At 47.1% G+C, this 139460-nt stretch overlaps 34 non-coding genes across 34 annotated transcripts; all 34 read left to right on the top strand.

Annotated features, from left to right (window-relative positions):
• Positions 1 to 2849: 2849 nt before the first annotated feature.
• On the top strand, positions 2850 to 2922 carry trnav-uac (transfer RNA valine (anticodon UAC)). Its single transcript has one exon. It is a non-coding gene; the product is annotated as a tRNA-Val (tRNA).
• A 2858-nt stretch (positions 2923 to 5780) lies between these two features.
• On the top strand, positions 5781 to 5853 carry trnav-uac (transfer RNA valine (anticodon UAC)). Its single transcript has one exon. It is a non-coding gene; the product is annotated as a tRNA-Val (tRNA).
• Positions 5854 to 20435: 14582 nt separating this feature from the next.
• On the top strand, positions 20436 to 20508 carry trnal-uag (transfer RNA leucine (anticodon UAG)). The gene has a single exon. It is a non-coding gene; the product is annotated as a tRNA-Leu (tRNA).
• An 8720-nt stretch (positions 20509 to 29228) lies between these two features.
• On the top strand, positions 29229 to 29301 carry trnav-uac (transfer RNA valine (anticodon UAC)). Its single transcript has one exon. It is a non-coding gene; the product is annotated as a tRNA-Val (tRNA).
• Positions 29302 to 32159: 2858 nt separating this feature from the next.
• Positions 32160 to 32232, top strand: trnav-uac (transfer RNA valine (anticodon UAC)). The gene has a single exon. It is a non-coding gene; the product is annotated as a tRNA-Val (tRNA).
• A 2858-nt stretch (positions 32233 to 35090) lies between these two features.
• On the top strand, positions 35091 to 35163 carry trnav-uac (transfer RNA valine (anticodon UAC)). The gene has a single exon. It is a non-coding gene; the product is annotated as a tRNA-Val (tRNA).
• Positions 35164 to 38021: 2858 nt separating this feature from the next.
• On the top strand, positions 38022 to 38094 carry trnav-uac (transfer RNA valine (anticodon UAC)). The gene has a single exon. It is a non-coding gene; the product is annotated as a tRNA-Val (tRNA).
• A 2858-nt stretch (positions 38095 to 40952) lies between these two features.
• Positions 40953 to 41025, top strand: trnav-uac (transfer RNA valine (anticodon UAC)). Its single transcript has one exon. It is a non-coding gene; the product is annotated as a tRNA-Val (tRNA).
• Positions 41026 to 43883: 2858 nt separating this feature from the next.
• trnav-uac (transfer RNA valine (anticodon UAC)) lies at positions 43884 to 43956 on the top strand. Its single transcript has one exon. It is a non-coding gene; the product is annotated as a tRNA-Val (tRNA).
• Positions 43957 to 46814: 2858 nt separating this feature from the next.
• trnav-uac (transfer RNA valine (anticodon UAC)) lies at positions 46815 to 46887 on the top strand. Its single transcript has one exon. It is a non-coding gene; the product is annotated as a tRNA-Val (tRNA).
• A 2858-nt stretch (positions 46888 to 49745) lies between these two features.
• On the top strand, positions 49746 to 49818 carry trnav-uac (transfer RNA valine (anticodon UAC)). The gene has a single exon. It is a non-coding gene; the product is annotated as a tRNA-Val (tRNA).
• Positions 49819 to 52676: 2858 nt separating this feature from the next.
• On the top strand, positions 52677 to 52749 carry trnav-uac (transfer RNA valine (anticodon UAC)). The gene has a single exon. It is a non-coding gene; the product is annotated as a tRNA-Val (tRNA).
• Positions 52750 to 55607: 2858 nt separating this feature from the next.
• trnav-uac (transfer RNA valine (anticodon UAC)) lies at positions 55608 to 55680 on the top strand. The gene has a single exon. It is a non-coding gene; the product is annotated as a tRNA-Val (tRNA).
• A 2858-nt stretch (positions 55681 to 58538) lies between these two features.
• On the top strand, positions 58539 to 58611 carry trnav-uac (transfer RNA valine (anticodon UAC)). The gene has a single exon. It is a non-coding gene; the product is annotated as a tRNA-Val (tRNA).
• Positions 58612 to 61469: 2858 nt separating this feature from the next.
• Positions 61470 to 61542, top strand: trnav-uac (transfer RNA valine (anticodon UAC)). The gene has a single exon. It is a non-coding gene; the product is annotated as a tRNA-Val (tRNA).
• Positions 61543 to 64400: 2858 nt separating this feature from the next.
• On the top strand, positions 64401 to 64473 carry trnav-uac (transfer RNA valine (anticodon UAC)). Its single transcript has one exon. It is a non-coding gene; the product is annotated as a tRNA-Val (tRNA).
• Positions 64474 to 67331: 2858 nt separating this feature from the next.
• trnav-uac (transfer RNA valine (anticodon UAC)) lies at positions 67332 to 67404 on the top strand. The gene has a single exon. It is a non-coding gene; the product is annotated as a tRNA-Val (tRNA).
• Positions 67405 to 70262: 2858 nt separating this feature from the next.
• Positions 70263 to 70335, top strand: trnav-uac (transfer RNA valine (anticodon UAC)). Its single transcript has one exon. It is a non-coding gene; the product is annotated as a tRNA-Val (tRNA).
• A 2858-nt stretch (positions 70336 to 73193) lies between these two features.
• trnav-uac (transfer RNA valine (anticodon UAC)) lies at positions 73194 to 73266 on the top strand. The gene has a single exon. It is a non-coding gene; the product is annotated as a tRNA-Val (tRNA).
• A 2858-nt stretch (positions 73267 to 76124) lies between these two features.
• trnav-uac (transfer RNA valine (anticodon UAC)) lies at positions 76125 to 76197 on the top strand. Its single transcript has one exon. It is a non-coding gene; the product is annotated as a tRNA-Val (tRNA).
• A 2858-nt stretch (positions 76198 to 79055) lies between these two features.
• On the top strand, positions 79056 to 79128 carry trnav-uac (transfer RNA valine (anticodon UAC)). Its single transcript has one exon. It is a non-coding gene; the product is annotated as a tRNA-Val (tRNA).
• Positions 79129 to 84917: 5789 nt separating this feature from the next.
• On the top strand, positions 84918 to 84990 carry trnav-uac (transfer RNA valine (anticodon UAC)). The gene has a single exon. It is a non-coding gene; the product is annotated as a tRNA-Val (tRNA).
• Positions 84991 to 87848: 2858 nt separating this feature from the next.
• Positions 87849 to 87921, top strand: trnav-uac (transfer RNA valine (anticodon UAC)). Its single transcript has one exon. It is a non-coding gene; the product is annotated as a tRNA-Val (tRNA).
• A 2858-nt stretch (positions 87922 to 90779) lies between these two features.
• Positions 90780 to 90852, top strand: trnav-uac (transfer RNA valine (anticodon UAC)). The gene has a single exon. It is a non-coding gene; the product is annotated as a tRNA-Val (tRNA).
• A 2858-nt stretch (positions 90853 to 93710) lies between these two features.
• On the top strand, positions 93711 to 93783 carry trnav-uac (transfer RNA valine (anticodon UAC)). The gene has a single exon. It is a non-coding gene; the product is annotated as a tRNA-Val (tRNA).
• Positions 93784 to 99572: 5789 nt separating this feature from the next.
• trnav-uac (transfer RNA valine (anticodon UAC)) lies at positions 99573 to 99645 on the top strand. Its single transcript has one exon. It is a non-coding gene; the product is annotated as a tRNA-Val (tRNA).
• Positions 99646 to 102503: 2858 nt separating this feature from the next.
• Positions 102504 to 102576, top strand: trnav-uac (transfer RNA valine (anticodon UAC)). Its single transcript has one exon. It is a non-coding gene; the product is annotated as a tRNA-Val (tRNA).
• Positions 102577 to 105434: 2858 nt separating this feature from the next.
• On the top strand, positions 105435 to 105507 carry trnav-uac (transfer RNA valine (anticodon UAC)). Its single transcript has one exon. It is a non-coding gene; the product is annotated as a tRNA-Val (tRNA).
• A 2858-nt stretch (positions 105508 to 108365) lies between these two features.
• Positions 108366 to 108438, top strand: trnav-uac (transfer RNA valine (anticodon UAC)). The gene has a single exon. It is a non-coding gene; the product is annotated as a tRNA-Val (tRNA).
• Positions 108439 to 111296: 2858 nt separating this feature from the next.
• Positions 111297 to 111369, top strand: trnav-uac (transfer RNA valine (anticodon UAC)). Its single transcript has one exon. It is a non-coding gene; the product is annotated as a tRNA-Val (tRNA).
• Positions 111370 to 114227: 2858 nt separating this feature from the next.
• On the top strand, positions 114228 to 114300 carry trnav-uac (transfer RNA valine (anticodon UAC)). The gene has a single exon. It is a non-coding gene; the product is annotated as a tRNA-Val (tRNA).
• A 2858-nt stretch (positions 114301 to 117158) lies between these two features.
• Positions 117159 to 117231, top strand: trnav-uac (transfer RNA valine (anticodon UAC)). Its single transcript has one exon. It is a non-coding gene; the product is annotated as a tRNA-Val (tRNA).
• Positions 117232 to 120089: 2858 nt separating this feature from the next.
• On the top strand, positions 120090 to 120162 carry trnav-uac (transfer RNA valine (anticodon UAC)). The gene has a single exon. It is a non-coding gene; the product is annotated as a tRNA-Val (tRNA).
• A 2858-nt stretch (positions 120163 to 123020) lies between these two features.
• On the top strand, positions 123021 to 123093 carry trnav-uac (transfer RNA valine (anticodon UAC)). Its single transcript has one exon. It is a non-coding gene; the product is annotated as a tRNA-Val (tRNA).
• Positions 123094 to 139460: the final 16367 nt, after the last annotated feature.

Here is a 139460-nt window from a genome sequence, read left to right as displayed (position 1 = left end):
TTCAACTGCAGCATTTTACATGGACAGGAGCGGAGTTTTCTTGCTTGCTTTCCCATCTGCAAACCTGCCTTCGAATTTACTTGAACAAATCTGCTCTCGTAGTGAAATGTAATGCAACTCCATTTAATTACTGTGCAAAGCATTGTAAAGTTTTTCTCCAACCTGATTGTGATCATATGCCATTCTGTTTGAGAGTGTAGTTACCGCCTTCTGATCCTTCCACGAAAAGCAGTACCGCACTTGCATTCCTTGCGCAGGCGGCCCGTTTCCAAGACAGGGAAGAAGCTGATGCGCTGGTGTCACAGCGCACCGCGGATTCCTGAACAAGTCTGTCTGTCAAATGTACCCCCAAAGTCGTCTATGAAGGACATCATTTGGAAGCTGTCTGTCGTTATTTAACGTGCGAGAGTTGTTACCAGAGGTCCTGAATCATGTTTTGGAGCAGTTCGCACGTTAGTGGCTCATTCAACCAGCAACAGCAATGAAAGAAATTACACTCTCAGAGGAACCTCTGGACCTGTGCTTTGATAGCGTCGCTAGTATTAAGGTGCGCCCCGAGATCTAACCACATTGGAACTGAAACGGAGGAATCGACAGAGAGGCTACAGAATGACATCGCATCCATTTGGTTTTCTTTAAATCACTGACGAGCAGGAAAATGTAAACTGGGAGGGCGAGTGGAGAAGTGAGGCAGTTGTAGCTCTGGTGAAATTCCTTCTTTGTGATTCACTCAGCAACCAGAGACGTGTGAAGGTGACTCAGGCGTGAGAGCTCTTCACATCGAGAACAAAAAAGCACTCAAGGGCACTTAGCACCTCTTCCGGAGTGGGGGTGTGGTGAGCTAATTACCTTTTGACTTCTGTTACTATGTTCAGAAACTGCCTTTTAGATTGATGTGAACAGAAACTGCATTTCTAATAAGCACCGTGGAGTTTAGCAAAATTTATTGAGTCGCTTCTCGTCGACTCAGTTGGTATCCCTGTGGCTCATATCCAGGTGTGAACATCTCTGCAGCGAATTGCACGGGTAAGGCAAAAAGGCAAGGAAAGTGGCATCTCGAACCGGCTCCGAGGTCAGAGCATCCTCACAATGTGATCTGTCGTTCTCGGATTGTAATGCTACCTCCGGTTTTAGGGTGGAGAACATTCTTTTGGACTCTTATTCTGCAAAACAGACACAGTGACTGTAACTCTGCTGTGCTGTATGATGTGGAACACGGCCTGCTCAGCTTTGTGCATTTTCCCTGTAGTCCGGTGTGTTTCATGTTCCGTGTAAACGTGAAAGTTGTCCTGTTTCGATCAAAGGGTGAAATCATTTAGCAAAGCAAGAATCGAAATTGCAGTAATGTCAAGCAGCTCATGGTAATTTGACCAAATCATAACCGATCGCATGTTCTCACGCACTCACAGATACATTTGTAGTTGAAAAGATTCTGAGAAGATAGACTCAGCTTACCATTGATAGTTGTCTGGATTGATGGGCTATCATTATCTGCTGCGAAATTGATATTGTAGACGGGCACATCCCAGCAGTTGGGCGAGTCGGAGAGGGATCATGGAACCCTTTTCACGTGGCTTTGCATCGGTTGTTATGCAGGAGCACAATTGGAAGTGCAAGAAAATGGGGCAGCGCGGCTGGCTGGTAGTGTGGCCGAGCGGTCTAAGCCGCTGGATTAAGGCTCCCGTCTCGACAGAGGCGTGGGTTCGAATCCCACCGCTGCCCTTTCTGCTGATCGCTTCCAACGACGCAGTTTGTTAAAATGCTGTTTCGACTCCTGCTGCATTTCTGTTGAAAACCGATGAAAATTGGGTTTGCTTCCTGGGCAATTAACTGTGGTGTGGGAAAGTGCCGACTTTTCCGATGTCTGTGCTGTCATGATCGTGTTCGCCTCCCGCGTGGAAAATCGCAAACAGCTCTGCTGTCCCAGGCAAGTTGAGCGTTTACTGGAACCGAATGGCGACTGTGATTTCATTGCTGTTGTGAAACAAAGTCCTGCGGTGGCACGACTCGTCGTTATTTTGTTTTATGGCCAATGGGAAAATCGTTCCAATGAATTGCGATGTCACATGTTATTGAATTTCTCCCATTTCCTTCATTTCCGTCCTGCGGACATCGGAAGGGAAAGGTAATCTAATCGAGTCTGTGATTGGTGAAATTCACTTTTTCATGGCCCATTCTTATTGTGTTCTTTCTTTCTCTCTTTTCAGCATTTTCTGGGAAGTGGTGGTGCACTCAGGCTCCAGTATGTTTGAAAGAGCAGTTTGGAATTGCCCTGTTGTTAGTTGTGAGATTACTTTATGACTCATGCCCCCGGCCTGTCTCACATTTTGCATTCATGCTCGCTGTGTCTGAAAATGCATTTGGTTTGCCAGTTTTGTTTGTGTTCCGTGTTAAATGCTTTCTGTTTTGCGATTCGCTCAATACCTTACGAATTAACAGGGTTTCTGAGGTAACTTGCAGCTGCAAAAATCCTCAACTGAGAATCTGGGAAAATTTCCCGGAGTATGGTCAGTCGGAGCAAAAGTAAGGAAGTCGTTCGTTTCTGCAGTGTCTTACAACGCTACCTTTCCCGTGAGCAGTCGAACAGACGAAATGATTGTGCCACAGACTGCGACGGCAAGCTCCGCTAAAAAGTAATCCTTTACAGCCGGTGTAAGCAACACAATGTTATTGGCGCACACCGCGTGGAAACAGATACTTCGGTGTATCTCGTCCATGCTCACCACATAGCCAAAATTAAAGAAGTCCCATTAAACAACGAGCGATTGGAAACAGAAAGGTGAAAGGTAAAATGGCTTCAACTTTCAGTGCTGGGTGCCACTGAGCCTTAGCAGTAGCGACTGCGCCTTGTTTCTGTAGTGTAGTGGTCATCACGTTCGCCTTACGCGCGAAAGGTCCCCAGTTCGAAACTGGGCAGAAACTGCTTTGTTCTTCAACTGCAGCATTTTACATGGACAGGAGCGGAGTTTTCTTGCTTGCTTTCCCATCTGCAAACCTGCCTTCGAATTTACTTGAACAAATCTGCTCTCGTAGTGAAATGTAATGCAACTCCATTTAATGACTGTGCAAAGCATTGTAAAGTTTTTCTCCAACCTGATTGTGATCATATGCCATTCTGTTTGAGAGTGTAGTTACTGCCTTCTGATCCTTCCACGAAAAGCAGTACCGCAATTGCATTCCTTGCGCAGGCGGCCCGTTTCCAAGACAGGGAAGAAGCTGATGCGCTGGTGTCACAGCGCACCGCGGATTCCTGAACAAGTCTGTCTGTCAAATGTACCCCCAAAGTCGTCTATGAAGGACATCATTTGGAAGCTGTCTGTCGTTATTTAACGTGCGAGAGTTGTTACCAGAGGTCCTGAATCATGTTTTGGAGCAGTTCGCACGTTAGTGGCTCATTCAACCAGCAACAGCAATGAAAGAAATTACACTCTCAGAGGAACCTCTGGACCTGTGCTTTGATAGCGTCGCTAGTATTAAGGTGCGCCCCGAGATCTAACCACATTGGAACTGAAACGGAGGAATCGACAGAGAGGCTACAGAATGACATCGCATCCATTTGGTTTTCTTTAAATCACTGACGAGCAGGAAAATGTAAACTGGGAGGGCGAGTGGAGAAGTGAGGCAGTTGTAGCTCTGGTGAAATTCCTTCTTTGTGATTCACTCAGCAACCAGAGACGTGTGAAGGTGACTCAGGCGTGAGAGCTCTTCACATCGAGAACAAAAAAGCACTCAAGGGCACTTAGCACCTCTTCCGGAGTGGGGGTGGGGTGAGCTAATTACCTTTTGACTTCTGTTACTATGTTCAGAAACTGCCTTTTAGATTGATGTGAACAGAAACTGCATTTCTAATAAGCACCGTGGAGTTTAGCAAAATTTATTGAGTCGCTTCTCGTCGACTCAGTTGGTATCCCTGTGGCTCATATCCAGGTGTGAACATCTCTGCAGCGAATTGCACGGGTAAGGCAAAAAGGCAAGGAAAGTGGCATCTCGAACCGGCTCCGAGGTCAGAGCATCCTCACAATGTGATCTGTCGTTCTCGGATTGTAATGCTACCTCCGGTTTTAGGGTGGAGAACATTCTTTGGGACTCTTATTCTGCAAAACAGACACAGTGACTGTAACTCTGCTGTGCGGTATGATGTGGAACACGGCCTGCTCAGCTTTGTGCATTTTCCCTGTAGTCCGGTGTGTTTCATGTTCCGTGTAAACGTGAAAGTTGTCCTGTTTCGATCAAAGGGTGAAATCATTTAGCAAAGCAAGAATCGAAATTGCAGTAATGTCAAGCAGCTCATGGTAATTTGACCAAATCATAACCGATCGCATGTTCTCACGCACTCACAGATACATTTGTAGTTGAAAAGATTCTGAGAAGATAGACTCAGCTTACCATTGATAGTTGTCTGGATTGATGGGCTATCATTATCTGCTGCGAAATTGATATTGTAGACGGGCACATCCCAGCAGTTGTGCGAGTCGGAGAGGGATCATGGAACCCTTTTCACGTGGATTTGCATCGGTTGTTATGCAGGAGCACAATTGGAAGTGCAAGAAAATGGGGCAGCCCGGCTGGCTGGTAGTGTGGCCGAGCGGTCTAAGCCGCTGGATTAAGGCTCCAGTCTCGACAGAGGCGTGGGTTCGAATCCCACCGCTGCCATTTCTGCTGATCGTTTCCAACGACGCAGTTTGTTAAAATGCTGTTTCGACTCCTGCTGCATTTCTGTTGAAAACCGAAGAAAATTGGGTTTGCTTCCTGGACAATTAACTGTGGTGTGGGAAAGTGCCGACTTTTCCGATGTCTGTGCTGTCATGATCGTGTTCGCCTCCCGCGTGGAAAATCGCAAACAGCTCTGCTGTCCCAGGCAAGTTGAGCGTTTACTGGAACCGAATGGCGACTGTTATTTCATTGCTGTTGTGAAACAAAGTCCTGCGGTGGCACGACTCGTCGTTATTTTGTTTTATGGCCAATGGGAAAATCGTTCCAATGAATTGCGATGTCACATGTTATTGAATTTCTCCCATTTCCTTCATTTCCGTCCTGCGGACATCGGAAGGGAAAGGTAATCTAATCGAGTCTGTGATTGGTGAAATTCACTTTTTCATGGCCCATTCTTATTGTGTTCTTTCTTTCTCTCTTTTCAGCATTGTCTGGGAAGTGGTGGTGCACTCAGGCTCCAGTATGTTTGAAAGAGCAGTTTGGAATTGCCCTGTTGTTAGTTGTGAGATTACTTTATGACTCATGCCCCCGGCCTGTCTCACATTTTGCATTCATGCTCGCTGTGTCTGAAAATGCATTTGGTTTGCCAGTTTTGTTTGTGTTCCGTGTTAAATGCTTTCTGTTTTGCGATTCGCTCAATACCTTACGAATTAACAGGGTTTCTGAGGTAACTTGCAGCTGCAAAAATCCTCAACTGAGAATCTGGGAAAATTTCCCGGAGTATGGTCAGTCGGAGCAAAAGTAAGGAAGTCGTTCGTTTCTGCAGTGTCTTACAACGCTACCTTTCCCGTGAGCAGTCGAACAGACGAAATGATTGTGCCACAGACTGCGACGGCAAGCTCCGCTAAAAAGTAATCCTTTACAGCCGGTGTAAGCAACACAATGTTATTGGCGCACACCGCGTGGAAACAGATACTTCGGTGTATCTCGTCCATGCTCACCACATAGCCAAAATTAAAGAAGTCCCATTAAACAACGAGCGATTGGAAACAGAAAGGTGAAAGGTAAAATGGCTTCAACTTTCAGTGCTGGGTGCCACTGAGCCTTAGCAGTAGCGACTGCGCCTTGTTTCTGTAGTGTAGTGGTCATCACGTTCGCCTTACGCGCGAAAGGTCCCCAGTTCGAAACTGGGCAGAAACTGGTTTGTTCTTCAACTGCAGCATTTTACATGGACAGGAGCGGAGTTTTCTTGCTTGCTTTCCCATCTGCAAACCTGCCTTCGAATTTACTTGAACAAATCTGCTCTCGTAGTGAAATGTAATGCAACTCCATTTAATTACTGTGCAAAGCATTGTAAAGTTTTTCTCCAACCTGATTGTGATCATATGCCATTCTGTTTGAGAGTGTAGTTACCGCCTTCTGATCCTTCCACGAAAAGCAGTACCGCACTTGCATTCCTTGCGCAGGCGGCCCGTTTCCAAGACAGGGAAGAAGCTGATGCGCTGGTGTCACAGCGCACCGCGGATTCCTGAACAAGTCTGTCTGTCAAATGTACCCCCAAAGTCGTCTATGAAGGACATCATTTGGAAGCTGTCTGTCGTTATTTAACGTGCGAGAGTTGTTACCAGAGGTCCTGAATCATGTTTTGGAGCAGTTCGCACGTCAGTGGCTCATTCAACCAGCAACAGCAATGAAAGAAATTACACTCTCAGAGGAACCTCTGGACCTGTGCTTTGATAGCGTCGCTAGTATTAAGGTGCGCCCCGAGATCTAACCACATTGGAACTGAAGCGGAGGAATCGACAGAGAGGCTACAGAATGACATCGCATCCATTTGGTTTTCTTTAAATCACTGACGAGCAGGAAAATGTAAACTGGGAGGGCGAGTGGAGAAGTGAGGCAGTTGTAGCTCTGGTGAAATTCCTTCTTTGTGATTCACTCAGCAACCAGAGACGTGTGAAGGTGACTCAGGCGTGAGAGCTCTTCACATCGAGAACAAAAAAGCACTCAAGGGCACTTAGCACCTCTTCCGGAGTGGGGGTGGGGTGAGCTAATTACCTTTTGACTTCTGTTACTATGTTCAGAAACTGCCTTTTAGATTGATGTGAACAGAAACTGCATTTCTAATAAGCACCGTGGAGTTTAGCAAAATTTATTGAGTCGCTTCTCGTCGACTCAGTTGGTATCCCTGTGGCTCATATCCAGGTGTGAACATCTCTGCAGCGAATTGCACGGGTAAGGCAAAAAGGCAAGGAAAGTGGCATCTCGAACCGGCTCCGAGGTCAGAGCATCCTCACAATGTGATCTGTCGTTCTCGGATTGTAATGCTACCTCCGGTTTTAGGGTGGAGAACATTCTTTGGGACTCTTATTCTGCAAAACAGACACAGTGACTGTAACTCTGCTGTGCGGTATGATGTGGAACACGGCCTGCTCAGCTTTGTGCATTTTCCCTGTAGTCCGGTGTGTTTCATGTTCCGTGTAAACGTGAAAGTTGTCCTGTTTCGATCAAAGGGTGAAATCATTTAGCAAAGCAAGAATCGAAATTGCAGTAATGTCAAGCAGCTCATGGTAATTTGACCAAATCATAACCGATCGCATGTTCTCACGCACTCACAGATACATTTGTAGTTGAAAAGATTCTGAGAAGATAGACTCAGCTTACCATTGATAGTTGTCTGGATTGATGGGCTATCATTATCTGCTGCGAAATTGATATTGTAGACGGGCACATCCCAGCAGTTGTGCGAGTCGGAGAGGGATCATGGAACCCTTTTCACGTGGCTTTGCATCGGTTGTTATGCAGGAGCACAATTGGAAGTGCAAGAAAATGGGGCAGCGCGGCTGGCTGGTAGTGTGGCCGAGCGGTCTAAGCCGCTGGATTAAGGCTCCAGTCTCGACAGAGGCGTGGGTTCGAATCCCACCGCTGCCATTTCTGCTGATCGTTTCCAACGACGCAGTTTGTTAAAATGCTGTTTCGACTCCTGCTGCATTTCTGTTGAAAACCGAAGAAAATTGGGTTTGCTTCCTGGGCAATTAACTGTGGTGTGGGAAAGTGCCGACTTTTCCGATGTCTGTGCTGTCATGATCGTGTTCGCCTCCCGCGTGGAAAATCGCAAACAGCTCTGCTGTCCCAGGCAAGTTGAGCGTTTACTGGAACCGAATGGCGACTGTGATTTCATTGCTGTTGTGAAACAAAGTCCTGCGGTGGCACGACTCGTCGTTATTTTGTTTTATGGCCAATGGGAAAATCGTTCCAATGAATTGCGATGTCACATGTTATTGAATTTCTCCCATTTCCTTCATTTCCGTCCTGCGGACATCGGAAGGGAAAGGTAATCTAATCGAGTCTGTGATTGGTGAAATTCACTTTTTCATGGCCCATTCTTATTGTGTTCTTTCTTTCTCTCTTTTCAGCATTGTCTGGGAAGTGGTGGTGCACTCAGGCTCCAGTATGTTTGAAAGAGCAGTTTGGAATTGCCCTGTTGTTAGTTGTGAGATTACTTTATGACTCATGCCCCCGGCCTGTCTCACATTTTGCATTCATGCTCGCTGTGTCTGAAAATGCATTTGGTTTGCCAGTTTTGTTTGTGTTCCGTGTTAAATGCTTTCTGTTTTGCGATTCGCTCAATACCTTACGAATTAACAGGGTTTCTGAGGTAACTTGCAGCTGCAAAAATCCTCAACTGAGAATCTGGGAAAATTTCCCGGAGTATGGTCAGTCGGAGCAAAAGTAAGGAAGTCGTTCGTTTCTGCAGTGTCTTACAACGCTACCTTTCCCGTGAGCAGTCGAACAGACGAAATGATTGTGCCACAGACTGCGACGGCAAGCTCCGCTAAAAAGTAATCCTTTACAGCCGGTGTAAGCAACACAATGTTATTGGCGCACACCGCGTGGAAACAGATACTTCGGTGTATCTCGTCCATGCTCACCACATAGCCAAAATTAAAGAAGTCCCATTAAACAACGAGCGATTGGAAACAGAAAGGTGAAAGGTAAAATGGCTTCAACTTTCAGTGCTGGGTGCCACTGAGCCTTAGCAGTAGCGACTGCGCCTTGTTTCTGTAGTGTAGTGGTCATCACGTTCGCCTTACGCGCGAAAAGTCCCCAGTTCGAAACTAGGCAGAAACTGCTTTGTTCTTCAACTGCAGCATTTTACATGGACAGGAGCGGAGTTTTCTTGCTTGCTTTCCCATCTGCAAACCTGCCTTCGAATTTACTTGAACAAATCTGCTCTCGTAGTGAAATGTAATGCAACTCCATTTAATTACTGTGCAAACCATTGTAAAGTTTTTCTCCAACCTGATTGTGATCATATGCCATTCTGTTTGAGAGTGTAGTTACCGCCTTCTGATCCTTCCACGAAAAGCAGTACCGCACTTGCATTCCTTGCGCAGGCGGCCCGTTTCCAAGACAGGGAAGAAGCTGATGCGCTGGTGTCACAGCGCACCGCGGATTCCTGAACAAGTCTGTCTGTCAAATGTACCCCCAAAGTCGTCTATGAAGGACATCATTTGGAAGCTGTCTGTCGTTATTTAACGTGCGAGAGTTGTTACCAGAGGTCCTGAATCATGTTTTGGAGCAGTTCGCACGTTAGTGGCTCATTCAACCAGCAACAGCAATGAAAGAAATTACACTCTCAGAGGAACCTCTGGACCTGTGCTTTGATAGCGTCGCTAGTATTAAGGTGCGCCCCGAGATCTAACCACATTGGAACTGAAACGGAGGAATCGACAGAGAGGCTACAGAATGACATCGCATCCATTTGGTTTTCTTAAAATCACTGACGAGCAGGAAAATGTAAACTGGGAGGGCGAGTGGAGAAGTGAGGCAGTTGTAGCTCTGGTGAAATTCCTTCTTTGTGATTCACTCAGCAACCAGAGACGTGTGAAGGTGACTCAGGCGTGAGAGCTCTTCACATCGAGAACAAAAAAGCACTCAAGGGCACTTAGCACCTCTTCCGGAGTGGGGGTGTGGTGAGCTAATTACCTTTTGACTTCTGTTACTATGTTCAGAAACTGCCTTTTAGATTGATGTGAACAGAAACTGCATTTCTAATAAGCACCGTGGAGTTTAGCAAAATTTATTGAGTCGCTTCTCGTCGACTCAGTTGGTATCCCTGTGGCTCATATCCAGGTGTGAACATCTCTGCAGCGAATTGCACGGGTAAGGCAAAAAGGCAAGGAAAGTGGCATCTCGAACCGGCTCCGAGGTCAGAGCATCCTCACAATGTGATCTGTCGTTCTCGGATTGTAATGCTACCTCCGGTTTTAGGGTGGAGAACATTCTTTGGGACTCTTATTCTGCAAAACAGACACAGTGACTGTAACTCTGCTGTGCGGTATGATGTGGAACACGGCCTGCTCAGCTTTGTGCATTTTCCCTGTAGTCCGGTGTGTTTCATGTTCCGTGTAAACGTGAAAGTTGTCCTGTTTCGATCAAAGGGTGAAATCATTTAGCAAAGCAAGAATCGAAATTGCAGTAATGTCAAGCAGCTCATGGTAATTTGACCAAATCATAACCGATCGCATGTTCTCACGCACTCACAGATACATTTGTAGTTGAAAAGATTCTGAGAAGATAGACTCAGCTTACCATTGATAGTTGTCTGGATTGATGGGCTATCATTATCTGCTGCGAAATTGATATTGTAGACGGGCACATCCCAGCAGTTGGGCGAGTCGGAGAGGGATCATGGAACCCTTTTCACGTGGCTTTGCATCGGTTGTTATGCAGGAGCACAATTGGAAGTGCAAGAAAATGGGCCGTCGCGGCTGGCTGGTAGTGTGGCCGAGCGGTCTAAGCCGCTGGATTAAGGCTCCAGTCTCGACAGAGGCGTGGGTTCGAATCCCACCGCTGCCATTTCTGCTGATCGCTTCCAACGACGCAGTTTGTTAAAATGCTGTTTCGACTCCTGCTGCATTTCTGTTGAAAACCGAAGAAAATTGGGTTTGCTTCCTGGGCAATTAACTGTGGTGTGGGAAAGTGCCGACTTTTCCGATGTCTGTGCTGTCATGATCGTGTTCGCCTCCCGCGTGGAAAATCGCAAACAGCTCTGCTGTCCCAGGCAAGTTGAGCGTTTACTGGAACCGAATGGCGACTGTGATTTCATTGCTGTTGTGAAACAAAGTCCTGCGGTGGCACGACTCGTCGTTATTTTGTTTTATGGCCAATGGGAAAATCGTTCCAATGAATTGCGATGTCACATGTTATTGAATTTCTCCCATTTCCTTCATTTCCGTCCTGCGGACATCGGAAGGGAAAGGTAATCTAATCGAGTCTGTGATTGGTGAAATTCACTTTTTCATGGCCCATTCTTATTGTGTTCTTTCTTTCTCTCTTTTCAGCATTTTCTGGGAAGTGGTGGTGCACTCAGGCTCCAGTATGTTTGAAAGAGCAGTTTGGAATTGCCCTGTTGTTAGTTGTGAGATTACTTTATGACTCATGCCCCCGGCCTGTCTCACATTTTGCATTCATGCTCGCTGTGTCTGAAAATGCATTTGGTTTGCCAGTTTTGTTTGTGTTCCGTGTTAAATGCTTTCTGTTTTGCGATTCGCTCAATACATTACGAATTAACAGGGTTTCTGAGGTAACTTCCAGCTGCAAAAATCCTCAACTGAGAATCTGGGAAAATTTCCCGGAGTATGGTCAGTCGGAGCAAAAGTAAGGAAGTCGTTCGTTTCTGCAGTGTCTTACAACGCTACCTTTCCCGTGAGCAGTCGAACAGACGAAATGATTGTGCCACAGACTGCGACGGCAAGCTCCGCTAAAAAGTAATCCTTTACAGCCGGTGTAAGCAACACAATGTTATTGGCGCACACCGCGTGGAAACAGATACTTCGGTGTATCTCGTCCATGCTCACCACATAGCCAAAATTAAAGAAGTCCCATTAAACAACGAGCGATTGGAAACAGAAAGGTGAAAGGTAAAATGGCTTCAACTTTCAGTGCTGGGTGCCACTGAGCCTTAGCAGTAGCGACTGCGCCTTGTTTCTGTAGTGTAGTGGTCATCACGTTCGCCTTACGCGCGAAAGGTCCCCTGTTCGAAACTGGGCAGAAACTGCTTTGTTCTTCAACTGCAGCATTTTACATGGACAGGAGCGGAGTTTTCTTGCTTGCTTTCCCATCTGCAAACCTGCCTTCGAATTTACTTGAACAAATCTGCTCTCGTAGTGAAATGTAATGCAACTCCATTTAATTACTGTGCAAAGCATTGTAAAGTTTTTCTCCAACCTGATTGTGATCATATGCCATTCTGTTTGAGAGTGTAGTTACCGCCTTCTGATCCTTCCACGAAAAGCAGTACCGCACTTGCATTCCTTGCGCAGGCGGCCCGTTTCCAAGACAGGGAAGAAGCTGATGCGCTGGTGTCACAGCGCACCGCGGATTCCTGAACAAGTCTGTCTGTCAAATGTACCCCCAAAGTCGTCTATGAAGGACATCATTTGGAAGCTGTCTGTCGTTATTTAACGTGCGAGAGTTGTTACCAGAGGTCCTGAATCATGTTTTGGAGCAGTTCGCACGTTAGTGGCTCATTCAACCAGCAACAGCAATGAAAGAAATTACACTCTCAGAGGAACCTCTGGACCTGTGCTTTGATAGCGTCGCTAGTATTAAGGTGCGCCCCGAGATCTAACCACATTGGAACTGAAACGGAGGAATCGACAGAGAGGCTACAGAATGACATCGCATCCATTTGGTTTTCTTTAAATCACTGACGAGCAGGAAAATGTAAACTGGGAGGGCGAGTGGAGAAGTGAGGCAGTTGTAGCTCTGGTGAAATTCCTTCTTTGTGATTCACTCAGCAACCAGAGACGTGTGAAGGTGACTCAGGCGTGAGAGCTCTTCACATCGAGAACAAAAAAGCACTCAAGGGCACTTAGCACCTCTTCCGGAGTGGGGGTGTGGTGAGCTAATTACCTTTTGACTTCTGTTACTATGTTCAGAAACTGCCTTTTAGATTGATGTGAACAGAAACTGCATTTCTAATAAGCACCGTGGAGTTTAGCAAAATTTATTGAGTCGCTTCTCGTCGACTCAGTTGGTATCCCTGTGGCTCATATCCAGGTGTGAACATCTCTGCAGCGAATTGCACGGGTAAGGCAAAAAGGCAAGGAAAGTGGCATCTCGAACCGGCTCCGAGGTCAGAGCATCCTCACAATGTGATCTGTCGTTCTCGGATTGTAATGCTACCTCCGGTTTTAGGGTGGAGAACATTCTTTGGGACTCTTATTCTGCAAAACAGACACAGTGACTGTAACTCTGCTGTGCGGTATGATGTGGAACACGGCCTGCTCAGCTTTGTGCATTTTCCCTGTAGTCCGGTGTGTTTCATGTTCCGTGTAAACGTGAAAGTTGTCCTGTTTCGATCAAAGGGTGAAATCATTTAGCAAAGCAAGAATCGAAATTGCAGTAATGTCAAGCAGCTCATGGTAATTTGACCAAATCATAACCGATCGCATGTTCTCACGCACTCACAGATACATTTGTAGTTGAAAAGATTCTGAGAAGATAGACTCAGCTTACCATTGATAGTTGTCTGGATTGATGGGCTATCATTATCTGCTGCGAAATTGATATTGTAGACGGGCACATCCCAGCAGTTGTGCGAGTCGGAGAGGGATCATGGAACCCTTTTCACGTGGCTTTGCATCGGTTGTTATGCAGGAGCACAATTGGAAGTGCAAGAAAATGGGCCGTCGCGGCTGGCTGGTAGTGTGGCCGAGCGGTCTAAGCCGCTGGATTAAGGCTCCAGTCTCGACAGAGGCGTGGGTTCGAATCCCACCGCTGCCATTTCTGCTGATCGCTTCCAACGACGCAGTTTGTTAAAATGCTGTTTCGACTCCTGCTGCATTTCTGTTGAAAACCGAAGAAAATTGGGTTTGCTTCCTGGGCAATTAACTGTGGTGTGGGAAAGTGCCGACTTTTCCGATGTCTGTGCTGTCATGATCGTGTTCGCCTCCCGCGTGGAAAATCGCAAACAGCTCTGCTGTCCCAGGCAAGTTGAGCGTTTACTGGAACCGAATGGCGACTGTGATTTCATTGCTGTTGTGAAACAAAGTCCTGCGGTGGCACGACTCGTCGTTATTTTGTTTTATGGCCAATGGGAAAATCGTTCCAATGAATTGCGATGTCACATGTTATTGAATTTCTCCCATTTCCTTCATTTCCGTCCTGCGGACATCGGAAGGGAAAGGTAATCTAATCGAGTCTGTGATTGGTGAAATTCACTTTTTCATGGCCCATTCTTATTGTGTTCTTTCTTTCTCTCTTTTCAGCATTTTCTGGGAAGTGGTGGTGCACTCAGGCTCCAGTATGTTTGAAAGAGCAGTTTGGAATTGCCCTGTTGTTAGTTGTGAGATTACTTTATGACTCATGCCCCCGGCCTGTCTCACATTTTGCATTCATGCTCGCTGTGTCTGAAAATGCATTTGGTTTGCCAGTTTTGTTTGTGTTCCGTGTTAAATGCTTTCTGTTTTGCGATTCGCTCAATACATTACGAATTAACAGGGTTTCTGAGGTAACTTCCAGCTGCAAAAATCCTCAACTGAGAATCTGGGAAAATTTCCCGGAGTATGGTCAGTCGGAGCAAAAGTAAGGAAGTCGTTCGTTTCTGCAGTGTCTTACAACGCTACCTTTCCCGTGAGCAGTCGAACAGACGAAATGATTGTGCCACAGACTGCGACGGCAAGCTCCGCTAAAAAGTAATCCTTTACAGCCGGTGTAAGCAACACAATGTTATTGGCGCACACCGCGTGGAAACAGATACTTCGGTGTATCTCGTCCATGCTCACCACATAGCCAAAATTAAAGAAGTCCCATTAAACAACGAGCGATTGGAAACAGAAAGGTGAAAGGTAAAATGGCTTCAACTTTCAGTGCTGGGTGCCACTGAGCCTTAGCAGTAGCGACTGCGCCTTGTTTCTGTAGTGTAGTGGTCATCACGTTCGCCTTACGCGCGAAAGGTCCCCTGTTCGAAACTGGGCAGAAACTGCTTTGTTCTTCAACTGCAGCATTTTACATGGACAGGAGCGGAGTTTTCTTGCTTGCTTTCCCATCTGCAAACCTGCCTTCGAATTTACTTGAACAAATCTGCTCTCGTAGTGAAATGTAATGCAACTCCATTTAATTACTGTGCAAAGCATTGTAAAGTTTTTCTCCAACCTGATTGTGATCATATGCCATTCTGTTTGAGAGTGTAGTTACCGCCTTCTGATCCTTCCACGAAAAGCAGTACCGCACTTGCATTCCTTGCGCAGGCGACCCGTTTCCAAGACAGGGAAGAAGCTGATGCGCTGGTGTCACAGCGCACCGCGGATTCCTGAACAAGTCTGTCTGTCAAATGTACCCCCAAAGTCGTCTATGAAGGACATCATTTGGAAGCTGTCTGTCGTTATTTAACGTGCGAGAGTTGTTACCAGAGGTCCTGAATCATGTTTTGGAGCAGTTCGCACGTTAGTGGCTCATTCAACCAGCAACAGCAATGAAAGAAATTACACTCTCAGAGGAACCTCTGGACCTGTGCTTTGATAGCGTCGCTAGTATTAAGGTGCGCCCCGAGATCTAACCACATTGGAACTGAAACGGAGGAATCGACAGAGAGGCTACAGAATGACATCGCATCCATTTGGTTTTCTTAAAATCACTGACGAGCAGGAAAATGTAAACTGGGAGGGCGAGTGGAGAAGTGAGGCAGTTGTAGCTCTGGTGAAATTCCTTCTTTGTGATTCACTCAGCAACCAGAGACGTGTGAAGGTGACTCAGGCGTGAGAGCTCTTCACATCGAGAACAAAAAAGCACTCAAGGGCACTTAGCACCTCTTCCGGAGTGGGGGTGGGGTGAGCTAATTACCTTTTGACTTCTGTTACTATGTTCAGAAACTGCCTTTTAGATTGATGTGAACAGAAACTGCATTTCTAATAAGCACCGTGGAGTTTAGCAAAATTTATTGAGTCGCTTCTCGTCGACTCAGTTGGTATCCCTGTGGCTCATATCCAGGTGTGAACATCTCTGCAGCGAATTGCACGGGTAAGGCAAAAAGGCAAGGAAAGTGGCATCTCGAACCGGCTCCGAGGTCAGAGCATCCTCACAATGTGATCTGTCGTTCTCGGATTGTAATGCTACCTCCGGTTTTAGGGTGGAGAACATTCTTTGGGACTCTTATTCTGCAAAACAGACACAGTGACTGTAACTCTGCTGTGCGGTATGATGTGGAACACGGCCTGCTCAGCTTTGTGCATTTTCCCTGTAGTCCGGTGTGTTTCATGTTCCGTGTAAACGTGAAAGTTGTCCTGTTTCGATCAAAGGGTGAAATCATTTAGCAAAGCAAGAATCGAAATTGCAGTAATGTCAAGCAGCTCATGGTAATTTGACCAAATCATAACCGATCGCATGTTCTCACGCACTCACAGATACATTTGTAGTTGAAAAGATTCTGAGAAGATAGACTCAGCTTACCATTGATAGTTGTCTGGATTGATGGGCTATCATTATCTGCTGCGAAATTGATATTGTAGACGGGCACATCCCAGCAGTTGTGCGAGTCGGAGAGGGATCATGGAACCCTTTTCACGTGGCTTTGCATCGGTTGTTATGCAGGAGCACAATTGGAAGTGCAAGAAAATGGGGCAGCGCGGCTGGCTGGTAGTGTGGCCGAGCGGTCTAAGCCGCTGGATTAAGGCTCCAGTCTCGACAGAGGCGTGGGTTCGAATCCCACCGCTGCCATTTCTGCTGATCGTTTCCAACGACGCAGTTTGTTAAAATGCTGTTTCGACTCCTGCTGCATTTCTGTTGAAAACCGAAGAAAATTGGGTTTGCTTCCTGGGCAATTAACTGTGGTGTGGGAAAGTGCCGACTTTTCCGATGTCTGTGCTGTCATGATCGTGTTCGCCTCCCGCGTGGAAAATCGCAAACAGCTCTGCTGTCCCAGGCAAGTTGAGCGTTTACTGGAACCGAATGGCGACTGTGATTTCATTGCTGTTGTGAAACAAAGTCCTGCGGTGGCACGACTCGTCGTTATTTTGTTTTATGGCCAATGGGAAAATCGTTCCAATGAATTGCGATGTCACATGTTATTGAATTTCTCCCATTTCCTTCATTTCCGTCCTGCGGACATCGGAAGGGAAAGGTAATCTAATCGAGTCTGTGATTGGTGAAATTCACTTTTTCATGGCCCATTCTTATTGTGTTCTTTCTTTCTCTCTTTTCAGCATTGTCTGGGAAGTGGTGGTGCACTCAGGCTCCAGTATGTTTGAAAGAGCAGTTTGGAATTGCCCTGTTGTTAGTTGTGAGATTACTTTATGACTCATGCCCCCGGCCTGTCTCACATTTTGCATTCATGCTCGCTGTGTCTGAAAATGCATTTGGTTTGCCAGTTTTGTTTGTGTTCCGTGTTAAATGCTTTCTGTTTTGCGATTCGCTCAATACCTTACGAATTAACAGGGTTTCTGAGGTAACTTGCAGCTGCAAAAATCCTCAACTGAGAATCTGGGAAAATTTCCCGGAGTATGGTCAGTCGGAGCAAAAGTAAGGAAGTCGTTCGTTTCTGCAGTGTCTTACAACGCTACCTTTCCCGTGAGCAGTCGAACAGACGAAATGATTGTGCCACAGACTGCGACGGCAAGCTCCGCTAAAAAGTAATCCTTTACAGCCGGTGTAAGCAACACAATGTTATTGGCGCACACCGCGTGGAAACAGATACTTCGGTGTATCTCGTCCATGCTCACCACATAGCCAAAATTAAAGAAGTCCCATTAAACAACGAGCGATTGGAAACAGAAAGGTGAAAGGTAAAATGGCTTCAACTTTCAGTGCTGGGTGCCACTGAGCCTTAGCAGTAGCGACTGCGCCTTGTTTCTGTAGTGTAGTGGTCATCACGTTCGCCTTACGCGCGAAAAGTCCCCAGTTCGAAACTGGGCAGAAACTGCTTTGTTCTTCAACTGCAGCATTTTACATGGACAGGAGCGGAGTTTTCTTGCTTGCTTTCCCATCTGCAAACCTGCCTTCGAATTTACTTGAACAAATCTGCTCTCGTAGTGAAATGTAATGCAACTCCATTTAATTACTGTGCAAAGCATTGTAAAGTTTTTCTCCAACCTGATTGTGATCATATGCCATTCTGTTTGAGAGTGTAGTTACCGCCTTCTGATCCTTCCACGAAAAGCAGTACCGCACTTGCATTCCTTGCGCAGGCGGCCCGTTTCCAAGACAGGGAAGAAGCTGATGCGCTGGTGTCACAGCGCACCGCGGATTCCTGAACAAGTCTGTCTGTCAAATGTACCCCCAAAGTCGTCTATGAAGGACATCATTTGGAAGCTGTCTGTCGTTATTTAACGTGCGAGAGTTGTTACCAGAGGTCCTGAATCATGTTTTGGAGCAGTTCGCACGTTAGTGGCTCATTCAACCAGCAACAGCAATGAAAGAAATTACACTCTCAGAGGAACCTCTGGACCTGTGCTTTGATAGCGTCGCTAGTATTAAGGTGCGCCCCGAGATCTAACCACATTGGAACTGAAACGGAGGAATCGACAGAGAGGCTACAGAATGACATCGCATCCATTTGGTTTTCTTTAAATCACTGACGAGCAGGAAAATGTAAACTGGGAGGGCGAGTGGAGAAGTGAGGCAGTTGTAGCTCTGGTGAAATTCCTTCTTTGTGATTCACTCAGCAACCAGAGACGTGTGAAGGTGACTCAGGCGTGAGAGCTCTTCACATCGAGAACAAAAAAGCACTCAAGGGCACTTAGCACCTCTTCCGGAGTGGGGGTGTGGTGAGCTAATTACCTTTTGACTTCTGTTACTATGTTCAGAAACTGCCTTTTAGATTGATGTGAACAGAAACTGCATTTCTAATAAGCACCGTGGAGTTTAGCAAAATTTATTGAGTCGCTTCTCGTCGACTCAGTTGGTATCCCTGTGGCTCATATCCAGGTGTGAACATCTCTGCAGCGAATTGCACGGGTAAGGCAAAAAGGCAAGGAAAGTGGCATCTCGAACCGGCTCCGAGGTCAGAGCATCCTCACAATGTGATCTGTCGTTCTCGGATTGTAATGCTACCTCCGGTTTTAGGGTGGAGAACATTCTTTGGGACTCTTATTCTGCAAAACAGACACAGTGACTGTAACTCTGCTGTGCGGTATGATGTGGAACACGGCCTGCTCAGCTTTGTGCATTTTCCCTGTAGTCCGGTGTGTTTCATGTTCCGTGTAAACGTGAAAGTTGTCCTGTTTCGATCAAAGGGTGAAATCATTTAGCAAAGCAAGAATCGAAATTGCAGTAATGTCAAGCAGCTCATGGTAATTTGACCAAATCATAACCGATCGCATGTTCTCACGCACTCACAGATACATTTGTAGTTGAAAAGATTCTGAGAAGATAGACTCAGCTTACCATTGATAGTTGTCTGGATTGATGGGCTATCATTATCTGCTGCGAAATTGATATTGTAGACGGGCACATCCCAGCAGTTGTGCGAGTCGGAGAGGGATCATGGAACCCTTTTCACGTGGCTTTGCATCGGTTGTTATGCAGGAGCACAATTGGAAGTGCAAGAAAATGGGCCGTCGCGGCTGGCTGGTAGTGTGGCCGAGCGGTCTAAGCCGCTGGATTAAGGCTCCAGTCTCGACAGAGGCGTGGGTTCGAATCCCACCGCTGCCATTTCTGCTGATCGCTTCCAACGACGCAGTTTGTTAAAATGCTGTTTCGACTCCTGCTGCATTTCTGTTGAAAACCGAAGAAAATTGGGTTTGCTTCCTGGGCAATTAACTGTGGTGTGGGAAAGTGCCGACTTTTCCGATGTCTGTGCTGTCATGATCGTGTTCGCCTCCCGCGTGGAAAATCGCAAACAGCTCTGCTGTCCCAGGCAAGTTGAGCGTTTACTGGAACCGAATGGCGACTGTGATTTCATTGCTGTTGTGAAACAAAGTCCTGCGGTGGCACGACTCGTCGTTATTTTGTTTTATGGCCAATGGGAAAATCGTTCCAATGAATTGCGATGTCACATGTTATTGAATTTCTCCCATTTCCTTCATTTCCGTCCTGCGGACATCGGAAGGGAAAGGTAATCTAATCGAGTCTGTGATTGGTGAAATTCACTTTTTCATGGCCCATTCTTATTGTGTTCTTTCTTTCTCTCTTTTCAGCATTTTCTGGGAAGTGGTGGTGCACTCAGGCTCCAGTATGTTTGAAAGAGCAGTTTGGAATTGCCCTGTTGTTAGTTGTGAGATTACTTTATGACTCATGCCCCCGGCCTGTCTCACATTTTGCATTCATGCTCGCTGTGTCTGAAAATGCATTTGGTTTGCCAGTTTTGTTTGTGTTCCGTGTTAAATGCTTTCTGTTTTGCGATTCGCTCAATACATTACGAATTAACAGGGTTTCTGAGGTAACTTCCAGCTGCAAAAATCCTCAACTGAGAATCTGGGAAAATTTCCCGGAGTATGGTCAGTCGGAGCAAAAGTAAGGAAGTCGTTCGTTTCTGCAGTGTCTTACAACGCTACCTTTCCCGTGAGCAGTCGAACAGACGAAATGATTGTGCCACAGACTGCGACGGCAAGCTCCGCTAAAAAGTAATCCTTTACAGCCGGTGTAAGCAACACAATGTTATTGGCGCACACCGCGTGGAAACAGATACTTCGGTGTATCTCGTCCATGCTCACCACATAGCCAAAATTAAAGAAGTCCCATTAAACAACGAGCGATTGGAAACAGAAAGGTGAAAGGTAAAATGGCTTCAACTTTCAGTGCTGGGTGCCACTGAGCCTTAGCAGTAGCGACTGCGCCTTGTTTCTGTAGTGTAGTGGTCATCACGTTCGCCTTAGGCGCGAAAGGTCCCCTGTTCGAAACTGGGCAGAAACTGCTTTGTTCTTCAACTGCAGCATTTTACATGGACAGGAGCGGAGTTTTCTTGCTTGCTTTCCCATCTGCAAACCTGCCTTCGAATTTACTTGAACAAATCTGCTCTCGTAGTGAAATGTAATGCAACTCCATTTAATTACTGTGCAAAGCATTGTAAAGTTTTTCTCCAACCTGATTGTGATCATATGCCATTCTGTTTGAGAGTGTAGTTACCGCCTTCTGATCCTTCCACGAAAAGCAGTACCGCACTTGCATTCCTTGCGCAGGCGACCCGTTTCCAAGACAGGGAAGAAGCTGATGCGCTGGTGTCACAGCGCACCGCGGATTCCTGAACAAGTCTGTCTGTCAAATGTACCCCCAAAGTCGTCTATGAAGGACATCATTTGGAAGCTGTCTGTCGTTATTTAACGTGCGAGAGTTGTTACCAGAGGTCCTGAATCATGTTTTGGAGCAGTTCGCACGTTAGTGGCTCATTCAACCAGCAACAGCAATGAAAGAAATTACACTCTCAGAGGAACCTCTGGACCTGTGCTTTGATAGCGTCGCTAGTATTAAGGTGCGCCCCGAGATCTAACCACATTGGAACTGAAACGGAGGAATCGACAGAGAGGCTACAGAATGACATCGCATCCATTTGGTTTTCTTAAAATCACTGACGAGCAGGAAAATGTAAACTGGGAGGGCGAGTGGAGAAGTGAGGCAGTTGTAGCTCTGGTGAAATTCCTTCTTTGTGATTCACTCAGCAACCAGAGACGTGTGAAGGTGACTCAGGCGTGAGAGCTCTTCACATCGAGAACAAAAAAGCACTCAAGGGCACTTAGCACCTCTTCCGGAGTGGGGGTGGGGTGAGCTAATTACCTTTTGACTTCTGTTACTATGTTCAGAAACTGCCTTTTAGATTGATGTGAACAGAAACTGCATTTCTAATAAGCACCGTGGAGTTTAGCAAAATTTATTGAGTCGCTTCTCGTCGACTCAGTTGGTATCCCTGTGGCTCATATCCAGGTGTGAACATCTCTGCAGCGAATTGCACGGGTAAGGCAAAAAGGCAAGGAAAGTGGCATCTCGAACCGGCTCCGAGGTCAGAGCATCCTCACAATGTGATCTGTCGTTCTCGGATTGTAATGCTACCTCCGGTTTTAGGGTGCAGAACATTCTTTGGGACTCTTATTCTGCAAAACAGACACAGTGACTGTAACTCTGCTGTGCGGTATGATGTGGAACACGGCCTGCTCAGCTTTGTGCATTTTCCCTGTAGTCCGGTGTGTTTCATGTTCCGTGTAAACGTGAAAGTTGTCCTGTTTCGATCAAAGGGTGAAATCATTTAGCAAAGCAAGAATCGAAATTGCAGTAATGTCAAGCAGCTCATGGTAATTTGACCAAATCATAACCGATCGCATGTTCTCACGCACTCACAGATACATTTGTAGTTGAAAAGATTCTGAGAAGATAGACTCAGCTTACCATTGATAGTTGTCTGGATTGATGGGCTATCATTATCTGCTGCGAAATTGATATTGTAGACGGGCACATCCCAGCAGTTGTGCGAGTCGGAGAGGGATCATGGAACCCTTTTCACGTGGCTTTGCATCGGTTGTTATGCAGGAGCACAATTGGAAGTGCAAGAAAATGGGGCAGCGCGGCTGGCTGGTAGTGTGGCCGAGCGGTCTAAGCCGCTGGATTAAGGCTCCAGTCTCGACAGAGGCGTGGGTTCGAATCCCACCGCTGCCATTTCTGCTGATCGCTTCCAACGACGCAGTTTGTTAAAATGCTGTTTCGACTCCTGCTGCATTTCTGTTGAAAACCGAAGAAAATTGGGTTTGCTTCCTGGGCAATTAACTGTGGTGTGGGAAAGTGCCGACTTTTCCGATGTCTGTGCTGTCATGATCGTGTTCGCCTCCCGCGTGGAAAATCGCAAACAGCTCTGCTGTCCCAGGCAAGTTGAGCGTTTACTGGAACCGAATGGCGACTGTGATTTCATTGCTGTTGTGAAACAAAGTCCTGCGGTGGCACGACTCGTCGTTATTTTGTTTTCTGGCCAATGGGAAAATCGTTCCAATGAATTGCGATGTCACATGTTATTGAATTTCTCCCATTTCCTTCATTTCCGTCCTGCGGACATCGGAAGGGAAAGGTAATCTAATCGAGTCTGTGATTGGTGAAATTCACTTTTTCATGGCCCATTCTTATTGTGTTCTTTCTTTCTCTCTTTTCAGCATTTTCTGGGAAGTGGTGGTGCACTCAGGCTCCAGTATGTTTGAAAGAGCAGTTTGGAATTGCCCTGTTGTTCGTTGTGAGATTACTTTATGACTCATGCCCCCGGCCTGTCTCACATTTTGCATTCATGCTCGCTGTGTCTGAAAATGCATTTGGTTTGCCAGTTTTGTTTGTGTTCCGTGTTAAATGCTTTCTGTTTTGCGATTCGCTCAATACCTTACGAATTAACAGGGTTTCTGAGGTAACTTGCAGCTGCAAAAATCCTCAACTGAGAATCTGGGAAAATTTCCCGGAGTATGGTCAGTCGGAGCAAAAGTAAGGAAGTCGTTCGTTTCTGCAGTGTCTTACAACGCTACCTTTCCCGTGAGCAGTCGAACAGACGAAATGATTGTGCCACAGACTGCGACGGCAAGCTCCGCTAAAAAGTAATCCTTTACAGCCGGTGTAAGCAACACAATGTTATTGGCGCACACCGCGTGGAAACAGATACTTCGGTGTATCTCGTCCATGCTCACCACATAGCCAAAATTAAAGAAGTCCCATTAAACAACGAGCGATTGGAAACAGAAAGGTGAAAGGTAAAATGGCTTCAACTTTCAGTGCTGGGTGCCACTGAGCCTTAGCAGTAGCGACTGCGCCTTGTTTCTGTAGTGTAGTGGTCATCACGTTCGCCTTACGCACGAAAGGTCCCCAGTTCGAAACTGGGCAGAAACTGCTTTGTTCTTCAACTGCAGCATTTTACATGGACAGGAGCGGAGTTTTCTTGCTTGCTTTCCCATCTGCAAACCTGCCTTCGAATTTACTTGAACAAATCTGCTCTCGTAGTGAAATGTAATGCAACTCCATTTAATTACTGTGCAAAGCATTGTAAAGTTTTTCTCCAACCTGATTGTGATCATATGCCATTCTGTTTGAGAGTGTAGTTACCGCCTTCTGATCCTTCCACGAAAAGCAGTACCGCACTTGCATTCCTTGCGCAGGCGGCCCGTTTCCAAGACAGGGAAGAAGCTGATGCGCTGGTGTCACAGCGCATCGCGGATTCCTGAACAAGTCTGTCTGTCAAATGTACCCCCAAAGTCGTCTATGAAGGACATCATTTGGAAGCTGTCTGTCGTTATTTAACGTGCGAGAGTTGTTACCAGAGGTCCTGAATCATGTTTTGGAGCAGTTCGCACGTTAGTGGCTCATTCAACCAGCAACAGCAATGAAAGAAATTACACTCTCAGAGGAACCTCTGGACCTGTGCTTTGATAGCTTCGCTAGTATTAAGGTGCGCCCCGAGATCTAACCACATTGGAACTGAAACGGAGGAATCGACAGAGAGGCTACAGAATGACATCGCATCCATTTGGTTTTCTTTAAATCACTGACGAGCAGGAAAATGTAAACTGGGAGGGCGAGTGGAGAAGTGAGGCAGTTGTAGCTCTGGTGAAATTCCTTCTTTGTGATTCACTCAGCAACCAGAGACGTGTGAAGGTGACTCAGGCGTGAGAGCTCTTCACATCGAGAACAAAAAAGCACTCAAGGGCACTTAGCACCTCTTCCGGAGTGGGGGTGGGGTGAGCTAATTACCTTTTGACTTCTGTTACTATGTTCAGAAACTGCCTTTTAGATTGATGTGAACAGAAACTGCATTTCTAATAAGCACCGTGGAGTTTAGCAAAATTTATTGAGTCGCTTCTCGTCGACTCAGTTGGTATCCCTGTGGCTCATATCCAGGTGTGAACATCTCTGCAGCGAATTGCACGGGTAAGGCAAAAAGGCAAGGAAAGTGGCATCTCGAACCGGCTCCGAGGTCAGAGCATCCTCACAATGTGATCTGTCGTTCTCGGATTGTAATGCTACCTCCGGTTTTAGGGTGGAGAACATTCTTTGGGACTCTTATTCTGCAAAACAGACACAGTGACTGTAACTCTGCTGTGCGGTATGATGTGGAACACGGCCTGCTCAGCTTTGTGCATTTTCCCTGTAGTCCGGTGTGTTTCATGTTCCGTGTAAACGTGAAAGTTGTCCTGTTTCGATCAAAGGGTGAAATCATTTAGCAAAGCAAGAATCGAAATTGCAGTAATGTCAAGCAGCTCATGGTAATTTGACCAAATCATAACCGATCGCATGTTCTCACGCACTCACAGATACATTTGTAGTTGAAAAGATTCTGAGAAGATAGACTCAGCTTACCATTGATAGTTGTCTGGATTGATGGGCTATCATTATCTGCTGCGAAATTGATATTGTAGACGGGCACATCCCAGCAGTTGTGCGAGTCGGAGAGGGATCATGGAACCCTTTTCACGTGGCTTTGCATCGGTTGTTATGCAGGAGCACAATTGGAAGTGCAAGAAAATGGGGCAGCGCGGCTGGCTGGTAGTGTGGCCGAGCGGTCTAAGCCGCTGGATTAAGGCTCCAGTCTCGACAGAGGCGTGGGTTCGAATCCCACCGCTGCCATTTCTGCTGATCGCTTCCAACGACGCAGTTTGTTAAAATGCTGTTTCGACTCCTGCTGCATTTCTGTTGAAAACCGAAGAAAATTGGGTTTGCTTCCTGGGCAATTAACTGTGGTGTGGGAAAGTGCCGACTTTTCCGATGTCTGTGCTGTCATGATCGTGTTCGCCTCCCGCGTGGAAAATCGCAAACAGCTCTGCTGTCCCAGGCAAGTTGAGCGTTTACTGGAACCGAATGGCGACTGTGATTTCATTGCTGTTGTGAAACAAAGTCCTGCGGTGGCACGACTCGTCGTTATTTTGTTTTATGGCCAATGGGAAAATCGTTCCAATGAATTGCGATGTCACATGTTATTGAATTTCTCCCATTTCCTTCATTTCCGTCCTGCGGACATCGGAAGGGAAAGGTAATCTAATCGAGTCTGTGATTGGTGAAATTCACTTTTTCATGGCCCATTCTTATTGTGTTCTTTCTTTCTCTCTTTTCAGCATTTTCTGGGAAGTGGTGGTGCACTCAGGCTCCAGTATGTTTGAAAGAGCAGTTTGGAATTGCCCTGTTGTTCGTTGTGAGATTACTTTATGACTCATGCCCCCGGCCTGTCTCACATTTTGCATTCATGCTCGCTGTGTCTGAAAATGCATTTGGTTTGCCAGTTTTGTTTGTGTTCCGTGTTAAATGCTTTCTGTTTTGCGATTCGCTCAATACCTTACGAATTAACAGGGTTTCTGAGGTAACTTGCAGCTGCAAAAATCCTCAACTGAGAATCTGGGAAAATTTCCCGGAGTATGGTCAGTCGGAGCAAAAGTAAGGAAGTCGTTCGTTTCTGCAGTGTCTTACAACGCTACCTTTCCCGTGAGCAGTCGAACAGACGAAATGATTGTGCCACAGACTGCGACGGCAAGCTCCGCTAAAAAGTAATCCTTTACAGCCGGTGTAAGCAACACAATGTTATTGGCGCACACCGCGTGGAAACAGATACTTCGGTGTATCTCGTCCATGCTCACCACATAGCCAAAATTAAAGAAGTCCCATTAAACAACGAGCGATTGGAAACAGAAAGGTGAAAGGTAAAATGGCTTCAACTTTCAGTGCTGGGTGCCACTGAGCCTTAGCAGTAGCGACTGCGCCTTGTTTCTGTAGTGTAGTGGTCATCACGTTCGCCTTACGCGCGAAAGGTCCCCTGTTCGAAACTGGGCAGAAACTGCTTTGTTCTTCAACTGCAGCATTTTACATGGACAGGAGCGGAGTTTTCTTGCTTGCTTTCCCATCTGCAAACCTGCCTTCGAATTTACTTGAACAAATCTGCTCTCGTAGTGAAATGTAATGCAACTCCATTTAATTACTGTGCAAAGCATTGTAAAGTTTTTCTCCAACCTGATTGTGATCATATGCCATTCTGTTTGAGAGTGTAGTTACCGCCTTCTGATCCTTCCACGAAAAGCAGTACCGCACTTGCATTCCTTGCGCAGGCGGCCCGTTTCCAAGACAGGGAAGAAGCTGATGCGCTGGTGTCACAGCGCATCGCGGATTCCTGAACAAGTCTGTCTGTCAAATGTACCCCCAAAGTCGTCTATGAAGGACATCATTTGGAAGCTGTCTGTCGTTATTTAACGTGCGAGAGTTGTTACCAGAGGTCCTGAATCATGTTTTGGAGCAGTTCGCACGTTAGTGGCTCATTCAACCAGCAACAGCAATGAAAGAAATTACACTCTCAGAGGAACCTCTGGACCTGTGCTTTGATAGCGTCGCTAGTATTAAGGTGCGCCCCGAGATCTAACCACATTGGAACTGAAACGGAGGAATCGACAGAGAGGCTACAGAATGACATCGCATCCATTTGGTTTTCTTAAAATCACTGACGAGCAGGAAAATGTAAACTGGGAGGGCGAGTGGAGAAGTGAGGCAGTTGTAGCTCTGGTGAAATTCCTTCTTTGTGATTCACTCAGCAACCAGAGACGTGTGAAGGTGACTCAGGCGTGAGAGCTCTTCACATCGAGAACAAAAAAGCACTCAAGGGCACTTAGCACCTCTTCCGGAGTGGGGGTGGGGTGAGCTAATTACCTTTTGACTTCTGTTACTATGTTCAGAAACTGCCTTTTAGATTGATGTGAACAGAAACTGCATTTCTAATAAGCACCGTGGAGTTTAGCAAAATTTATTGAGTCGCTTCTCGTCGACTCAGTTGGTATCCCTGTGGCTCATATCCAGGTGTGAACATCTCTGCAGCGAATTGCACGGGTAAGGCAAAAAGGCAAGGAAAGTGGCATCTCGAACCGGCTCCGAGGTCAGAGCATCCTCACAATGTGATCTGTCGTTCTCGGATTGTAATGCTACCTCCGGTTTTAGGGTGGAGAACATTCTTTGGGACTCTTATTCTGCAAAACAGACACAGTGACTGTAACTCTGCTGTGCGGTATGATGTGGAACACGGCCTGCTCAGCTTTGTGCATTTTCCCTGTAGTCCGGTGTGTTTCATGTTCCGTGTAAACGTGAAAGTTGTCCTGTTTCGATCAAAGGGTGAAATCATTTAGCAAAGCAAGAATCGAAATTGCAGTAATGTCAAGCAGCTCATGGTAATTTGACCAAATCATAACCGATCGCATGTTCTCACGCACTCACAGATACATTTGTAGTTGAAAAGATTCTGAGAAGATAGACTCAGCTTACCATTGATAGTTGTCTGGATTGATGGGCTATCATTATCTGCTGCGAAATTGATATTGTAGACGGGCACATCCCAGCAGTTGTGCGAGTCGGAGAGGGATCATGGAACCCTTTTCACGTGGCTTTGCATCGGTTGTTATGCAGGAGCACAATTGGAAGTGCAAGAAAATGGGGCAGCGCGGCTGGCTGGTAGTGTGGCCGAGCGGTCTAAGCCGCTGGATTAAGGCTCCAGTCTCGACAGAGGCGTGGGTTCGAATCCCACCGCTGCCATTTCTGCTGATCGCTTCCAACGACGCAGTTTGTTAAAATGCTGTTTCGACTCCTGCTGCATTTCTGTTGAAAACCGAAGAAAATTGGGTTTGCTTCCTGGGCAATTAACTGTGGTGTGGGAAAGTGCCGACTTTTCCGATGTCTGTGCTGTCATGATCGTGTTCGCCTCCCGCGTGGAAAATCGCAAACAGCTCTGCTGTCCCAGGCAAGTTGAGCGTTTACTGGAACCGAATGGCGACTGTGATTTCATTGCTGTTGTGAAACAAAGTCCTGCGGTGGCACGACTCGTCGTTATTTTGTTTTCTGGCCAATGGGAAAATCGTTCCAATGAATTGCGATGTCACATGTTATTGAATTTCTCCCATTTCCTTCATTTCCGTCCTGCGGACATCGGAAGGGAAAGGTAATCTAATCGAGTCTGTGATTGGTGAAATTCACTTTTTCATGGCCCATTCTTATTGTGTTCTTTCTTTCTCTCTTTTCAGCATTTTCTGGGAAGTGGTGGTGCACTCAGGCTCCAGTATGTTTGAAAGAGCAGTTTGGAATTGCCCTGTTGTTCGTTGTGAGATTACTTTATGACTCATGCCCCCGGCCTGTCTCACATTTTGCATTCATGCTCGCTGTGTCTGAAAATGCATTTGGTTTGCCAGTTTTGTTTGTGTTCCGTGTTAAATGCTTTCTGTTTTGCGATTCGCTCAATACCTTACGAATTAACAGGGTTTCTGAGGTAACTTGCAGCTGCAAAAATCCTCAACTGAGAATCTGGGAAAATTTCCCGGAGTATGGTCAGTCGGAGCAAAAGTAAGGAAGTCGTTCGTTTCTGCAGTGTCTTACAACGCTACCTTTCCCGTGAGCAGTCGAACAGACGAAATGATTGTGCCACAGACTGCGACGGCAAGCTCCGCTAAAAAGTAATCCTTTACAGCCGGTGTAAGCAACACAATGTTATTGGCGCACACCGCGTGGAAACAGATACTTCGGTGTATCTCGTCCATGCTCACCACATAGCCAAAATTAAAGAAGTCCCATTAAACAACGAGCGATTGGAAACAGAAAGGTGAAAGGTAAAATGGCTTCAACTTTCAGTGCTGGGTGCCACTGAGCCTTAGCAGTAGCGACTGCGCCTTGTTTCTGTAGTGTAGTGGTCATCACGTTCGCCTTACGCGCGAAAGGTCCCCAGTTCGAAACTGGGCAGAAACTGCTTTGTTCTTCAACTGCAGCATTTTACATGGACAGGAGCGGAGTTTTCTTGCTTGCTTTCCCATCTGCAAACCTGCCTTCGAATTTACTTGAACAAATCTGCTCTCGTAGTGAAATGTAATGCAACTCCATTTAATTACTGTGCAAAGCATTGTAAAGTTTTTCTCCAACCTGATTGTGATCATATGCCATTCTGTTTGAGAGTGTAGTTACCGCCTTCTGATCCTTCCACGAAAAGCAGTACCGCACTTGCATTCCTTGCGCAGGCGGCCCGTTTCCAAGACAGGGAAGAAGCTGATGCGCTGGTGTCACAGCGCATCGCGGATTCCTGAACAAGTCTGTCTGTCAAATGTACCCCCAAAGTCGTCTATGAAGGACATCATTTGGAAGCTGTCTGTCGTTATTTAACGTGCGAGAGTTGTTACCAGAGGTCCTGAATCATGTTTTGGAGCAGTTCGCACGTTAGTGGCTCATTCAACCAGCAACAGCAATGAAAGAAATTACACTCTCAGAGGAACCTCTGGACCTGTGCTTTGATAGCTTCGCTAGTATTAAGGTGCGCCCCGAGATCTAACCACATTGGAACTGAAACGGAGGAATCGACAGAGAGGCTACAGAATGACATCGCATCCATTTGGTTTTCTTTAAATCACTGACGAGCAGGAAAATGTAAACTGGGAGGGCGAGTGGAGAAGTGAGGCAGTTGTAGCTCTGGTGAAATTCCTTCTTTGTGATTCACTCAGCAACCAGAGACGTGTGAAGGTGACTCAGGCGTGAGAGCTCTTCACATCGAGAACAAAAAAGCACTCAAGGGCACTTAGCACCTCTTCCGGAGTGGGGGTGGGGTGAGCTAATTACCTTTTGACTTCTGTTACTATGTTCAGAAACTGCCTTTTAGATTGATGTGAACAGAAACTGCATTTCTAATAAGCACCGTGGAGTTTAGCAAAATTTATTGAGTCGCTTCTCGTCGACTCAGTTGGTATCCCTGTGGCTCATATCCAGGTGTGAACATCTCTGCAGCGAATTGCACGGGTAAGGCAAAAAGGCAAGGAAAGTGGCATCTCGAACCGGCTCCGAGGTCAGAGCATCCTCACAATGTGATCTGTCGTTCTCGGATTGTAATGCTACCTCCGGTTTTAGGGTGGAGAACATTCTTTGGGACTCTTATTCTGCAAAACAGACACAGTGACTGTAACTCTGCTGTGCGGTATGATGTGGAACACGGCCTGCTCAGCTTTGTGCATTTTCCCTGTAGTCCGGTGTGTTTCATGTTCCGTGTAAACGTGAAAGTTGTCCTGTTTCGATCAAAGGGTGAAATCATTTAGCAAAGCAAGAATCGAAATTGCAGTAATGTCAAGCAGCTCATGGTAATTTGACCAAATCATAACCGATCGCATGTTCTCACGCACTCACAGATACATTTGTAGTTGAAAAGATTCTGAGAAGATAGACTCAGCTTACCATTGATAGTTGTCTGGATTGATGGGCTATCATTATCTGCTGCGAAATTGATATTGTAGACGGGCACATCCCAGCAGTTGTGCGAGTCGGAGAGGGATCATGGAACCCTTTTCACGTGGCTTTGCATCGGTTGTTATGCAGGAGCACAATTGGAAGTGCAAGAAAATGGGGCAGCGCGGCTGGCTGGTAGTGTGGCCGAGCGGTCTAAGCCGCTGGATTAAGGCTCCAGTCTCGACAGAGGCGTGGGTTCGAATCCCACCGCTGCCATTTCTGCTGATCGCTTCCAACGACGCAGTTTGTTAAAATGCTGTTTCGACTCCTGCTGCATTTCTGTTGAAAACCGAAGAAAATTGGGTTTGCTTCCTGGGCAATTAACTGTGGTGTGGGAAAGTGCCGACTTTTCCGATGTCTGTGCTGTCATGATCGTGTTCGCCTCCCGCGTGGAAAATCGCAAACAGCTCTGCTGTCCCAGGCAAGTTGAGCGTTTACTGGAACCGAATGGCGACTGTGATTTCATTGCTGTTGTGAAACAAAGTCCTGCGGTGGCACGACTCGTCGTTATTTTGTTTTCTGGCCAATGGGAAAATCGTTCCAATGAATTGCGATGTCACATGTTATTGAATTTCTCCCATTTCCTTCATTTCCGTCCTGCGGACATCGGAAGGGAAAGGTAATCTAATCGAGTCTGTGATTGGTGAAATTCACTTTTTCATGGCCCATTCTTATTGTGTTCTTTCTTTCTCTCTTTTCAGCATTTTCTGGGAAGTGGTGGTGCACTCAGGCTCCAGTATGTTTGAAAGAGCAGTTTGGAATTGCCCTGTTGTTCGTTGTGAGATTACTTTATGACTCATGCCCCCGGCCTGTCTCACATTTTGCATTCATGCTCGCTGTGTCTGAAAATGCATTTGGTTTGCCAGTTTTGTTTGTGTTCCGTGTTAAATGCTTTCTGTTTTGCGATTCGCTCAATACCTTACGAATTAACAGGGTTTCTGAGGTAACTTGCAGCTGCAAAAATCCTCAACTGAGAATCTGGGAAAATTTCCCGGAGTATGGTCAGTCGGAGCAAAAGTAAGGAAGTCGTTCGTTTCTGCAGTGTCTTACAACGCTACCTTTCCCGTGAGCAGTCGAACAGACGAAATGATTGTGCCACAGACTGCGACGGCAAGCTCCGCTAAAAAGTAATCCTTTACAGCCGGTGTAAGCAACACAATGTTATTGGCGCACACCGCGTGGAAACAGATACTTCGGTGTATCTCGTCCATGCTCACCACATAGCCAAAATTAAAGAAGTCCCATTAAACAACGAGCGATTGGAAACAGAAAGGTGAAAGGTAAAATGGCTTCAACTTTCAGTGCTGGGTGCCACTGAGCCTTAGCAGTAGCGACTGCGCCTTGTTTCTGTAGTGTAGTGGTCATCACGTTCGCCTTACGCGCGAAAGGTCCCCAGTTCGAAACTGGGCAGAAACTGCTTTGTTCTTCAACTGCAGCATTTTACATGGACAGGAGCGGAGTTTTCTTGCTTGCTTTCCCATCTGCAAACCTGCCTTCGAATTTACTTGAACAAATCTGCTCTCGTAGTGAAATGTAATGCAACTCCATTTAATTACTGTGCAAAGCATTGTAAAGTTTTTCTCCAACCTGATTGTGATCATATGCCATTCTGTTTGAGAGTGTAGTTACCGCCTTCTGATCCTTCCACGAAAAGCAGTACCGCACTTGCATTCCTTGCGCAGGCGGCCCGTTTCCAAGACAGGGAAGAAGCTGATGCGCTGGTGTCACAGCGCATCGCGGATTCCTGAACAAGTCTGTCTGTCAAATGTACCCCCAAAGTCGTCTATGAAGGACATCATTTGGAAGCTGTCTGTCGTTATTTAACGTGCGAGAGTTGTTACCAGAGGTCCTGAATCATGTTTTGGAGCAGTTCGCACGTTAGTGGCTCATTCAACCAGCAACAGCAATGAAAGAAATTACACTCTCAGAGGAACCTCTGGACCTGTGCTTTGATAGCTTCGCTAGTATTAAGGTGCGCCCCGAGATCTAACCACATTGGAACTGAAACGGAGGAATCGACAGAGAGGCTACAGAATGACATCGCATCCATTTGGTTTTCTTTAAATCACTGACGAGCAGGAAAATGTAAACTGGGAGGGCGAGTGGAGAAGTGAGGCAGTTGTAGCTCTGGTGAAATTCCTTCTTTGTGATTCACTCAGCAACCAGAGACGTGTGAAGGTGACTCAGGCGTGAGAGCTCTTCACATCGAGAACAAAAAAGCACTCAAGGGCACTTAGCACCTCTTCCGGAGTGGGGGTGGGGTGAGCTAATTACCTTTTGACTTCTGTTACTATGTTCAGAAACTGCCTTTTAGATTGATGTGAACAGAAACTGCATTTCTAATAAGCACCGTGGAGTTTAGCAAAATTTATTGAGTCGCTTCTCGTCGACTCAGTTGGTATCCCTGTGGCTCATATCCAGGTGTGAACATCTCTGCAGCGAATTGCACGGGTAAGGCAAAAAGGCAAGGAAAGTGGCATCTCGAACCGGCTCCGAGGTCAGAGCATCCTCACAATGTGATCTGTCGTTCTCGGATTGTAATGCTACCTCCGGTTTTAGGGTGGAGAACATTCTTTGGGACTCTTATTCTGCAAAACAGACACAGTGACTGTAACTCTGCTGTGCGGTATGATGTGGAACACGGCCTGCTCAGCTTTGTGCATTTTCCCTGTAGTCCGGTGTGTTTCATGTTCCGTGTAAACGTGAAAGTTGTCCTGTTTCGATCAAAGGGTGAAATCATTTAGCAAAGCAAGAATCGAAATTGCAGTAATGTCAAGCAGCTCATGGTAATTTGACCAAATCATAACCGATCGCATGTTCTCACGCACTCACAGATACATTTGTAGTTGAAAAGATTCTGAGAAGATAGACTTAGCTTACCATTGATAGTTGTCTGGATTGATGGGCTATCATTATCTGCTGCGAAATTGATATTGTAGACGGGCACATCCCAGCAGTTGTGCGAGTCGGAGAGGGATCATGGAACCCTTTTCACGTGGCTTTGCATCGGTTGTTATGCAGGAGCACAATTGGAAGTGCAAGAAAATGGGGCAGCGCGGCTGGCTGGTAGTGTGGCCGAGCGGTCTAAGCCGCTGGATTAAGGCTCCAGTCTCGACAGAGGCGTGGGTTCGAATCCCACCGCTGCCATTTCTGCTGATCGCTTCCAACGACGCAGTTTGTTAAAATGCTGTTTCGACTCCTGCTGCATTTCTGTTGAAAACCGAAGAAAATTGGGTTTGCTTCCTGGGCAATTAACTGTGGTGTGGGAAAGTGCCGACTTTTCCGATGTCTGTGCTGTCATGATCGTGTTCGCCTCCCGCGTGGAAAATCGCAAACAGCTCTGCTGTCCCAGGCAAGTTGAGCGTTTACTGGAACCGAATGGCGACTGTGATTTCATTGCTGTTGTGAAACAAAGTCCTGCGGTGGCACGACTCGTCGTTATTTTGTTTTCTGGCCAATGGGAAAATCGTTCCAATGAATTGCGATGTCACATGTTATTGAATTTCTCCCATTTCCTTCATTTCCGTCCTGCGGACATCGGAAGGGAAAGGTAATCTAATCGAGTCTGTGATTGGTGAAATTCACTTTTTCATGGCCCATTCTTATTGTGTTCTTTCTTTCTCTCTTTTCAGCATTTTCTGGGAAGTGGTGGTGCACTCAGGCTCCAGTATGTTTGAAAGAGCAGTTTGGAATTGCCCTGTTGTTCGTTGTGAGATTACTTTATGACTCATGCCCCCGGCCTGTCTCACATTTTGCATTCATGCTCGCTGTGTCTGAAAATGCATTTGGTTTGCCAGTTTTGTTTGTGTTCCGTGTTAAATGCTTTCTGTTTTGCGATTCGCTCAATACCTTACGAATTAACAGGGTTTCTGAGGTAACTTGCAGCTGCAAAAATCCTCAACTGAGAATCTGGGAAAATTTCCCGGAGTATGGTCAGTCGGAGCAAAAGTAAGGAAGTCGTTCGTTTCTGCAGTGTCTTACAACGCTACCTTTCCCGTGAGCAGTCGAACAGACGAAATGATTGTGCCACAGACTGCGACGGCAAGCTCCGCTAAAAAGTAATCCTTTACAGCCGGTGTAAGCAACACAATGTTATTGGCGCACACCGCGTGGAAACAGATACTTCGGTGTATCTCGTCCATGCTCACCACATAGCCAAAATTAAAGAAGTCCCATTAAACAACGAGCGATTGGAAACAGAAAGGTGAAAGGTAAAATGGCTTCAACTTTCAGTGCTGGGTGCCACTGAGCCTTAGCAGTAGCGACTGCGCCTTGTTTCTGTAGTGTAGTGGTCATCACGTTCGCCTTACGCGCGAAAGGTCCCCAGTTCGAAACTGGGCAGAAACTGCTTTGTTCTTCAACTGCAGCATTTTACATGGACAGGAGCGGAGTTTTCTTGCTTGCTTTCCCATCTGCAAACCTGCCTTCGAATTTACTTGAACAAATCTGCTCTCGTAGTGAAATGTAATGCAACTCCATTTAATTACTGTGCAAAGCATTGTAAAGTTTTTCTCCAACCTGATTGTGATCATATGCCATTCTGTTTGAGAGTGTAGTTACCGCCTTCTGATCCTTCCACGAAAAGCAGTACCGCACTTGCATTCCTTGCGCAGGCGGCCCGTTTCCAAGACAGGGAAGAAGCTGATGCGCTGGTGTCACAGCGCATCGCGGATTCCTGAACAAGTCTGTCTGTCAAATGTACCCCCAAAGTCGTCTATGAAGGACATCATTTGGAAGCTGTCTGTCGTTATTTAACGTGCGAGAGTTGTTACCAGAGGTCCTGAATCATGTTTTGGAGCAGTTCGCACGTTAGTGGCTCATTCAACCAGCAACAGCAATGAAAGAAATTACACTCTCAGAGGAACCTCTGGACCTGTGCTTTGATAGCGTCGCTAGTATTAAGGTGCGCCCCGAGATCTAACCACATTGGAACTGAAACGGAGGAATCGACAGAGAGGCTACAGAATGACATCGCATCCATTTGGTTTTCTTTAAATCACTGACGAGCAGGAAAATGTAAACTGGGAGGGCGAGTGGAGAAGTGAGGCAGTTGTAGCTCTGGTGAAATTCCTTCTTTGTGATTCACTCAGCAACCAGAGACGTGTGAAGGTGACTCAGGCGTGAGAGCTCTTCACATCGAGAACAAAAAAGCACTCAAGGGCACTTAGCACCTCTTCCGGAGTGGGGGTGGGGTGAGCTAATTACCTTTTGACTTCTGTTACTATGTTCAGAAACTGCCTTTTAGATTGATGTGAACAGAAACTGCATTTCTAATAAGCACCGTGGAGTTTAGCAAAATTTATTGAGTCGCTTCTCGTCGACTCAGTTGGTATCCCTGTGGCTCATATCCAGGTGTGAACATCTCTGCAGCGAATTGCACGGGTAAGGCAAAAAGGCAAGGAAAGTGGCATCTCGAACCGGCTCCGAGGTCAGAGCATCCTCACAATGTGATCTGTCGTTCTCGGATTGTAATGCTACCTCCGGTTTTAGGGTGGAGAACATTCTTTGGGACTCTTATTCTGCAAAACAGACACAGTGACTGTAACTCTGCTGTGCGGTATGATGTGGAACACGGCCTGCTCAGCTTTGTGCATTTTCCCTGTAGTCCGGTGTGTTTCATGTTCCGTGTAAACGTGAAAGTTGTCCTGTTTCGATCAAAGGGTGAAATCATTTAGCAAAGCAAGAATCGAAATTGCAGTAATGTCAAGCAGCTCATGGTAATTTGACCAAATCATAACCGATCGCATGTTCTCACGCACTCACAGATACATTTGTAGTTGAAAAGATTCTGAGAAGATAGACTCAGCTTACCATTGATAGTTGTCTGGATTGATGGGCTATCATTATCTGCTGCGAAATTGATATTGTAGACGGGCACATCCCAGCAGTTGTGCGAGTCGGAGAGGGATCATGGAACCCTTTTCACGTGGCTTTGCATCGGTTGTTATGCAGGAGCACAATTGGAAGTGCAAGAAAATGGGGCAGCGCGGCTGGCTGGTAGTGTGGCCGAGCGGTCTAAGCCGCTGGATTAAGGCTCCAGTCTCGACAGAGGCGTGGGTTCGAATCCCACCGCTGCCATTTCTGCTGATCGCTTCCAACGACGCAGTTTGTTAAAATGCTGTTTCGACTCCTGCTGCATTTCTGTTGAAAACCGAAGAAAATTGGGTTTGCTTCCTGGGCAATTAACTGTGGTGTGGGAAAGTGCCGACTTTTCCGATGTCTGTGCTGTCATGATCGTGTTCGCCTCCCGCGTGGAAAATCGCAAACAGCTCTGCTGTCCCAGGCAAGTTGAGCGTTTACTGGAACCGAATGGCGACTGTGATTTCATTGCTGTTGTGAAACAAAGTCCTGCGGTGGCACGACTCGTCGTTATTTTGTTTTCTGGCCAATGGGAAAATCGTTCCAATGAATTGCGATGTCACATGTTATTGAATTTCTCCCATTTCCTTCATTTCCGTCCTGCGGACATCGGAAGGGAAAGGTAATCTAATCGAGTCTGTGATTGGTGAAATTCACTTTTTCATGGCCCATTCTTATTGTGTTCTTTCTTTCTCTCTTTTCAGCATTGTCTGGGAAGTGGTGGTGCACTCAGGCTCCAGTATGTTTGAAAGAGCAGTTTGGAATTGCCCTGTTGTTAGTTGTGAGATTACTTTATGACTCATGCCCCCGGCCTGTCTCACATTTTGCATTCATGCTCGCTGTGTCTGAAAATGCATTTGGTTTGCCAGTTTTGTTTGTGTTCCGTGTTAAATGCTTTCTGTTTTGCGATTCGCTCAATACCTTACGAATTAACAGGGTTTCTGAGGTAACTTGCAGCTGCAAAAATCCTCAACTGAGAATCTGGGAAAATTTCCCGGAGTATGGTCAGTCGGAGCAAAAGTAAGGAAGTCGTTCGTTTCTGCAGTGTCTTACAACGCTACCTTTCCCGTGAGCAGTCGAACAGACGAAATGATTGTGCCACAGACTGCGACGGCAAGCTCCGCTAAAAAGTAATCCTTTACAGCCGGTGTAAGCAACACAATGTTATTGGCGCACACCGCGTGGAAACAGATACTTCGGTGTATCTCGTCCATGCTCACCACATAGCCAAAATTAAAGAAGTCCCATTAAACAACGAGCGATTGGAAACAGAAAGGTGAAAGGTAAAATGGCTTCAACTTTCAGTGCTGGGTGCCACTGAGCCTTAGCAGTAGCGACTGCGCCTTGTTTCTGTAGTGTAGTGGTCATCACGTTCGCCTTACGCGCGAAAGGTCCCCAGTTCGAAACTGGGCAGAAACTGCTTTGTTCTTCAACTGCAGCATTTTACATGGACAGGAGCGGAGTTTTCTTGCTTGCTTTCCCATCTGCAAACCTGCCTTCGAATTTACTTGAACAAATCTGCTCTCGTAGTGAAATGTAATGCAACTCCATTTAATTACTGTGCAAAGCATTGTAAAGTTTTTCTCCAACCTGATTGTGATCATATGCCATTCTGTTTGAGAGTGTAGTTACCGCCTTCTGATCCTTCCACGAAAAGCAGTACCGCACTTGCATTCCTTGCGCAGGCGGCCCGTTTCCAAGACAGGGAAGAAGCTGATGCGCTGGTGTCACAGCGCATCGCGGATTCCTGAACAAGTCTGTCTGTCAAATGTACCCCCAAAGTCGTCTATGAAGGACATCATTTGGAAGCTGTCTGTCGTTATTTAACGTGCGAGAGTTGTTACCAGAGGTCCTGAATCATGTTTTGGAGCAGTTCGCACGTTAGTGGCTCATTCAACCAGCAACAGCAATGAAAGAAATTACACTCTCAGAGGAACCTCTGGACCTGTGCTTTGATAGCGTCGCTAGTATTAAGGTGCGCCCCGAGATCTAACCACATTGGAACTGAAACGGAGGAATCGACAGAGAGGCTACAGAATGACATCGCATCCATTTGGTTTTCTTTAAATCACTGACGAGCAGGAAAATGTAAACTGGGAGGGCGAGTGGAGAAGTGAGGCAGTTGTAGCTCTGGTGAAATTCCTTCTTTGTGATTCACTCAGCAACCAGAGACGTGTGAAGGTGACTCAGGCGTGAGAGCTCTTCACATCGAGAACAAAAAAGCACTCAAGGGCACTTAGCACCTCTTCCGGAGTGGGGGTGGGGTGAGCTAATTACCTTTTGACTTCTGTTACTATGTTCAGAAACTGCCTTTTAGATTGATGTGAACAGAAACTGCATTTCTAATAAGCACCGTGGAGTTTAGCAAAATTTATTGAGTCGCTTCTCGTCGACTCAGTTGGTATCCCTGTGGCTCATATCCAGGTGTGAACATCTCTGCAGCGAATTGCACGGGTAAGGCAAAAAGGCAAGGAAAGTGGCATCTCGAACCGGCTCCGAGGTCAGAGCATCCTCACAATGTGATCTGTCGTTCTCGGATTGTAATGCTACCTCCGGTTTTAGGGTGCAGAACATTCTTTGGGACTCTTATTCTGCAAAACAGACACAGTGACTGTAACTCTGCTGTGCGGTATGATGTGGAACACGGCCTGCTCAGCTTTGTGCATTTTCCCTGTAGTCCGGTGTGTTTCATGTTCCGTGTAAACGTGAAAGTTGTCCTGTTTCGATCAAAGGGTGAAATCATTTAGCAAAGCAAGAATCGAAATTGCAGTAATGTCAAGCAGCTCATGGTAATTTGACCAAATCATAACCGATCGCATGTTCTCACGCACTCACAGATACATTTGTAGTTGAAAAGATTCTGAGAAGATAGACTCAGCTTACCATTGATAGTTGTCTGGATTGATGGGCTATCATTATCTGCTGCGAAATTGATATTGTAGACGGGCACATCCCAGCAGTTGTGCGAGTCGGAGAGGGATCATGGAACCCTTTTCACGTGGCTTTGCATCGGTTGTTATGCAGGAGCACAATTGGAAGTGCAAGAAAATGGGGCAGCGCGGCTGGCTGGTAGTGTGGCCGAGCGGTCTAAGCCGCTGGATTAAGGCTCCAGTCTCGACAGAGGCGTGGGTTCGAATCCCACCGCTGCCATTTCTGCTGATCGCTTCCAACGACGCAGTTTGTTAAAATGCTGTTTCGACTCCTGCTGCATTTCTGTTGAAAACCGAAGAAAATTGGGTTTGCTTCCTGGGCAATTAACTGTGGTGTGGGAAAGTGCCGACTTTTCCGATGTCTGTGCTGTCATGATCGTGTTCGCCTCCCGCGTGGAAAATCGCAAACAGCTCTGCTGTCCCAGGCAAGTTGAGCGTTTACTGGAACCGAATGGCGACTGTGATTTCATTGCTGTTGTGAAACAAAGTCCTGCGGTGGCACGACTCGTCGTTATTTTGTTTTCTGGCCAATGGGAAAATCGTTCCAATGAATTGCGATGTCACATGTTATTGAATTTCTCCCATTTCCTTCATTTCCGTCCTGCGGACATCGGAAGGGAAAGGTAATCTAATCGAGTCTGTGATTGGTGAAATTCACTTTTTCATGGCCCATTCTTATTGTGTTCTTTCTTTCTCTCTTTTCAGCATTTTCTGGGAAGTGGTGGTGCACTCAGGCTCCAGTATGTTTGAAAGAGCAGTTTGGAATTGCCCTGTTGTTCGTTGTGAGATTACTTTATGACTCATGCCCCCGGCCTGTCTCACATTTTGCATTCATGCTCGCTGTGTCTGAAAATGCATTTGGTTTGCCAGTTTTGTTTGTGTTCCGTGTTAAATGCTTTCTGTTTTGCGATTCGCTCAATACCTTACGAATTAACAGGGTTTCTGAGGTAACTTGCAGCTGCAAAAATCCTCAACTGAGAATCTGGGAAAATTTCCCGGAGTATGGTCAGTCGGAGCAAAAGTAAGGAAGTCGTTCGTTTCTGCAGTGTCTTACAACGCTACCTTTCCCGTGAGCAGTCGAACAGACGAAATGATTGTGCCACAGACTGCGACGGCAAGCTCCGCTAAAAAGTAATCCTTTACAGCCGGTGTAAGCAACACAATGTTATTGGCGCACACCGCGTGGAAACAGATACTTCGGTGTATCTCGTCCATGCTCACCACATAGCCAAAATTAAAGAAGTCCCATTAAACAACGAGCGATTGGAAACAGAAAGGTGAAAGGTAAAATGGCTTCAACTTTCAGTGCTGGGTGCCACCGAGCCTTAGCAGTAGCGACTGCGCCTTGTTTCTGTAGTGTAGTGGTCATCACGTTCGCCTTACGCGCGAAAGGTCCCCAGTTCGAAACTGGGCAGAAACTGCTTTGTTCTTCAACTGCAGCATTTTACATGGACAGGAGCGGAGTTTTCTTGCTTGCTTTCCCATCTGCAAACCTGCCTTCGAATTTACTTGAACAAATCTGCTCTCGTAGTGAAATGTAATGCAACTCCATTTAATTACTGTGCAAAGCATTGTAAAGTTTTTCTCCAACCTGATTGTGATCATATGCCATTCTGTTTGAGAGTGTAGTTACCGCCTTCTGATCCTTCCACGAAAAGCAGTACCGCACTTGCATTCCTTGCGCAGGCGGCCCGTTTCCATGACAGGGAAGAAGCTGATGCGCTGGTGTCACAGCGCATCGCGGATTCCTGAACAAGTCTGTCTGTCAAATGTACCCCCAAAGTCGTCTATGAAGGACATCATTTGGAAGCTGTCTGTCGTTATTTAACGTGCGAGAGTTGTTACCAGAGGTCCTGAATCATGTTTTGGAGCAGTTCGCACGTTAGTGGCTCATTCAACCAGCAACAGCAATGAAAGAAATTACACTCTCAGAGGAACCTCTGGACCTGTGCTTTGATAGCGTCGCTAGTATTAAGGTGCGCCCCGAGATCTAACCACATTGGAACTGAAACGGAGGAATCGACAGAGAGGCTACAGAATGACATCGCATCCATTTGGTTTTCTTTAAATCACTGACGAGCAGGAAAATGTAAACTGGGAGGGCGAGTGGAGAAGTGAGGCAGTTGTAGCTCTGGTGAAATTCCTTCTTTGTGATTCACTCAGCAACCAGAGACGTGTGAAGGTGACTCAGGCGTGAGAGCTCTTCACATCGAGAACAAAAAAGCACTCAAGGGCACTTAGCACCTCTTCCGGAGTGGGGGTGGGGTGAGCTAATTACCTTTTGACTTCTGTTACTATGTTCAGAAACTGCCTTTTAGATTGATGTGAACAGAAACTGCATTTCTAATAAGCACCGTGGAGTTTAGCAAAATTTATTGAGTCGCTTCTCGTCGACTCAGTTGGTATCCCTGTGGCTCATATCCAGGTGTGAACATCTCTGCAGCGAATTGCACGGGTAAGGCAAAAAGGCAAGGAAAGTGGCATCTCGAACCGGCTCCGAGGTCAGAGCATCCTCACAATGTGATCTGTCGTTCTCGGATTGTAATGCTACCTCCGGTTTTAGGGTGGAGAACATTCTTTGGGACTCTTATTCTGCAAAACAGACACAGTGACTGTAACTCTGCTGTGCGGTATGATGTGGAACACGGCCTGCTCAGCTTTGTGCATTTTCCCTGTAGTCCGGTGTGTTTCATGTTCCGTGTAAACGTGAAAGTTGTCCTGTTTCGATCAAAGGGTGAAATCATTTAGCAAAGCAAGAATCGAAATTGCAGTAATGTCAAGCAGCTCATGGTAATTTGACCAAATCATAACCGATCGCATGTTCTCACGCACTCACAGATACATTTGTAGTTGAAAAGATTCTGAGAAGATAGACTCAGCTTACCATTGATAGTTGTCTGGATTGATGGGCTATCATTATCTGCTGCGAAATTGATATTGTAGACGGGCACATCCCAGCAGTTGTGCGAGTCGGAGAGGGATCATGGAACCCTTTTCACGTGGCTTTGCATCGGTTGTTATGCAGGAGCACAATTGGAAGTGCAAGAAAATGGGGCAGCGCGGCTGGCTGGTAGTGTGGCCGAGCGGTCTAAGCCGCTGGATTAAGGCTCCAGTCTCGACAGAGGCGTGGGTTCGAATCCCACCGCTGCCATTTCTGCTGATCGCTTCCAACGACGCAGTTTGTTAAAATGCTGTTTCGACTCCTGCTGCATTTCTGTTGAAAACCGAAGAAAATTGGGTTTGCTTCCTGGGCAATTAACTGTGGTGTGGGAAAGTGCCGACTTTTCCGATGTCTATGCTGTCATGATCGTGTTCGCCTCCCGCGTGGAAAATCGCAAACAGCTCTGCTGTCCCAGGCAAGTTGAGCGTTTACTGGAACCGAATGGCGACTGTGATTTCATTGCTGTTGTGAAACAAAGTCCTGCGGTGGCACGACTCGTCGTTATTTTGTTTTCTGGCCAATGGGAAAATCGTTCCAATGAATTGCGATGTCACATGTTATTGAATTTCTCCCATTTCCTTCATTTCCGTCCTGCGGACATCGGAAGGGAAAGGTAATCTAATCGAGTCTGTGATTGGTGAAATTCACTTTTTCATGGCCCATTCTTATTGTGTTCTTTCTTTCTCTCTTTTCAGCATTGTCTGGGAAGTGGTGGTGCACTCAGGCTCCAGTATGTTTGAAAGAGCAGTTTGGAATTGCCCTGTTGTTAGTTGTGAGATTACTTTATGACTCATGCCCCCGGCCTGTCTCACATTTTGCATTCATGCTCGCTGTGTCTGAAAATGCATTTGGTTTGCCAGTTTTGTTTGTGTTCCGTGTTAAATGCTTTCTGTTTTGCGATTCGCTCAATACCTTACGAATTAACAGGGTTTCTGAGGTAACTTGCAGCTGCAAAAATCCTCAACTGAGAATCTGGGAAAATTTCCCGGAGTATGGTCAGTCGGAGCAAAAGTAAGGAAGTCGTTCGTTTCTGCAGTGTCTTACAACGCTACCTTTCCCGTGAGCAGTCGAACAGACGAAATGATTGTGCCACAGACTGCGACGGCAAGCTCCGCTAAAAAGTAATCCTTTACAGCCGGTGTAAGCAACACAATGTTATTGGCGCACACCGCGTGGAAACAGATACTTCGGTGTATCTCGTCCATGCTCACCACATAGCCAAAATTAAAGAAGTCCCATTAAACAACGAGCGATTGGAAACAGAAAGGTGAAAGGTAAAATGGCTTCAACTTTCAGTGCTGGGTGCCACTGAGCCTTAGCAGTAGCGACTGCGCCTTGTTTCTGTAGTGTAGTGGTCATCACGTTCGCCTTACGCGCGAAAGGTCCCCAGTTCGAAACTGGGCAGAAACTGCTTTGTTCTTCAACTGCAGCATTTTACATGGACAGGAGCGGAGTTTTCTTGCTTGCTTTCCCATCTGCAAACCTGCCTTCGAATTTACTTGAACAAATCTGCTCTCGTAGTGAAATGTAATGCAACTCTATTTAATTACTGTGCAAAGCATTGTAAAGTTTTTCTCCAACCTGATTGTGATCATATGCCATTCTGTTTGAGAGTGTAGTTACCGCCTTCTGATCCTTCCACGAAAAGCAGTACCGCACTTGCATTCCTTGCGCAGGCGGCCCGTTTCCAAGACAGGGAAGAAGCTGATGCGCTGGTGTCACAGCGCACCGCGGATTCCTGAACAAGTCTGTCTGTCAAATGTACCCCCAAAGTCGTCTATGAAGGACATCATTTGGAAGCTGTCTGTCGTTATTTAACGTGCGAGAGTTGTTACCAGAGGTCCTGAATCATGTTTTGGAGCAGTTCGCACGTTAGTGGCTCATTCAACCAGCAACAGCAATGAAAGAAATTACACTCTCAGAGGAACCTCTGGACCTGTGCTTTGATAGCGTCGCTAGTATTAAGGTGCGCCCCGAGATCTAACCACATTGGAACTGAAACGGAGGAATCGACAGAGAGGCTACAGAATGACATCGCATCCATTTGGTTTTCTTTAAATCACTGACGAGCAGGAAAATGTAAACTGGGAGGGCGAGTGGAGAAGTGAGGCAGTTGTAGCTCTGGTGAAATTCCTTCTTTGTGATTCACTCAGCAACCAGAGACGTGTGAAGGTGACTCAGGCGTGAGAGCTCTTCACATCGAGAACAAAAAAGCACTCAAGGGCACTTAGCACCTCTTCCGGAGTGGGGGTGGGGTGAGCTAATTACCTTTTGACTTCTGTTACTATGTTCAGAAACTGCCTTTTAGATTGATGTGAACAGAAACTGCATTTCTAATAAGCACCGTGGAGTTTAGCAAAATTTATTGAGTCGCTTCTCGTCGACTCAGTTGGTATCCCTGTGGCTCATATCCAGGTGTGAACATCTCTGCAGCGAATTGCACGGGTAAGGCAAAAAGGCAAGGAAAGTGGCATCTCGAACCGGCTCCGAGGTCAGAGCATCCTCACAATGTGATCTGTCGTTCTCGGATTGTAATGCTACCTCCGGTTTTAGGGTGGAGAACATTCTTTGGGACTCTTATTCTGCAAAACAGACACAGTGACTGTAACTCTGCTGTGCGGTATGATGTGGAACACGGCCTGCTCAGCTTTGTGCATTTTCCCTGTAGTCCGGTGTGTTTCATGTTCCGTGTAAACGTGAAAGTTGTCCTGTTTCGATCAAAGGGTGAAATCATTTAGCAAAGCAAGAATCGAAATTGCAGTAATGTCAAGCAGCTCATGGTAATTTGACCAAATCATAACCGATCGCATGTTCTCACGCACTCACAGATACATTTGTAGTTGAAAAGATTCTGAGAAGATAGACTCAGCTTACCATTGATAGTTGTCTGGATTGATGGGCTATCATTATCTGCTGCGAAATTGATATTGTAGACGGGCACATCCCAGCAGTTGTGCGAGTCGGAGAGGGATCATGGAACCCTTTTCACGTGGCTTTGCATCGGTTGTTATGCGGGAGCACAATTGGAAGTGCAAGAAAATGGGGCAGCGCGGCTGGCTGGTAGTGTGGCCGAGCGGTCTAAGCCGCTGGATTAAGGCTCCAGTCTCGACAGAGGCGTGGGTTCGAATCCCACCGCTGCCATTTCTGCTGATCGCTTCCAACGACGCAGTTTGTTAAAATGCTGTTTCGACTCCTGCTGCATTTCTGTTGAAAACCGAAGAAAATTGGGTTTGCTTCCTGGGCAATTAACTGTGGTGTGGGAAAGTGCCGACTTTTCCGATGTCTGTGCTGTCATGATCGTGTTCGCCTCCCGCGTGGAAAATCGCAAACAGCTCTGCTGTCCCAGGCAAGTTGAGCGTTTACTGGAACCGAATGGCGACTGTGATTTCATTGCTGTTGTGAAACAAAGTCCTGCGGTGGCACGACTCGTCGTTATTTTGTTTTCTGGCCAATGGGAAAATCGTTCCAATGAATTGCGATGTCACATGTTATTGAATTTCTCCCATTTCCTTCATTTCCGTCCTGCGGACATCGGAAGGGAAAGGTAATCTAATCGAGTCTGTGATTGGTGAAATTCACTTTTTCATGGCCCATTCTTATTGTGTTCTTTCTTTCTCTCTTTTCAGCATTGTCTGGGAAGTGGTGGTGCACTCAGGCTCCAGTATGTTTGAAAGAGCAGTTTGGAATTGCCCTGTTGTTAGTTGTGAGATTACTTTATGACTCATGCCCCCGGCCTGTCTCACATTTTGCATTCATGCTCGCTGTGTCTGAAAATGCATTTGGTTTGCCAGTTTTGTTTGTGTTCCGTGTTAAATGCTTTCTGTTTTGCGATTCGCTCAATACCTTACGAATTAACAGGGTTTCTGAGGTAACTTGCAGCTGCAAAAATCCTCAACTGAGAATCTGGGAAAATTTCCCGGAGTATGGTCAGTCGGAGCAAAAGTAAGGAAGTCGTTCGTTTCTGCAGTGTCTTACAACGCTACCTTTCCCGTGAGCAGTCGAACAGACGAAATGATTGTGCCACAGACTGCGACGGCAAGCTCCGCTAAAAAGTAATCCTTTACAGCCGGTGTAAGCAACACAATGTTATTGGCGCACACCGCGTGGAAACAGATACTTCGGTGTATCTCGTCCATGCTCACCACATAGCCAAAATTAAAGAAGTCCCATTAAACAACGAGCGATTGGAAACAGAAAGGTGAAAGGTAAAATGGCTTCAACTTTCAGTGCTGGGTGCCACTGAGCCTTAGCAGTAGCGACTGCGCCTTGTTTCTGTAGTGTAGTGGTCATCACGTTCGCCTTACGCGCGAAAGGTCCCCAGTTCGAAACTGGGCAGAAACTGCTTTGTTCTTCAACTGCAGCATTTTACATGGACAGGAGCGGAGTTTTCTTGCTTGCTTTCCCATCTGCAAACCTGCCTTCGAATTTACTTGAACAAATCTGCTCTCGTAGTGAAATGTAATGCAACTCCATTTAATTACTGTGCAAAGCATTGTAAAGTTTTTCTCCAACCTGATTGTGATCATATGCCATTCTGTTTGAGAGTGTAGTTACCGCCTTCTGATCCTTCCACGAAAAGCAGTACCGCACTTGCATTCCTTGCGCAGGCGGCCCGTTTCCAAGACAGGGAAGAAGCTGATGCGCTGGTGTCACAGCGCACCGCGGATTCCTGAACAAGTCTGTCTGTCAAATGTACCTCCAAAGTCGTCTATGAAGGACATCATTTGGAAGCTGTCTGTCGTTATTTAACGTGCGAGAGTTGTTACCAGAGGTCCTGAATCATGTTTTGGAGCAGTTCGCACGTTAGTGGCTCATTCAACCAGCAACAGCAATGAAAGAAATTACACTCTCAGAGGAACCTCTGGACCTGTGCTTTGATAGCGTCGCTAGTATTAAGGTGCGCCCCGAGATCTAACCACATTGGAACTGAAACGGAGGAATCGACAGAGAGGCTACAGAATGACATCGCATCCATTTGGTTTTCTTAAAATCACTGACGAGCAGGAAAATGTAAACTGGGAGGGCGAGTGGAGAAGTGAGGCAGTTGTAGCTCTGGTGAAATTCCTTCTTTGTGATTCACTCAGCAACCAGAGACGTGTGAAGGTGACTCAGGCGTGAGAGCTCTTCACATCGAGAACAAAAAAGCACTCAAGGGCACTTAGCACCTCTTCCGGAGTGGGGGTGGGGTGAGCTAATTACCTTTTGACTTCTGTTACTATGTTCAGAAACTGCCTTTTAGATTGATGTGAACAGAAACTGCATTTCTAATAAGCACCGTGGAGTTTAGCAAAATTTATTGAGTCGCTTCTCGTCGACTCAGTTGGTATCCCTGTGGTTCATATCCAGGTGTGAACATCTCTGCAGCGAATTGCACGGGTAAGGCAAAAAGGCAAGGAAAGTGGCATCTCGAACCGGCTCCGAGGTCAGAGCATCCTCACAATGTGATCTGTCGTTCTCGGATTGTAATGCTACCTCCGGTTTTAGGGTGCAGAACATTCTTTGGGACTCTTATTCTGCAAAACAGACACAGTGACTGTAACTCTGCTGTGCGGTATGATGTGGAACACGGCCTGCTCAGCTTTGTGCATTTTCCCTGTAGTCCGGTGTGTTTCATGTTCCGTGTAAACGTGAAAGTTGTCCTGTTTCGATCAAAGGGTGAAATCATTTAGCAAAGCAAGAATCGAAATTGCAGTAATGTCAAGCAGCTCATGGTAATTTGACCAAATCATAACCGATCGCATGTTCTCACGCACTCACAGATACATTTGTAGTTGAAAAGATTCTGAGAAGATAGACTCAGCTTACCATTGATAGTTGTCTGGATTGATGGGCTATCATTATCTGCTGCGAAATTGATATTGTAGACGGGCACATCCCAGCAGTTGTGCGAGTCGGAGAGGGATCATGGAACCCTTTTCACGTGGCTTTGCATCGGTTGTTATGCAGGAGCACAATTGGAAGTGCAAGAAAATGGGGCAGCGCGGTTGGCTGGTAGTGTGGCCGAGCGGTCTAAGCCGCTGGATTAAGGCTCCAGTCTCGACAGAGGCGTGGGTTCGAATCCCACCGCTGCCATTTCTGCTGATCGCTTCCAACGACGCAGTTTGTTAAAATGCTGTTTCGACTCCTGCTGCATTTCTGTTGAAAACCGAAGAAAATTGGGTTCGCTTCCTGGGCAATTAACTGTGGTGTGGGAAAGTGCCGACTTTTCCGATGTCTGTGCTGTCATGATCGTGTTCGCCTCCCGCGTGGAAAATCGCAAACAGCTCTGCTGTCCCAGGCAAGTTGAGCGTTTACTGGAACCGAATGGCGACTGTGATTTCATTGCTGTTGTGAAACAAAGTCCTGCGGTGGCACGACTCGTCGTTATTTTGTTTTATGGCCAATGGGAAAATCGTTCCAATGAATTGCGATGTCACATGTTATTGAATTTCTCCCATTTCCTTCATTTCCGTCCTGCGGACATCGGAAGGGAAAGGTAATCTAATCGAGTCTGTGATTGGTGAAATTCACTTTTTCATGGCCCATTCTTATTGTGTTCTTTCTTTCTCTCTTTTCAGCATTGTCTGGGAAGTGGTGGTGCACTCAGGCTCCAGTATGTTTGAAAGAGCAGTTTGGAATTGCCCTGTTGTTAGTTGTGAGATTACTTTATGACTCATGCCCCCGGCCTGTCTCACATTTTGCATTCATGCTCGCTGTGTCTGAAAATGCATTTGGTTTGCCAGTTTTGTTTGTGTTCCGTGTTAAATGCTTTCTGTTTTGCGATTCGCTCAATACCTTACGAATTAACAGGGTTTCTGAGGTAACTTGCAGCTGCAAAAATCCTCAACTGAGAATCTGGGAAAATTTCCCGGAGTATGGTCAGTCGGAGCAAAAGTAAGGAAGTCGTTCGTTTCTGCAGTGTCTTACAACGCTACCTTTCCCGTGAGCAGTCGAACAGACGAAATGATTGTGCCACAGACTGCGACGGCAAGCTCCGCTAAAAAGTAATCCTTTACAGCCGGTGTAAGCAACACAATGTTATTGGCGCACACCGCGTGGAAACAGATACTTCGGTGTATCTCGTCCATGCTCACCACATAGCCAAAATTAAAGAAGTCCCATTAAACAACGAGCGATTGGAAACAGAAAGGTGAAAGGTAAAATGGCTTCAACTTTCAGTGCTGGGTGCCACTGAGCCTTAGCAGTAGCGACTGCGCCTTGTTTCTGTAGTGTAGTGGTCATCACGTTCGCCTTACGCGCGAAAGGTCCCCAGTTCGAAACTGGGCAGAAACTGCTTTGTTCTTCAACTGCAGCATTTTACATGGACAGGAGCGGAGTTTTCTTGCTTGCTTTCCCATCTGCAAACCTGCCTTCGAATTTACTTGAACAAATCTGCTCTCGTAGTGAAATGTAATGCAACTCTATTTAATTACTGTGCAAAGCATTGTAAAGTTTTTCTCCAACCTGATTGTGATCATATGCCATTCTGTTTGAGAGTGTAGTTACCGCCTTCTGATCCTTCCACGAAAAGCAGTACCGCACTTGCATTCCTTGCGCAGGCGGCCCGTTTCCAAGACAGGGAAGAAGCTGATGCGCTGGTGTCACAGCGCACCGCGGATTCCTGAACAAGTCTGTCTGTCAAATGTACCCCCAAAGTCGTCTATGAAGGACATCATTTGGAAGCTGTCTGTCGTTATTTAACGTGCGAGAGTTGTTACCAGAGGTCCTGAATCATGTTTTGGAGCAGTTCGCACGTTAGTGGCTCATTCAACCAGCAACAGCAATGAAAGAAATTACACTCTCAGAGGAACCTCTGGACCTGTGCTTTGATAGCGTCGCTAGTATTAAGGTGCGCCCCGAGATCTAACCACATTGGAACTGAAACGGAGGAATCGACAGAGAGGCTACAGAATGACATCGCATCCATTTGGTTTTCTTTAAATCACTGACGAGCAGGAAAATGTAAACTGGGAGGGCGAGTGGAGAAGTGAGGCAGTTGTAGCTCTGGTGAAATTCCTTCTTTGTGATTCACTCAGCAACCAGAGACGTGTGAAGGTGACTCAGGCGTGAGAGCTCTTCACATCGAGAACAAAAAAGCACTCAAGGGCACTTAGCACCTCTTCCGGAGTGGGGGTGGGGTGAGCTAATTACCTTTTGACTTCTGTTACTATGTTCAGAAACTGCCTTTTAGATTGATGTGAACAGAAACTGCATTTCTAATAAGCACCGTGGAGTTTAGCAAAATTTATTGAGTCGCTTCTCGTCGACTCAGTTGGTATCCCTGTGGCTCATATCCAGGTGTGAACATCTCTGCAGCGAATTGCACGGGTAAGGCAAAAAGGCAAGGAAAGTGGCATCTCGAACCGGCTCCGAGGTCAGAGCATCCTCACAATGTGATCTGTCGTTCTCGGATTGTAATGCTACCTCCGGTTTTAGGGTGGAGAACATTCTTTGGGACTCTTATTCTGCAAAACAGACACAGTGACTGTAACTCTGCTGTGCGGTATGATGTGGAACACGGCCTGCTCAGCTTTGTGCATTTTCCCTGTAGTCCGGTGTGTTTCATGTTCCGTGTAAACGTGAAAGTTGTCCTGTTTCGATCAAAGGGTGAAATCATTTAGCAAAGCAAGAATCGAAATTGCAGTAATGTCAAGCAGCTCATGGTAATTTGACCAAATCATAACCGATCGCATGTTCTCACGCACTCACAGATACATTTGTAGTTGAAAAGATTCTGAGAAGATAGACTCAGCTTACCATTGATAGTTGTCTGGATTGATGGGCTATCATTATCTGCTGCGAAATTGATATTGTAGACGGGCACATCCCAGCAGTTGTGCGAGTCGGAGAGGGATCATGGAACCCTTTTCACGTGGCTTTGCATCGGTTGTTATGCGGGAGCACAATTGGAAGTGCAAGAAAATGGGGCAGCGCGGCTGGCTGGTAGTGTGGCCGAGCGGTCTAAGCCGCTGGATTAAGGCTCCAGTCTCGACAGAGGCGTGGGTTCGAATCCCACCGCTGCCATTTCTGCTGATCGCTTCCAACGACGCAGTTTGTTAAAATGCTGTTTCGACTCCTGCTGCATTTCTGTTGAAAACCGAAGAAAATTGGGTTTGCTTCCTGGGCAATTAACTGTGGTGTGGGAAAGTGCCGACTTTTCCGATGTCTGTGCTGTCATGATCGTGTTCGCCTCCCGCGTGGAAAATCGCAAACAGCTCTGCTGTCCCAGGCAAGTTGAGCGTTTACTGGAACCGAATGGCGACTGTGATTTCATTGCTGTTGTGAAACAAAGTCCTGCGGTGGCACGACTCGTCGTTATTTTGTTTTCTGGCCAATGGGAAAATCGTTCCAATGAATTGCGATGTCACATGTTATTGAATTTCTCCCATTTCCTTCATTTCCGTCCTGCGGACATCGGAAGGGAAAGGTAATCTAATCGAGTCTGTGATTGGTGAAATTCACTTTTTCATGGCCCATTCTTATTGTGTTCTTTCTTTCTCTCTTTTCAGCATTGTCTGGGAAGTGGTGGTGCACTCAGGCTCCAGTATGTTTGAAAGAGCAGTTTGGAATTGCCCTGTTGTTAGTTGTGAGATTACTTTATGACTCATGCCCCCGGCCTGTCTCACATTTTGCATTCATGCTCGCTGTGTCTGAAAATGCATTTGGTTTGCCAGTTTTGTTTGTGTTCCGTGTTAAATGCTTTCTGTTTTGCGATTCGCTCAATACCTTACGAATTAACAGGGTTTCTGAGGTAACTTGCAGCTGCAAAAATCCTCAACTGAGAATCTGGGAAAATTTCCCGGAGTATGGTCAGTCGGAGCAAAAGTAAGGAAGTCGTTCGTTTCTGCAGTGTCTTACAACGCTACCTTTCCCGTGAGCAGTCGAACAGACGAAATGATTGTGCCACAGACTGCGACGGCAAGCTCCGCTAAAAAGTAATCCTTTACAGCCGGTGTAAGCAACACAATGTTATTGGCGCACACCGCGTGGAAACAGATACTTCGGTGTATCTCGTCCATGCTCACCACATAGCCAAAATTAAAGAAGTCCCATTAAACAACGAGCGATTGGAAACAGAAAGGTGAAAGGTAAAATGGCTTCAACTTTCAGTGCTGGGTGCCACTGAGCCTTAGCAGTAGCGACTGCGCCTTGTTTCTGTAGTGTAGTGGTCATCACGTTCGCCTTACGCGCGAAAGGTCCCCAGTTCGAAACTGGGCAGAAACTGCTTTGTTCTTCAACTGCAGCATTTTACATGGACAGGAGCGGAGTTTTCTTGCTTGCTTTCCCATCTGCAAACCTGCCTTCGAATTTACTTGAACAAATCTGCTCTCGTAGTGAAATGTAATGCAACTCCATTTAATTACTGTGCAAAGCATTGTAAAGTTTTTCTCCAACCTGATTGTGATCATATGCCATTCTGTTTGAGAGTGTAGTTACCGCCTTCTGATCCTTCCACGAAAAGCAGTACCGCACTTGCATTCCTTGCGCAGGCGGCCCGTTTCCAAGACAGGGAAGAAGCTGATGCGCTGGTGTCACAGCGCACCGCGGATTCCTGAACAAGTCTGTCTGTCAAATGTACCTCCAAAGTCGTCTATGAAGGACATCATTTGGAAGCTGTCTGTCGTTATTTAACGTGCGAGAGTTGTTACCAGAGGTCCTGAATCATGTTTTGGAGCAGTTCGCACGTTAGTGGCTCATTCAACCAGCAACAGCAATGAAAGAAATTACACTCTCAGAGGAACCTCTGGACCTGTGCTTTGATAGCGTCGCTAGTATTAAGGTGCGCCCCGAGATCTAACCACATTGGAACTGAAACGGAGGAATCGACAGAGAGGCTACAGAATGACATCGCATCCATTTGGTTTTCTTAAAATCACTGACGAGCAGGAAAATGTAAACTGGGAGGGCGAGTGGAGAAGTGAGGCAGTTGTAGCTCTGGTGAAATTCCTTCTTTGTGATTCACTCAGCAACCAGAGACGTGTGAAGGTGACTCAGGCGTGAGAGCTCTTCACATCGAGAACAAAAAAGCACTCAAGGGCACTTAGCACCTCTTCCGGAGTGGGGGTGGGGTGAGCTAATTACCTTTTGACTTCTGTTACTATGTTCAGAAACTGCCTTTTAGATTGATGTGAACAGAAACTGCATTTCTAATAAGCACCGTGGAGTTTAGCAAAATTTATTGAGTCGCTTCTCGTCGACTCAGTTGGTATCCCTGTGGTTCATATCCAGGTGTGAACATCTCTGCAGCGAATTGCACGGGTAAGGCAAAAAGGCAAGGAAAGTGGCATCTCGAACCGGCTCCGAGGTCAGAGCATCCTCACAATGTGATCTGTCGTTCTCGGATTGTAATGCTACCTCCGGTTTTAGGGTGCAGAACATTCTTTGGGACTCTTATTCTGCAAAACAGACACAGTGACTGTAACTCTGCTGTGCGGTATGATGTGGAACACGGCCTGCTCAGCTTTGTGCATTTTCCCTGTAGTCCGGTGTGTTTCATGTTCCGTGTAAACGTGAAAGTTGTCCTGTTTCGATCAAAGGGTGAAATCATTTAGCAAAGCAAGAATCGAAATTGCAGTAATGTCAAGCAGCTCATGGTAATTTGACCAAATCATAACCGATCGCATGTTCTCACGCACTCACAGATACATTTGTAGTTGAAAAGATTCTGAGAAGATAGACTCAGCTTACCATTGATAGTTGTCTGGATTGATGGGCTATCATTATCTGCTGCGAAATTGATATTGTAGACGGGCACATCCCAGCAGTTGTGCGAGTCGGAGAGGGATCATGGAACCCTTTTCACGTGGCTTTGCATCGGTTGTTATGCAGGAGCACAATTGGAAGTGCAAGAAAATGGGGCAGCGCGGTTGGCTGGTAGTGTGGCCGAGCGGTCTAAGCCGCTGGATTAAGGCTCCAGTCTCGACAGAGGCGTGGGTTCGAATCCCACCGCTGCCATTTCTGCTGATCGCTTCCAACGACGCAGTTTGTTAAAATGCTGTTTCGACTCCTGCTGCATTTCTGTTGAAAACCGAAGAAAATTGGGTTCGCTTCCTGGGCAATTAACTGTGGTGTGGGAAAGTGCCGACTTTTCCGATGTCTGTGCTGTCATGATCGTGTTCGCCTCCCGCGTGGAAAATCGCAAACAGCTCTGCTGTCCCAGGCAAGTTGAGCGTTTACTGGAACCGAATGGCGACTGTGATTTCATTGCTGTTGTGAAACAAAGTCCTGCGGTGGCACGACTCGTCGTTATTTTGTTTTATGGCCAATGGGAAAATCGTTCCAATGAATTGCGATGTCACATGTTATTGAATTTCTCCCATTTCCTTCATTTCCGTCCTGCGGACATCGGAAGGGAAAGGTAATCTAATCGAGTCTGTGATTGGTGAAATTCACTTTTTCATGGCCCATTCTTATTGTGTTCTTTCTTTCTCTCTTTTCAGCATTGTCTGGGAAGTGGTGGTGCACTCAGGCTCCAGTATGTTTGAAAGAGCAGTTTGGAATTGCCCTGTTGTTAGTTGTGAGATTACTTTATGACTCATGCCCCCGGCCTGTCTCACATTTTGCATTCATGCTCGCTGTGTCTGAAAATGCATTTGGTTTGCCAGTTTTGTTTGTGTTCCGTGTTAAATGCTTTCTGTTTTGCGATTCGCTCAATACCTTACGAATTAACAGGGTTTCTGAGGTAACTTGCAGCTGCAAAAATCCTCAACTGAGAATCTGGGAAAATTTCCCGGAGTATGGTCAGTCGGAGCAAAAGTAAGGAAGTCGTTCGTTTCTGCAGTGTCTTACAACGCTACCTTTCCCGTGAGCAGTCGAACAGACGAAATGATTGTGCCACAGACTGCGACGGCAAGCTCCGCTAAAAAGTAATCCTTTACAGCCGGTGTAAGCAACACAATGTTATTGGCGCACACCGCGTGGAAACAGATACTTCGGTGTATCTCGTCCATGCTCACCACATAGCCAAAATTAAAGAAGTCCCATTAAACAACGAGCGATTGGAAACAGAAAGGTGAAAGGTAAAATGGCTTCAACTTTCAGTGCTGGGTGCCACTGAGCCTTAGCAGTAGCGACTGCGCCTTGTTTCTGTAGTGTAGTGGTCATCACGTTCGCCTTACGCGCGAAAGGTCCCCAGTTCGAAACTGGGCAGAAACTGCTTTGTTCTTCAACTGCAGCATTTTACATGGACAGGAGCGGAGTTTTCTTGCTTGCTTTCCCATCTGCAAACCTGCCTTCGAATTTACTTGAACAAATCTGCTCTCGTAGTGAAATGTAATGCAACTCCATTTAATTACTGTGCAAAGCATTGTAAAGTTTTTCTCCAACCTGATTGTGATCATATGCCATTCTGTTTGAGAGTGTAGTTACCGCCTTCTGATCCTTCCACGAAAAGCAGTACCGCACTTGCATTCCTTGCGCAGGCGGCCCGTTTCCAAGACAGGGAAGAAGCTGATGCGCTGGTGTCACAGCGCACCGCGGATTCCTGAACAAGTCTGTCTGTCAAATGTACCCCCAAAGTCGTCTATGAAGGACATCATTTGGAAGCTGTCTGTCGTTATTTAACGTGCGAGAGTTGTTACCAGAGGTCCTGAATCATGTTTTGGAGCAGTTCGCACGTTAGTGGCTCATTCAACCAGCAACAGCAATGAAAGAAATTACACTCTCAGAGGAACCTCTGGACCTGTGCTTTGATAGCGTCGCTAGTATTAAGGTGCGCCCCGAGATCTAACCACATTGGAACTGAAACGGAGGAATCGACAGAGAGGCTACAGAATGACATCGCATCCATTTGGTTTTCTTTAAATCACTGACGAGCAGGAAAATGTAAACTGGGAGGGCGAGTGGAGAAGTGAGGCAGTTGTAGCTCTGGTGAAATTCCTTCTTTGTGATTCACTCAGCAACCAGAGACGTGTGAAGGTGACTCAGGCGTGAGAGCTCTTCACATCGAGAACAAAAAAGCACTCAAGGGCACTTAGCACCTCTTCCGGAGTGGGGGTGGGGTGAGCTAATTACCTTTTGACTTCTGTTACTATGTTCAGAAACTGCCTTTTAGATTGATGTGAACAGAAACTGCATTTCTAATAAGCACCGTGGAGTTTAGCAAAATTTATTGAGTCGCTTCTCGTCGACTCAGTTGGTATCCCTGTGGCTCATATCCAGGTGTGAACATCTCTGCAGCGAATTGCACGGGTAAGGCAAAAAGGCAAGGAAAGTGGCATCTCGAACCGGCTCCGAGGTCAGAGCATCCTCACAATGTGATCTGTCGTTCTCGGATTGTAATGCTACCTCCGGTTTTAGGGTGCAGAACATTCTTTGGGACTCTTATTCTGCAAAACAGACACAGTGACTGGAACTCTGCTGTGCGGTATGATGTGGAACACGGCCTGCTCAGCTTTGTGCATTTTCCCTGTAGTCCGGTGTGTTTCATGTTCCGTGTAAACGTGAAAGTTGTCCTGTTTCGATCAAAGGGTGAAATCATTTAGCAAAGCAAGAATCGAAATTGCAGTAATGTCAAGCAGCTCATGGTAATTTGACCAAATCATAACCGATCGCATGTTCTCACGCACTCACAGATACATTTGTAGTTGAAAAGATTCTGAGAAGATAGACTCAGCTTACCATTGATAGTTGTCTGGATTGATGGGCTATCATTATCTGCTGCGAAATTGATATTGTAGACGGGCACATCCCAGCAGTTGTGCGAGTCGGAGAGGGATCATGGAACCCTTTTCACGTGGCTTTGCATCGGTTGTTATGCAGGAGCACAATTGGAAGTGCAAGAAAATGGGGCAGCGCGGCTGGCTGGTAGTGTGGCCGAGCGGTCTAAGCCGCTGGATTAAGGCTCCAGTCTCGACAGAGGCGTGGGTTCGAATCCCACCGCTGCCATTTCTGCTGATCGCTTCCAACGACGCAGTTTGTTAAAATGCTGTTTCGACTCCTGCTGCATTTCTGTTGAAAACCGAAGAAAATTGGGTTTGCTTCCTGGGCAATTAACTGTGGTGTGGGAAAGTGCCGACTTTTCCGATGTCTGTGCTGTCATGATCGTGTTCGCCTCCCGCGTGGAAAATCGCAAACAGCTCTGCTGTCCCAGGCAAGTTGAGCGTTTACTGGAACCGAATGGCGACTGTGATTTCATTGCTGTTGTGAAACAAAGTCCTGCGGTGGCACGACTCGTCGTTATTTTGTTTTATGGCCAATGGGAAAATCGTTCCAATGAATTGCGATGTCACATGTTATTGAATTTCTCCCATTTCCTTCATTTCCGTCCTGCGGACATCGGAAGGGAAAGGTAATCTAATCGAGTCTGTGATTGGTGAAATTCACTTTTTCATGGCCCATTCTTATTGTGTTCTTTCTTTCTCTCTTTTCAGCATTTTCTGGGAAGTGGTGGTGCACTCAGGCTCCAGTATGTTTGAAAGAGCAGTTTGGAATTGCCCTGTTGTTCGTTGTGAGATTACTTTATGACTCATGCCCCCGGCCTGTCTCACATTTTGCATTCATGCTCGCTGTGTCTGAAAATGCATTTGGTTTGCCAGTTTTGTTTGTGTTCCGTGTTAAATGCTTTCTGTTTTGCGATTCGCTCAATACCTTACGAATTAACAGGGTTTCTGAGGTAACTTGCAGCTGCAAAAATCCTCAACTGAGAATCTGGGAAAATTTCCCGGAGTATGGTCAGTCGGAGCAAAAGTAAGGAAGTCGTTCGTTTCTGCAGTGTCTTACAACGCTACCTTTCCCGTGAGCAGTCGAACAGACGAAATGATTGTGCCACAGACTGCGACGGCAAGCTCCGCTAAAAAGTAATCCTTTACAGCCGGTGTAAGCAACACAATGTTATTGGCGCACACCGCGTGGAAACAGATACTTCGGTGTATCTCGTCCATGCTCACCACATAGCCAAAATTAAAGAAGTCCCATTAAACAACGAGCGATTGGAAACAGAAAGGTGAAAGGTAAAATGGCTTCAACTTTCAGTGCTGGGTGCCACTGAGCCTTAGCAGTAGCGACTGCGCCTTGTTTCTGTAGTGTAGTGGTCATCACGTTCGCCTTACGCGCGAAAGGTCCCCAGTTCGAAACTGGGCAGAAACTGCTTTGTTCTTCAACTGCAGCATTTTACATGGACAGGAGCGGAGTTTTCTTGCTTGCTTTCCCATCTGCAAACCTGCCTTCGAATTTACTTGAACAAATCTGCTCTCGTAGTGAAATGTAATGCAACTCCATTTAATTACTGTGCAAAGCATTGTAAAGTTTTTCTCCAACCTGATTGTGATCATATGCCATTCTGTTTGAGAGTGTAGTTACCGCCTTCTGATCCTTCCACGAAAAGCAGTACCGCACTTGCATTCCTTGCGCAGGCGGCCCGTTTCCAAGACAGGGAAGAAGCTGATGCGCTGGTGTCACAGCGCATCGCGGATTCCTGAACAAGTCTGTCTGTCAAATGTACCCCCAAAGTCGTCTATGAAGGACATCATTTGGAAGCTGTCTGTCGTTATTTAACGTGCGAGAGTTGTTACCAGAGGTCCTGAATCATGTTTTGGAGCAGTTCGCACGTTAGTGGCTCATTCAACCAGCAACAGCAATGAAAGAAATTACACTCTCAGAGGAACCTCTGGACCTGTGCTTTGATAGCGTCGCTAGTATTAAGGTGCGCCCCGAGATCTAACCACATTGGAACTGAAACGGAGGAATCGACAGAGAGGCTACAGAATGACATCGCATCCATTTGGTTTTCTTTAAATCACTGACGAGCAGGAAAATGTAAACTGGGAGGGCGAGTGGAGAAGTGAGGCAGTTGTAGCTCTGGTGAAATTCCTTCTTTGTGATTCACTCAGCAACCAGAGACGTGTGAAGGTGACTCAGGCGTGAGAGCTCTTCACATCGAGAACAAAAAAGCACTCAAGGGCACTTAGCACCTCTTCCGGAGTGGGGGTGGGGTGAGCTAATTACCTTTTGACTTCTGTTACTATGTTCAGAAACTGCCTTTTAGATTGATGTGAACAGAAACTGCATTTCTAATAAGCACCGTGGAGTTTAGCAAAATTTATTGAGTCGCTTCTCGTCGACTCAGTTGGTATCCCTGTGGCTCATATCCAGGTGTGAACATCTCTGCAGCGAATTGCACGGGTAAGGCAAAAAGGCAAGGAAAGTGGCATCTCGAACCGGCTCCGAGGTCAGAGCATCCTCACAATGTGATCTGTCGTTCTCGGATTGTAATGCTACCTCCGGTTTTAGGGTGGAGAACATTCTTTGGGACTCTTATTCTGCAAAACAGACACAGTGACTGTAACTCTGCTGTGCGGTATGATGTGGAACACGGCCTGCTCAGCTTTGTGCATTTTCCCTGTAGTCCGGTGTGTTTCATGTTCCGTGTAAACGTGAAAGTTGTCCTGTTTCGATCAAAGGGTGAAATCATTTAGCAAAGCAAGAATCGAAATTGCAGTAATGTCAAGCAGCTCATGGTAATTTGACCAAATCATAACCGATCGCATGTTCTCACGCACTCACAGATACATTTGTAGTTGAAAAGATTCTGAGAAGATAGACTCAGCTTACCATTGATAGTTGTCTGGATTGATGGGCTATCATTATCTGCTGCGAAATTGATATTGTAGACGGGCACATCCCAGCAGTTGTGCGAGTCGGAGAGGGATCATGGAACCCTTTTCACGTGGCTTTGCATCGGTTGTTATGCAGGAGCACAATTGGAAGTGCAAGAAAATGGGGCAGCGCGGCTGGCTGGTAGTGTGGCCGAGCGGTCTAAGCCGCTGGATTAAGGCTCCAGTCTCGACAGAGGCGTGGGTTCGAATCCCACCGCTGCCATTTCTGCTGATCGCTTCCAACGACGCAGTTTGTTAAAATGCTGTTTCGACTCCTGCTGCATTTCTGTTGAAAACCGAAGAAAATTGGGTTTGCTTCCTGGGCAATTAACTGTGGTGTGGGAAAGTGCCGACTTTTCCGATGTCTGTGCTGTCATGATCGTGTTCGCCTCCCGCGTGGAAAATCGCAAACAGCTCTGCTGTCCCAGGCAAGTTGAGCGTTTACTGGAACCGAATGGCGACTGTGATTTCATTGCTGTTGTGAAACAAAGTCCTGCGGTGGCACGACTCGTCGTTATTTTGTTTTCTGGCCAATGGGAAAATCGTTCCAATGAATTGCGATGTCACATGTTATTGAATTTCTCCCATTTCCTTCATTTCCGTCCTGCGGACATCGGAAGGGAAAGGTAATCTAATCGAGTCTGTGATTGGTGAAATTCACTTTTTCATGGCCCATTCTTATTGTGTTCTTTCTTTCTCTCTTTTCAGCATTGTCTGGGAAGTGGTGGTGCACTCAGGCTCCAGTATGTTTGAAAGAGCAGTTTGGAATTGCCCTGTTGTTCGTTGTGAGATTACTTTATGACTCATGCCCCCGGCCTGTCTCACATTTTGCATTCATGCTCGCTGTGTCTGAAAATGCATTTGGTTTGCCAGTTTTGTTTGTGTTCCGTGTTAAATGCTTTCTGTTTTGCGATTCGCTCAATACCTTACGAATTAACAGGGTTTCTGAGGTAACTTGCAGCTGCAAAAATCCTCAACTGAGAATCTGGGAAAATTTCCCGGAGTATGGTCAGTCGGAGCAAAAGTAAGGAAGTCGTTCGTTTCTGCAGTGTCTTACAACGCTACCTTTCCCGTGAGCAGTCGAACAGACGAAATGATTGTGCCACAGACTGCGACGGCAAGCTCCGCTAAAAAGTAATCCTTTACAGCCGGTGTAAGCAACACAATGTTATTGGCGCACACCGCGTGGAAACAGATACTTCGGTGTATCTCGTCCATGCTCACCACATAGCCAAAATTAAAGAAGTCCCATTAAACAACGAGCGATTGGAAACAGAAAGGTGAAAGGTAAAATGGCTTCAACTTTCAGTGCTGGGTGCCACTGAGCCTTAGCAGTAGCGACTGCGCCTTGTTTCTGTAGTGTAGTGGTCATCACGTTCGCCTTACGCGCGAAAGGTCCCCAGTTCGAAACTGGGCAGAAACTGCTTTGTTCTTCAACTGCAGCATTTTACATGGACAGGAGCGGAGTTTTCTTGCTTGCTTTCCCATCTGCAAACCTGCCTTCGAATTTACTTGAACAAATCTGCTCTCGTAGTGAAATGTAATGCAACTCCATTTAATTACTGTGCAAAGCATTGTAAAGTTTTTCTCCAACCTGATTGTGATCATATGCCATTCTGTTTGAGAGTGTAGTTACCGCCTTCTGATCCTTCCACGAAAAGCAGTACCGCACTTGCATTCCTTGCGCAGGCGGCCCGTTTCCAAGACAGGGAAGAAGCTGATGCGCTGGTATCACAGCGCATCGCGGATTCCTGAACAAGTCTGTCTGTCAAATGTACCCCCAAAGTCGTCTATGAAGGACATCATTTGGAAGCTGTCTGTCGTTATTTAACGTGCGAGAGTTGTTACCAGAGGTCCTGAATCATGTTTTGGAGCAGTTCGCACGTTAGTGGCTCATTCAACCAGCAACAGCAATGAAAGAAATTACACTCTCAGAGGAACCTCTGGACCTGTGCTTTGATAGCGTCGCTAGTATTAAGGTGCGCCCCGAGATCTAACCACATTGGAACTGAAACGGAGGAATCGACAGAGAGGCTACAGAATGACATCGCATCCATTTGGTTTTCTTTAAATCACTGACGAGCAGGAAAATGTAAACTGGGAGGGCGAGTGGAGAAGTGAGGCAGTTGTAGCTCTGGTGAAATTCCTTCTTTGTGATTCACTCAGCAACCAGAGACGTGTGAAGGTGACTCAGGCGTGAGAGCTCTTCACATCGAGAACAAAAAAGCACTCAAGGGCACTTAGCACCTCTTCCGGGGTGGGGGTGGGGTGAGCTAATTACCTTTTGACTTCTGTTACTATGTTCAGAAACTGCCTTTTAGATTGATGTGAACAGAAACTGCATTTCTAATAAGCACCGTGGAGTTTAGCAAAATTTATTGAGTCGCTTCTCGTCGACTCAGTTGGTATCCCTGTGGCTCATATCCAGGTGTGAACATCTCTGCAGCGAATTGCACGGGTAAGGCAAAAAGGCAAGGAAAGTGGCATCTCGAACCGGCTCCGAGGTCAGAGCATCCTCACAATGTGATCTGTCGTTCTCGGATTGTAATGCTACCTCCGGTTTTAGGGTGCAGAACATTCTTTGGGACTCTTATTCTGCAAAACAGACACAGTGACTGTAACTCTGCTGTGCGGTATGATGTGGAACACGGCCTGCTCAGCTTTGTGCATTTTCCCTGTAGTCCGGTGTGTTTCATGTTCCGTGTAAACGTGAAAGTTGTCCTGTTTCGATCAAAGGGTGAAATCATTTAGCAAAGCAAGAATCGAAATTGCAGTAATGTCAAGCAGCTCATGGTAATTTGACCAAATCATAACCGATCGCATGTTCTCACGCACTCACAGATACATTTGTAGTTGAAAAGATTCTGAGAAGATAGACTCAGCTTACCATTGATAGTTGTCTGGATTGATGGGCTATCATTATCTGCTGCGAAATTGATATTGTAGACGGGCACATCCCAGCAGTTGTGCGAGTCGGAGAGGGATCATGGAACCCTTTTCACGTGGCTTTGCATCGGTTGTTATGCAGGAGCACAATTGGAAGTGCAAGAAAATGGGGCAGCGCGGCTGGCTGGTAGTGTGGCCGAGCGGTCTAAGCCGCTGGATTAAGGCTCCAGTCTCGACAGAGGCGTGGGTTCGAATCCCACCGCTGCCATTTCTGCTGATCGCTTCCAACGACGCAGTTTGTTAAAATGCTGTTTCGACTCCTGCTGCATTTCTGTTGAAAACCGAAGAAAATTGGGTTTGCTTCCTGGGCAATTAACTGTGGTGTGGGAAAGTGCCGACTTTTCCGATGTCTGTGCTGTCATGATCGTGTTCGCCTCCCGCGTGGAAAATCGCAAACAGCTCTGCTGTCCCAGGCAAGTTGAGCGTTTACTGGAACCGAATGGCGACTGTGATTTCATTGCTGTTGTGAAACAAAGTCCTGCGGTGGCACGACTCGTCGTTATTTTGTTTTCTGGCCAATGGGAAAATCGTTCCAATGAATTGCGATGTCACATGTTATTGAATTTCTCCCATTTCCTTCATTTCCGTCCTGCGGACATCGGAAGGGAAAGGTAATCTAATCGAGTCTGTGATTGGTGAAATTCACTTTTTCATGGCCCATTCTTATTGTGTTCTTTCTTTCTCTCTTTTCAGCATTGTCTGGGAAGTGGTGGTGCACTCAGGCTCCAGTATGTTTGAAAGAGCAGTTTGGAATTGCCCTGTTGTTCGTTGTGAGATTACTTTATGACTCATGCCCCCGGCCTGTCTCACATTTTGCATTCATGCTCGCTGTGTCTGAAAATGCATTTGGTTTGCCAGTTTTGTTTGTGTTCCGTGTTAAATGCTTTCTGTTTTGCGATTCGCTCAATACCTTACGAATTAACAGGGTTTCTGAGGTAACTTGCAGCTGCAAAAATCCTCAACTGAGAATCTGGGAAAATTTCCCGGAGTATGGTCAGTCGGAGCAAAAGTAAGGAAGTCGTTCGTTTCTGCAGTGTCTTACAACGCTACCTTTCCCGTGAGCAGTCGAACAGACGAAATGATTGTGCCACAGACTGCGACGGCAAGCTCCGCTAAAAAGTAATCCTTTACAGCCGGTGTAAGCAACACAATGTTATTGGCGCACACCGCGTGGAAACAGATACTTCGGTGTATCTCGTCCATGCTCACCACATAGCCAAAATTAAAGAAGTCCCATTAAACAACGAGCGATTGGAAACAGAAAGGTGAAAGGTAAAATGGCTTCAACTTTCAGTGCTGGGTGCCACTGAGCCTTAGCAGTAGCGACTGCGCCTTGTTTCTGTAGTGTAGTGGTCATCACGTTCGCCTTACGCGCGAAAGGTCCCCAGTTCGAAACTGGGCAGAAACTGCTTTGTTCTTCAACTGCAGCATTTTACATGGACAGGAGCGGAGTTTTCTTGCTTGCTTTCCCATCTGCAAACCTGCCTTCGAATTTACTTGAACAAATCTGCTCTCGTAGTGAAATGTAATGCAACTCCATTTAATTACTGTGCAAAGCATTGTAAAGTTTTTCTCCAACCTGATTGTGATCATATGCCATTCTGTTTGAGAGTGTAGTTACCGCCTTCTGATCCTTCCACGAAAAGCAGTACCGCACTTGCATTCCTTGCGCAGGCGGCCCGTTTCCAAGACAGGGAAGAAGCTGATGCGCTGGTGTCACAGCGCATCGCGGATTCCTGAACAAGTCTGTCTGTCAAATGTACCCCCAAAGTCGTCTATGAAGGACATCATTTGGAAGCTGTCTGTCGTTATTTAACGTGCGAGAGTTGTTACCAGAGGTCCTGAATCATGTTTTGGAGCAGTTCGCACGTTAGTGGCTCATTCAACCAGCAACAGCAATGAAAGAAATTACACTCTCAGAGGAACCTCTGGACCTGTGCTTTGATAGCGTCGCTAGTATTAAGGTGCGCCCCGAGATCTAACCACATTGGAACTGAAACGGAGGAATCGACAGAGAGGCTACAGAATGACATCGCATCCATTTGGTTTTCTTTAAATCACTGACGAGCAGGAAAATGTAAACTGGGAGGGCGAGTGGAGAAGTGAGGCAGTTGTAGCTCTGGTGAAATTCCTTCTTTGTGATTCACTCAGCAACCAGAGACGTGTGAAGGTGACTCAGGCGTGAGAGCTCTTCACATCGAGAACAAAAAAGCACTCAAGGGCACTTAGCACCTCTTCCGGAGTGGGGGTGGGGTGAGCTAATTACCTTTTGACTTCTGTTACTATGTTCAGAAACTGCCTTTTAGATTGATGTGAACAGAAACTGCATTTCTAATAAGCACCGTGGAGTTTAGCAAAATTTATTGAGTCGCTTCTCGTCGACTCAGTTGGTATCCCTGTGGCTCATATCCAGGTGTGAACATCTCTGCAGCGAATTGCACGGGTAAGGCAAAAAGGCAAGGAAAGTGGCATCTCGAACCGGCTCCGAGGTCAGAGCATCCTCACAATGTGATCTGTCGTTCTCGGATTGTAATGCTACCTCCGGTTTTAGGGTGGAGAACATTCTTTGGGACTCTTATTCTGCAAAACAGACACAGTGACTGTAACTCTGCTGTGCGGTATGATGTGGAACACGGCCTGCTCAGCTTTGTGCATTTTCCCTGTAGTCCGGTGTGTTTCATGTTCCGTGTAAACGTGAAAGTTGTCCTGTTTCGATCAAAGGGTGAAATCATTTAGCAAAGCAAGAATCGAAATTGCAGTAATGTCAAGCAGCTCATGGTAATTTGACCAAATCATAACCGATCGCATGTTCTCACGCACTCACAGATACATTTGTAGTTGAAAAGATTCTGAGAAGATAGACTCAGCTTACCATTGATAGTTGTCTGGATTGATGGGCTATCATTATCTGCTGCGAAATTGATATTGTAGACGGGCACATCCCAGCAGTTGTGCGAGTCGGAGAGGGATCATGGAACTCTTTTCACGTGGCTTTGCATCGGTTGTTATGCAGGAGCACAATTGGAAGTGCAAGAAAATGGGGCAGCGCGGCTGGCTGGTAGTGTGGCCGAGCGGTCTAAGCCGCTGGATTAAGGCTCCAGTCTCGACAGAGGCGTGGGTTCGAATCCCACCGCTGCCATTTCTGCTGATCGCTTCCAACGACGCAGTTTGTTAAAATGCTGTTTCGACTCCTGCTGCATTTCTGTTGAAAACCGAAGAAAATTGGGTTTGCTTCCTGGGCAATTAACTGTGGTGTGGGAAAGTGCCGACTTTTCCGATGTCTGTGCTGTCATGATCGTGTTCGCCTCCCGCGTGGAAAATCGCAAACAGCTCTGCTGTCCCAGGCAAGTTGAGCGTTTACTGGAACCGAATGGCGACTGTGATTTCATTGCTGTTGTGAAACAAAGTCCTGCGGTGGCACGACTCGTCGTTATTTTGTTTTCTGGCCAATGGGAAAATCGTTCCAATGAATTGCGATGTCACATGTTATTGAATTTCTCCCATTTCCTTCATTTCCGTCCTGCGGACATCGGAAGGGAAAGGTAATCTAATCGAGTCTGTGATTGGTGAAATTCACTTTTTCATGGCCCATTCTTATTGTGTTCTTTCTTTCTCTCTTTTCAGCATTGTCTGGGAAGTGGTGGTGCACTCAGGCTCCAGTATGTTTGAAAGAGCAGTTTGGAATTGCCCTGTTGTTAGTTGTGAGATTACTTTATGACTCATGCCCCCGGCCTGTCTCACATTTTGCATTCATGCTCGCTGTGTCTGAAAATGCATTTGGTTTGCCAGTTTTGTTTGTGTTCCGTGTTAAATGCTTTCTGTTTTGCGATTCGCTCAATACCTTACGAATTAACAGGGTTTCTGAGGTAACTTGCAGCTGCAAAAATCCTCAACTGAGAATCTGGGAAAATTTCCCGGAGTATGGTCAGTCGGAGCAAAAGTAAGGAAGTCGTTCGTTTCTGCAGTGTCTTACAACGCTACCTTTCCCGTGAGCAGTCGAACAGACGAAATGATTGTGCCACAGACTGCGACGGCAAGCTCCGCTAAAAAGTAATCCTTTACAGCCGGTGTAAGCAACACAATGTTATTGGCGCACACCGCGTGGAAACAGGTACTTCGGTGTATCTCGTCCATGCTCACCACATAGCCAAAATTAAAGAAGTCCCATTAAACAACGAGCGATTGGAAACAGAAAGGTGAAAGGTAAAATGGCTTCAACTTTCAGTGCTGGGTGCCACTGAGCCTTAGCAGTAGCGACTGCGCCTTGTTTCTGTAGTGTAGTGGTCATCACGTTCGCCTTACGCGCGAAAGGTCCCCAGTTCGAAACTGGGCAGAAACTGCTTTGTTCTTCAACTGCAGCATTTTACATGGACAGGAGCGGAGTTTTCTTGCTTGCTTTCCCATCTGCAAACCTGCCTTCGAATTTACTTGAACAAATCTGCTCTCGTAGTGAAATGTAATGCAACTCCATTTAATTACTGTGCAAAGCATTGTAAAGTTTTTCTCCAACCTGATTGTGATCATATGCCATTCTGTTTGAGAGTGTAGTTAACGCCTTCTGATCCTTCCACGAAAAGCAGTACCGCACTTGCATTCCTTGCGCAGGCGGCCCGTTTCCAAGACAGGGAAGAAGCTGATGCGCTGGTATCACAGCGCATCGCGGATTCCTGAACAAGTCTGTCTGTCAAATGTACCCCCAAAGTCGTCTATGAAGGACATCATTTGGAAGCTGTCTGTCGTTATTTAACGTGCGAGAGTTGTTACCAGAGGTCCTGAATCATGTTTTGGAGCAGTTCGCACGTTAGTGGCTCATTCAACCAGCAACAGCAATGAAAGAAATTACACTCTCAGAGGAACCTCTGGACCTGTGCTTTGATAGCGTCGCTAGTATTAAGGTGCGCCCCGAGATCTAACCACATTGGAACTGAAACGGAGGAATCGACAGAGAGGCTACAGAATGACATCGCATCCATTTGGTTTTCTTTAAATCACTGACGAGCAGGAAAATGTAAACTGGGAGGGCGAGTGGAGAAGTGAGGCAGTTGTAGCTCTGGTGAAATTCCTTCTTTGTGATTCACTCAGCAACCAGAGACGTGTGAAGGTGACTCAGGCGTGAGAGCTCTTCACATCGAGAACAAAAAAGCACTCAAGGGCACTTAGCACCTCTTCCGGGGTGGGGGTGGGGTGAGCTAATTACCTTTTGACTTCTGTTACTATGTTCAGAAACTGCCTTTTAGATTGATGTGAACAGAAACTGCATTTCTAATAAGCACCGTGGAGTTTAGCAAAATTTATTGAGTCGCTTCTCGTCGACTCAGTTGGTATCCCTGTGGCTCATATCCAGGTGTGAACATCTCTGCAGCGAATTGCACGGGTAAGGCAAAAAGGCAAGGAAAGTGGCATCTCGAACCGGCTCCGAGGTCAGAGCATCCTCACAATGTGATCTGTCGTTCTCGGATTGTAATGCTACCTCCGGTTTTAGGGTGCAGAACATTCTTTGGGACTCTTATTCTGCAAAACAGACACAGTGACTGTAACTCTGCTGTGCGGTATGATGTGGAACACGGCCTGCTCAGCTTTGTGCATTTTCCCTGTAGTCCGGTGTGTTTCATGTTCCGTGTAAACGTGAAAGTTGTCCTGTTTCGATCAAAGGGTGAAATCATTTAGCAAAGCAAGAATCGAAATTGCAGTAATGTCAAGCAGCTCATGGTAATTTGACCAAATCATAACCGATCGCATGTTCTCACGCACTCACAGATACATTTGTAGTTGAAAAGATTCTGAGAAGATAGACTCAGCTTACCATTGATAGTTGTCTGGATTGATGGGCTATCATTATCTGCTGCGAAATTGATATTGTAGACGGGCACATCCCAGCAGTTGTGCGAGTCGGAGAGGGATCATGGAACCCTTTTCACGTGGCTTTGCATCGGTTGTTATGCAGGAGCACAATTGGAAGTGCAAGAAAATGGGGCAGCGCGGCTGGCTGGTAGTGTGGCCGAGCGGTCTAAGCCGCTGGATTAAGGCTCCAGTCTCGACAGAGGCGTGGGTTCGAATCCCACCGCTGCCATTTCTGCTGATCGCTTCCAACGACGCAGTTTGTTAAAATGCTGTTTCGACTCCTGCTGCATTTCTGTTGAAAACCGAAGAAAATTGGGTTTGCTTCCTGGGCAATTAACTGTGGTGTGGGAAAGTGCCGACTTTTCCGATGTCTGTGCTGTCATGATCGTGTTCGCCTCCCGCGTGGAAAATCGCAAACAGCTCTGCTGTCCCAGGCAAGTTGAGCGTTTACTGGAACCGAATGGCGACTGTGATTTCATTGCTGTTGTGAAACAAAGTCCTGCGGTGGCACGACTCGTCGTTATTTTGTTTTCTGGCCAATGGGAAAATCGTTCCAATGAATTGCGATGTCACATGTTATTGAATTTCTCCCATTTCCTTCATTTCCGTCCTGCGGACATCGGAAGGGAAAGGTAATCTAATCGAGTCTGTGATTGGTGAAATTCACTTTTTCATGGCCCATTCTTATTGTGTTCTTTCTTTCTCTCTTTTCAGCATTGTCTGGGAAGTGGTGGTGCACTCAGGCTCCAGTATGTTTGAAAGAGCAGTTTGGAATTGCCCTGTTGTTCGTTGTGAGATTACTTTATGACTCATGCCCCCGGCCTGTCTCACATTTTGCATTCATGCTCGCTGTGTCTGAAAATGCATTTGGTTTGCCAGTTTTGTTTGTGTTCCGTGTTAAATGCTTTCTGTTTTGCGATTCGCTCAATACCTTACGAATTAACAGGGTTTCTGAGGTAACTTGCAGCTGCAAAAATCCTCAACTGAGAATCTGGGAAAATTTCCCGGAGTATGGTCAGTCGGAGCAAAAGTAAGGAAGTCGTTCGTTTCTGCAGTGTCTTACAACGCTACCTTTCCCGTGAGCAGTCGAACAGACGAAATGATTGTGCCACAGACTGCGACGGCAAGCTCCGCTAAAAAGTAATCCTTTACAGCCGGTGTAAGCAACACAATGTTATTGGCGCACACCGCGTGGAAACAGATACTTCGGTGTATCTCGTCCATGCTCACCACATAGCCAAAATTAAAGAAGTCCCATTAAACAACGAGCGATTGGAAACAGAAAGGTGAAAGGTAAAATGGCTTCAACTTTCAGTGCTGGGTGCCACTGAGCCTTAGCAGTAGCGACTGCGCCTTGTTTCTGTAGTGTAGTGGTCATCACGTTCGCCTTACGCGCGAAAGGTCCCCAGTTCGAAACTGGGCAGAAACTGCTTTGTTCTTCAACTGCAGCATTTTACATGGACAGGAGCGGAGTTTTCTTGCTTGCTTTCCCATCTGCAAACCTGCCTTCGAATTTACTTGAACAAATCTGCTCTCGTAGTGAAATGTAATGCAACTCCATTTAATTACTGTGCAAAGCATTGTAAAGTTTTTCTCCAACCTGATTGTGATCATATGCCATTCTGTTTGAGAGTGTAGTTACCGCCTTCTGATCCTTCCACGAAAAGCAGTACCGCACTTGCATTCCTTGCGCAGGCGGCCCGTTTCCAAGACAGGGAAGAAGCTGATGCGCTGGTGTCACAGCGCATCGCGGATTCCTGAACAAGTCTGTCTGTCAAATGTACCCCCAAAGTCGTCTATGAAGGACATCATTTGGAAGCTGTCTGTCGTTATTTAACGTGCGAGAGTTGTTACCAGAGGTCCTGAATCATGTTTTGGAGCAGTTCGCACGTTAGTGGCTCATTCAACCAGCAACAGCAATGAAAGAAATTACACTCTCAGAGGAACCTCTGGACCTGTGCTTTGATAGCGTCGCTAGTATTAAGGTGCGCCCCGAGATCTAACCACATTGGAACTGAAACGGAGGAATCGACAGAGAGGCTACAGAATGACATCGCATCCATTTGGTTTTCTTTAAATCACTGACGAGCAGGAAAATGTAAACTGGGAGGGCGAGTGGAGAAGTGAGGCAGTTGTAGCTCTGGTGAAATTCCTTCTTTGTGATTCACTCAGCAACCAGAGACGTGTGAAGGTGACTCAGGCGTGAGAGCTCTTCACATCGAGAACAAAAAAGCACTCAAGGGCACTTAGCACCTCTTCCGGAGTGGGGGTGGGGTGAGCTAATTACCTTTTGACTTCTGTTACTATGTTCAGAAACTGCCTTTTAGATTGATGTGAACAGAAACTGCATTTCTAATAAGCACCGTGGAGTTTAGCAAAATTTATTGAGTCGCTTCTCGTCGACTCAGTTGGTATCCCTGTGGCTCATATCCAGGTGTGAACATCTCTGCAGCGAATTGCACGGGTAAGGCAAAAAGGCAAGGAAAGTGGCATCTCGAACCGGCTCCGAGGTCAGAGCATCCTCACAATGTGATCTGTCGTTCTCGGATTGTAATGCTACCTCCGGTTTTAGGGTGGAGAACATTCTTTGGGACTCTTATTCTGCAAAACAGACACAGTGACTGTAACTCTGCTGTGCGGTATGATGTGGAACACGGCCTGCTCAGCTTTGTGCATTTTCCCTGTAGTCCGGTGTGTTTCATGTTCCGTGTAAACGTGAAAGTTGTCCTGTTTCGATCAAAGGGTGAAATCATTTAGCAAAGCAAGAATCGAAATTGCAGTAATGTCAAGCAGCTCATGGTAATTTGACCAAATCATAACCGATCGCATGTTCTCACGCACTCACAGATACATTTGTAGTTGAAAAGATTCTGAGAAGATAGACTCAGCTTACCATTGATAGTTGTCTGGATTGATGGGCTATCATTATCTGCTGCGAAATTGATATTGTAGACGGGCACATCCCAGCAGTTGTGCGAGTCGGAGAGGGATCATGGAACTCTTTTCACGTGGCTTTGCATCGGTTGTTATGCAGGAGCACAATTGGAAGTGCAAGAAAATGGGGCAGCGCGGCTGGCTGGTAGTGTGGCCGAGCGGTCTAAGCCGCTGGATTAAGGCTCCAGTCTCGACAGAGGCGTGGGTTCGAATCCCACCGCTGCCATTTCTGCTGATCGCTTCCAACGACGCAGTTTGTTAAAATGCTGTTTCGACTCCTGCTGCATTTCTGTTGAAAACCGAAGAAAATTGGGTTTGCTTCCTGGGCAATTAACTGTGGTGTGGGAAAGTGCCGACTTTTCCGATGTCTGTGCTGTCATGATCGTGTTCGCCTCCCGCGTGGAAAATCGCAAACAGCTCTGCTGTCCCAGGCAAGTTGAGCGTTTACTGGAACCGAATGGCGACTGTGATTTCATTGCTGTTGTGAAACAAAGTCCTGCGGTGGCACGACTCGTCGTTATTTTGTTTTCTGGCCAATGGGAAAATCGTTCCAATGAATTGCGATGTCACATGTTATTGAATTTCTCCCATTTCCTTCATTTCCGTCCTGCGGACATCGGAAGGGAAAGGTAATCTAATCGAGTCTGTGATTGGTGAAATTCACTTTTTCATGGCCCATTCTTATTGTGTTCTTTCTTTCTCTCTTTTCAGCATTGTCTGGGAAGTGGTGGTGCACTCAGGCTCCAGTATGTTTGAAAGAGCAGTTTGGAATTGCCCTGTTGTTAGTTGTGAGATTACTTTATGACTCATGCCCCCGGCCTGTCTCACATTTTGCATTCATGCTCGCTGTGTCTGAAAATGCATTTGGTTTGCCAGTTTTGTTTGTGTTCCGTGTTAAATGCTTTCTGTTTTGCGATTCGCTCAATACCTTACGAATTAACAGGGTTTCTGAGGTAACTTGCAGCTGCAAAAATCCTCAACTGAGAATCTGGGAAAATTTCCCGGAGTATGGTCAGTCGGAGCAAAAGTAAGGAAGTCGTTCGTTTCTGCAGTGTCTTACAACGCTACCTTTCCCGTGAGCAGTCGAACAGACGAAATGATTGTGCCACAGACTGCGACGGCAAGCTCCGCTAAAAAGTAATCCTTTACAGCCGGTGTAAGCAACACAATGTTATTGGCGCACACCGCGTGGAAACAGGTACTTCGGTGTATCTCGTCCATGCTCACCACATAGCCAAAATTAAAGAAGTCCCATTAAACAACGAGCGATTGGAAACAGAAAGGTGAAAGGTAAAATGGCTTCAACTTTCAGTGCTGGGTGCCACTGAGCCTTAGCAGTAGCGACTGCGCCTTGTTTCTGTAGTGTAGTGGTCATCACGTTCGCCTTACGCGCGAAAGGTCCCCAGTTCGAAACTGGGCAGAAACTGCTTTGTTCTTCAACTGCAGCATTTTACATGGACAGGAGCGGAGTTTTCTTGCTTGCTTTCCCATCTGCAAACCTGCCTTCGAATTTACTTGAACAAATCTGCTCTCGTAGTGAAATGTAATGCAACTCCATTTAATTACTGTGCAAAGCATTGTAAAGTTTTTCTCCAACCTGATTGTGATCATATGCCATTCTGTTTGAGAGTGTAGTTACCGCCTTCTGATCCTTCCACGAAAAGCAGTACCGCACTTGCATTCCTTGCGCAGGCGGCCCGTTTCCAAGACAGGGAAGAAGCTGATGCGCTGGTATCACAGCGCATCGCGGATTCCTGAACAAGTCTGTCTGTCAAATGTACCCCCAAAGTCGTCTATGAAGGACATCATTTGGAAGCTGTCTGTCGTTATTTAACGTGCGAGAGTTGTTACCAGAGGTCCTGAATCATGTTTTGGAGCAGTTCGCACGTTAGTGGCTCATTCAACCAGCAACAGCAATGAAAGAAATTACACTCTCAGAGGAACCTCTGGACCTGTGCTTTGATAGCGTCGCTAGTATTAAGGTGCGCCCCGAGATCTAACCACATTGGAACTGAAACGGAGGAATCGACAGAGAGGCTACAGAATGACATCGCATCCATTTGGTTTTCTTTAAATCACTGACGAGCAGGAAAATGTAAACTGGGAGGGCGAGTGGAGAAGTGAGGCAGTTGTAGCTCTGGTGAAATTCCTTCTTTGTGATTCACTCAGCAACCAGAGACGTGTGAAGGTGACTCAGGCGTGAGAGCTCTTCACATCGAGAACAAAAAAGCACTCAAGGGCACTTAGCACCTCTTCCGGGGTGGGGGTGGGGTGAGCTAATTACCTTTTGACTTCTGTTACTATGTTCAGAAACTGCCTTTTAGATTGATGTGAACAGAAACTGCATTTCTAATAAGCACCGTGGAGTTTAGCAAAATTTATTGAGTCGCTTCTCGTCGACTCAGTTGGTATCCCTGTGGCTCATATCCAGGTGTGAACATCTCTGCAGCGAATTGCACGGGTAAGGCAAAAAGGCAAGGAAAGTGGCATCTCGAACCGGCTCCGAGGTCAGAGCATCCTCACAATGTGATCTGTCGTTCTCGGATTGTAATGCTACCTCCGGTTTTAGGGTGCAGAACATTCTTTGGGACTCTTATTCTGCAAAACAGACACAGTGACTGTAACTCTGCTGTGCGGTATGATGTGGAACACGGCCTGCTCAGCTTTGTGCATTTTCCCTGTAGTCCGGTGTGTTTCATGTTCCGTGTAAACGTGAAAGTTGTCCTGTTTCGATCAAAGGGTGAAATCATTTAGCAAAGCAAGAATCGAAATTGCAGTAATGTCAAGCAGCTCATGGTAATTTGACCAAATCATAACCGATCGCATGTTCTCACGCACTCACAGATACATTTGTAGTTGAAAAGATTCTGAGAAGATAGACTCAGCTTACCATTGATAGTTGTCTGGATTGATGGGCTATCATTATCTGCTGCGAAATTGATATTGTAGACGGGCACATCCCAGCAGTTGTGCGAGTCGGAGAGGGATCATGGAACCCTTTTCACGTGGCTTTGCATCGGTTGTTATGCAGGAGCACAATTGGAAGTGCAAGAAAATGGGGCAGCGCGGCTGGCTGGTAGTGTGGCCGAGCGGTCTAAGCCGCTGGATTAAGGCTCCAGTCTCGACAGAGGCGTGGGTTCGAATCCCACCGCTGCCATTTCTGCTGATCGCTTCCAACGACGCAGTTTGTTAAAATGCTGTTTCGACTCCTGCTGCATTTCTGTTGAAAACCGAAGAAAATTGGGTTTGCTTCCTGGGCAATTAACTGTGGTGTGGGAAAGTGCCGACTTTTCCGATGTCTGTGCTGTCATGATCGTGTTCGCCTCCCGCGTGGAAAATCGCAAACAGCTCTGCTGTCCCAGGCAAGTTGAGCGTTTACTGGAACCGAATGGCGACTGTGATTTCATTGCTGTTGTGAAACAAAGTCCTGCGGTGGCACGACTCGTCGTTATTTTGTTTTCTGGCCAATGGGAAAATCGTTCCAATGAATTGCGATGTCACATGTTATTGAATTTCTCCCATTTCCTTCATTTCCGTCCTGCGGACATCGGAAGGGAAAGGTAATCTAATCGAGTCTGTGATTGGTGAAATTCACTTTTTCATGGCCCATTCTTATTGTGTTCTTTCTTTCTCTCTTTTCAGCATTGTCTGGGAAGTGGTGGTGCACTCAGGCTCCAGTATGTTTGAAAGAGCAGTTTGGAATTGCCCTGTTGTTCGTTGTGAGATTACTTTATGACTCATGCCCCCGGCCTGTCTCACATTTTGCATTCATGCTCGCTGTGTCTGAAAATGCATTTGGTTTGCCAGTTTTGTTTGTGTTCCGTGTTAAATGCTTTCTGTTTTGCGATTCGCTCAATACCTTACGAATTAACAGGGTTTCTGAGGTAACTTGCAGCTGCAAAAATCCTCAACTGAGAATCTGGGAAAATTTCCCGGAGTATGGTCAGTCGGAGCAAAAGTAAGGAAGTCGTTCGTTTCTGCAGTGTCTTACAACGCTACCTTTCCCGTGAGCAGTCGAACAGACGAAATGATTGTGCCACAGACTGCGACGGCAAGCTCCGCTAAAAAGTAATCCTTTACAGCCGGTGTAAGCAACACAATGTTATTGGCGCACACCGCGTGGAAACAGATACTTCGGTGTATCTCGTCCATGCTCACCACATAGCCAAAATTAAAGAAGTCCCATTAAACAACGAGCGATTGGAAACAGAAAGGTGAAAGGTAAAATGGCTTCAACTTTCAGTGCTGGGTGCCACTGAGCCTTAGCAGTAGCGACTGCGCCTTGTTTCTGTAGTGTAGTGGTCATCACGTTCGCCTTACGCGCGAAAGGTCCCCAGTTCGAAACTGGGCAGAAACTGCTTTGTTCTTCAACTGCAGCATTTTACATGGACAGGAGCGGAGTTTTCTTGCTTGCTTTCCCATCTGCAAACCTGCCTTCGAATTTACTTGAACAAATCTGCTCTCGTAGTGAAATGTAATGCAACTCCATTTAATTACTGTGCAAAGCATTGTAAAGTTTTTCTCCAACCTGATTGTGATCATATGCCATTCTGTTTGAGAGTGTAGTTACCGCCTTCTGATCCTTCCACGAAAAGCAGTACCGCACTTGCATTCCTTGCGCAGGCGGCCCGTTTCCAAGACAGGGAAGAAGCTGATGCGCTGGTGTCACAGCGCACCGCGGATTCCTGAACAAGTCTGTCTGTCAAATGTACCCCCAAAGTCGTCTATGAAGGACATCATTTGGAAGCTGTCTGTCGTTATTTAACGTGCGAGAGTTGTTACCAGAGGTCCTGAATCATGTTTTGGAGCAGTTCGCACGTTAGTGGCTCATTCAACCAGCAACAGCAATGAAAGAAATTACACTCTCAGAGGAACCTCTGGACCTGTGCTTTGATAGCGTCGCTAGTATTAAGGTGCGCCCCGAGATCTAACCACATTGGAACTGAAACGGAGGAATCGACAGAGAGGCTACAGAATGACATCGCATCCATTTGGTTTTCTTTAAATCACTGACGAGCAGGAAAATGTAAACTGGGAGGGCGAGTGGAGAAGTGAGGCAGTTGTAGCTCTGGTGAAATTCCTTCTTTGTGATTCACTCAGCAACCAGAGACGTGTGAAGGTGACTCAGGCGTGAGAGCTCTTCACATCGAGAACAAAAAAGCACTCAAGGGCACTTAGCACCTCTTCCGGAGTGGGGGTGGGGTGAGCTAATTACCTTTTGACTTCTGTTACTATGTTCAGAAACTGCCTTTTAGATTGATGTGAACAGAAACTGCATTTCTAATAAGCACCGTGGAGTTTAGCAAAATTTATTGAGTCGCTTCTCGTCGACTCAGTTGGTATCCCTGTGGCTCATATCCAGGTGTGAACATCTCTGCAGCGAATTGCACGGGTAAGGCAAAAAGGCAAGGAAAGTGGCATCTCGAACCGGCTCCGAGGTCAGAGCATCCTCACAATGTGATCTGTCGTTCTCGGATTGTAATGCTACCTCCGGTTTTAGGGTGGAGAACATTCTTTGGGACTCTTATTCTGCAAAACAGACACAGTGACTGTAACTCTGCTGTGCGGTATGATGTGGAACACGGCCTGCTCAGCTTTGTGCATTTTCCCTGTAGTCCGGTGTGTTTCATGTTCCGTGTAAACGTGAAAGTTGTCCTGTTTCGATCAAAGGGTGAAATCATTTAGCAAAGCAAGAATCGAAATTGCAGTAATGTCAAGCAGCTCATGGTAATTTGACCAAATCATAACCGATCGCATGTTCTCACGCACTCACAGATACATTTGTAGTTGAAAAGATTCTGAGAAGATAGACTCAGCTTACCATTGATAGTTGTCTGGATTGATGGGCTATCATTATCTGCTGCGAAATTGATATTGTAGACGGGCACATCCCAGCAGTTGTGCGAGTCGGAGAGGGATCATGGAACCCTTTTTACGTGGCTTTGCATCGGTTGTTATGCAGGAGCACAATTGGAAGTGCAAGAAAATGGGGCAGCGCGGCTGGCTGGTTGTGTGGCCGAGCGGTCTAAGCCGCTGGATTAAGGCTCCAGTCTCGACAGAGGCGTGGGTTCGAATCCCACCGCTGCCATTTCTGCTGATCGCTTCCAACGACGCAGTTTGTTAAAATGCTGTTTCGACTCCTGCTGCATTTCTGTTGAAAACCGAAGAAAATTGGGTTTGCTTCCTGGGCAATTAACTGTGGTGTGGGAAAGTGCCGACTTTTCCGATGTCTGTGCTGTCATGATCGTGTTCGCCTCCCGCGTGGAAAATCGCAAACAGCTCTGCTGTCCCAGGCAAGTTGAGCGTTTACTGGAACCGAATGGCGACTGTGATTTCATTGCTGTTGTGAAACAAAGTCCTGCGGTGGCACGACTCGTCGTTATTTTGTTTTCTGGCCAATGGGAAAATCGTTCCAATGAATTGCGATGTCACATGTTATTGAATTTCTCCCATTTCCTTCATTTCCGTCCTGCGGACATCGGAAGGGAAAGGTAATCTAATCGAGTCTGTGATTGGTGAAATTCACTTTTTCATGGCCCATTCTTATTGTGTTCTTTCTTTCTCTCTTTTCAGCATTGTCTGGGAAGTGGTGGTGCACTCAGGCTCCAGTATGTTTGAAAGAGCAGTTTGGAATTGCCCTGTTGTTAGTTGTGAGATTACTTTATGACTCATGCCCCCGGCCTGTCTCACATTTTGCATTCATGCTCGCTGTGTCTGAAAATGCATTTGGTTTGCCAGTTTTGTTTGTGTTCCGTGTTAAATGCTTTCTGTTTTGCGATTCGCTCAATACCTTACGAATTAACAGGGTTTCTGAGGTAACTTGCAGCTGCAAAAATCCTCAACTGAGAATCTGGGAAAATTTCCCGGAGTATGATCAGTCGGAGCAAAAGTAAGGAAGTCGTTCGTTTCTGCAGTGTCTTACAACGCTACCTTTCCCGTGAGCAGTCGAACAGACGAAATGATTGTGCCACAGACTGCGACGGCAAGCTCCGCTAAAAAGTAATCCTTTACAGCCGGTGTAAGCAACACAATGTTATTGGCGCACACCGCGTGGAAACAGATACTTCGGTGTATCTCGTCCATGCTCACCACATAGCCAAAATTAAAGAAGTCCCATTAAACAACGAGCGATTGGAAACAGAAAGGTGAAAGGTAAAATGGCTTCAACTTTCAGTGCTGGGTGCCACTGAGCCTTAGCAGTAGCGACTGCGCCTTGTTTCTGTAGTGTAGTGGTCATCACGTTCGCCTTACGCGCGAAAGGTCCCCAGTTCGAAACTGGGCAGAAACTGCTTTGTTCTTCAACTGCAGCATTTTACATGGACAGGAGCGGAGTTTTCTTGCTTGCTTTCCCATCTGCAAACCTGCCTTCGAATTTACTTGAACAAATCTGCTCTCGTAGTGAAATGTAATGCAACTCCATTTAATTACTGTGCAAAGCATTGTAAAGTTTTTCTCCAACCTGATTGTGATCATATGCCATTCTGTTTGAGAGTGTAGTTACCGCCTTCTGATCCTTCCACGAAAAGCAGTACCGCACTTGCATTCCTTGCGCAGGCGGCCCGTTTCCAAGACAGGGAAGAAGCTGATGCGCTGGTATCACAGCGCATCGCGGATTCCTGAACAAGTCTGTCTGTCAAATGTACCCCCAAAGTCGTCTATGAAGGACATCATTTGGAAGCTGTCTGTCGTTATTTAACGTGCGAGAGTTGTTACCAGAGGTCCTGAATCATGTTTTGGAGCAGTTCGCACGTTAGTGGCTCATTCAACCAGCAACAGCAATGAAAGAAATTACACTCTCAGAGGAACCTCTGGACCTGTGCTTTGATAGCGTCGCTAGTATTAAGGTGCGCCCCGAGATCTAACCACATTGGAACTGAAACGGAGGAATCGACAGAGAGGCTACAGAATGACATCGCATCCATTTGGTTTTCTTTAAATCACTGACGAGCAGGAAAATGTAAACTGGGAGGGCGAGTGGAGAAGTGAGGCAGTTGTAGCTCTGGTGAAATTCCTTCTTTGTGATTCACTCAGCAACCAGAGACGTGTGAAGGTGACTCAGGCGTGAGAGCTCTTCACATCGAGAACAAAAAAGCACTCAAGGGCACTTAGCACCTCTTCCGGAGTGGGGGTGGGGTGAGCTAATTACCTTTTGACTTCTGTTACTATGTTCAGAAACTGCCTTTTAGATTGATGTGAACAGAAACTGCATTTCTAATAAGCACCGTGGAGTTTAGCAAAATTTATTGAGTCGCTTCTCGTCGACTCAGTTGGTATCCCTGTGGCTCATATCCAGGTGTGAACATCTCTGCAGCGAATTGCACGGGTAAGGCAAAAAGGCAAGGAAAGTGGCATCTCGAACCGGCTCCGAGGTCAGAGCATCCTCACAATGTGATCTGTCGTTCTCGGATTGTAATGCTACCTCCGGTTTTAGGGTGGAGAACATTCTTTGGGACTCTTATTCTGCAAAACAGACACAGTGACTGTAACTCTGCTGTGCGGTATGATGTGGAACACGGCCTGCTCAGCTTTGTGCATTTTCCCTGTAGTCCGGTGTGTTTCATGTTCCGTGTAAACGTGAAAGTTGTCCTGTTTCGATCAAAGGGTGAAATCATTTAGCAAAGCAAGAATCGAAATTGCAGTAATGTCAAGCAGCTCATGGTAATTTGACCAAATCATAACCGATCGCATGTTCTCACGCACTCACAGATACATTTGTAGTTGAAAAGATTCTGAGAAGATAGACTCAGCTTACCATTGATAGTTGTCTGGATTGATGGGCTATCATTATCTGCTGCGAAATTGATATTGTAGACGGGCACATCCCAGCAGTTGTGCGAGTCGGAGAGGGATCATGGAACCCTTTTCACGTGGCTTTGCATCGGTTGTTATGCAGGAGCACAATTGGAAGTGCAAGAAAATGGGGCAGCGCGGCTGGCTGGTAGTGTGGCCGAGCGGTCTAAGCCGCTGGATTAAGGCTCCAGTCTCGACAGAGGCGTGGGTTCGAATCCCACCGCTGCCATTTCTGCTGATCGCTTCCAACGACGCAGTTTGTTAAAATGCTGTTTCGACTCCTGCTGCATTTCTGTTGAAAACCGAAGAAAATTGGGTTTGCTTCCTGGGCAATTAACTGTGGTGTGGGAAAGTGCCGACTTTTCCGATGTCTGTGCTGTCATGATCGTGTTCGCCTCCCGCGTGGAAAATCGCAAACAGCTCTGCTGTCCCAGGCAAGTTGAGCGTTTACTGGAACCGAATGGCGACTGTGATTTCATTGCTGTTGTGAAACAAAGTCCTGCGGTGGCACGACTCGTCGTTATTTTGTTTTCTGGCCAATGGGAAAATCGTTCCAATGAATTGCGATGTCACATGTTATTGAATTTCTCCCATTTCCTTCATTTCCGTCCTGCGGACATCGGAAGGGAAAGGTAATCTAATCGAGTCTGTGATTGGTGAAATTCACTTTTTCATGGCCCATTCTTATTGTGTTCTTTCTTTCTCTCTTTTCAGCATTGTCTGGGAAGTGGTGGTGCACTCAGGCTCCAGTATGTTTGAAAGAGCAGTTTGGAATTGCCCTGTTGTTAGTTGTGAGATTACTTTATGACTCATGCCCCCGGCCTGTCTCACATTTTGCATTCATGCTCGCTGTGTCTGAAAATGCATTTGGTTTGCCAGTTTTGTTTGTGTTCCGTGTTAAATGCTTTCTGTTTTGCGATTCGCTCAATACCTTACGAATTAACAGGGTTTCTGAGGTAACTTGCAGCTGCAAAAATCCTCAACTGAGAATCTGGGAAAATTTCCCGGAGTATGGTCAGTCGGAGCAAAAGTAAGGAAGTCGTTCGTTTCTGCAGTGTCTTACAACGCTACCTTTCCCGTGAGCAGTCGAACAGACGAAATGATTGTGCCACAGACTGCGACGGCAAGCTCCGCTAAAAAGTAATCCTTTACAGCCGGTGTAAGCAACACAATGTTATTGGCGCACACCGCGTGGAAACAGATACTTCGGTGTATCTCGTCCATGCTCACCACATAGCCAAAATTAAAGAAGTCCCATTAAACAACGAGCGATTGGAAACAGAAAGGTGAAAGGTAAAATGGCTTCAACTTTCAGTGCTGGGTGCCACTGAGCCTTAGCAGTAGCGACTGCGCCTTGTTTCTGTAGTGTAGTGGTCATCACGTTCGCCTTACGTGCGAAAGGTCCCCAGTTCGAAACTGGGCAGAAACTGCTTTGTTCTTCAACTGCAGCATTTTACATGGACAGGAGCGGAGTTTTCTTGCTTGCTTTCCCATCTGCAAACCTGCCTTCGAATTTACTTGAACAAATCTGCTCTCGTAGTGAAATGTAATGCAACTCCATTTAATTACTGTGCAAAGCATTGTAAAGTTTTTCTCCAACCTGATTGTGATCATATGCCATTCTGTTTGAGAGTGTAGTTACCGCCTTCTGATCCTTCCACGAAAAGCAGTACCGCACTTGCATTCCTTGCGCAGGCGGCCCGTTTCCAAGACAGGGAAGAAGCTGATGCGCTGGTGTCACAGCGCACCGCGGATTCCTGAACAAGTCTGTCTGTCAAATGTACCCCCAAAGTCGTCTATGAAGGACATCATTTGGAAGCTGTCTGTCGTTATTTAACGTGCGAGAGTTGTTACCAGAGGTCCTGAATCATGTTTTGGAGCAGTTCGCACGTTAGTGGCTCATTCAACCAGCAACAGCAATGAAAGAAATTACACTCTCAGAGGAACCTCTGGACCTGTGCTTTGATAGCGTCGCTAGTATTAAGGTGCGCCCCGAGATCTAACCACATTGGAACTGAAACGGAGGAATCGACAGAGAGGCTACAGAATGACATCGCATCCATTTGGTTTTCTTTAAATCACTGACGAGCAGGAAAATGTAAACTGGGAGGGCGAGTGGAGAAGTGAGGCAGTTGTAGCTCTGGTGAAATTCCTTCTTTGTGATTCACTCAGCAACCAGAGACGTGTGAAGGTGACTCAGGCGTGAGAGCTCTTCACATCGAGAACAAAAAAGCACTCAAGGGCACTTAGCACCTCTTCCGGAGTGGGGGTGGGGTGAGCTAATTACCTTTTGACTTCTGTTACTATGTTCAGAAACTGCCTTTTAGATTGATGTGAACAGAAACTGCATTTCTAATAAGCACCGTGGAGTTTAGCAAAATTTATTGAGTCGCTTCTCGTCGACTCAGTTGGTATCCCTGTGGCTCATATCCAGGTGTGAACATCTCTGCAGCGAATTGCACGGGTAAGGCAAAAAGGCAAGGAAAGTGGCATCTCGAACCGGCTCCGAGGTCAGAGCATCCTCACAATGTGATCTGTCGTTCTCGGATTGTAATGCTACCTCCGGTTTTAGGGTGGAGAACATTCTTTGGGACTCTTATTCTGCAAAACAGACACAGTGACTGTAACTCTGCTGTGCGGTATGATGTGGAACACGGCCTGCTCAGCTTTGTGCATTTTCCCTGTAGTCCGGTGTGTTTCATGTTCCGTGTAAACGTGAAAGTTGTCCTGTTTCGATCAAAGGGTGAAATCATTTAGCAAAGCAAGAATCGAAATTGCAGTAATGTCAAGCAGCTCATGGTAATTTGACCAAATCATAACCGATCGCATGTTCTCACGCACTCACAGATACATTTGTAGTTGAAAAGATTCTGAGAAGATAGACTCAGCTTACCATTGATAGTTGTCTGGATTGATGGGCTATCATTATCTGCTGCGAAATTGATATTGTAGACGGGCACATCCCAGCAGTTGTGCGAGTCGGAGAGGGATCATGGAACCCTTTTTACGTGGCTTTGCATCGGTTGTTATGCAGGAGCACAATTGGAAGTGCAAGAAAATGGGGCAGCGCGGCTGGCTGGTTGTGTGGCCGAGCGGTCTAAGCCGCTGGATTAAGGCTCCAGTCTCGACAGAGGCGTGGGTTCGAATCCCACCGCTGCCATTTCTGCTGATCGCTTCCAACGACGCAGTTTGTTAAAATGCTGTTTCGACTCCTGCTGCATTTCTGTTGAAAACCGAAGAAAATTGGGTTTGCTTCCTGGGCAATTAACTGTGGTGTGGGAAAGTGCCGACTTTTCCGATGTCTGTGCTGTCATGATCGTGTTCGCCTCCCGCGTGGAAAATCGCAAACAGCTCTGCTGTCCCAGGCAAGTTGAGCGTTTACTGGAACCGAATGGCGACTGTGATTTCATTGCTGTTGTGAAACAAAGTCCTGCGGTGGCACGACTCGTCGTTATTTTGTTTTCTGGCCAATGGGAAAATCGTTCCAATGAATTGCGATGTCACATGTTATTGAATTTCTCCCATTTCCTTCATTTCCGTCCTGCGGACATCGGAAGGGAAAGGTAATCTAATCGAGTCTGTGATTGGTGAAATTCACTTTTTCATGGCCCATTCTTATTGTGTTCTTTCTTTCTCTCTTTTCAGCATTGTCTGGGAAGTGGTGGTGCACTCAGGCTCCAGTATGTTTGAAAGAGCAGTTTGGAATTGCCCTGTTGTTAGTTGTGAGATTACTTTATGACTCATGCCCCCGGCCTGTCTCACATTTTGCATTCATGCTCGCTGTGTCTGAAAATGCATTTGGTTTGCCAGTTTTGTTTGTGTTCCGTGTTAAATGCTTTCTGTTTTGCGATTCGCTCAATACCTTACGAATTAACAGGGTTTCTGAGGTAACTTGCAGCTGCAAAAATCCTCAACTGAGAATCTGGGAAAATTTCCCGGAGTATGATCAGTCGGAGCAAAAGTAAGGAAGTCGTTCGTTTCTGCAGTGTCTTACAACGCTACCTTTCCCGTGAGCAGTCGAACAGACGAAATGATTGTGCCACAGACTGCGACGGCAAGCTCCGCTAAAAAGTAATCCTTTACAGCCGGTGTAAGCAACACAATGTTATTGGCGCACACCGCGTGGAAACAGATACTTCGGTGTATCTCGTCCATGCTCACCACATAGCCAAAATTAAAGAAGTCCCATTAAACAACGAGCGATTGGAAACAGAAAGGTGAAAGGTAAAATGGCTTCAACTTTCAGTGCTGGGTGCCACTGAGCCTTAGCAGTAGCGACTGCGCCTTGTTTCTGTAGTGTAGTGGTCATCACGTTCGCCTTACGCGCGAAAGGTCCCCAGTTCGAAACTGGGCAGAAACTGCTTTGTTCTTCAACTGCAGCATTTTACATGGACAGGAGCGGAGTTTTCTTGCTTGCTTTCCCATCTGCAAACCTGCCTTCGAATTTACTTGAACAAATCTGCTCTCGTAGTGAAATGTAATGCAACTCCATTTAATTACTGTGCAAAGCATTGTAAAGTTTTTCTCCAACCTGATTGTGATCATATGCCATTCTGTTTGAGAGTGTAGTTACCGCCTTCTGATCCTTCCACGAAAAGCAGTACCGCACTTGCATTCCTTGCGCAGGCGGCCCGTTTCCAAGACAGGGAAGAAGCTGATGCGCTGGTATCACAGCGCATCGCGGATTCCTGAACAAGTCTGTCTGTCAAATGTACCCCCAAAGTCGTCTATGAAGGACATCATTTGGAAGCTGTCTGTCGTTATTTAACGTGCGAGAGTTGTTACCAGAGGTCCTGAATCATGTTTTGGAGCAGTTCGCACGTTAGTGGCTCATTCAACCAGCAACAGCAATGAAAGAAATTACACTCTCAGAGGAACCTCTGGACCTGTGCTTTGATAGCGTCGCTAGTATTAAGGTGCGCCCCGAGATCTAACCACATTGGAACTGAAACGGAGGAATCGACAGAGAGGCTACAGAATGACATCGCATCCATTTGGTTTTCTTTAAATCACTGACGAGCAGGAAAATGTAAACTGGGAGGGCGAGTGGAGAAGTGAGGCAGTTGTAGCTCTGGTGAAATTCCTTCTTTGTGATTCACTCAGCAACCAGAGACGTGTGAAGGTGACTCAGGCGTGAGAGCTCTTCACATCGAGAACAAAAAAGCACTCAAGGGCACTTAGCACCTCTTCCGGAGTGGGGGTGGGGTGAGCTAATTACCTTTTGACTTCTGTTACTATGTTCAGAAACTGCCTTTTAGATTGATGTGAACAGAAACTGCATTTCTAATAAGCACCGTGGAGTTTAGCAAAATTTATTGAGTCGCTTCTCGTCGACTCAGTTGGTATCCCTGTGGCTCATATCCAGGTGTGAACATCTCTGCAGCGAATTGCACGGGTAAGGCAAAAAGGCAAGGAAAGTGGCATCTCGAACCGGCTCCGAGGTCAGAGCATCCTCACAATGTGATCTGTCGTTCTCGGATTGTAATGCTACCTCCGGTTTTAGGGTGGAGAACATTCTTTGGGACTCTTATTCTGCAAAACAGACACAGTGACTGTAACTCTGCTGTGCGGTATGATGTGGAACACGGCCTGCTCAGCTTTGTGCATTTTCCCTGTAGTCCGGTGTGTTTCATGTTCCGTGTAAACGTGAAAGTTGTCCTGTTTCGATCAAAGGGTGAAATCATTTAGCAAAGCAAGAATCGAAATTGCAGTAATGTCAAGCAGCTCATGGTAATTTGACCAAATCATAACCGATCGCATGTTCTCACGCACTCACAGATACATTTGTAGTTGAAAAGATTCTGAGAAGATAGACTCAGCTTACCATTGATAGTTGTCTGGATTGATGGGCTATCATTATCTGCTGCGAAATTGATATTGTAGACGGGCACATCCCAGCAGTTGTGCGAGTCGGAGAGGGATCATGGAACCCTTTTCACGTGGCTTTGCATCGGTTGTTATGCAGGAGCACAATTGGAAGTGCAAGAAAATGGGGCAGCGCGGCTGGCTGGTAGTGTGGCCGAGCGGTCTAAGCCGCTGGATTAAGGCTCCAGTCTCGACAGAGGCGTGGGTTCGAATCCCACCGCTGCCATTTCTGCTGATCGCTTCCAACGACGCAGTTTGTTAAAATGCTGTTTCGACTCCTGCTGCATTTCTGTTGAAAACCGAAGAAAATTGGGTTTGCTTCCTGGGCAATTAACTGTGGTGTGGGAAAGTGCCGACTTTTCCGATGTCTGTGCTGTCATGATCGTGTTCGCCTCCCGCGTGGAAAATCGCAAACAGCTCTGCTGTCCCAGGCAAGTTGAGCGTTTACTGGAACCGAATGGCGACTGTGATTTCATTGCTGTTGTGAAACAAAGTCCTGCGGTGGCACGACTCGTCGTTATTTTGTTTTCTGGCCAATGGGAAAATCGTTCCAATGAATTGCGATGTCACATGTTATTGAATTTCTCCCATTTCCTTCATTTCCGTCCTGCGGACATCGGAAGGGAAAGGTAATCTAATCGAGTATGTGATTGGTGAAATTCACTTTTTCATGGCCCATTCTTATTGTGTTCTTTCTTTCTCTCTTTTCAGCATTGTCTGGGAAGTGGTGGTGCACTCAGGCTCCAGTATGTTTGAAAGAGCAGTTTGGAATTGCCCTGTTGTTAGTTGTGAGATTACTTTATGACTCATGCCCCCGGCCTGTCTCACATTTTGCATTCATGCTCGCTGTGTCTGAAAATGCATTTGGTTTGCCAGTTTTGTTTGTGTTCCGTGTTAAATGCTTTCTGTTTTGCGATTCGCTCAATACCTTACGAATTAACAGGGTTTCTGAGGTAACTTGCAGCTGCAAAAATCCTCAACTGAGAATCTGGGAAAATTTCCCGGAGTATGGTCAGTCGGAGCAAAAGTAAGGAAGTCGTTCGTTTCTGCAGTGTCTTACAACGCTACCTTTCCCGTGAGCAGTCGAACAGACGAAATGATTGTGCCACAGACTGCGACGGCAAGCTCCGCTAAAAAGTAATCCTTTACAGCCGGTGTAAGCAACACAATGTTATTGGCGCACACCGCGTGGAAACAGATACTTCGGTGTATCTCGTCCATGCTCACCACATAGCCAAAATTAAAGAAGTCCCATTAAACAACGAGCGATTGGAAACAGAAAGGTGAAAGGTAAAATGGCTTCAACTTTCAGTGCTGGGTGCCACTGAGCCTTAGCAGTAGCGACTGCGCCTTGTTTCTGTAGTGTAGTGGTCATCACGTTCGCCTTACGCGCGAAAGGTCCCCAGTTCGAAACTGGGCAGAAACTGCTTTGTTCTTCAACTGCAGCATTTTACATGGACAGGAGCGGAGTTTTCTTGCTTGCTTTCCCATCTGCAAACCTGCCTTCGAATTTACTTGAACAAATCTGCTCTCGTAGTGAAATGTAATGCAACTCCATTTAATTACTGTGCAAAGCATTGTAAAGTTTTTCTCCAACCTGATTGTGATCATATGCCATTCTGTTTGAGAGTGTAGTTACCGCCTTCTGATCCTTCCACGAAAAGCAGTACCGCACTTGCATTCCTTGCGCAGGCGGCCCGTTTCCAAGACAGGGAAGAAGCTGATGCGCTGGTATCACAGCGCATCGCGGATTCCTGAACAAGTCTGTCTGTCAAATGTACCCCCAAAGTCGTCTATGAAGGACATCATTTGGAAGCTGTCTGTCGTTATTTAACGTGCGAGAGTTGTTACCAGAGGTCCTGAATCATGTTTTGGAGCAGTTCGCACGTTAGTGGCTCATTCAACCAGCAACAGCAATGAAAGAAATTACACTCTCAGAGGAACCTCTGGACCTGTGCTTTGATAGCGTCGCTAGTATTAAGGTGCGCCCCGAGATCTAACCACATTGGAACTGAAACGGAGGAATCGACAGAGAGGCTACAGAATGACATCGCATCCATTTGGTTTTCTTTAAATCACTGACGAGCAGGAAAATGTAAACTGGGAGGGCGAGTGGAGAAGTGAGGCAGTTGTAGCTCTGGTGAAATTCCTTCTTTGTGATTCACTCAGCAACCAGAGACGTGTGAAGGTGACTCAGGCGTGAGAGCTCTTCACATCGAGAACAAAAAAGCACTCAAGGGCACTTAGCACCTCTTCCGGAGTGGGGGTGGGGTGAGCTAATTACCTTTTGACTTCTGTTACTATGTTCAGAAACTGCCTTTTAGATTGATGTGAACAGAAACTGCATTTCTAATAAGCACCGTGGAGTTTAGCAAAATTTATTGAGTCGCTTCTCGTCGACTCAGTTGGTATCCCTGTGGCTCATATCCAGGTGTGAACATCTCTGCAGCGAATTGCACGGGTAAGGCAAAAAGGCAAGGAAAGTGGCATCTCGAACCGGCTCCGAGGTCAGAGCATCCTCACAATGTGATCTGTCGTTCTCGGATTGTAATGCTACCTCCGGTTTTAGGGTGCAGAACATTCTTTGGGACTCTTATTCTGCAAAACAGACACAGTGACTGTAACTCTGCTGTGCGGTATGATGTGGAACACGGCCTGCTCAGCTTTGTGCATTTTCCCTGTAGTCCGGTGTGTTTCATGTTCCGTGTAAACGTGAAAGTTGTCCTGTTTCGATCAAAGGGTGAAATCATTTAGCAAAGCAAGAATCGAAATTGCAGTAATGTCAAGCAGCTCATGGTAATTTGACCAAATCATAACCGATCGCATGTTCTCACGCACTCACAGATACATTTGTAGTTGAAAAGATTCTGAGAAGATAGACTCAGCTTACCATTGATAGTTGTCTGGATTGATGGGCTATCATTATCTGCTGCGAAATTGATATTGTAGACGGGCACATCCCAGCAGTTGTGCGAGTCGGAGAGGGATCATGGAACCCTTTTCACGTGGCTTTGCATCGGTTGTTATGCAGGAGCACAATTGGAAGTGCAAGAAAATGGGGCAGCGCGGCTGGCTGGTAGTGTGGCCGAGCGGTCTAAGCCGCTGGATTAAGGCTCCAGTCTCGACAGAGGCGTGGGTTCGAATCCCACCGCTGCCATTTCTGCTGATCGCTTCCAACGACGCAGTTTGTTAAAATGCTGTTTCGACTCCTGCTGCATTTCTGTTGAAAACCGAAGAAAATTGGGTTTGCTTCCTGGGCAATTAACTGTGGTGTGGGAAAGTGCCGACTTTTCCGATGTCTGTGCTGTCATGATCGTGTTCGCCTCCCGCGTAGAAAATCGCAAACAGCTCTGCTGTCCCAGGCAAGTTGAGCGTTTACTGGAACCGAATGGCGACTGTGATTTCATTGCTGTTGTGAAACAAAGTCCTGCGGTGGCACGACTCGTCGTTATTTTGTTTTCTGGCCAATGGGAAAATCGTTCCAATGAATTGCGATGTCACATGTTATTGAATTTCTCCCATTTCCTTCATTTCCATCCTGCGGACATCGGAAGGGAAAGGTAATCTAATCGAGTCTGTGATTGGTGAAATTCACTTTTTCATGGCCCATTCTTATTGTGTTCTTTCTTTCTCTCTTTTCAGCATTGTCTGGGAAGTGGTGGTGCACTCAGGCTCCAGTATGTTTGAAAGAGCAGTTTGGAATTGCCCTGTTGTTAGTTGTGAGATTACTTTATGACTCATGCCCCCGGCCTGTCTCACATTTTGCATTCATGCTCGCTGTGTCTGAAAATGCATTTGGTTTGCCAGTTTTGTTTGTGTTCCGTGTTAAATGCTTTCTGTTTTGCGATTCGCTCAATACCTTACGAATTAACAGGGTTTCTGAGGTAACTTGCAGCTGCAAAAATCCTCAACTGAGAATCTGGGAAAATTTCCCGGAGTATGGTCAGTCGGAGCAAAAGTAAGGAAGTCGTTCGTTTCTGCAGTGTCTTACAACGCTACCTTTCCCGTGAGCAGTCGAACAGACGAAATGATTGTGCCACAGACTGCGACGGCAAGCTCCGCTAAAAAGTAATCCTTTACAGCCGGTGTAATCAACACAATGTTATTGGCGCACACCGCGTGGAAACAGATACTTCGGTGTATCTCGTCCATGCTCACCACATAGCCAAAATTAAAGAAGTCCCATTAAACAACGAGCGATTGGAAACAGAAAGGTGAAAGGTAAAATGGCTTCAACTTTCAGTGCTGGGTGCCACTGAGCCTTAGCAGTAGCGACTGCGCCTTGTTTCTGTAGTGTAGTGGTCATCACGTTCGCCTTACGCGCGAAAGGTCCCCAGTTCGAAACTGGGCAGAAACTGCTTTGTTCTTCAACTGCAGCATTTTACATGGACAGGAGCGGAGTTTTCTTGCTTGCTTTCCCATCTGCAAACCTGCCTTCGAATTTACTTGAACAAATCTGCTCTCGTAGTGAAATGTAATGCAACTCCATTTAATTACTGTGCAAAGCATTGTAAAGTTTTTCTCCAACCTGATTGTGATCATATGCCATTCTGTTTGAGAGTGTAGTTACCGCCTTCTGATCCTTCCACGAAAAGCAGTACCGCACTTGCATTCCTTGCGCAGGCGGCCCGTTTCCAAGACAGGGAAGAAGCTGATGCGCTGGTATCACAGCGCATCGCGGATTCCTGAACAAGTCTGTCTGTCAAATGTACCCCCAAAGTCGTCTATGAAGGACATCATTTGGAAGCTGTCTGTCGTTATTTAACGTGCGAGAGTTGTTACCAGAGGTCCTGAATCATGTTTTGGAGCAGTTCGCACGTTAGTGGCTCATTCAACCAGCAACAGCAATGAAAGAAATTACACTCTCAGAGGAACCTCTGGACCTGTGCTTTGATAGCGTCGCTAGTATTAAGGTGCGCCCCGAGATCTAACCACATTGGAACTGAAACGGAGGAATCGACAGAGAGGCTACAGAATGACATCGCATCCATTTGGTTTTCTTTAAATCACTGACGAGCAGGAAAATGTAAACTGGGAGGGCGAGTGGAGAAGTGAGGCAGTTGTAGCTCTGGTGAAATTCCTTCTTTGTGATTCACTCAGCAACCAGAGACGTGTGAAGGTGACTCAGGCGTGAGAGCTCTTCACATCGAGAACAAAAAAGCACTCAAGGGCACTTAGCACCTCTTCCGGAGTGGGGGTGGGGTGAGCTAATTACCTTTTGACTTCTGTTACTATGTTCAGAAACTGCCTTTTAGATTGATGTGAACAGAAACTGCATTTCTAATAAGCACCGTGGAGTTTAGCAAAATTTATTGAGTCGCTTCTCGTCGACTCAGTTGGTATCCCTGTGGCTCATATCCAGGTGTGAACATCTCTGCAGCGAATTGCACGGGTAAGGCAAAAAGGCAAGGAAAGTGGCATCTCGAACCGGCTCCGAGGTCAGAGCATCCTCACAATGTGATCTGTCGTTCTCGGATTGTAATGCTACCTCCGGTTTTAGGGTGCAGAACATTCTTTGGGACTCTTATTCTGCAAAACAGACACAGTGACTGTAACTCTGCTGTGCGGTATGATGTGGAACACGGCCTGCTCAGCTTTGTGCATTTTCCCTGTAGTCCGGTGTGTTTCATGTTCCGTGTAAACGTGAAAGTTGTCCTGTTTCGATCAAAGGGTGAAATCATTTAGCAAAGCAAGAATCGAAATTGCAGTAATGTCAAGCAGCTCATGGTAATTTGACCAAATCATAACCGATCGCATGTTCTCACGCACTCACAGATACATTTGTAGTTGAAAAGATTCTGAGAAGATAGACTCAGCTTACCATTGATAGTTGTCTGGATTGATGGGCTATCATTATCTGCTGCGAAATTGATATTGTAGACGGGCACATCCCAGCAGTTGTGCGAGTCGGAGAGGGATCATGGAACCCTTTTCACGTGGCTTTGCATCGGTTGTTATGCAGGAGCACAATTGGAAGTGCAAGAAAATGGGGCAGCGCGGCTGGCTGGTAGTGTGGCCGAGCGGTCTAAGCCGCTGGATTAAGGCTCCAGTCTCGACAGAGGCGTGGGTTCGAATCCCACCGCTGCCATTTCTGCTGATCGCTTCCAACGACGCAGTTTGTTAAAATGCTGTTTCGACTCCTGCTGCATTTCTGTTGAAAACCGAAGAAAATTGGGTTTGCTTCCTGGGCAATTAACTGTGGTGTGGGAAAGTGCCGACTTTTCCGATGTCTGTGCTGTCATGATCGTGTTCGCCTCCCGCGTAGAAAATCGCAAACAGCTCTGCTGTCCCAGGCAAGTTGAGCGTTTACTGGAACCGAATGGCGACTGTGATTTCATTGCTGTTGTGAAACAAAGTCCTGCGGTGGCACGACTCGTCGTTATTTTGTTTTCTGGCCAATGGGAAAATCGTTCCAATGAATTGCGATGTCACATGTTATTGAATTTCTCCCATTTCCTTCATTTCCATCCTGCGGACATCGGAAGGGAAAGGTAATCTAATCGAGTCTGTGATTGGTGAAATTCACTTTTTCATGGCCCATTCTTATTGTGTTCTTTCTTTCTCTCTTTTCAGCATTGTCTGGGAAGTGGTGGTGCACTCAGGCTCCAGTATGTTTGAAAGAGCAGTTTGGAATTGCCCTGTTGTTAGTTGTGAGATTACTTTATGACTCATGCCCCCGGCCTGTCTCACATTTTGCATTCATGCTCGCTGTGTCTGAAAATGCATTTGGTTTGCCAGTTTTGTTTGTGTTCCGTGTTAAATGCTTTCTGTTTTGCGATTCGCTCAATACCTTACGAATTAACAGGGTTTCTGAGGTAACTTGCAGCTGCAAAAATCCTCAACTGAGAATCTGGGAAAATTTCCCGGAGTATGGTCAGTCGGAGCAAAAGTAAGGAAGTCGTTCGTTTCTGCAGTGTCTTACAACGCTACCTTTCCCGTGAGCAGTCGAACAGACGAAATGATTGTGCCACAGACTGCGACGGCAAGCTCCGCTAAAAAGTAATCCTTTACAGCCGGTGTAAGCAACACAATGTTATTGGCGCACACCGCGTGGAAACAGATACTTCGGTGTATCTCGTCCATGCTCACCACATAGCCAAAATTAAAGAAGTCCCATTAAACAACGAGCGATTGGAAACAGAAAGGTGAAAGGTAAAATGGCTTCAACTTTCAGTGCTGGGTGCCACTGAGCCTTAGCAGTAGCGACTGCGCCTTGTTTCTGTAGTGTAGTGGTCATCACGTTCGCCTTACGCGCGAAAGGTCCCCAGTTCGAAACTGGGCAGAAACTGCTTTGTTCTTCAACTGCAGCATTTTACATGGACAGGAGCGGAGTTTTCTTGCTTGCTTTCCCATCTGCAAACCTGCCTTCGAATTTACTTGAACAAATCTGCTCTCGTAGTGAAATGTAATGCAACTCCATTTAATTACTGTGCAAAGCATTGTAAAGTTTTTCTCCAACCTGATTGTGATCATATGCCATTCTGTTTGAGAGTGTAGTTACCGCCTTCTGATCCTTCCACGAAAAGCAGTACCGCACTTGCATTCCTTGCGCAGGCGGCCCGTTTCCAAGACAGGGAAGAAGCTGATGCGCTGGTGTCACAGCGCATCGCGGATTCCTGAACAAGTCTGTCTGTCAAATGTACCCCCAAAGTCGTCTATGAAGGACATCATTTGGAAGCTGTCTGTCGTTATTTAACGTGCGAGAGTTGTTACCAGAGGTCCTGAATCATGTTTTGGAGCAGTTCGCACGTTAGTGGCTCATTCAACCAGCAACAGCAATGAAAGAAATTACACTCTCAGAGGAACCTCTGGACCTGTGCTTTGATAGCGTCGCTAGTATTAAGGTGCGCCCCGAGATCTAACCACATTGGAACTGAAACGGAGGAATCGACAGAGAGGCTACAGAATGACATCGCATCCATTTGGTTTTCTTTAAATCACTGACGAGCAGGAAAATGTAAACTGGGAGGGCGAGTGGAGAAGTGAGGCAGTTGTAGCTCTGGTGAAATTCCTTCTTTGTGATTCACTCAGCAACCAGAGACGTGTGAAGGTGACTCAGGCGTGAGAGCTCTTCACATCGAGAACAAAAAAGCACTCAAGGGCACTTAGCACCTCTTCCGGAGTGGGGGTGGGGTGAGCTAATTACCTTTTGACTTCTGTTACTATGTTCAGAAACTGCCTTTTAGATTGATGTGAACAGAAACTGCATTTCTAATAAGCACCGTGGAGTTTAGCAAAATTTATTGAGTCGCTTCTCGTCGACTCAGTTGGTATCCCTGTGGCTCATATCCAGGTGTGAACATCTCTGCAGCGAATTGCACGGGTAAGGCAAAAAGGCAAGGAAAGTGGCATCTCGAACCGGCTCCGAGGTCAGAGCATCCTCACAATGTGATCTGTCGTTCTCGGATTGTAATGCTACCTCCGGTTTTAGGGTGGAGAACATTCTTTGGGACTCTTATTCTGCAAAACAGACACAGTGACTGTAACTCTGCTGTGCGGTATGATGTGGAACACGGCCTGCTCAGCTTTGTGCATTTTCCCTGTAGTCCGGTGTGTTTCATGTTCCGTGTAAACGTGAAAGTTGTCCTGTTTCGATCAAAGGGTGAAATCATTTAGCAAAGCAAGAATCGAAATTGCAGTAATGTCAAGCAGCTCATGGTAATTTGACCAAATCATAACCGATCGCATGTTCTCACGCACTCACAGATACATTTGTAGTTGAAAAGATTCTGAGAAGATAGACTCAGCTTACCATTGATAGTTGTCTGGATTGATGGGCTATCATTATCTGCTGCGAAATTGATATTGTAGACGGGCACATCCCAGCAGTTGTGCGAGTCGGAGAGGGATCATGGAACCCTTTTCACGTGGCTTTGCATCGGTTGTTATGCAGGAGCACAATTGGAAGTGCAAGAAAATGGGGCAGCGCGGCTGGCTGGTAGTGTGGCCGAGCGGTCTAAGCCGCTGGATTAAGGCTCCAGTCTCGACAGAGGCGTGGGTTCGAATCCCACCGCTGCCATTTCTGCTGATCGCTTCCAACGACGCAGTTTGTTAAAATGCTGTTTCGACTCCTGCTGCATTTCTGTTGAAAACCGAAGAAAATTGGGTTTGCTTCCTGGGCAATTAACTGTGGTGTGGGAAAGTGCCGACTTTTCCGATGTCTGTGCTGTCATGATCGTGTTCGCCTCCCGCGTGGAAAATCGCAAACAGCTCTGCTGTCCCAGGCAAGTTGAGCGTTTACTGGAACCGAATGGCGACTGTGATTTCATTGCTGTTGTGAAACAAAGTCCTGCGGTGGCACGACTCGTCGTTATTTTGTTTTCTGGCCAATGGGAAAATCGTTCCAATGAATTGCGATGTCACATGTTATTGAATTTCTCCCATTTCCTTCATTTCCGTCCTGCGGACATCGGAAGGGAAAGGTAATCTAATCGAGTCTGTGATTGGTGAAATTCACTTTTTCATGGCCCATTCTTATTGTGTTCTTTCTTTCTCTCTTTTCAGCATTGTCTGGGAAGTGGTGGTGCACTCAGGCTCCAGTATGTTTGAAAGAGCAGTTTGGAATTGCCCTGTTGTTCGTTGTGAGATTACTTTATGACTCATGCCCCCGGCCTGTCTCACATTTTGCATTCATGCTCGCTGTGTCTGAAAATGCATTTGGTTTGCCAGTTTTGTTTGTGTTCCGTGTTAAATGCTTTCTGTTTTGCGATTCGCTCAATACCTTACGAATTAACAGGGTTTCTGAGGTAACTTGCAGCTGCAAAAATCCTCAACTGAGAATCTGGGAAAATTTCCCGGAGTATGGTCAGTCGGAGCAAAAGTAAGGAAGTCGTTCGTTTCTGCAGTGTCTTACAACGCTACCTTTCCCGTGAGCAGTCGAACAGACGAAATGATTGTGCCACAGACTGCGACGGCAAGCTCCGCTAAAAAGTAATCCTTTACAGCCGGTGTAAGCAACACAATGTTATTGGCGCACACCGCGTGGAAACAGATACTTCGGTGTATCTCGTCCATGCTCACCACATAGCCAAAATTAAAGAAGTCCCATTAAACAACGAGCGATTGGAAACAGAAAGGTGAAAGGTAAAATGGCTTCAACTTTCAGTGCTGGGTGCCACTGAGCCTTAGCAGTAGCGACTGCGCCTTGTTTCTGTAGTGCAGTGGTCATCACGTTCGCCTTACGCGCGAAAGGTCCCCAGTTCGAAACTGGGCAGAAACTGCTTTGTTCTTCGACTGCAGCATTTTACATGGACAGGAGCGGAGTTTTCTTGCTTGCTTTCCCATCTGCAAACCTGCCTTCGAATTTACTTGAACAAATCTGCTCTCGTAGTGAAATGTAATGCAACTCCATTTAATTACTGTGCAAAGCATTGTAAAGTTTTTCTCCAACCTGATTGTGATCATATGCCATTCTGTTTGAGAGTGTAGTTACCGCCTTCTGATCCTTCCACGAAAAGCAGTACCGCACTTGCATTCCTTGCGCAGGCGGCCCGTTTCCAAGACAGGGAAGAAGCTGATGCGCTGGTGTCACAGCGCATCGCGGATTCCTGAACAAGTCTGTCTGTCAAATGTACCCCCAAAGTCGTCTATGAAGGACATCATTTGGAAGCTGTCTGTCGTTATTTAACGTGCGAGAGTTGTTACCAGAGGTCCTGAATCATGTTTTGGAGCAGTTCGCACGTTAGTGGCTCATTCAACCAGCAACAGCAATGAAAGAAATTACACTCTCAGAGGAACCTCTGGACCTGTGCTTTGATAGCGTCGCTAGTATTAAGGTGCGCCCCGAGATCTAACCACATTGGAACTGAAACGGAGGAATCGACAGAGAGGCTACAGAATGACATCGCATCCATTTGGTTTTCTTTAAATCACTGACGAGCAGGAAAATGTAAACTGGGAGGGCGAGTGGAGAAGTGAGGCAGTTGTAGCTCTGGTGAAATTCCTTCTTTGTGATTCACTCAGCAACCAGAGACGTGTGAAGGTGACTCAGGCGTGAGAGCTCTTCACATCGAGAACAAAAAAGCACTCAAGGGCACTTAGCACCTCTTCCGGAGTGGGGGTGGGGTGAGCTAATTACCTTTTGACTTCTGTTACTATGTTCAGAAACTGCCTTTTAGATTGATGTGAACAGAAACTGCATTTCTAATAAGCACCGTGGAGTTTAGCAAAATTTATTGAGTCGCTTCTCGTCGACTCAGTTGGTATCCCTGTGGCTCATATCCAGGTGTGAACATCTCTGCAGCGAATTGCACGGGTAAGGCAAAAAGGCAAGGAAAGTGGCATCTCGAACCGGCTCCGAGGTCAGAGCATCCTCACAATGTGATCTGTCGTTCTCGGATTGTAATGCTACCTCCGGTTTTAGGGTGGAGAACATTCTTTGGGACTCTTATTCTGCAAAACAGACACAGTGACTGTAACTCTGCTGTGCGGTATGATGTGGAACACGGCCTGCTCAGCTTTGTGCATTTTCCCTGTAGTCCGGTGTGTTTCATGTTCCGTGTAAACGTGAAAGTTGTCCTGTTTCGATCAAAGGGTGAAATCATTTAGCAAAGCAAGAATCGAAATTGCAGTAATGTCAAGCAGCTCATGGTAATTTGACCAAATCATAACCGATCGCATGTTCTCACGCACTCACAGATACATTTGTAGTTGAAAAGATTCTGAGAAGATAGACTCAGCTTACCATTGATAGTTGTCTGGATTGATGGGCTATCATTATCTGCTGCGAAATTGATATTGTAGACGGGCACATCCCAGCAGTTGTGCGAGTCGGAGAGGGATCATGGAACCCTTTTCACGTGGCTTTGCATCGGTTGTTATGCAGGAGCACAATTGGAAGTGCAAGAAAATGGGGCAGCGCGGCTGGCTGGTAGTGTGGCCGAGCGGTCTAAGCCGCTGGATTAAGGCTCCAGTCTCGACAGAGGCGTGGGTTCGAATCCCACCGCTGCCATTTCTGCTGATCGCTTCCAACGACGCAGTTTGTTAAAATGCTGTTTCGACTCCTGCTGCATTTCTGTTGAAAACCGAAGAAAATTGGGTTTGCTTCCTGGGCAATTAACTGTGGTGTGGGAAAGTGCCGACTTTTCCGATGTCTGTGCTGTCATGATCGTGTTCGCCTCCCGCGTGGAAAATCGCAAACAGCTCTGCTGTCCCAGGCAAGTTGAGCGTTTACTGGAACCGAATGGCGACTGTGATTTCATTGCTGTTGTGAAACAAAGTCCTGCGGTGGCACGACTCGTCGTTATTTTGTTTTCTGGCCAATGGGAAAATCGTTCCAATGAATTGCGATGTCACATGTTATTGAATTTCTCCCATTTCCTTCATTTCCGTCCTGCGGACATCGGAAGGGAAAGGTAATCTAATCGAGTCTGTGATTGGTGAAATTCACTTTTTCATGGCCCATTCTTATTGTGTTCTTTCTTTCTCTCTTTTCAGCATTGTCTGGGAAGTGGTGGTGCACTCAGGCTCCAGTATGTTTGAAAGAGCAGTTTGGAATTGCCCTGTTGTTCGTTGTGAGATTACTTTATGACTCATGCCCCCGGCCTGTCTCACATTTTGCATTCATGCTCGCTGTGTCTGAAAATGCATTTGGTTTGCCAGTTTTGTTTGTGTTCCGTGTTAAATGCTTTCTGTTTTGCGATTCGCTCAATACCTTACGAATTAACAGGGTTTCTGAGGTAACTTGCAGCTGCAAAAATCCTCAACTGAGAATCTGGGAAAATTTCCCGGAGTATGGTCAGTCGGAGCAAAAGTAAGGAAGTCGTTCGTTTCTGCAGTGTCTTACAACGCTACCTTTCCCGTGAGCAGTCGAACAGACGAAATGATTGTGCCACAGACTGCGACGGCAAGCTCCGCTAAAAAGTAATCCTTTACAGCCGGTGTAAGCAACACAATGTTATTGGCGCACACCGCGTGGAAACAGATACTTCGGTGTATCTCGTCCATGCTCACCACATAGCCAAAATTAAAGAAGTCCCATTAAACAACGAGCGATTGGAAACAGAAAGGTGAAAGGTAAAATGGCTTCAACTTTCAGTGCTGGGTGCCACTGAGCCTTAGCAGTAGCGACTGCGCCTTGTTTCTGTAGTGTAGTGGTCATCACGTTCGCCTTACGCGCGAAAGGTCCCCAGTTCGAAACTGGGCAGAAACTGCTTTGTTCTTCGACTGCAGCATTTTACATGGACAGGAGCGGAGTTTTCTTGCTTGCTTTCCCATCTGCAAACCTGCCTTCGAATTTACTTGAACAAATCTGCTCTCGTAGTGAAATGTAATGCAACTCCATTTAATTACTGTGCAAAGCATTGTAAAGTTTTTCTCCAACCTGATTGTGATCATATGCCATTCTGTTTGAGAGTGTAGTTACCGCCTTCTGATCCTTCCACGAAAAGCAGTACCGCACTTGCATTCCTTGCGCAGGCGGCCCGTTTCCAAGACAGGGAAGAAGCTGATGCGCTGGTGTCACAGCGCATCGCGGATTCCTGAACAAGTCTGTCTGTCAAATGTACCCCCAAAGTCGTCTATGAAGGACATCATTTGGAAGCTGTCTGTCGTTATTTAACGTGCGAGAGTTGTTACCAGAGGTCCTGAATCATGTTTTGGAGCAGTTCGCACGTTAGTGGCTCATTCAACCAGCAACAGCAATGAAAGAAATTACACTCTCAGAGGAACCTCTGGACCTGTGCTTTGATAGCGTCGCTAGTATTAAGGTGCGCCCCGAGATCTAACCACATTGGAACTGAAACGGAGGAATCGACAGAGAGGCTACAGAATGACATCGCATCCATTTGGTTTTCTTTAAATCACTGACGAGCAGGAAAATGTAAACTGGGAGGGCGAGTGGAGAAGTGAGGCAGTTGTAGCTCTGGTGAAATTCCTTCTTTGTGATTCACTCAGCAACCAGAGACGTGTGAAGGTGACTCAGGCGTGAGAGCTCTTCACATCGAGAACAAAAAAGCACTCAAGGGCACTTAGCACCTCTTCCGGAGTGGGGGTGGGGTGAGCTAATTACCTTTTGACTTCTGTTACTATGTTCAGAAACTGCCTTTTAGATTGATGTGAACAGAAACTGCATTTCTAATAAGCACCGTGGAGTTTAGCAAAATTTATTGAGTCGCTTCTCGTCGACTCAGTTGGTATCCCTGTGGCTCATATCCAGGTGTGAACATCTCTGCAGCGAATTGCACGGGTAAGGCAAAAAGGCAAGGAAAGTGGCATCTCGAACCGGCTCCGAGGTCAGAGCATCCTCACAATGTGATCTGTCGTTCTCGGATTGTAATGCTACCTCCGGTTTTAGGGTGGAGAACATTCTTTGGGACTCTTATTCTGCAAAACAGACACAGTGACTGTAACTCTGCTGTGCGGTATGATGTGGAACACGGCCTGCTCAGCTTTGTGCATTTTCCCTGTAGTCCGGTGTGTTTCATGTTCCGTGTAAACGTGAAAGTTGTCCTGTTTCGATCAAAGGGTGAAATCATTTAGCAAAGCAAGAATCGAAATTGCAGTAATGTCAAGCAGCTCATGGTAATTTGACCAAATCATAACCGATCGCATGTTCTCACGTACTCACAGATACATTTGTAGTTGAAAAGATTCTGAGAAGATAGACTCAGCTTACCATTGATAGTTGTCTGGATTGATGGGCTATCATTATCTGCTGCGAAATTGATATTGTAGACGGGCACATCCCAGCAGTTGTGCGAGTCGGAGAGGGATCATGGAACCCTTTTCACGTGGCTTTGCATCGGTTGTTATGCAGGAGCACAATTGGAAGTGCAAGAAAATGGGGCAGCGCGGCTGGCTGGTAGTGTGGCCGAGCGGTCTAAGCCGCTGGATTAAGGCTCCAGTCTCGACAGAGGCGTGGGTTCGAATCCCACCGCTGCCATTTCTGCTGATCGCTTCCAACGACGCAGTTTGTTAAAATGCTGTTTCGACTCCTGCTGCATTTCTGTTGAAAACCGAAGAAAATTGGGTTTGCTTCCTGGGCAATTAACTGTGGTGTGGGAAAGTGCCGACTTTTCCGATGTCTGTGCTGTCATGATCGTGTTCGCCTCCCGCGTGGAAAATCGCAAACAGCTCTGCTGTCCCAGGCAAGTTGAGCGTTTACTGGAACCGAATGGCGACTGTGATTTCATTGCTGTTGTGAAACAAAGTCCTGCGGTGGCACGACTCGTCGTTATTTTGTTTTCTGGCCAATGGGAAAATCGTTCCAATGAATTGCGATGTCACATGTTATTGAATTTCTCCCATTTCCTTCATTTCCGTCCTGCGGACATCGGAAGGGAAAGGTAATCTAATCGAGTCTGTGATTGGTGAAATTCACTTTTTCATGGCCCATTCTTATTGTGTTCTTTCTTTCTCTCTTTTCAGCATTGTCTGGGAAGTGGTGGTGCACTCAGGCTCCAGTATGTTTGAAAGAGCAGTTTGGAATTGCCCTGTTGTTCGTTGTGAGATTACTTTATGACTCATGCCCCCGGCCTGTCTCACATTTTGCATTCATGCTCGCTGTGTCTGAAAATGCATTTGGTTTGCCAGTTTTGTTTGTGTTCCGTGTTAAATGCTTTCTGTTTTGCGATTCGCTCAATACCTTACGAATTAACAGGGTTTCTGAGGTAACTTGCAGCTGCAAAAATCCTCAACTGAGAATCTGGGAAAATTTCCCGGAGTATGGTCAGTCGGAGCAAAAGTAAGGAAGTCGTTCGTTTCTGCAGTGTCTTACAACGCTACCTTTCCCGTGAGCAGTCGAACAGACGAAATGATTGTGCCACAGACTGCGACGGCAAGCTCCGCTAAAAAGTAATCCTTTACAGCCGGTGTAAGCAACACAATGTTATTGGCGCACACCGCGTGGAAACAGATACTTCGGTGTATCTCGTCCATGCTCACCACATAGCCAAAATTAAAGAAGTCCCATTAAACAACGAGCGATTGGAAACAGAAAGGTGAAAGGTAAAATGGCTTCAACTTTCAGTGCTGGGTGCCACTGAGCCTTAGCAGTAGCGACTGCGCCTTGTTTCTGTAGTGTAGTGGTCATCACGTTCGCCTTACGCGCGAAAGGTCCCCAGTTCGAAACTGGGCAGAAACTGCTTTGTTCTTCGACTGCAGCATTTTACATGGACAGGAGCGGAGTTTTCTTGCTTGCTTTCCCATCTGCAAACCTGCCTTCGAATTTACTTGAACAAATCTGCTCTCGTAGTGAAATGTAATGCAACTCTATTTAATTACTGTGCAAAGCATTGTAAAGTTTTTCTCCAACCTGATTGTGATCATATGCCATTCTGTTTGAGAGTGTAGTTACCGCCTTCTGATCCTTCCACGAAAAGCAGTACCGCACTTGCATTCCTTGCGCAGGCGGCCCGTTTCCAAGACAGGGAAGAAGCTGATGCGCTGGTGTCACAGCGCACCGCGGATTCCTGAACAAGTCTGTCTGTCAAATGTACCCCCAAAGTCGTCTATGAAGGACATCATTTGGAAGCTGTCTGTCGTTATTTAACGTGCGAGAGTTGTTACCAGAGGTCCTGAATCATGTTTTGGAGCAGTTCGCACGTTAGTGGCTCATTCAACCAGCAACAGCAATGAAAGAAATTACACTCTCAGAGGAACCTCTGGACCTGTGCTTTGATAGCGTCGCTAGTATTAAGGTGCGCCCCGAGATCTAACCACATTGGAACTGAAACGGAGGAATCGACAGAGAGGCTACAGAATGACATCGCATCCATTTGGTTTTCTTTAAATCACTGACGAGCAGGAAAATGTAAACTGGGAGGGCGAGTGGAGAAGTGAGGCAGTTGTAGCTCTGGTGAAATTCCTTCTTTGTGATTCACTCAGCAACCAGAGACGTGTGAAGGTGACTCAGGCGTGAGAGCTCTTCACATCGAGAACAAAAAAGCACTCAAGGGCACTTAGCACCTCTTCCGGAGTGGGGGTGGGGTGAGCTAATTACCTTTTGACTTCTGTTACTATGTTCAGAAACTGCCTTTTAGATTGATGTGAACAGAAACTGCATTTCTAATAAGCACCGTGGAGTTTAGCAAAATTTATTGAGTCGCTTCTCGTCGACTCAGTTGGTATCCCTGTGGCTCATATCCAGGTGTGAACATCTCTGCAGCGAATTGCACGGGTAAGGCAAAAAGGCAAGGAAAGTGGCATCTCGAACCGGCTCCGAGGTCAGAGCATCCTCACAATGTGATCTGTCGTTCTCGGATTGTAATGCTACCTCCGGTTTTAGGGTGGAGAACATTCTTTGGGACTCTTATTCTGCAAAACAGACACAGTGACTGTAACTCTGCTGTGCGGTATGATGTGGAACACGGCCTGCTCAGCTTTGTGCATTTTCCCTGTAGTCCGGTGTGTTTCATGTTCCGTGTAAACGTGAAAGTTGTCCTGTTTCGATCAAAGGGTGAAATCATTTAGCAAAGCAAGAATCGAAATTGCAGTAATGTCAAGCAGCTCATGGTAATTTGACCAAATCATAACCGATCGCATGTTCTCACGCACTCACAGATACATTTGTAGTTGAAAAGATTCTGAGAAGATAGACTCAGCTTACCATTGATAGTTGTCTGGATTGATGGGCTATCATTATCTGCTGCGAAATTGATATTGTAGACGGGCACATCCCAGCAGTTGTGCGAGTCGGAGAGGGATCATGGAACCCTTTTCACGTGGCTTTGCATCGGTTGTTATGCAGGAGCACAATTGGAAGTGCAAGAAAATGGGGCAGCGCGGCTGGCTGGTAGTGTGGCCGAGCGGTCTAAGCCGCTGGATTAAGGCTCCAGTCTCGACAGAGGCGTGGGTTCGAATCCCACCGCTGCCATTTCTGCTGATCGCTTCCAACGACGCAGTTTGTTAAAATGCTGTTTCGACTCCTGCTGCATTTCTGTTGAAAACCGAAGAAAATTGGGTTTGCTTCCTGGGCAATTAACTGTGGTGTGGGAAAGTGCCGACTTTTCCGATGTCTGTGCTGTCATGATCGTGTTCGCCTCCCGCGTGGAAAATCGCAAACAGCTCTGCTGTCCCAGGCAAGTTGAGCGTTTACTGGAACCGAATGGCGACTGTGATTTCATTGCTGTTGTGAAACAAAGTCCTGCGGTGGCACGACTCGTCGTTATTTTGTTTTCTGGCCAATGGGAAAATCGTTCCAATGAATTGCGATGTCACATGTTATTGAATTTCTCCCATTTCCTTCATTTCCGTCCTGCGGACATCGGAAGGGAAAGGTAATCTAATCGAGTCTGTGATTGGTGAAATTCACTTTTTCATGGCCCATTCTTATTGTGTTCTTTCTTTCTCTCTTTTCAGCATTGTCTGGGAAGTGGTGGTGCACTCAGGCTCCAGTATGTTTGAAAGAGCAGTTTGGAATTGCCCTGTTGTTCGTTGTGAGATTACTTTATGACTCATGCCCCCGGCCTGTCTCACATTTTGCATTCATGCTCGCTGTGTCTGAAAATGCATTTGGTTTGCCAGTTTTGTTTGTGTTCCGTGTTAAATGCTTTCTGTTTTGCGATTCGCTCAATACCTTACGAATTAACAGGGTTTCTGAGGTAACTTGCAGCTGCAAAAATCCTCAACTGAGAATCTGGGAAAATTTCCCGGAGTATGGTCAGTCGGAGCAAAAGTAAGGAAGTCGTTCGTTTCTGCAGTGTCTTACAACGCTACCTTTCCCGTGAGCAGTCGAACAGACGAAATGATTGTGCCACAGACTGCGACGGCAAGCTCCGCTAAAAAGTAATCCTTTACAGCCGGTGTAAGCAACACAATGTTATTGGCGCACACCGCGTGGAAACAGATACTTCGGTGTATCTCGTCCATGCTCACCACATAGCCAAAATTAAAGAAGTCCCATTAAACAACGAGCGATTGGAAACAGAAAGGTGAAAGGTAAAATGGCTTCAACTTTCAGTGCTGGGTGCCACTGAGCCTTAGCAGTAGCGACTGCGCCTTGTTTCTGTAGTGTAGTGGTCATCACGTTCGCCTTACGCGCGAAAGGTCCCCAGTTCGAAACTGGGCAGAAACTGCTTTGTTCTTCGACTGCAGCATTTTACATGGACAGGAGCGGAGTTTTCTTGCTTGCTTTCCCATCTGCAAACCTGCCTTCGAATTTACTTGAACAAATCTGCTCTCGTAGTGAAATGTAATGCAACTCTATTTAATTACTGTGCAAAGCATTGTAAAGTTTTTCTCCAACCTGATTGTGATCATATGCCATTCTGTTTGAGAGTGTAGTTACCGCCTTCTGATCCTTCCACGAAAAGCAGTACCGCACTTGCATTCCTTGCGCAGGCGGTCCGTTTCCAAGACAGGGAAGAAGCTGATGCGCTGGTGTCACAGCGCACCGCGGATTCCTGAACAAGTCTGTCTGTCAAATGTACCCCCAAAGTCGTCTATGAAGGACATCATTTGGAAGCTGTCTGTCGTTATTTAACGTGCGAGAGTTGTTACCAGAGGTCCTGAATCATGTTTTGGAGCAGTTCGCACGTTAGTGGCTCATTCAACCAGCAACAGCAATGAAAGAAATTACACTCTCAGAGGAACCTCTGGACCTGTGCTTTGATAGCGTCGCTAGTATTAAGGTGCGCCCCGAGATCTAACCACATTGGAACTGAAACGGAGGAATCGACAGAGAGGCTACAGAATGACATCGCATCCATTTGGTTTTCTTTAAATCACTGACGAGCAGGAAAATGTAAACTGGGAGGGCGAGTGGAGAAGTGAGGCAGTTGTAGCTCTGGTGAAATTCCTTCTTTGTGATTCACTCAGCAACCAGAGACGTGTGAAGGTGACTCAGGCGTGAGAGCTCTTCACATCGAGAACAAAAAAGCACTCAAGGGCACTTAGCACCTCTTCCGGAGTGGGGGTGGGGTGAGCTAATTACCTTTTGACTTCTGTTACTATGTTCAGAAACTGCCTTTTAGATTGATGTGAACAGAAACTGCATTTCTAATAAGCACCGTGGAGTTTAGCAAAATTTATTGAGTCGCTTCTCGTCGACTCAGTTGGTATCCCTGTGGCTCATATCCAGGTGTGAACATCTCTGCAGCGAATTGCACGGGTAAGGCAAAAAGGCAAGGAAAGTGGCATCTCGAACCGGCTCCGAGGTCAGAGCATCCTCACAATGTGATCTGTCGTTCTCGGATTGTAATGCTACCTCCGGTTTTAGGGTGGAGAACATTCTTTGGGACTCTTATTCTGCAAAACAGACACAGTGACTGTAACTCTGCTGTGCGGTATGATGTGGAACACGGCCTGCTCAGCTTTGTGCATTTTCCCTGTAGTCCGGTGTGTTTCATGTTCCGTGTAAACGTGAAAGTTGTCCTGTTTCGATCAAAGGGTGAAATCATTTAGCAAAGCAAGAATCGAAATTGCAGTAATGTCAAGCAGCTCATGGTAATTTGACCAAATCATAACCGATCGCATGTTCTCACGCACTCACAGATACATTTGTAGTTGAAAAGATTCTGAGAAGATAGACTCAGCTTACCATTGATAGTTGTCTGGATTGATGGGCTATCATTATCTGCTGCGAAATTGATATTGTAGACGGGCACATCCCAGCAGTTGTGCGAGTCGGAGAGGGATCATGGAACCCTTTTCACGTGGCTTTGCATCGGTTGTTATGCAGGAGCACAATTGGAAGTGCAAGAAAATGGGGCAGCGCGGCTGGCTGGTAGTGTGGCCGAGCGGTCTAAGCCGCTGGATTAAGGCTCCAGTCTCGACAGAGGCGTGGGTTCGAATCCCACCGCTGCCATTTCTGCTGATCGCTTCCAACGACGCAGTTTGTTAAAATGCTGTTTCGACTCCTGCTGCATTTCTGTTGAAAACCGAAGAAAATTGGGTTTGCTTCCTGGGCAATTAACTGTGGTGTGGGAAAGTGCCGACTTTTCCGATGTCTGTGCTGTCATGATCGTGTTCGCCTCCCGCGTGGAAAATCGCAAACAGCTCTGCTGTCCCAGGCAAGTTGAGCGTTTACTGGAACCGAATGGCGACTGTGATTTCATTGCTGTTGTGAAACAAAGTCCTGCGGTGGCACGACTCGTCGTTATTTTGTTTTCTGGCCAATGGGAAAATCGTTCCAATGAATTGCGATGTCACATGTTATTGAATTTCTCCCATTTCCTTCATTTCCGTCCTGCGGACATCGGAAGGGAAAGGTAATCTAATCGAGTCTGTGATTGGTGAAATTCACTTTTTCATGGCCCATTCTTATTGTGTTCTTTCTTTCTCTCTTTTCAGCATTGTCTGGGAAGTGGTGGTGCACTCAGGCTCCAGTATGTTTGAAAGAGCAGTTTGGAATTGCCCTGTTGTTCGTTGTGAGATTACTTTATGACTCATGCCCCCGGCCTGTCTCACATTTTGCATTCATGCTCGCTGTGTCTGAAAATGCATTTGGTTTGCCAGTTTTGTTTGTGTTCCGTGTTAAATGCTTTCTGTTTTGCGATTCGCTCAATACCTTACGAATTAACAGGGTTTCTGAGGTAACTTGCAGCTGCAAAAATCCTCAACTGAGAATCTGGGAAAATTTCCCGGAGTATGGTCAGTCGGAGCAAAAGTAAGGAAGTCGTTCGTTTCTGCAGTGTCTTACAACGCTACCTTTCCCGTGAGCAGTCGAACAGACGAAATGATTGTGCCACAGACTGCGACGGCAAGCTCCGCTAAAAAGTAATCCTTTACAGCCGGTGTAAGCAACACAATGTTATTGGCGCACACCGCGTGGAAACAGATACTTCGGTGTATCTCGTCCATGCTCACCACATAGCCAAAATTAAAGAAGTCCCATTAAACAACGAGCGATTGGAAACAGAAAGGTGAAAGGTAAAATGGCTTCAACTTTCAGTGCTGGGTGCCACTGAGCCTTAGCAGTAGCGACTGCGCCTTGTTTCTGTAGTGTAGTGGTCATCACGTTCGCCTTACGCGCGAAAGGTCCCCAGTTCGAAACTGGGCAGAAACTGCTTTGTTCTTCGACTGCAGCATTTTACATGGACAGGAGCGGAGTTTTCTTGCTTGCTTTCCCATCTGCAAACCTGCCTTCGAATTTACTTGAACAAATCTGCTCTCGTAGTGAAATGTAATGCAACTCTATTTAATTACTGTGCAAAGCATTGTAAAGTTTTTCTCCAACCTGATTGTGATCATATGCCATTCTGTTTGAGAGTGTAGTTACCGCCTTCTGATCCTTCCACGAAAAGCAGTACCGCACTTGCATTCCTTGCGCAGGCGGCCCGTTTCCAAGACAGGGAAGAAGCTGATGCGCTGGTGTCACAGCGCACCGCGGATTCCTGAACAAGTCTGTCTGTCAAATGTACCCCCAAAGTCGTCTATGAAGGACATCATTTGGAAGCTGTCTGTCGTTATTTAACGTGCGAGAGTTGTTACCAGAGGTCCTGAATCATGTTTTGGAGCAGTTCGCACGTTAGTGGCTCATTCAACCAGCAACAGCAATGAAAGAAATTACACTCTCAGAGGAACCTCTGGACCTGTGCTTTGATAGCGTCGCTAGTATTAAGGTGCGCCCCGAGATCTAACCACATTGGAACTGAAACGGAGGAATCGACAGAGAGGCTACAGAATGACATCGCATCCATTTGGTTTTCTTTAAATCACTGACGAGCAGGAAAATGTAAACTGGGAGGGCGAGTGGAGAAGTGAGGCAGTTGTAGCTCTGGTGAAATTCCTTCTTTGTGATTCACTCAGCAACCAGAGACGTGTGAAGGTGACTCAGGCGTGAGAGCTCTTCACATCGAGAACAAAAAAGCACTCAAGGGCACTTAGCACCTCTTCCGGAGTGGGGGTGGGGTGAGCTAATTACCTTTTGACTTCTGTTACTATGTTCAGAAACTGCCTTTTAGATTGATGTGAACAGAAACTGCATTTCTAATAAGCACCGTGGAGTTTAGCAAAATTTATTGAGTCGCTTCTCGTCGACTCAGTTGGTATCCCTGTGGCTCATATCCAGGTGTGAACATCTCTGCAGCGAATTGCACGGGTAAGGCAAAAAGGCAAGGAAAGTGGCATCTCGAACCGGCTCCGAGGTCAGAGCATCCTCACAATGTGATCTGTCGTTCTCGGATTGTAATGCTACCTCCGGTTTTAGGGTGGAGAACATTCTTTGGGACTCTTATTCTGCAAAACAGACACAGTGACTGTAACTCTGCTGTGCGGTATGATGTGGAACACGGCCTGCTCAGCTTTGTGCATTTTCCCTGTAGTCCGGTGTGTTTCATGTTCCGTGTAAACGTGAAAGTTGTCCTGTTTCGATCAAAGGGTGAAATCATTTAGCAAAGCAAGAATCGAAATTGCAGTAATGTCAAGCAGCTCATGGTAATTTGACCAAATCATAACCGATCGCATGTTCTCACGCACTCACAGATACATTTGTAGTTGAAAAGATTCTGAGAAGATAGACTCAGCTTACCATTGATAGTTGTCTGGATTGATGGGCTATCATTATCTGCTGCGAAATTGATATTGTAGACGGGCACATCCCAGCAGTTGTGCGAGTCGGAGAGGGATCATGGAACCCTTTTCACGTGGCTTTGCATCGGTTGTTATGCAGGAGCACAATTGGAAGTGCAAGAAAATGGGGCAGCGCGGCTGGCTGGTAGTGTGGCCGAGCGGTCTAAGCCGCTGGATTAAGGCTCCAGTCTCGACAGAGGCGTGGGTTCGAATCCCACCGCTGCCATTTCTGCTGATCGCTTCCAACGACGCAGTTTGTTAAAATGCTGTTTCGACTCCTGCTGCATTTCTGTTGAAAACCGAAGAAAATTGGGTTTGCTTCCTGGGCAATTAACTGTGGTGTGGGAAAGTGCCGACTTTTCCGATGTCTGTGCTGTCATGATCGTGTTCGCCTCCCGCGTGGAAAATCGCAAACAGCTCTGCTGTCCCAGGCAAGTTGAGCGTTTACTGGAACCGAATGGCGACTGTGATTTCATTGCTGTTGTGAAACAAAGTCCTGCGGTGGCACGACTCGTCGTTATTTTGTTTTCTGGCCAATGGGAAAATCGTTCCAATGAATTGCGATGTCACATGTTATTGAATTTCTCCCATTTCCTTCATTTCCGTCCTGCGGACATCGGAAGGGAAAGGTAATCTAATCGAGTCTGTGATTGGTGAAATTCACTTTTTCATGGCCCATTCTTATTGTGTTCTTTCTTTCTCTCTTTTCAGCATTGTCTGGGAAGTGGTGGTGCACTCAGGCTCCAGTATGTTTGAAAGAGCAGTTTGGAATTGCCCTGTTGTTCGTTGTGAGATTACTTTATGACTCATGCCCCCGGCCTGTCTCACATTTTGCATTCATGCTCGCTGTGTCTGAAAATGCATTTGGTTTGCCAGTTTTGTTTGTGTTCCGTGTTAAATGCTTTCTGTTTTGCGATTCGCTCAATACCTTACGAATTAACAGGGTTTCTGAGGTAACTTGCAGCTGCAAAAATCCTCAACTGAGAATCTGGGAAAATTTCCCGGAGTATGGTCAGTCGGAGCAAAAGTAAGGAAGTCGTTCGTTTCTGCAGTGTCTTACAACGCTACCTTTCCCGTGAGCAGTCGAACAGACGAAATGATTGTGCCACAGACTGCGACGGCAAGCTCCGCTAAAAAGTAATCCTTTACAGCCGGTGTAAGCAACACAATGTTATTGGCGCACACCGCGTGGAAACAGATACTTCGGTGTATCTCGTCCATGCTCACCACATAGCCAAAATTAAAGAAGTCCCATTAAACAACGAGCGATTGGAAACAGAAAGGTGAAAGGTAAAATGGCTTCAACTTTCAGTGCTGGGTGCCACTGAGCCTTAGCAGTAGCGACTGCGCCTTGTTTCTGTAGTGTAGTGGTCATCACGTTCGCCTTACGCGCGAAAGGTCCCCAGTTCGAAACTGGGCAGAAACTGCTTTGTTCTTCGACTGCAGCATTTTACATGGACAGGAGCGGAGTTTTCTTGCTTGCTTTCCCATCTGCAAACCTGCCTTCGAATTTACTTGAACAAATCTGCTCTCGTAGTGAAATGTAATGCAACTCTATTTAATTACTGTGCAAAGCATTGTAAAGTTTTTCTCCAACCTGATTGTGATCATATGCCATTCTGTTTGAGAGTGTAGTTACCGCCTTCTGATCCTTCCACGAAAAGCAGTACCGCACTTGCATTCCTTGCGCAGGCGGTCCGTTTCCAAGACAGGGAAGAAGCTGATGCGCTGGTGTCACAGCGCACCGCGGATTCCTGAACAAGTCTGTCTGTCAAATGTACCCCCAAAGTCGTCTATGAAGGACATCATTTGGAAGCTGTCTGTCGTTATTTAACGTGCGAGAGTTGTTACCAGAGGTCCTGAATCATGTTTTGGAGCAGTTCGCACGTTAGTGGCTCATTCAACCAGCAACAGCAATGAAAGAAATTACACTCTCAGAGGAACCTCTGGACCTGTGCTTTGATAGCGTCGCTAGTATTAAGGTGCGCCCCGAGATCTAACCACATTGGAACTGAAACGGAGGAATCGACAGAGAGGCTACAGAATGACATCGCATCCATTTGGTTTTCTTTAAATCACTGACGAGCAGGAAAATGTAAACTGGGAGGGCGAGTGGAGAAGTGAGGCAGTTGTAGCTCTGGTGAAATTCCTTCTTTGTGATTCACTCAGCAACCAGAGACGTGTGAAGGTGACTCAGGCGTGAGAGCTCTTCACATCGAGAACAAAAAAGCACTCAAGGGCACTTAGCACCTCTTCCGGAGTGGGGGTGGGGTGAGCTAATTACCTTTTGACTTCTGTTACTATGTTCAGAAACTGCCTTTTAGATTGATGTGAACAGAAACTGCATTTCTAATAAGCACCGTGGAGTTTAGCAAAATTTATTGAGTCGCTTCTCGTCGACTCAGTTGGTATCCCTGTGGCTCATATCCAGGTGTGAACATCTCTGCAGCGAATTGCACGGGTAAGGCAAAAAGGCAAGGAAAGTGGCATCTCGAACCGGCTCCGAGGTCAGAGCATCCTCACAATGTGATCTGTCGTTCTCGGATTGTAATGCTACCTCCGGTTTTAGGGTGGAGAACATTCTTTGGGACTCTTATTCTGCAAAACAGACACAGTGACTGTAACTCTGCTGTGCGGTATGATGTGGAACACGGCCTGCTCAGCTTTGTGCATTTTCCCTGTAGTCCGGTGTGTTTCATGTTCCGTGTAAACGTGAAAGTTGTCCTGTTTCGATCAAAGGGTGAAATCATTTAGCAAAGCAAGAATCGAAATTGCAGTAATGTCAAGCAGCTCATGGTAATTTGACCAAATCATAACCGATCGCATGTTCTCACGCACTCACAGATACATTTGTAGTTGAAAAGATTCTGAGAAGATAGACTCAGCTTACCATTGATAGTTGTCTGGATTGATGGGCTATCATTATCTGCTGCGAAATTGATATTGTAGACGGGCACATCCCAGCAGTTGTGCGAGTCGGAGAGGGATCATGGAACCCTTTTCACGTGGCTTTGCATCGGTTGTTATGCAGGAGCACAATTGGAAGTGCAAGAAAATGGGGCAGCGCGGCTGGCTGGTAGTGTGGCCGAGCGGTCTAAGCCGCTGGATTAAGGCTCCAGTCTCGACAGAGGCGTGGGTTCGAATCCCACCGCTGCCATTTCTGCTGATCGCTTCCAACGACGCAGTTTGTTAAAATGCTGTTTCGACTCCTGCTGCATTTCTGTTGAAAACCGAAGAAAATTGGGTTTGCTTCCTGGGCAATTAACTGTGGTGTGGGAAAGTGCCGACTTTTCCGATGTCTGTGCTGTCATGATCGTGTTCGCCTCCCGCGTGGAAAATCGCAAACAGCTCTGCTGTCCCAGGCAAGTTGAGCGTTTACTGGAACCGAATGGCGACTGTGATTTCATTGCTGTTGTGAAACAAAGTCCTGCGGTGGCACGACTCGTCGTTATTTTGTTTTCTGGCCAATGGGAAAATCGTTCCAATGAATTGCGATGTCACATGTTATTGAATTTCTCCCATTTCCTTCATTTCCGTCCTGCGGACATCGGAAGGGAAAGGTAATCTAATCGAGTCTGTGATTGGTGAAATTCACTTTTTCATGGCCCATTCTTATTGTGTTCTTTCTTTCTCTCTTTTCAGCATTGTCTGGGAAGTGGTGGTGCACTCAGGCTCCAGTATGTTTGAAAGAGCAGTTTGGAATTGCCCTGTTGTTCGTTGTGAGATTACTTTATGACTCATGCCCCCGGCCTGTCTCACATTTTGCATTCATGCTCGCTGTGTCTGAAAATGCATTTGGTTTGCCAGTTTTGTTTGTGTTCCGTGTTAAATGCTTTCTGTTTTGCGATTCGCTCAATACCTTACGAATTAACAGGGTTTCTGAGGTAACTTGCAGCTGCAAAAATCCTCAACTGAGAATCTGGGAAAATTTCCCGGAGTATGGTCAGTCAGAGCAAAAGTAAGGAAGTCGTTCGTTTCTGCAGTGTCTTACAACGCTACCTTTCCCGTGAGCAGTCGAACAGACGAAATGATTGTGCCACAGACTGCGACGGCAAGCTCCGCTAAAAAGTAATCCTTTACAGCCGGTGTAAGCAACACAATGTTATTGGCGCACACCGCGTGGAAACAGATACTTCGGTGTATCTCGTCCATGCTCACCACATAGCCAAAATTAAAGAAGTCCCATTAAACAACGAGCGATTGGAAACAGAAAGGTGAAAGGTAAAATGGCTTCAACTTTCAGTGCTGGGTGCCACTGAGCCTTAGCAGTAGCGACTGCGCCTTGTTTCTGTAGTGTAGTGGTCATCACGTTCGCCTTACGCGCGAAAGGTCCCCAGTTCGAAACTGGGCAGAAACTGCTTTGTTCTTCGACTGCAGCATTTTACATGGACAGGAGCGGAGTTTTCTTGCTTGCTTTCCCATCTGCAAACCTGCCTTCGAATTTACTTGAACAAATCTGCTCTCGTAGTGAAATGTAATGCAACTCTATTTAATTACTGTGCAAAGCATTGTAAAGTTTTTCTCCAACCTGATTGTGATCATATGCCATTCTGTTTGAGAGTGTAGTTACCGCCTTCTGATCCTTCCACGAAAAGCAGTACCGCACTTGCATTCCTTGCGCAGGCGGCCCGTTTCCAAGACAGGGAAGAAGCTGATGCGCTGGTGTCACAGCGCACCGCGGATTCCTGAACAAGTCTGTCTGTCAAATGTACCCCCAAAGTCGTCTATGAAGGACATCATTTGGAAGCTGTCTGTCGTTATTTAACGTGCGAGAGTTGTTACCAGAGGTCCTGAATCATGTTTTGGAGCAGTTCGCACGTTAGTGGCTCATTCAACCAGCAACAGCAATGAAAGAAATTACACTCTCAGAGGAACCTCTGGACCTGTGCTTTGATAGCGTCGCTAGTATTAAGGTGCGCCCCGAGATCTAACCACATTGGAACTGAAACGGAGGAATCGACAGAGAGGCTACAGAATGACATCGCATCCATTTGGTTTTCTTTAAATCACTGACGAGCAGGAAAATGTAAACTGGGAGGGCGAGTGGAGAAGTGAGGCAGTTGTAGCTCTGGTGAAATTCCTTCTTTGTGATTCACTCAGCAACCAGAGACGTGTGAAGGTGACTCAGGCGTGAGAGCTCTTCACATCGAGAACAAAAAAGCACTCAAGGGCACTTAGCACCTCTTCCGGAGTGGGGGTGGGGTGAGCTAATTACCTTTTGACTTCTGTTACTATGTTCAGAAACTGCCTTTTAGATTGATGTGAACAGAAACTGCATTTCTAATAAGCACCGTGGAGTTTAGCAAAATTTATTGAGTCGCTTCTCGTCGACTCAGTTGGTATCCCTGTGGCTCATATCCAGGTGTGAACATCTCTGCAGCGAATTGCACGGGTAAGGCAAAAAGGCAAGGAAAGTGGCATCTCGAACCGGCTCCGAGGTCAGAGCATCCTCACAATGTGATCTGTCGTTCTCGGATTGTAATGCTACCTCCGGTTTTAGGGTGGAGAACATTCTTTGGGACTCTTATTCTGCAAAACAGACACAGTGACTGTAACTCTGCTGTGCGGTATGATGTGGAACACGGCCTGCTCAGCTTTGTGCATTTTCCCTGTAGTCCGGTGTGTTTCATGTTCCGTGTAAACGTGAAAGTTGTCCTGTTTCGATCAAAGGGTGAAATCATTTAGCAAAGCAAGAATCGAAATTGCAGTAATGTCAAGCAGCTCATGGTAATTTGACCAAATCATAACCGATCGCATGTTCTCACGCACTCACAGATACATTTGTAGTTGAAAAGATTCTGAGAAGATAGACTCAGCTTACCATTGATAGTTGTCTGGATTGATGGGCTATCATTATCTGCTGCGAAATTGATATTGTAGACGGGCACATCCCAGCAGTTGTGCGAGTCGGAGAGGGATCATGGAACCCTTTTCACGTGGCTTTGCATCGGTTGTTATGCAGGAGCACAATTGGAAGTGCAAGAAAATGGGGCAGCGCGGCTGGCTGGTAGTGTGGCCGAGCGGTCTAAGCCGCTGGATTAAGGCTCCAGTCTCGACAGAGGCGTGGGTTCGAATCCCACCGCTGCCATTTCTGCTGATCGCTTCCAACGACGCAGTTTGTTAAAATGCTGTTTCGACTCCTGCTGCATTTCTGTTGAAAACCGAAGAAAATTGGGTTTGCTTCCTGGGCAATTAACTGTGGTGTGGGAAAGTGCCGACTTTTCCGATGTCTGTGCTGTCATGATCGTGTTCGCCTCCCGCGTGGAAAATCGCAAACAGCTCTGCTGTCCCAGGCAAGTTGAGCGTTTACTGGAACCGAATGGCGACTGTGATTTCATTGCTGTTGTGAAACAAAGTCCTGCGGTGGCACGACTCGTCGTTATTTTGTTTTCTGGCCAATGGGAAAATCGTTCCAATGAATTGCGATGTCACATGTTATTGAATTTCTCCCATTTCCTTCATTTCCGTCCTGCGGACATCGGAAGGGAAAGGTAATCTAATCGAGTCTGTGATTGGTGAAATTCACTTTTTCATGGCCCATTCTTATTGTGTTCTTTCTTTCTCTCTTTTCAGCATTGTCTGGGAAGTGGTGGTGCACTCAGGCTCCAGTATGTTTGAAAGAGCAGTTTGGAATTGCCCTGTTGTTCGTTGTGAGATTACTTTATGACTCATGCCCCCGGCCTGTCTCACATTTTGCATTCATGCTCGCTGTGTCTGAAAATGCATTTGGTTTGCCAGTTTTGTTTGTGTTCCGTGTTAAATGCTTTCTGTTTTGCGATTCGCTCAATACCTTACGAATTAACAGGGTTTCTGAGGTAACTTGCAGCTGCAAAAATCCTCAACTGAGAATCTGGGAAAATTTCCCGGAGTATGGTCAGTCAGAGCAAAAGTAAGGAAGTCGTTCGTTTCTGCAGTGTCTTACAACGCTACCTTTCCCGTGAGCAGTCGAACAGACGAAATGATTGTGCCACAGACTGCGACGGCAAGCTCCGCTAAAAAGTAATCCTTTACAGCCGGTGTAAGCAACACAATGTTATTGGCGCACACCGCGTGGAAACAGATACTTCGGTGTATCTCGTCCATGCTCACCACATAGCCAAAATTAAAGAAGTCCCATTAAACAACGAGCGATTGGAAACAGAAAGGTGAAAGGTAAAATGGCTTCAACTTTCAGTGCTGGGTGCCACTGAGCCTTAGCAGTAGCGACTGCGCCTTGTTTCTGTAGTGTAGTGGTCATCACGTTCGCCTTACGCGCGAAAGGTCCCCAGTTCGAAACTGGGCAGAAACTGCTTTGTTCTTCGACTGCAGCATTTTACATGGACAGGAGCGGAGTTTTCTTGCTTGCTTTCCCATCTGCAAACCTGCCTTCGAATTTACTTGAACAAATCTGCTCTCGTAGTGAAATGTAATGCAACTCTATTTAATTACTGTGCAAAGCATTGTAAAGTTTTTCTCCAACCTGATTGTGATCATATGCCATTCTGTTTGAGAGTGTAGTTACCGCCTTCTGATCCTTCCACGAAAAGCAGTACCGCACTTGCATTCCTTGCGCAGGCGGCCCGTTTCCAAGACAGGGAAGAAGCTGATGCGCTGGTGTCACAGCGCACCGCGGATTCCTGAACAAGTCTGTCTGTCAAATGTACCCCCAAAGTCGTCTATGAAGGACATCATTTGGAAGCTGTCTGTCGTTATTTAACGTGCGAGAGTTGTTACCAGAGGTCCTGAATCATGTTTTGGAGCAGTTCGCACGTTAGTGGCTCATTCAACCAGCAACAGCAATGAAAGAAATTACACTCTCAGAGGAACCTCTGGACCTGTGCTTTGATAGCGTCGCTAGTATTAAGGTGCGCCCCGAGATCTAACCACATTGGAACTGAAACGGAGGAATCGACAGAGAGGCTACAGAATGACATCGCATCCATTTGGTTTTCTTTAAATCACTGACGAGCAGGAAAATGTAAACTGGGAGGGCGAGTGGAGAAGTGAGGCAGTTGTAGCTCTGGTGAAATTCCTTCTTTGTGATTCACTCAGCAACCAGAGACGTGTGAAGGTGACTCAGGCGTGAGAGCTCTTCACATCGAGAACAAAAAAGCACTCAAGGGCACTTAGCACCTCTTCCGGAGTGGGGGTGGGGTGAGCTAATTACCTTTTGACTTCTGTTACTATGTTCAGAAACTGCCTTTTAGATTGATGTGAACAGAAACTGCATTTCTAATAAGCACCGTGGAGTTTAGCAAAATTTATTGAGTCGCTTCTCGTCGACTCAGTTGGTATCCCTGTGGCTCATATCCAGGTGTGAACATCTCTGCAGCGAATTGCACGGGTAAGGCAAAAAGGCAAGGAAAGTGGCATCTCGAACCGGCTCCGAGGTCAGAGCATCCTCACAATGTGATCTGTCGTTCTCGGATTGTAATGCTACCTCCGGTTTTAGGGTGGAGAACATTCTTTGGGACTCTTATTCTGCAAAACAGACACAGTGACTGTAACTCTGCTGTGCGGTATGATGTGGAACACGGCCTGCTCAGCTTTGTGCATTTTCCCTGTAGTCCGGTGTGTTTCATGTTCCGTGTAAACGTGAAAGTTGTCCTGTTTCGATCAAAGGGTGAAATCATTTAGCAAAGCAAGAATCGAAATTGCAGTAATGTCAAGCAGCTCATGGTAATTTGACCAAATCATAACCGATCGCATGTTCTCACGCACTCACAGATACATTTGTAGTTGAAAAGATTCTGAGAAGATAGACTCAGCTTACCATTGATAGTTGTCTGGATTGATGGGCTATCATTATCTGCTGCGAAATTGATATTGTAGACGGGCACATCCCAGCAGTTGTGCGAGTCGGAGAGGGATCATGGAACCCTTTTCACGTGGCTTTGCATCGGTTGTTATGCAGGAGCACAATTGGAAGTGCAAGAAAATGGGGCAGCGCGGCTGGCTGGTAGTGTGGCCGAGCGGTCTAAGCCGCTGGATTAAGGCTCCAGTCTCGACAGAGGCGTGGGTTCGAATCCCACCGCTGCCATTTCTGCTGATCGCTTCCAACGACGCAGTTTGTTAAAATGCTGTTTCGACTCCTGCTGCATTTCTGTTGAAAACCGAAGAAAATTGGGTTTGCTTCCTGGGCAATTAACTGTGGTGTGGGAAAGTGCCGACTTTTCCGATGTCTGTGCTGTCATGATCGTGTTCGCCTCCCGCGTGGAAAATCGCAAACAGCTCTGCTGTCCCAGGCAAGTTGAGCGTTTACTGGAACCGAATGGCGACTGTGATTTCATTGCTGTTGTGAAACAAAGTCCTGCGGTGGCACGACTCGTCGTTATTTTGTTTTCTGGCCAATGGGAAAATCGTTCCAATGAATTGCGATGTCACATGTTATTGAATTTCTCCCATTTCCTTCATTTCCGTCCTGCGGACATCGGAAGGGAAAGGTAATCTAATCGAGTCTGTGATTGGTGAAATTCACTTTTTCATGGCCCATTCTTATTGTGTTCTTTCTTTCTCTCTTTTCAGCATTGTCTGGGAAGTGGTGGTGCACTCAGGCTCCAGTATGTTTGAAAGAGCAGTTTGGAATTGCCCTGTTGTTCGTTGTGAGATTACTTTATGACTCATGCCCCCGGCCTGTCTCACATTTTGCATTCATGCTCGCTGTGTCTGAAAATGCATTTGGTTTGCCAGTTTTGTTTGTGTTCCGTGTTAAATGCTTTCTGTTTTGCGATTCGCTCAATACCTTACGAATTAACAGGGTTTCTGAGGTAACTTGCAGCTGCAAAAATCCTCAACTGAGAATCTGGGAAAATTTCCCGGAGTATGGTCAGTCGGAGCAAAAGTAAGGAAGTCGTTCGTTTCTGCAGTGTCTTACAACGCTACCTTTCCCGTGAGCAGTCGAACAGACGAAATGATTGTGCCACAGACTGCGACGGCAAGCTCCGCTAAAAAGTAATCCTTTACAGCCGGTGTAAGCAACACAATGTTATTGGCGCACACCGCGTGGAAACAGATACTTCGGTGTATCTCGTCCATGCTCACCACATAGCCAAAATTAAAGAAGTCCCATTAAACAACGAGCGATTGGAAACAGAAAGGTGAAAGGTAAAATGGCTTCAACTTTCAGTGCTGGGTGCCACTGAGCCTTAGCAGTAGCGACTGCGCCTTGTTTCTGTAGTGTAGTGGTCATCACGTTCGCCTTACGCGCGAAAGGTCCCCAGTTCGAAACTGGGCAGAAACTGCTTTGTTCTTCGACTGCAGCATTTTACATGGACAGGAGCGGAGTTTTCTTGCTTGCTTTCCCATCTGCAAACCTGCCTTCGAATTTACTTGAACAAATCTGCTCTCGTACTGAAATGTAATGCAACTCTACTTAATTACTGTGCAAAGCATTGTAAAGTTTTTCTCCAACCTGATTGTGATCATATGCCATTCTGTTTGAGAGTGTAGTTACCGCCTTCTGATCCTTCCACGAAAAGCAGTACCGCACTTGCATTCCTTGCGCAGGCGGCCCGTTTCCAAGACAGGGAAGAAGCTGATGCGCTGGTGTCACAGCGCACCGCGGATTCCTGAACAAGTCTGTCTGTCAAATGTACCCCCAAAGTCGTCTATGAAGGACATCATTTGGAAGCTGTCTGTCGTTATTTAACGTGCGAGAGTTGTTACCAGAGGTCCTGAATCATGTTTTGGAGCAGTTCGCACGTTAGTGGCTCATTCAACCAGCAACAGCAATGAAAGAAATTACACTCTCAGAGGAACCTCTGGACCTGTGCTTTGATAGCGTCGCTAGTATTAAGGTGCGCCCCGAGATCTAACCACATTGGAACTGAAACGGAGGAATCGACAGAGAGGCTACAGAATGACATCGCATCCATTTGGTTTTCTTTAAATCACTGACGAGCAGGAAAATGTAAACTGGGAGGGCGAGTGGAGAAGTGAGGCAGTTGTAGCTCTGGTGAAATTCCTTCTTTGTGATTCACTCAGCAACCAGAGACGTGTGAAGGTGACTCAGGCGTGAGAGCTCTTCACATCGAGAACAAAAAAGCACTCAAGGGCACTTAGCACCTCTTCCGGAGTGGGGGTGGGGTGAGCTAATTACCTTTTGACTTCTGTTACTATGTTCAGAAACTGCCTTTTAGATTGATGTGAACAGAAACTGCATTTCTAATAAGCACCGTGGAGTTTAGCAAAATTTATTGAGTCGCTTCTCGTCGACTCAGTTGGTATCCCTGTGGCTCATATCCAGGTGTGAACATCTCTGCAGCGAATTGCACGGGTAAGGCAAAAAGGCAAGGAAAGTGGCATCTCGAACCGGCTCCGAGGTCAGAGCATCCTCACAATGTGATCTGTCGTTCTCGGATTGTAATGCTACCTCCGGTTTTAGGGTGGAGAACATTCTTTGGGACTCTTATTCTGCAAAACAGACACAGTGACTGTAACTCTGCTGTGCGGTATGATGTGGAACACGGCCTGCTCAGCTTTGTGCATTTTCCCTGTAGTCCGGTGTGTTTCATGTTCCGTGTAAACGTGAAAGTTGTCCTGTTTCGATCAAAGGGTGAAATCATTTAGCAAAGCAAGAATCGAAATTGCAGTAATGTCAAGCAGCTCATGGTAATTTGACCAAATCATAACCGATCGCATGTTCTCACGCACTCACAGATACATTTGTAGTTGAAAAGATTCTGAGAAGATAGACTCAGCTTACCATTGATAGTTGTCTGGATTGATGGGCTATCATTATCTGCTGCGAAATTGATATTGTAGACGGGCACATCCCAGCAGTTGTGCGAGTCGGAGAGGGATCATGGAACCCTTTTCACGTGGCTTTGCATCGGTTGTTATGCAGGAGCACAATTGGAAGTGCAAGAAAATGGGGCAGCGCGGCTGGCTGGTAGTGTGGCCGAGCGGTCTAAGCCGCTGGATTAAGGCTCCAGTCTCGACAGAGGCGTGGGTTCGAATCCCACCGCTGCCATTTCTGCTGATCGCTTCCAACGACGCAGTTTGTTAAAATGCTGTTTCGACTCCTGCTGCATTTCTGTTGAAAACCGAAGAAAATTGGGTTTGCTTCCTGGGCAATTAACTGTGGTGTGGGAAAGTGCCGACTTTTCCGATGTCTGTGCTGTCATGATCGTGTTCGCCTCCCGCGTGGAAAATCGCAAACAGCTCTGCTGTCCCAGGCAAGTTGAGCGTTTACTGGAACCGAATGGCGACTGTGATTTCATTGCTGTTGTGAAACAAAGTCCTGCGGTGGCACGACTCGTCGTTATTTTGTTTTCTGGCCAATGGGAAAATCGTTCCAATGAATTGCGATGTCACATGTTATTGAATTTCTCCCATTTCCTTCATTTCCGTCCTGCGGACATCGGAAGGGAAAGGTAATCTAATCGAGTCTGTGATTGGTGAAATTCACTTTTTCATGGCCCATTCTTATTGTGTTCTTTCTTTCTCTCTTTTCAGCATTGTCTGGGAAGTGGTGGTGCACTCAGGCTCCAGTATGTTTGAAAGAGCAGTTTGGAATTGCCCTGTTGTTAGTTGTAAGATTACTTTATGACTCATGCCCCCGGCCTGTCTCACATTTTGCATTCATGCTCGCTGTGTCTGAAAATGCATTTGGTTTGCCAGTTTTGTTTGTGTTCCGTGTTAAATGCTTTCTGTTTTGCGATTCGCTCAATACCTTACGAATTAACAGGGTTTCTGAGGTAACTTGCAGCTGCAAAAATCCTCAACTGAGAATCTGGGAAAATTTCCCGGAGTATGGTCAGTCGGAGCAAAAGTAAGGAAGTCTTTCGTTTCTGCAGTGTCTTACAACGCTACCTTTCCCGTGAACAGTCGAACAGACGAAATGATTGTGCCACAGACTGCGACGGCAAGCTCCGCTAAAAAGTAATCCTTTACAGCCGGTGTAAGCAACACAATGTTATTGGCGCACACCGCGTGGAAACAGATACTTCGGTGTATCTCGTCCATGCTCACCACATAGCCAAAATTAAAGAAGTCCCATTAAACAACGAGCGATTGGAAACAGAAAGGTGAAAGGTAAAATGGCTTCAACTTTCAGTGCTGGGTGCCACTGAGCCTTGGCAGTAGCGACTGCGCCTTGTTTCTGTAGTGTAGTGGTCATCACGTTCGCCTTACGCGCGAAAGGTCCCCAGTTCGAAACTGGGCAGAAACTGCTTTGTTCTTCAACTGCAGCATTTTACATGGACAAGAGCGGAGTTTTCTTGCTTGCTTTCCCATCTGCAAACCTGCCTTCGAATTTACTTGAACAAATCTGCTCTCGTAGTGAAATGTAATGCAACTCCATTTAATTACTGTGCAAAGCATTGTAAAGTTTTTCTGCAACCTGATTGTGATCATATGCCATTCTGTTTGAGAGTGTAGTTACCGCCTTCTGATCCTTCCACGAAAAGCAGTACCGCACTTGCATTCCTTGCGCAGGCGGCCCGTTTCCAAGACAGGGAAGAAGCTGATGCGCTGGTGTCACAGCGCACCGCGGATTCCTGAACAAGTCTGTCTGTCAAATGTACCCCCAAAGTCGTCTATGAAGGACATCATTTGGAAGCTGTCTGTCGTTATTTAACGTGCGAGAGTTGTTACCAGAGGTCCTGAATCATGTTTTGGAGCAGTTCGCACGTTAGTGGCTCATTCAACCAGCAACAGCAATGAAAGAAATTACACTCTCAGAGGAACCTCTGGACCTGTGCTTTGATAGCGTCGCTAGTATTAAGGTGCGCCCCGAGATCTAACCACATTGGAACTGAAACGGAGGAATCGACAGAGAGGCTACAGAATGACATCGCATCCATTTGGTTTTCTTTAAATCACTGACGAGCAGGAAAATGTAAACTGGGAGGGCGAGTGGAGAAGTGAGGCAGTTGTAGCTCTGGTGAAATTCCTTCTTTGTGATTCACTCAGCAACCAGAGACGTGTGAAGGTGACTCAGGCGTGAGAGCTCTTCACATCGAGAACAAAAAAGCACTCAAGGGCACTTAGCACCTCTTCCGGAGTGGGGGTGGGGTGAGCTAATTACCTTTTGACTTCTGTTACTATGTTCAGAAACTGCCTTTTAGATTGATGTGAACAGAAACTGCATTTCTAATAAGCACCGTGGAGTTTAGCAAAATTTATTGAGTCGCTTCTCGTCGACTCAGTTGGTATCCCTGTGGCTCATATCCAGGTGTGAACATCTCTGCAGCGAATTGCACGGGTAAGGCAAAAAGGCAAGGAAAGTGGCATCTCGAACCGGCTCCGAGGTCAGAGCATCCTCACAATGTGATCTGTCGTTCTCGGATTGTAATGCTACCTCCGGTTTTAGGGTGGAGAACATTCTTTGGGACTCTTATTCTGCAAAACAGACACAGTGACTGTAACTCTGCTGTGCGGTATGATGTGGAACACGGCCTGCTCAGCTTTGTGCATTTTCACTGTAGTCCGGTGTGTTTCATGTTCCGTGTAAACGTGAAAGTTGTCCTGTTTCGATCAAAGGGTGAAATCATTTAGCAAAGCAAGAATCGAAATTGCAGTAATGTCAAGCAGCTCATGGTAATTTGACCAAATCATAACCGATCGCATGTTCTCACGCACTCACAGATACATTTGTAGTTGAAAAGATTCTGAGAAGATAGACTCAGCTTACCATTGATAGTTGTCTGGATTGATGGGCTATCATTATCTGCTGCGAAATTGATATTGTAGACGGGCACATCCCAGCAGTTGTGCGAGTCGGAGAGGGATCATGGAACCCTTTTCACGTGGCTTTGCATCGGTTGTTATGCAGGAGCACAATTGGAAGTGCAAGAAAATGGGGCAGCGCGGCTGGCTGGTAGTGTGGCCGAGCGGTCTAAGCCGCTGGATTAAGTCTCCAGTCTCGACAGAGGCGTGGGTTCGAATCCCACCGCTGCCATTTCTGCTGATCGCTTCCAACGACGCAGTTTGTTAAAATGCTGTTTCGACTCCTGCTGCATTTCTGTTGAAAACCGAAGAAAATTGGGTTTGCTTCCTGGGCAATTAACTGTGGTGTGGGAAAGTGCCGACTTTTCCGATGTCTGTGCTGTCATGATCGTGTTCGCCTCCCGCGTGGAAAATCGCAAACAGCTCTGCTGTCCCAGGCAAGTTGAGCGTTTACTGGAACCGAATGGCGACTGTGATTTCATTGCTGTTGTGAAACAAAGTCCTGCGGTGGCACGACTCGTCGTTATTTTGTTTTATGGCCAATGGGAAAATCGTTCCAATGAATTGCGATGTCACATGTTATTGAATTTCTCCCATTTCCTTCATTTCCGTCCTGCGGACATCGGAAGGGAAAGGTAATCTAATCGAGTCTGTGATTGGTGAAATTCACTTTTTCATGGCCCATTCTTATTGTGTTCTTTCTTTCTCTCTTTTCAGCATTTTCTGGGAAGTGGTGGTGCACTCAGGCTCCAGTATGTTTGAAAGAGCAGTTTGGAATTGCCCTGTTGTTAGTTGTGAGATTACTTTATGACTCATGCCCCCGGCCTGTCTCACATTTTGCATTCATGCTCGCTGTGTCTGAAAATGCATTTGGTTTGCCAGTTTTGTTTGTGTTCCGTGTTTAATGCTTTCTGTTTGTGTGCTTTGCCGGTTTTACTGCAGCGTGTTAATGTTCAGTGTTTAAATTCCAACACGACTAGCTTACTTTGCTTATTGGAAATGCATCTCTGATGTGGGAGAGTGCACCCTCTCCAACCTGCCAGTGACCACGCTGTCGTGATCACATTCACCTCCCACACGAAAAGCCCGGGCCTCATACGGTTCCACTACTGCTTCATATTCCGGCCAAGTTGTGTCGTTCACTGTTTTTCCTGAAATCGAACGGAGATTGATATTACATCGCTGGTGTGAAACAAAATCCTACAGTGACTTTACTTGTCGTTATTTGGTGTTCTGACGAATGGTAAAATAATTCCGGTTAGTTGTGATGACATATGGTCTTACATTTCTTTCATTTCCTTCAATTCTGTCCTGGAGACGTGGGCAGCAGGCACTGCCGCATTGTTGATCGGATGGGCTAACTAATCTAAACGAGACTGTGTTTGGGAATATTCACTTTTCATGGCCCTTTCATATTCGGTTCTTTGTTTTCCCTCATTTCGGAGTTTTTCGGGAGGTGACATTGCACTAAGATTCCAATATATGTTGGGAGCATAATATGGAGTTGCTCTGCTGAAGGATCTGGGAGTCGTTTATGGCTGATTGCCCTCGGACTGTTCCCAGAACAGCATTAATGCTTCGAAATCTCTGAAAGTGCATTTTAAACAATTTCTCAGCTATTAGCCCCTATCCCAGTAAACCCTTCCTATCCATAAATTCATCCAATTGCCTTTGAAATCTTCTGAGTGTACTCGCCTCCTCCACTTCATCTGGTAGCTGATTACATACACGCACGGCCTTCTGTGTGGGAAAGGTGCCTCAAATCCTTTTTATATTTTACCTATTTCACCTTAAACCTTTGCTCTCCAGTTTTCAACTCACCGTATATTGCCGAAAGCAAAAAACTTCAGTATTCCGTTGACAAACCTTCCTTAAGGTCATGCCTGACGATGAAAGGAAAGTTGTCCCAGCATTTTCAGACTCGCCCTACATTCCAAACTGTGCGCCCCTGACAATTATACTTTGTGAGCAATTTCAAGTAATTTTCTTAATGTTTCAATGATGCCAGTTACGCTGGAGAACAACCAGCTCCTGGAAACATAAAGATGAAGCGTTGAACGGCTGTTAATTTTAGCACTGGACGACTCTGAAGACCAGCTACCTGCGGGGATGCTTTCTGTCGTGTAGTGGGTGTTGGAGTCACCTCATACACATAAACGCCCCGCGTCAAAATCCGGCACGAATAGCCTTATTCCCGATGGCAGCCTTTCAGACTGACATGAGCAGAGCTTTCTAACTTGCTGTTCATATCAGCAAACGTGACTTTGAATTTTCTCGCTCATACATGCTCGAGTGGTGAAAAATAATGCAACCCTGTTTCATTATGAGGTGAAACATTGTTACAGTTTTCTCCAACCTGGTTCTGAATATGCACAGATGTGTACAACACAGATGACCATTCTATTTCAGAGTTGAGTTACCGTGCTCTGATCCTTCCACTAAAAGCAGTACCACATTTACTTTCCTTGGGCAGATGGCCCGGTTCAAAGCCAAGGAGCTAAGGTTCCCCGCAAAATTCCTCAGCTGAGGACCTGGGCATGTTTCATAGGGAATGGTCAGTGGAGGCAACATTACGGAAGTCCTCGGTTCTGCAGTGTTGCTAAACACTAAATTGAAGCGCGATTGGATTTTTGTATTCTGAGACATAATTTAAACTGATTGGTAAAATAGGAATTGTTTCCTAATTAGAAACCAAATCAGATTTGTTTCACAGCCAAATGTTACATCTTTCCAATTTTCCAGTGCACGCTGAGACTGCTAGCTGGTCATCACAGGTATTTGTCAGCTGTCAGTTCTGAACAGCATTCACTCTCATTTAAAGGTGGAGGGCACACCTTCCACGTCATAACACTGTTCTCATCACAAAATCCTGCAGCTTAGAAGCTGTCTTGGGACCAGGGGTTGGATTGCAGCCGTAACCGTATTAAATGTAAAATTTTCACACGGGAAGCGCCGTTCATGAGGGGGGAGTTTCTGTCAGCTGTGTCCCAGGGCTGTGCAGGGAGCTGCAGTGACCACCTTTTGTTGACAGCGGGGGGACTGGAGAGAGCATGTTTGTCCTTATCGTGCTCCGTGTGGGGTCAGGGAATACAGAATCATCAATAGTTTGGGTTGCAATTCAATCTTGCCATGGATTTTCCGGTTTGAATGGAGGTAGGGTGGTATTCCCATAGTCTGATCTGGAACAACCAAAGCTCCATACCTGGATGGTCTCAAACTACCAACCTTTATCTTGCAGCCCGCTGCTGCCTATTTGAGCCACACAGCCTGCCACCAACCAGGCATGCCGATTTCTCTAAAGCAGGAAGGTTAGCGGGGATCTGAACGGCGGTGAACAGCTGGAGCTCTCACTGTCTTCAGAGTCTGTCACCAATTTTCTGCTTTCATCACCGAGAGTGTCAGAGAGCTTGACGGGGTCTGCAAACACCCAGAGGGAAAGGAACAATCACAAACTGGAAGATACCCAGGCCCATCGATGTGAATACTTGAGGTACGTCACTTGTGGTTCTGGTACTGGGATAACTCAAGCCCATGGTTTGACAGAAACTGGAGATAAAATACAGCGCTTCACGACGCTCAGCTCAACTATCTATCATTAAGAAACAATGTGTGGGTGATCTGCCCCTCTCGGGGACCTAGCCATCCTTCCCATTGTGTACGGGATCTGTCCCCTCTCAGGGACACTGCCATCCTTCCCAATGTGTGGTTGATCTGTCCCTCTCTCAGGGACCATGCCATCCTTCGCAATGTGTGGGTGATCAGGCCCCTGTTAGGGACCATGCCATCCTTCCCATGGTGTGGGTGATCTGCCAACTCTCAGGGACACTGCCATCCCTCGCAATCTGTGGGTGATCTGCCCCCTCTCAGGGACACTGCCATTCTTCCCAATGTGTTGGTGAACTGGCCCCTCTCATGGACGATGCCATCCTTCCCAATGTGTGGGTGATCTGCCCCTCTCAGAGATCCATTGTGTGGGTGATCTGCCCCCACTTAGAGACCCTGCCATCCTTCGCAATCTGTGGGTGATCTGCCCCCTCTCAGGGGCACTGCCATTCTTCCCAATGTGTGGGTGATCTGCCCTCTCTCAGAGACCCTGCTAATCTTCCCATTGTGTGGGGGATCTGCCCCCTCTCAGGAACACTACCATCCTCCACAATGTTTGGGTGACCTGTCCCCTCTCAGGGACCCTGATTTCCTTCACTATTGTATGAGTGATCTGCCCCCTCTCAGGGACCCTGCCATCTTTCCCAATGTGTGGGCGACCAGAGCCCTCTCAGAGACACTGCCATCCTTCCGAATGTGTGGATGATTTGTCCCCTCTCACGGACACTGCCATCCTTCCCAATGTGTGGGTGACCTGCCCTCTCTCAGGAACAATGCCATCCTTCCCAATGTGTGGGTGATATGCCCATTCTCAGGGACACTGCCATTCTTACCAATGTGTGGGTGATCTGCCCTCACTCAGGGATCCTGTCACCCTTCCCAATGTGTCGGTGACCTGCCCCCTCTCAGGGACAATGCCATCCTTCCCAATGTGTGGGTGATATGCCCACTCTCAGGGTCCCTGCCATCCTTCCCAATGCGTGGGTGTTCTGCCCTCTCTCCGGGACCCTGCCATCCTTCCCAGTGTATGGGAGATCTGTACCCTCTCATGGACACTGCCATCCTTCTCAATGTGTGGGTGATCTGTCCCCTCTAAGGGACACTGCCATCCTTCCCAATGTGTGGGTGACATGCCCGCTCTCGGGAACCCTGCGATCCTTCCTAATGTGTGGGTGATCTGCCCCCTCTCAGGGAACCGCCATCCTTCCCAACGTGTGGGTTATTTGCCCCCTCTCAGGGAACCCTGCAATCCTTCCCAATGTATGGGTGATCTGTCCCTCTGATGGACACTGCCATCCTTCCCAATGTGTGGGTGTGCTGTCCCCTCTCATGGACCCTGCCATCCTTCCCAATGTGTATCAGATCTGTCCCCTTTCAAGGATCCTGCCATCCTTCCCAATGTGTGGGTGATCTACCCCTCTCAGAAACACTGCCAACCTTCCCAATGTGTGGGTGATCTGGCCCTCTCAGGGACACAGCCATCCTTCACAATGTGTGGGTAATCTGCCCCCTCTCAGCGACCCTGCCATCCTCCCCAATGTGTGGGTGATCTGCACCCTCTCAGGAACACTGCCATCCTTTCCAATGTGTGGGCGATCTGTCCCCTCTCAGGGACCCTGCCATTCTTCCATTGTACCGTTGATCTGCCCTCTCTCAGGGACCCAGACCTCCTTCCCAATGTGTGGGTGATCTGCCCCCCTCAGAGATCCTGTCATCTTTCCCATAGTGTGGGTGATCTGCCCACTGTCAGGGACACTGCAATCCTACCCAATGTTTGGGTGACCTGCCACCGCACAGGGACCCTGCCATCCTTACCAATATGTGGGTGATTTGCCCCCTCTCAGGGACCCTGCCATCCTTCCCAATGTGTGGGTTATATGCGCTCTCCCAGGGACCCTGCCATCCTCCCCAGTGTGTGAGTGATCTGTCCCTCTCAGGGTCACTGCTATCCTTCACAATGTATGGGTGATCTGGCCCCTCTCAGTGTCCCTGCCATCATTCCCGATGTGTGGGTGATCTGTCCCTCTCAGGGACCCTGCCATCCTTCCCAATGTGTGGGTTTTATGCCCTCTCCCAGGGACCCTGCCATCCTTTAATGTGTGGGTGATTTGCCCCCTCTCAGGGACACTACCATCCTTCCCAGAGTAGGGGTGATCTGTCCCTCTGATGGACCCTGCCATCCTTCCCAATGTGTGGGTGATCTGTCCCCTCTCAGGGACCCTGCCATCCTTCCTAATGTGTGGGTGATCTGCCCCGCTCAGAGATACTGCCAATCTTCGCAATGTGTGAGTGACCTGCTCCGTCTCAGGAACCCTGCCATCCTTCCCTTTGTGTGGGTGACATGATCCCTCTCAGGGACCATGCCATCCTTCCCAATGTGTGGGTGATCTGCCCACTCTCAGGGACCCTGCCATCCTTCCAAATGTGTGGGTGATCTGCTCCGTCTCAGGGACACTGCCATCCAGCACAATGTGTGGGTGATCTGCCCCCTCACAGGGATACTGCCATCCTTTCCATTGTGTGGGTGATCTGCCCCTTGTCAGGGACCCTGCCATCCTTCCCAATGTGTGGGTGATCTGCCCCTCTCAGGGACCCTGCCATCGTTACCAATGTGTGGGTGATCAGGCCGCCTGGAGAAAGTGAGGACTGCAGATGCTGGAGATCAGAGCAGAAAATGTGTTGCTGGAAAAGCGCAGCATTCCTGAAGAAGAGCTTATGCCCGAAACGTCGATTCTCCTGTCCTGCTGCGCTTTTCCAGCAACACATTTTCTGCTCTGATCTGGCCCCCTTGCAGGGATCCTGCCATCATTCCCTACGTGTGGATGACCTGTCAATCTCAGGGAACCTGCTCTCCTTCCCAATGTGTTGGTGATCTGTTCCCTCTCAGGAACACTGCCATCCTTTCCAATGTGTGGGTGATCTGTCCCCTCTCAGGGACCCTGCCATTCTTCCATTGTACCGTTGATCTGCCCTCTCTCAGGGACCCAGACCTCCTTCCCAATGTGTGGGTGATCTGCCCCCCTCAGAGATCCTGTCATCTTTCCCATAGTGTGGGTGATCTGCCCACTGTCAGGGACACTGCAATCCTACCCAATGTTTGGGTGACCTGCCACCGCACAGGGACCCTGCCATCCTTACCAATATGTGGGTGATTTGCCCCCTCTCAGGGACCCTGCCATCCTTCCCAATGTGTGGGTTATATGCGCTCTCCCAGGGACCCTGCTATCCTCCCCAGTGTGAGTGATCTGTCCCTCTCAGGGTCACTGCTATCCTTCACAATGTATGGGTGATCTGGCCCCTCTCAGTGTCCCTGCCATCATTCCCGATGTGTGGGTGATCTGTCCCTCTCAGGGACCCTGCCATCCTTCCCAATGTGTGGGTTTTATGCCCTCTCCCAGGGACCCTGCCATCCTTTAATGTGTGGGTGATTTGCCCCCTCTCAGGGACACTACCATCCTTCCCAGAGTAGGGGTGATCTGTCCCTCTGATGGACCCTGCCATCCTTCCCAATGTGTGGGTGATCTGTCCCCTCTCAGGGACCCCGCCATCCTTCCGAATGTGTCGGTGATCGGTCCCCTCTCAGGGACCCTGCCATCCTTCCTAATGTGTGGGTGATCTGCCCCGCTCAGAGATACTGCCAATCTTCGCAATGTGTGAGTGACCTGCTCCGTCTCAGTGACCCTGCCATCCTTCCCTTTGTGTGGGTGACATGATCCCTCTCAGGGACCATGCCATCCTTCCCAATGTGTGGGTGATCTGCCCACTCTCAGGGACCCTGCCATCCTTCCAAATGTGTGGGTGATCTGCTCCGTCTCAGGGACACTGCCATCCAGCACAATGTGTGGGTGATCTGCCCCCTCACAGGGATACTGCCATCCTTTCCATTGTGTGGGTGATCTGCCCCTTGTCAGGGACCCTGCCATCCTTCCCAATGTGTGGGTGATCTGCCCCTCTCAGGGACCCTGCCATCGTTACCAATGTGTGGGTGATCAGGCCGCCTGGAGAAAGTGAGGACTGCAGATGCTGGAGATCAGAGCAGAAAATGTGTTGCTGGAAAAGCGCAGCATTCCTGAAGAAGAGCTTATGCCCGAAACGTCGATTCTCCTGTCCTGCTGCGCTTTTCCAGCAACACATTTTCTGCTCTGATCTGGCCCCCTTGCAGGGATCCTGCCATCATTCCCTACGTGTGGATGACCTGTCAATCTCAGGGAACCTGCTCTCCTTCCCAATGTGTTGGTGATCTGTTCCCTCTCAGGGATAATGCCATCCTTCCCAATGTGTGGGTGATCTGCCTCCTCTGAGTGACCCTGCCATCCTTCGCAATGTATGCGTGATCTGCTCCCTCTCAGGGACACTTCTGTTCTTTCCAATGTGTTGGTGATCTGACCCCTCTTAGGGACAATGCCATCCTTCCCATTGTATGGGTGATCTGTCCCCCTCTCATCGACCCTGCTATCCTTCCCATTGTGTGGGTGATCTGCCCACTCCCAGGAACACCGCCATCCTCCACAATGTTTGGATGATCTGTCCTCTCTCAGGGACCCTGACATCGTTCCCAATGTGTGGGTAATCTGCCCCCTCACAGGGACCATGCCATCCTTCCCAATGTGTGGGGGATCTCTCCCTCACAGGGACACAGACATCCTTCTCAATGTGTGGGTGACTTGCCCTCTCTCAGGGACCCTGCCATCCTTACCAATGTGTGTGTGATCTGATCCCTCTCAGGGACCCTGCCATCCTTCCCAATGTATGGGTGAACTGTACAATCTCAGGGACCCTGACATCCTTCCCAATGCGTGGGTGGTCTGCCCCCTCTCAGTGACATTGCCATCCTTCCCAATATATGGGTGATCTTCCCCCTCTCAGGGACACTGCAATCATTCCCAATGTGTGGGTGATCTGCCCCCTCACAGGGACACTGCCATCCTTCCCATTGCGTGGGTGATCTGCCCCCTGTCAGGGACCCTGCCATCCTTCCCAATGTGTGGATGATCTGCCCCCTCTCAGTGATCCTGGAATCCTTCCCAATGTGATGATGTTCTTCTCCCTCTCAGGGACCCTGATAATCTTCCCAATGTGTGGTTGTTCTGTCCCTCTCAGTGATCCTGCCATCCTTCCCAATGTTTGGGTGATCTGTCCCTCTCTAGGATCCCGATATCCTTCCCATTTTGTGAAGGATCTGTACCCTCTCAGACACCTGCCATCGTTCCCAATATGTGGGTGATCTGTCCTTCTCAGGGACACTGCCATCCTTCGCAATGTGTGGGTGATCTGTCCCCTCTCAGGGACACTGCTATCCTTCCCATTGTGGGGGTGATCTGCCTCCTCTCAGGAACACTGCCATCCTTCCCAATGTGTGTGTGATCTGCCCCTCTCAGTAACACTGCCATTCTTCCCAATGTGTTGGTGATCTGCCCCCTCTTAGGGACCATGCCATCCTTCCCATTGTATGGATGAGCTGTCCCCCTCTCATCGACCCTGCTATCCTTCCCATTGTGTGGGTGATCTGCCCACTCCCAGGAACACCGCCATCCTCCACAATGTTTGGATGATCTGTCCTCTCTCAGGAACCCTGACATCGTTCCCAATGTGTGGGTAATCTGCCCCCTCACAGGGACCCTGCCATCCTTCCCAAAGTGTGGGGGATCGCTCCCTCACAGGGACCCAGACATCCTTCCCAATGTGTGGGTGATCTGATCCCTCTCAGGGACCCTGCCATCCTTCCCAATGTATGGGTGAACTGTACAATCTCAGGGACCCTGACATCCTTCCCAATGCGTGGGTGGTCTGCCCCCTCTCAGTGACATTGCCATCCTTCCCAATATATAGGTGATCTGCCCCCTCTCAGGGACACTGCAATCATTCTCAATGTGAGGGTGATCTGCCCCCTCACAGGGACACTGCCATCCTTCCCATTGTGTGGGTGATCTGCCCGCTGTCAGGGACCCTGCCATCCTTCCCAATGTGTGGATGATCTGCCCCCTCTCAGTGATCCTGGAATCCTTCCCAATGTGATGATATTCTTCTCCCTCTCAGGGACCCTGATAGTCTTCCCAATGTGTTGTTGTTCTGTCCCTCTCAGTGATCCTGCCATCCTTCCCAATGTTTGGGTGATCTGTCCCTCTCTAGGATCCCGATATCCTTCCCATTTTGTGAAGGATCTTTACCCTCTCAGGCACCTGCCATCGTTCCCAATATGTGGGTGATCTGTCCTTCTCAGGGACACTGCCATCCTTCCCAATGTGTGGGTGATCTGTCCCCTCTCAGGGACACTGCAATCATTCCCATTGTGTGTGAATGATCTGCCTCCTCTCAGGAACACTGCCATCCTTCCCAATGTGTGAGTGATCTGCCCCTCTCATGAACACTGCCATTCTTCCCAATGTGTTGGTGATCTGCCCCCTCTTAGGGACCATGCCATCCTTCCCATTTTATGGGTGATCTGCCCCCTCTCAGAGACCCTGCTATCCTTCCCATTGTGTGGGTGATCTGCCACTTTCAGGAACACTGACATCCTCCACAAAGTTTGGGTGATCTGTCCCCTTTCAGGGACCCTGCCATCCTTCCCAATGTTTGGGTGATCTGTCCCTCTCTAGGATCCCGCTATCCTACCCATTTTGTGAGGGATCTGTACCCTCTCAGGGAACTGCCATCATTCCCAATATGTGAGTGATCTGTCCTTCTCAGGGACCCTGCCATCCATCCCAATGTGTGGGTGATCTGTCCCCTCTCCAATACCCTGCCATCCTTTCCAATGTGTGGGTTATCTGTCCCCTCCCAGGGACACTGCAAATCTTCCCAATGTGTGGTTGATCTGCTGCTCTCAGAGATACTGCCATTCTTTCCAATGCGTGGGTGACCTGCCCCTCTCAGAGATACTGCCATCCTTCCCAATGTGTGAGTGATCTGCCCCCTATCAGTGACCCTGCCATCCTTCCCAATGTGTGAGTGATCTGTCCCTCTCAGGGACCCAGACATCCTTCCCAATATGTGGGTGATCTTTCCCCCCTCTCAGCGACCCTGCCATCCTCCCCACAGTGTGGGTGAAATGGCCCCTCTCAATTTCCCTGCCATCCTTCCCAATGTGTAAGTGATCTAACCCCCTCTCACGGGCCCTGCCATCCTCCTCAATGTGTGGGTGATATGTCCCTCTCGCGGACACGGCCCTCCTTCTCAATGTGTGGGCGATTTGGCCTCTCTCAGTGTCCCTGCCATCCTTCCCAATATGTAGGTGATCTGTCCACTCTCAGGTACCCTGCAAATCGTCCCAGTGTGAGGTTGATCTGTCCCTCTCAGGGTCACTGCCATCCTTCCCAATGTGGGGGTGATCTGCCCCCTCTCATTGACACTGCAATCCTTCCCAGTGTGAGGTTGATCTGTCCCTCTCAGGGTCACTGCCATCCTTCCCAATGTGGGGGTGATCTGCCCCCTCTCATTGACACTGCAATCCTTCCCAGTGTGTGGGTGATCTGATACGTCTCAGAGCCCCTGTTTTCCTTCCCCAATGTGTGGGTGACCTCCCCCTATCAGTGTCCCTGCCATCCTTCCCAATATGTGGGTGATCTGTCCCCTCTCAGGGACCCTGCAAATCTTCCCAATGTGAGTTTGATCTGTCCCTCTCAGGGACACTGCCATCCTTCCTAATGTGTGGGTGATCTGCCCACTCTCAGGGAGCCTGCCATCCTTCGCAATCTGTGGGTGACCTGCCCCCTCTGAGGTATACTGCCATCCTCTCCAATGTGTTGGTGATCTGCCGCTCTCAGTGATGCTGCTATCCTTCCCATTGTGTGTGTGATCTGCCCACTCTCAGGGACACTGCCATCCTCCACAATGTGTGTGTGATCTGGCCCGTCTCAGGGACCCTGCCGTCCTTCCCATTGTGTGAGTGATCTGACCCCTCTCAGAGATCCTGCTATCCTTCCCATTGTGTGGGTGATCTGACCCCTCTCAGAGATCCTGTTATCGTTCCCAATGTGTGGGTGATCAGGCCCTCTCAGAGATCCTGCTTTCCTTCCCAATGTGTGGGTGACCTTCCCCTCTCAGGTACCCTGCCATCCTTCCCAATGTGTGGGTGATCTGCCCCCTCTGAGGTACACTGCCATCCTTTCCAATGTGTTGGTGATCGGCCCCCTATCAGGAATCCTCCCATTCTCCACAATGTTTGGGTGATCTGCTCCCTCTCAGGAACACTGCCATTCTTCCCAATGTGTGGGTGATCTGCCCACTCTCAGGGACCCTGGCATCCTTCAAATTGTGTGGGTGATCTGTCCCCTCTCAGGGACCCTGCCATCCTTCCCAATGGGTGGTTTGTCTGTCCCTCCCAGGGACGCTGCCATCCTTCCCAGTGTGTGGGTGTACTGTCCTTCTCAGGGACCCTGCCATCCTTCCCAATGTGTGGGGTTTTGTCCCTTCTCAGGGACCCTGCCATCCTTCCCAATGTGAGGTTGATCTGTCCCCTCTCAGGGACACTGCAATCCTTCACAAAGTGTGGGTTATCTGCCGCTCTCAGGGACCCTGTAAACATTACCAATGTTTGGTGATCTGGCCCCTCTCAGAGACCCTGCCTATCATCCCAATGTGTGAGTGATCGGCACCTCTTAGGGACCCTGGCATCCTTGCCAATGTGTAGGTGATCTGCCCACTCTCGGGGACCCTGCCATCCTCCCCAATGTGTGGGTGATATGTCCCTCTCAGGGTCACTGCCATCCTTCCCAATGTGTGGGTGATCTTCCCATTCTCAGGGACCCTGCCATCCTTCACAATGTATGGGTTATCTGGCCCCTCTCAGTATTCCTGCCATCATTTCCAATGGGTGGGTGATCTGTCTCTCTCAGGGACCCTGCCATCCTTTCCAATGTGTGTGTGATCTGCTCCCTCTCATGGACCCTGCCATCCTTCCCAATGTTTGGGTGATCTGTACAATCTCTGAGACTCTGCCATCCTTACCAATATGTGGGTGATCTGCCCTCTCTTGGAAATCTGCCATCCTCCCCAATGTGTGGGTGATCTGTCCCTCTCAGGTCAGTGCCATCCTTCCCAATGTGTGGGTCATCTGGCCCCTCTCAGTGACCCTGCCATCCTTCCCAATCTGTGGGTGATTTGCCCCCTCTCAGGGTCCCTGCTATTCTTCTCAATGTATGGGTGATCTGTCCCTCTGATGGACCATGCCATCCGTCCCAATGTGTGGGTGATCTGTCCCTTCTCAGGGATCCTGGCATCCTTCCCATTATATCGGTGATCTGCCCCCTCTCAGAGACACTGCCAATCTTCCCAATGTGTGGGTGATCTGCCCCTCAAAGCAGATGCTGCCATCGTTCCAAATGAGTGGGCGATCTGCCCCCGCACAGGGACCCTGCCATCCTTCACAATGTTTGGGTTAACTTACCCTCTCAGGGACACTGCCATCCTTCTCAATGTGGGTGATCTGGCCCCTCTCAGTGTCCCTGCCATCCTTCCTAATGTGAGGTTGATCAATTTCCCCTCAGGGAGGCTGCCATCCTTCCCAATATGTGGGTGAACTGCCCCCTCTCAGGGACACTGCCATCCTTCTCCATGTGGGTGATCTGGCCTCTCTTCGTGTCCCTGCTATCCTTCCCAATGTGAGCTTGATCTGTCCCCCTTCAGGGACCCTGCGATCCTTCCCATTTTATCGTTGATCTGCCCCCTGTCAGGGATCCTGCTATCCTTCCCACTATGTGGATGATCTACCCCCTCTCAGAGACACTGCCATCCGTCCCAAAGTGTGGGTTATCTGCCGCTCTCAGGGACCCTGCAAACCTTACCAATGTGTGGGCGACCTGCCCCCTCTCAGTGATCCGGCCATCATTCCCAATGTGATGATGATCTTCCCCCTCTCAGAGACCCTGCCTATCATCGGTGATCGGCACCTCTTAGGGAGCCTGCCATCCTTCCCGATGTGTAGGTGATCTGCCGCCTCTCGGTGACCCTGCCATCCTTCCCAAAGTGTGGGTGATCTGGCCCCCCTCAGTGACCCTGCCATCCGTCACAATGTGTGGGTGATCTGTCCCTCTCAGGGACCCTGCAATCCTTCCCAACGTGTGGGTGATCTGGCCCCCTTTCACGGACCCTGGAATCCTCCCCAGTGTGTGGGAGATCTGTCGCTCTCAGGAACGCAGCGATCCTTCTCTATGCGTGGTTGATCTGCCCTCTCTCAGTGTCTCTGCCATCCTTCCCAATGTGTGGGTGATCTGTCCCTCTCAGGGACCATGCCATTCTTCCCAATGTGAGGGTAATCTGCTCCCTCTCATGGACCCTGCTATCCTTCCCAATGTTTGGGTGATCTGGTCAATCTCAGAGACTCTGCCATCCTTCCAATGTGTGGGTGATCTGGCCCCTCTTAGTGACCCTGCCATCTTTCCCAATGTGTGGGGATCTGTCCCTTGTCAGGGACCTTGGCATCCTTCCCATTTTGTCAGTGATCTTCCCCCTCTCAGGGATCCTGCCATCATTCCAAATGTTTAGGTGACCTGCCCCTCTCAGGGACCCTGCCATCCTTCCCAAAGTGTGGGTTTAGATTAGATTAGATTAGATTAGATTAGATTACATACAGTGTGGAAACAGGCCCTTCGGCCCAACAAGCCCACACCGCCCCGCCGAAGCGCAACCCACCCATACCCCTACATTTACCCCTTACCTAACACTACGGGCAATTTAGCATGGCCAATTCACCTGACCTGCACATCTTTTGGACTGTGGGAGGAAACCGGAGCACCGGGAGGAAACCCACGCAGACACGGGGAGAATATGCAAGCTCCACACAGTCAGTCGCCTGAGGCGGGAATTGAACCCGGGTCTCTGGTGCTGTGAGGCAGCAGTGCTAACCACTGTGCCACCGTGCCGCCCTAATGTGTCAATGCCATCCTTCCCAAAGTGTGGGTGATCTGTCCCTCTCAGGGACACTGCCATTCTTCCAAATGTGTGGGCGACCTGTCCCCTCTCAGTGATCCTGCCAACCTTCCCAATGTGAAGATGATCTTTCTCCTCTCAGTGACCCTTCCAATCATCCCAATGTGTGGATGATCGGCACCTCTCAGTGACCCTGCCATCTTTTCCAATGTGATGATGATCTTCCCCATCTCAGAGACCCTGCCTATCATCCCAATGAGTGGGTGATCGGCACGTCTTAGGGACCATTCCATCCTTCCCAATGTGTAGGTGATCTGCCCCCTCTCGGGAACCCTGCCATCCTCCTCAATGTGTGGGTGATATGTCCCTCTCAGGGTCGCTGCCATCATTCACAATGTG

Source organism: Chiloscyllium plagiosum, unplaced genomic scaffold, assembly GCF_037043375.1.
Source record: "Chiloscyllium plagiosum isolate Xiang-an unplaced genomic scaffold, Cpla_swu_hap1 HiC_scaffold_31, whole genome shotgun sequence".
Taxonomy (NCBI): domain Eukaryota; kingdom Metazoa; phylum Chordata; class Chondrichthyes; order Orectolobiformes; family Hemiscylliidae; genus Chiloscyllium; species Chiloscyllium plagiosum.
This window is presented reverse-complemented; position numbering and strand designations above follow the sequence as displayed.